This window comes from Ahaetulla prasina, chromosome 1 (assembly GCF_028640845.1).
Source record: "Ahaetulla prasina isolate Xishuangbanna chromosome 1, ASM2864084v1, whole genome shotgun sequence".
Lineage (NCBI taxonomy): Eukaryota > Metazoa > Chordata > Lepidosauria > Squamata > Colubridae > Ahaetulla > Ahaetulla prasina.
In genome coordinates, this window is record NC_080539.1 from 114,274,035 (window position 1) to 114,407,053 (window position 133,019).

At 40.2% G+C, this 133,019-nt stretch overlaps 2 protein-coding genes across 5 annotated transcripts; one reads left to right on the forward strand and one right to left on the reverse strand.

Annotated features, from left to right (window-relative positions):
• Window positions 1-1,657: 1,657 nt before the first annotated feature.
• On the reverse strand, window positions 1,658-114,282 carry NT5DC1 (5'-nucleotidase domain containing 1). Of its 2 annotated transcripts, none has more exons than XM_058173602.1 (12): window positions 113,919-114,282; window positions 111,820-111,911; window positions 110,291-110,362; window positions 108,652-108,758; window positions 106,290-106,369; window positions 104,377-104,458; window positions 23,414-23,588; window positions 21,351-21,448; window positions 14,832-14,950; window positions 14,219-14,377; window positions 9,331-9,499; window positions 1,658-4,309 (listed from the first exon to the last, which is right to left on the reverse strand). In XM_058173602.1, exons 2-12 carry the CDS (start codon window positions 111,882-111,884, stop codon window positions 4,197-4,199), a joined length of 1,239 nt encoding a protein of 412 aa, XP_058029585.1. In that variant the 5' UTR covers window positions 111,885-111,911; window positions 113,919-114,282; the 3' UTR covers window positions 1,658-4,196. The 2 variants fall into 2 exon arrangements, with proteins under 2 accessions (XP_058029585.1, XP_058029577.1); XM_058173594.1 differs by having other exon boundaries at window positions 113,670-114,282.
• COL10A1 (collagen type X alpha 1 chain) lies at window positions 93,601-103,406 on the forward strand. Of its 3 annotated transcripts, none has more exons than XM_058173574.1 (3): window positions 93,601-93,721; window positions 94,121-94,356; window positions 100,687-103,406. In XM_058173574.1, exons 2-3 carry the CDS (start codon window positions 94,155-94,157, stop codon window positions 102,483-102,485), a joined length of 2,001 nt encoding a protein of 666 aa, XP_058029557.1. In that variant the 5' UTR covers window positions 93,601-93,721; window positions 94,121-94,154; the 3' UTR covers window positions 102,486-103,406. The 3 variants fall into 3 exon arrangements, with proteins under 3 accessions (XP_058029557.1, XP_058029566.1, XP_058029548.1); XM_058173583.1 differs by having other exon boundaries at window positions 93,652-93,721; window positions 94,194-94,356; XM_058173565.1 differs by lacking the exon at window positions 93,601-93,721 and having other exon boundaries at window positions 93,768-94,356.
• Window positions 114,283-133,019: the final 18,737 nt, after the last annotated feature.

The window sequence follows — 133,019 nt, forward strand, 5'->3', positions numbered from 1 at the left end:
TATTAACAAAACACGTTATAGCATGTGTTTTGTTAGTCTGACTTTATAGTGAAATATTATTTTTTATGCTAACATTTGCCAGGATATCCATCTGAATGCTCTAAAAAACCCTTTACAGATCTGTCTGCTGAATGCACAGGGGTATGTTGTAGTGGGTAAGTGTATCACACTTCCCTTTTCTTCTTCTGCGTAAGGCTGTCTCTACCCACATTGTAGTGTCTAGACTCTAGAGGCTAATTGCTAAATATCTTATTGCTCTTGTGCCTTTGTGATAGTCTGAGTAAGGATCCATTCAACTTGAAAGAAGATTTGAGTTGAAGCACAGAATAGTATACTTTCAGATTTGGCACTGCAGGGCTTCCTGTTGTTTGGAGACTAATTAAAATTATTCATTTCAACCATGGCTTCAATCCAGATCTATATATCTGGAAAGGAAGCCATCTCCTTTTAACTTACTGTATGCCTGTCACTTAATATTTCCTCAAAAAAAAGTACTACTGCCTATGTTAAGTCTATTTATATACATTCCTGCATTTGTATAACTTTGACAAACTTCATTCTTTGTCCTTTTTTGAATGGGAAATAATACATTAGACCTACCTCTCTCATGCCACCTTAGATATATAATGGGAGAATACATTGGACCTACCCCTCCACCATGCAGAGGCTTCCTAGCTTTGTAAATTTCTGACAAATATAATTTACTTATATGCCATGTACCGTACTTTTCGTAGTATAAGATGCACTGCCCCCCCACAAAAGAGGGTGGAAATGTTGGTGCATCTTATACACCAAATACAGCCATTTTTGGCCTCCTGATGCCCTGCCCCACGCATTGTTTTTGCGAAAAATGGGCGTTTTTTGCAAACAGGGTGTGCAGAGGCTATGGGAGGCCTGCAGAGTGCTCCTGGGGACCAGGGAGTGCAAAAACTTTTTTTTCTTGATTACCTGTTTGAAATCTTGGTGTGTCTTATATAGTGGTGTTTCTTATAGTCTGAAATATTTGGCTTCTATCCTGCCACTCTCAAAGAACTCAGGGCATGGGGATTACCTTTTATTTTATCTCCAAAACTGTAACCTTGTGAGCTAGGTAGGGCAGAGAGATAGAGTGATTGGCCCATAACCACTCAAAGAGTTTCACTATTGAAGAGTGGACTTTAACCTCGTTCAGCATCTTAGGCATTATACTACACTTACATTGTCAATAAGTTTGTGTCTCAGAATGTATGCATCTTAATGGCGCACAAACTACGCATCACTAATTATAATAGCATGGCTGTAATATGCTTGTCATTCAAGGTTAATTGTTATTCTACCATTAGACTGAACTTTGTAAAATAATTCTCCAAATCCATTTTGGCTTTACAAAAGCTTTTAATCAGGTCAAACTCTGGTTTTCATTCTAATAGAGATGTGCCAGTGGTACATTCATTCACATGAACTGAGGGAACAAAAACTATCAAATTAACGTGTTTCAACCCAACTGTAACATCCCTTAATTTCCTGCTTAAAATTAGTTTTAAAATCTGTTTTATAAATGAAGTTCCTCTATTTGTCTATCTTTGCACAGCTGGATTAATTATTTAAACACATGTGCATACAAATGCAAAAGACTTTGAAACAGATGACTTCCCTGTCTAAAGAGATAAATTCAATCTTGACTTATTTTCTCAAATCACAATGTTTAAAAGAATGAAGTGCTTTGGACTGACTATCCAAACTCAAGGGTTGTCTGGTTTAACACAGATTGGAATCATGAATGGCATTGGCTTTTATATCCCTGTTGCATAATGGTCATTTTGGGTGTTCTAGCCTTTAATTTGGACAAGCAACTTAAACATTAAAATGTTTAGAAGTGGTTTGTCTGGTTTTCATCTTTCCAGTGACAAGTATGTGAAATTCACTTGTTGGGTTGGGAGACCCATGTTTGAACTTAGACTAAGGAAAGAAAGGGATTTATTCCGATTCCATTGAAAATGCTTTTGTTATAGCACTGAAAGAACTTCAGACGTTTGTCTCTATGATTAACATCTGTTGACCAGTTCTTCAAAAAAAAAACACACAAAAAAAAACACCTCTCTGTGGTTTTGTACTGAAGCACATGTAAAAAACCAAATTAACCCTATGAAATATCCATATAATTCTAAGTAGATGTCCATACAGCTTTATCATGTAGTCTAGGCGTGCTGGAACCAGAATCTTTTGGAAAAAAGATTAAAAAAAGCTGGTGCTGCCACCTTAATGGAAAAATATTCTAGGAACTGCCTGTTCCTTTTCCCTTACAAGTCCCAATTTTATTTGGGTCTAATGTTTCATTGTTCCAGGAAAATATATCATGAATGTTTGTAGCCGAACTGTGTTTTCTGTCTTGGAGGACAATATATGTATTAAGGGGAACCTCATTTGACTACATCATCCTAAATAGTTACTTAATTTGGCAGTCTTCAGTAAGTTATATAGCTTGCCCAGAATGCTTAAATGTGAGATGAGTTGAGTGGAAAATAATATGGCACAGATTCAAGAGATAAGTGATCTTATTTTTCAATCTCCCTCCCTACCCATGAATTAAGAAGAGGGAGATATGGACTGGTTCTACTGTATGATGATGGTTTAATTTTTCATTAATTTCCTCTCTTTCTGACCATAACAGGTCCTTAAAATGGAAGAAAATGAGTCATGATTTTGAATTCGTAATTTTTTTAATACCTCCTAAGCACCTGTCAATGTTTAACAATAAATCAGTGTCATTGATTATAATATTTATTGCATTCCACATAGCAGATTCTTCTTTTTCTTCTATAAGTAACAGAATCCAGAACCACTCAAGAATAAATAACCTTTATTTTCAACTTCATACAGATGAGAACTGCCAAAGCAGATGGAAGGCTTCAGAAATCATGACATTTCAAGTTTATACTACCAGATCCTTGAACTGTGGTTTATCCTAACAGATCACCCTTTCTGAGGGAGTAGTCCACATGCAAGAAAAGTTGAATGTAATCCAACATACCAAGATTTATCTTACTGAGAAAACACAAATGGACATAAACATTGGCTTGCTTATGGTATAATCCTAGACTTATTTACTTAGACATGAACTCTAACATTTATTCCTATATGCTCATAAGATTGCAGTCTTAATTGCGATCCTATGTCTACTTATCAGAAAGTAAACTCAACTGGTTTGAAAAGCAATCTCTTCGGAATAGACAAGCACATTCTAGTATCAGAATAATGCAAAAAACTAATATTTGACTCTTAGAAGACTCAGAATAATTTCACAATCCCAGTATACTATTTCTTTCTTTCTTTAAAAATTTGAATTCCAGGCCATCCTTCTAAATACTTACAGATTTCCTTTTATAAAAAAGAATGATGATGTAAGAAAGGGAGAATCCATCCTGCAAGTAAACTCACAAAAGGGGATGTAAACTACATGCTTTTTTCAATGGTGGTGAAGGTAGTTTATAGATTAGGTAAATGTGTAGCAGCAAAAACAGTGTTCAGCATCTTAACCTGCTTAAATATAAAATTGTATGTTTTCCCTGAACATAAAACAAGCTAATAATATATTTCTCAGAACAGATTTTCTAAAGGTTGGTTCGCTTAATTTGACAGGTTTGGATTCTAATTGAGATTATTAAAAATATATTTCATGCTACGAAATTTAATCAGACTTTGAAATGAAAGGCTAATTATTATCCTTCCTCATTGTGGAGGAATTCAGCGCTTTCTGCATAATCCTCAAAATCCTAAATCTATCAGACTTATTCACACATATAAACCACTTTTTTCAGTATGAAGAATGAAGGAACTGGACCTTACCCCAGGACTGAGTATGTACAAAGCTTTCTTAGTATAGAATATTGCTCACGGTTAACGGCACATGCTCCCCTTGTGTTATTACGGATACAAGGTGGTCATGTAATGCATGAACTGGCAAATGGTACCCAGTATATGAATGTAAGTCTGCAGCAAATCTTCTGAAAACAGAATGAAAAAAACATTTTAGACAGTAGATTGATATATCACAATCAATAGGGAAATAGGAAGCTTCTTTTTCTTCAACCTGGTTAGGTCCTTTCCAAAATGTCTTTTGAATTTATATAGTATTTAATTTACATGATTCTCAGTAGCTTCCAACATTTTTGCTTAAGCATGATGAAGATTCAGATTTGCTTTTCTTTAAAGATGTTTTATTTGGTTGCCATTCGCTCACCACCTGATAATGACTTTGGAGGTTTGGGGTAGTAGCCATTTACTGAGCTATTTGAACAAAATCTAGCAAATTGATAATCCAGTGGTAAATCTGAAAGAAACACATATGATTAGGAATCATACTTGTATCACATCTAAATAATCCCAGGAGCTCCAAAGAAAAATACATTTGTTTCTTAAGCGTTTTAATTCGTTTGCTTAATATCACAACAATTTAATCAGACCCTAAGCTTATATTTTTTGTGTTTAGAGTACAGGTGTCAAATTTATGGCATCATGTTGCCATCACATGACGTTTTGCAACATTTTCCCCCTTTGTGGAGCTGGGATGGGCATGGCCTGCGTGTGACACAACCAGCCTGCGGGCCTCCAGTTTGATACCCCCCGATTTAAAGTTTTCATGCCTGAGCATATAAAAATGAATGTTTTGCTTTTCCTTCTATGAGTATCATTGTTTAAAATAAAGCAAAACGTGATTCTAGATAATTTGAATTATGTATCTTTTAGTGACGAATTAAACATATTGTATCACTTATGCAGGCAAGGATGAACCATGGCAACAAATAATATACTTGCTAGCATATCCAAGAAAACTAATTTTGGATTATACATATAATACTGGGATACAAATAAATAAATATAAAATTAGGGTAAAGCTATATAACCTGCTTTTTGAGAGCTTAAAGAAATGTGTTTGCTTTCTGCAAGTATGTTCTGGCTTTTTATAAAAACACTCACTGACTGACAGATGAAGATGAAACCACCACACAAGTAATTTGAGTTAGTCCAGGAAAAATAATATTTAGGCATCCAACAGACTTATAATGTAGAATGTTGAAAGTGTGTTTTGGTTCCCCTTTAAAAATATACAAAATTCAAAGAAGGGTTAGGGTTGCCAATTGACAATAAACAATAAAAGTGAATATTTGGAGCTCAGGCTTGAAATGAGGGGTCCTTGGTGGTCTCTGAGCTTGGTTGTTTTCTTGTAGACATTTCATTAACCAAACTAGGTAATATCAGCAAGGTCCGATACGACCCACATGACAATAAACTAAATAAGAATTACAGGTCAGTTGTACTAAGAACTTCAGAAAACTGCATGGAAACAGGTTAATGGGGAATTGACAATGGAGGATTGTCTCTTATACAGTACATCAACTTGCTACAGAAGGATACTGAAATGTCTCTGCATGCAATTTTCTTTTGCTCACTAAATATTAATGTGTCTTCATAGGCCACACTCGCAATTCTTTTTGAAACTTTTTCTACCTTGAAGCTTCTCTCCCCCCCCTAATTTTATGATAAGGAAGTTCTGCCCAACTTCATCATTTCCTCATAAGATTGAACAATAAATGCTTTATTTCTGAGTACTTCCTTATTTTCAGAATTTTGTTATGATTGAGGCATCTGATCCTATATTCAGAAGATGCAAACGAGGCTCCCTGCTGTAAAAATTCCAAATCTTTTTTGATCTCCCCCCCCCCCCCCAATCATAATGCATGCCTGAACACACCGGGTGTTTTAACAATTTGACCATCATTCAAGATCATGCAGAATACTGAAACAGAGTCAGGCTTCACATAGGCTCGGCTGTTAACTGTCATTTCCTAGAGATTTAACCACTTTAGGAACTGGTTTATTTTATGGAATGCTCACCAGTATTACTCAGCAAGTTTAAGGTTTTTATCACAGAGGAGTATGAAGAAAATAAATCTTGTCCATATGTATGAAAAGAAAATCCCTTAGATAGTTCTGTGCTTTTGGACTTAAATGTAAGGCTTTTTCCTTCTGCTCTGCCGAATTAATAAAGAAGCCATTCTTCAGATCATGGATCCCCAACTCCCAGTCTGCAGCCTACTGCCGGGCCGTAGCTCATTTGAAACCGGGCCGCGGAAACGGTGAGTGGTGAGTGAAACTGCATTTCTGAAAGCGGCATATGCACAAAATTCCTCTCCCCACCCCACTGCACCCCTGCTGGCCCGCTGAGCTGGAAAGATTGTAGGCCGCTGCTTTAGATGGCCTTGGGGGATCACCTGACATAATAGTACTCTATGTGAGAGTGCCAATTCCAGTCCTCATCAGTCTAATTTCTTATCAATAAAGCTAAATTGATAACATTGCATATGTGTACTTTTGTATTGTGCAGCTGGTGTACACCAGATGTTCTAGATTACATATCTCCCCAGACAGCCATGGCTATCAAAGAAGCTAGTTGGGGATTATGAGAACTGTAGTGCACTGAGGGCATTTGCCACTGTTTTCAGACTGCGCCTTCCTGTATTTGCTAAACTTGTTTTATTGAAAACCTCTGTGAGTCATGGCTCTCAGAGCAGTTTATGAATTAAACATTAAGTACAACAATCAAACTGTATTGTGAACCTGTTTTTACAAGACTGCTTTGCCAGCCTTTCTTTTGAGACAAGCACAGACATTTCTAGTATACATCCTTGCAGGCTGATTTCCCCAACCTACATCTCTGTGTAGGAGGAAAAGTTATATGCCTTAGGTCATGTACAAAGTGAGATTACCTAAACCTGTTCCTTTTTTGCTAGAAGGAAAAATGGTTTGTCTTTTTAAAATAAAGGGACAAGTTGAGAAGTGAGGGTAAGAAGAGAAAATGGGACACCTTTTGTCAACCTAGCAGCCCCACTATTAAATGAACTATAAACCTTAGAAATCTAGAAGAGACTATTGGAAAAACTGAGATAAAGGGAAGTCTGTTTTTTGGTTAAAAACAACTATTTTGAAAGGATAAGCCAAAACATGTGGCTAGAAATATTGTCAACATTACTTTTAGTTTCTTTTGTGCAGTAAATAAATGCTACTTGGTATCTCTTTACAGTAGATTTCTCATAATTTAGGGGCAAGCATTATCTTGTGTCTGGCCAGAAATTTATACTATCTTTTATGTTTTGTATGGAAGATCCTTCAAAGTCTGGACATGTAATTCTTGACAATGACCCTGCAGATGGTTTGTATCCTTCCCCAGCAAGGAGCAGGTCACCTTAAAACAGTGCTTCTCAAAAAGTGGGGCGGGCCCCCCAGGGGGGGCGCGAGGCTCCGTAAAGGGGGGCGCGTTTGACCTCGGCAAACACTGTCATAACAAGCTAAGCCCCGTGTTTACAGTCGCGGGGGGGCGCGAAAAATGTTTTCTTCTTCCTAGGGGGGCATGACAGAAAATAATTGAGAAGCACTGCCTTAAAGAGAGGTGCTAAGTGTCTGATAGCGGATGTGAAGAGAACAAAAGAAATAGTTATATTCTGCTTACTCTTATTGCCATGATGTAATTCCTAGTGTAAGTTCCCATTCTAGGCAGATATATAAACATACATACGAACACAACATTTATATTTCTTCAATGAAGAACCATACAATAACTCCTTTTAAAGCAAAATCTTAAGACTGCAAGATAAAACAACATTTGTAACAACAACATTAGCTCCAAAACATATCACTCTGTTCAAAGGTCTGTTGGAAAAGCCAGGTTTAATAGCTTTCTGAAACCCAGCAACTTTGAGATGGCACTAATCTTACCTACTAGTTCAGGGGAAAAGAAAACAGTGACTGAAAAAAAAAACTGCCTTTAAGATTTGTGCAGGTGACATTCTGAGAGGAGGACTTAGAAAGTCTACCTGATCTTATTGGACTGAATTATAGTCATAAGTTGAGGCACTATGTGACAGGATTCGATTTTATAACTGTTTTTATAATGTAAAGTGATTGACTTGACAACCATGATTGTTAAACAAATCACATGGTTGTTAAGCTGCCCGTATAGTTGTTAAACAAATCCAGCACATCCAATGGATTTTTTTGCTGTTTTTCTACTGGAAAAGGGCAAAAATCATTGCAAATTGCAGTAACATGCTGCAAGCACTCTTAAAATATGAGCTTGTGGCCAAAACTCAAAATATGATCACGTGTGCAGTAGTCATATTTTTGAGAATGGAATATATAAGTATCTTTTTTGAAGTCTTTCTTAACTTCCAACAGTCCTCAAGCTGTTGGAAGGCCATAAATCATGTTTTAAGTCAAGGACTAGCTGTGCACCAGCAATATTTTCACAACTCTTACAGCCATTGGATTTACAATGGTGGCTGCCGGTATCTCCAAAGGATGTTTCTGCTCTCTTGTTGTTGCATTATTCTTATGCAGTACTGGGGATGGGTTGGCCCTCCTTTGTTTAGGGTCTTGTTATTCTGACTTTCAACTATTATTGTTGTTATTAGGTAAAGGTAAAGGTTCCCTTCGCACATATGTGCTAGTTGTTCCTGACTCTAGGGGACGGTACTCATCTCTGTTGCAAAGCCGAAGACCCAGCACTGTCCAAAGATGTCTCTGTGGTCATGTGGCCGGCATAACTAAATGGCAAAGGCACACGGAATGCTGTTACCTTCCCACCAAAAATGGTCCCTATTTTTCTACTTGCCTTTTTATGTGCTTTTGAACTGCTGGGACAAGCAACAGGAACTCACCCTGTTACGTGGCACTAGGGATTCGAACTGCTGAACTGCCGACCTTTCAATCGACAAGCTCAGTGTCTTAGCCACTGCCTCCCTATTATTGTTATTATAAATAGTAATAACAACTGCTAAAATGGAGAGGAATAAAACATGTAGAGAAAATATATGCGAAGGATTTTAGTCCATATCCACTCCTTCTTTTTGTCAATACATGGTTTATGATTATGGAATAAAACTTAATTATTGGAGATGGAGATTGTCAAATGCTAGATCATTTGATGTTTTACATAACAAAGCATTACTTTTAGAAAAAAAAGGTAAAATATTTTGTTTATGACTCTGCTACTGGAATCATTTTTGTGGAGAGCAAATCAATATGCTTTAATGAAGATACAAATGATTTCTCTTCACTGTTTTCTTTCCCCTTTCTCAAACTCAAACCATGCTTCAGTAGAATTGACTTTGGGATTTACAATGAAAACCTATGAATATTTACTAATATGGAAGCTTGGAGCTGCCAATCAATAAAAGATCCTGGGGAGAGTATTAGAATTCCAATCATCAACCTTATTCTGACACTAATATAAATTTGACTTTAAAATTAATGGTTTGAAAATTTCAGGGATTGGTTTAGGATCATTATTCTTACCTGCTATGGCTTCAATGCTTGGGATTGTAATTGTGCTATAAGTATGAACAGATTTGCAAGACCATGTATTTACTAAAACTTCCTCTCCATTTTCTTTTCTTGAAATAGTATCCACAAAGAAAGAACCCCACTGTTTAGAAACAGAATGTAGAGCTTTGGGTTGACGTCCCTGGAATATAAACAAACACTAAAGTAAACATAAAATCCATATGTGCTCTTATAGTTTCATATGGTTTCTATGTAAACGGGATCTTTCTAATATTCAAGGCACTAGGCACAGAAAAAGGAACTTGGAGAATGCTCAGGAAAGTCCCAATAAAAAAGTCAGTCAAGAAACTCTGGAGCTTTCCCCCAGGCATAAGAAAATATCACATCTCAAAATTTAATCACTTCCAATGCATTAAAGAAATTCTGCTTGTGACATTTTTTCTTATATGACCTGTATATATTAGGGATTTCACGGTGACAATAAACATGTACAAAGTATTAATTTGTCTGCTGTTATTTTGTCTATACACCCAGCAGCTTTTTTTTAGGCAAACTGTTCCCTGCTGGGAAGGGAGGGACCCAGAGGTGGATTTCAGCAGGTTCTGACCAGTTCTGGAGAACTGGTAGTGAAAATTTTGAGTAGTTCGGAGAACCAGTAGTAAAAATTCTGACTGGCCCCGCCCCATCTATTCTCTGCCTCCTAAGTCCCAGCTGATTGGGAGGAAATGGGGATTTTGCAGTAACCTTCTCCTGGATTGGGGAGGGAATGGCAGTATCCTGCCCCTGCCATGCCCACCAAGCCACACCCACCAAGCCATACCCACAGAACTGGTAATAAAATTTTTAAAACCCACTACTGGAGGGACTATAAGAACATCTGGAGGGATGTTGCAAAAAAAATAAAATAAAATCTGAGCATTTGTCAAATCAACTCAGATGTGTTCAGAGTTGGATTCGAGGAAGATCTGGGTTGAAGAACTGAGGCATGGTCTTGTTTAGTTACCTGGGAAGAATTTCATCTGGTAACTCCTAAAGTAATGGACACGATCCTTATTAAGCTGGCCACCCAAGGCCTCCTGGATGGAAGGTTACATGGTTGGATCCATGCAGTTACTTCTGTGAGAGATGGAATGGTTCTATCTATCTGGAAGGAGGTATGGCGTACCCCCTCCCTAAAACACCATTTGTTGGACATAAAAAGTTTGGCCACTTTTGTTTAGTCTATCTTTTCCATTTTCTGGGGAAAGCTATTGAGAAGGTGGCTGAGTTGCAAATTCAGAGGGATTTGTAGAAAATGAGTTATCTGAATCCTTTTCAGCTGGGTTTCAGACACCGCTGAGTGTACTTGTTCAAGACATCTAGTAGAGCTAGGATGGGGATCGTGCAATCATGCCTCTATTTTAAATTTTTATATTGAGTTTTAATGTTTTTAATATTTTATTTGTATACTACCTAGACTCCAGAGGTGGGTTTCAGCAGGTTCTGATCAATTCTGGAGAACCGGTAGCGGAAATTTTGAGTAGTTCAGAGAATTGGTAAATCCCACCTTTGACTGGCCCCGCCCCCATATATTCTCTGCCTCCCGAGTCCCAGGAGGAAATGGGGATTTTGCAGTAACCTTCCCCTGGAGTGGGGAGGGAATGGAAATTTTACAGTATCCTTCCTCTGCCACGCCCACCAAGCTGCGGCCACAGAACCGGTAGTAAAAAATTTTGAAACTCACCACTGCTAGAGTCCCTCCATGAGAGAGATGAGTTGTTTTTAAACTTAGTAAACAAACAAACAAGCAAACAAATCTCCTTAATCTCTTAGTGGCCTTTGATATCATCAATCAGGCTATCCTTTTGGACTGACTACAACATGGGCATGATATTCTGGTGGTTCTCCTCTTTTCTCCAGTTCCAGCTGACAATACCGTGTCAATGTTAATAAGAGGAGAGAAATGGAGTCCAAACCTCTTGACCTGCCAAAAGGCTGGTACGTCTTCTGTTTAACATGTTTTTTCTGAGCTTATTCACTGGAGAGAAATGAAAAGTCTTTGGACATGAGGACACTCAACAGAATGATGAAAGCTCCCCACTTCTGTGCACTGGAGCCTCCATATAATAGTTAACATAATGATGTATTGCACATTATTTTTCAATTTAGCTAGCTCAAAAACCAAAACAATGGAACAGAATCTATTTTAAGTAAACGTTCAAATGAATTTAATAATGCCATTATTAATTATAGAACCACACACAACAGATTAAGGTCTGTAGTTCAAGGCGATTTAGCTTATCAGTGATCATAGTTTCAGAGCCACCCTGCATTTTATCCCTGAAACGATTTTGTAGGATAAATTGGGGTCAGAGTGACTGGGTGAAAATCATTTATCTTTGACTGAGGGGAGACCTACAATTAATCTGCATCATGTACTACTACCAGTATTACTGAGTGGAATGTAAATTCATGTGACAAGAACTGGCTCTTGTGAAACACATTGCTTTTTATAGAAAGAATAGAAAAGTGTCCTTCTCCGATTCCTGTACAGTTAAACCCAGGGGGATTGAAATAACCTTAAAGTAAACTTTGTACAGAAATCTAGATGAAAATCAGAAAGAATTTCTATACAAAAGTTCCCAGATGGGTATCAGCGATGGAAGCTTTGGTCTACCTCAATTTGATTGACCTAAACAAAATATTAACTTATAAAGAGTTGTCGAACAGACAAGGAAATTTGAAATCTAAGCAAAAATTATTAGAACAAGGAATTAAAACAGATTGGTGGCCTTATTTACAGATCCAAACAAGATACAAAAAAGATTTAGAACTATATGGACTCCAAAATGAATAACAAGAAATGGTTAAATATTAACAGGGACCGACGAGAAAATAATTACCAAAACGTATCATTGTCTCCTCAAATTTAAAATGGAGGAGGAAACGGTGAAAGAAAAAATGATAATTTGGGCAAAAAAATTTGGATATAATATAGAATAAGAGTATTGGGAAAAAGTATGGGGAACAAATTATAAAATGACGTTGTTGGCCGCCTATAAAGAGAATATCTTTAAAATGTTCTATAGGTGGCATTTACCCCTGGCGAGGTTGGCCAAGATGTTCCCAAACAACCCATCGCACTGTTGGAAATGTAATCATCAACAAGGGACATACTACCACATGTGGTGGACATGTCCCAAAGCCAGAGACTATTGGTTAAAAGTTAGAAAGTGGTTGGAGGAAATGACTGAGCAAAAAATTATAGAAGAAAAAATGAGTAAAAATATTCAATATCTCATGCTTCACATAATCACCGCCGCTTGGATTTCATTTGCCCAAAATTGGAAACAACAACATGCTCCATCAAACACGATGATTATAAAGAAGGTGCTAGAATGTGCAGAATCAGATAAGTTAACGATGGAACTTAAAGATAGAGAGGAAACAATTTATTATGAAACATGGAATAGGTGGTATAATTGGCCGGAAAAGAAATCTAAAATTAATGTATAGTGATTGTTAAGAGAAGATATTATAGTGAAAATGCAATATTAAATGTGTAGTAGGTATGTATATAATGTAATGATTATATGAATAAGTATGTAACAAACAAAATGCATATGTATACAAGTGGCTGAAGGATAAAATGGATATTACTGAAGATGCCAGTATTGGAAAATTGTAAAGATTTTAAAGATGTAAATATTGAATAAAAATATTTTTTTTTTAAAAAAGAAAAGTGTCCTTCTCCGATTCGTATACACTTAAGCCCAGGGAGATTGAAATAATCTTAAAGTAAACTTTGTACAGAAGTCAATAGAAAATGCCTTTGAACAATCCAGGGGATTCTTCCTGAAAGGCATAAAGTACACTTATTATCCTGTGCTGCAAGTGTTTAGTTTGAATAAAAATAAGGGTATGTTTCTTTTCTTTCCTAGTTTTGAAAAACACAGGAAGGAAGCCCTAGCTGAACACAGTTCATTCATCTTCCTACTTTGATGTACTTCTTCAGGAATAAAACAAAAAGAAAACATACATTTATAATGACATGAAAGGCAAATAATAAAAGAGAATTGTTAAGCAAAATTCTAATTTATTTTAGGGCATATAACGTATACCAGTTTTTTGACTTCTTTATTTGTTCTATGACTTTGTGAAGTAGACAATTATCCTCTATTTGCTGAGGAGGAAGCAGCAAATGAGGCTTCTCCTTTGACTTTGCTTATTAGAAGATCATAAAAATGATCACATGATCTGTAACCGGTTACAAGAAGGAAGGAAGGAAGGAAGGAAGGAAGGAAGGTTTCTAATCCTCCCTGGTAGTGTCCCACAAGGAAATTCAATGGGGAAATTGGCAGGAAGTCAGAAGTCACTTTTATTCTTATTGGGGTTTTTTTTGCCCATCCATGATTATTTTGCTTCTCTTTTTAGGTAAGGAAATATTTTTGAAACATAACCCAATGGAAACATTTTAATAACTGAAACTATGTTTTTAATGCACAAAAACCATTCAGGGAAGGCTACCATAAATCTGTGGCCTTTTAAACATTTGCTGAACTAAAACTGCCAGCATCCTGATGAATCCAGTACTGTCGAAAGCTGCTGAGAATTAAGACAAGAAGTTTCTCAGCCTTCTTAATATCTGATAAGCATTTATATCTTTACAACAATAAAAATGATACGTACTGTAACCATCATAAATATGAACCAGTTGTCAAGAGTCTGAATTTTGATCATGTGACCTGCACCAGTCATAAGTGTGAATAACAGTCATAAGTCACTTTTTTCAGTGACGTAACTTTGAACAGTCATTAAATGAATTGTTGAAAGTTGAGGACTACCAGTAGTGGTTTTCAAAATGCTATGTCAACCCCTTTCATAATGGAGGAGGAGCTGAGTTATACCAGATTATCCTTACCTCATACTTTCCTTTCTTCTCTAAGGGTTCAGATCTTGACTCTGTAAGTACCAAGGCACCATCTCCTCCAAGCTCTTCTAAAATAAGGACAGTCTCCCAGTTACTATAGTGATGAGCTGAGAAAATATCTGAGTGCATGCTATCACCAAAGTAAACAACCTGGAAATAAGGAAACACAGCAATTTTATTTGAACATTTAGCGTACATGAGTCTTTGCTGATCATCTGCAAATCACTTAGGAACTACCAGTAAATTCCAAATTATGTAATTTCTATTATCCCTGACTTAAAACATGTTAATAATTACTAATTAAGCTTGCAATGTAATAGACACAGACTTGAGAATAAAGTACATTAAAACACAACTGGAATTTCTTTGAAAGGTAATCATGCATTAAATTAAGCCAAACCCATCTTGTATTAAATATTAAAAATGAATATGAAGTTTGCTTGTATTTCCTGTTAGCCGATGATATTTATATAATTGTTATTACTATGGCTTACTTCTAGATCTCTAAAAATTGGTGTCTAATAAAATGAATCTGTGTTGATGTTGAGAAAGCCTTATGAGGAGGCTCTGCTATCATGCCTTCACTTCTGTTTTTCTAAAATACCTTTGGTTCTACTTTGCCAGTCATCTTCTTCAGCAACTCACACAAATGGGTTGAGTTACCTTGGGAATACCAGCCAGGTTTGTCCAGGGTTGGGAGAGCTTCTTGTTCTACATCATTCTCTGAAGTAATAAAGGAAATTTATCTATTTTACTGAAAATGCAAGAAATAAAAAAAAACACTTCTCTGAAATAACTAAAGACGCATTAAACAAATTTAATTTTTGAGAATATACCAAATGGGGGAAAGATAAGAAAGAAAAAGAAGCACTGATTTCCAACTCTCTCTGTTACAGTAAAATAAGGCATTAAACATTAACTGCTTTTCTATTTTCTTTGTATTTTATAATACTTTACCACACAATAAAAATGTTAATAAAAAAAAAGAGAATATACCAAATGATACCTACAACATGACCCACAAATCATAGTTTGCTTCACTGTTTTTCATCTTCTGGTGCAGTCACCAATAACATTTACAACCTCCTTGAGAAAGCTTTAAAGGAATAGGTCTTAAAATTATACAAGAAATTAATTTCGGGTCCTGGAAATTGAGTATATAAAGATCCGAACTGGGGCTGGGATAGTTTAATAAAAGCATAAAACAGGGGTTTATATCTGTATCAATGTAAGTTAAAGCAAAGTTAGAAATTAATGTTATAGAAGCATTATGTAGAGAAATAAATTAGATATGGGGAAAGGCACAGGCAGTTAAGGATAAGGGGACAGATATTTAGTTAAAGAGAAAGGCACAGATTTTTAAACAAGCCTAGAGCAGGGGTCTGCAAACTTGGCTCTTTTAAGACTTGTGGACTTCAACTCTGGCTGAGGAACTCTGGGAGTTGAAGTCCACAAGTCTTAAAAGAGCCAAGTTTGCAGACCCCTAGTCTAGAGGAACTAAATCTGTTTGACTTTCTATCAGAATAAAGCACTTATTTATCACTGCAATTTTAAAACAGTTTTTTGCAAGTCTTGCTCCAAAAATAGTTTGAAATGCACATTTTTGATATAAATGCTGCACCCTTACATTAATTATATGTATCTCACGTAGCCCGAATGCATTTTACAGTCATGAAATGGACATGCAGTATAGAATCCCAAGAATGAAGCTGCTAATATGCAGAGTATGTTGGCTGGTTTTACTGGAATAAAACTCATCTCAAACCAATCAAAACTTTAAACAGTTTTTATAACATGAAAAACGAGTAGTTCCACACAAAACAGCTGTTTTTTGTGGGGGTTCTGTATAAAATGGTTAAAAGGAAAGGGATGGCAGTGATGGTGAATCTTTTGGGCAAAGAGTACCCAAACCAGAAGGTGTGCATGGCAGAGCGCCGGAAACCCAACGACTAGCTGGCTGGCACGTACGTGCACCTCAGAAACCTGACAACCAGCTGGCTAAGCTGGAATGACAGTGCACGTGTCCACAGAGAGGGCTCTGTGTGCCACCTCTGGCTCGCCATCACGGCCCTAAGAGGAAGTCCTAACAACAACTAATCTCAAGTTCTTAATATAAGCAGAAAACTGCTTTCACTTCCTCCTTTTTTTTCATAAGAAGCCATTGGTGATATAGACAAAGATGCATTGTTCTTATTATTTCCTCATTTATTTTTCTGATTGATTCAGGAACATCAATCAGATCTTTTTTTTCTATTAGTACAATAAATATCATTGTTTTGCAAACAGAGCTATTTTAAACTATTTTGTTGTGGAAACATTTGAAAATATTTAAAACAGGAAGAGAACTTTTAGGTGTAAGCCAATGGGAAATCACCAAGTACTCCAAGGTTCAAGAGAGAGTATTCACTTTCACAAAGGAGCAACCATTCGAAGTTGCCCAGCAATTACCTCTGCGGTTGTAGCTCTGAGGTTATGAGAGTTCAGAAGAGAATTGATGCAGGAAGACAGTATCAGCATATCATGGAAGCATTTGAATCTGGGTGAACCAAAGTTCTCGCAGTACCTCAATATAAAGAAAATTTAAGAGTCCTGCACTGGTCTCATTATCCTGGTTATTGCTAAAGAAAACTGTTGTTTGAAAAAGATAGGAAGACATAACTTATTTATATTTTCTGAACTACAGCAAGACAAGAGCTACAACTTTGGAGTATGTATTATGTATGTATTTATGTGTAAGTAATAATATGCAAGGTCAGAGAAATCTGCATGAAAAAGCATGAGTTCTTGTGCAGCCTTTTCTTTAATAAAAAACTGATGCACAATTGCTATAATAAGTGAAACCAACATTGGAACATTAGGTAGTCAATCCTCAGAAGCATACCCCACTGTGTGGCATTCACTAAATCATGTCCAATAGTAGGCTATCTAGATCCCCTTTAATAACCTCTATTGTGGGGAACATTCTTCCGCTGCTTAACAGCTCCTACCACCAGAACACGCCTCCTAATATTCTGCTTCAATTTTTAACGTCAATCCACTGATCCGTTTCAGCAGTTATCAGATCTGCCCTCATTAGTGCATGCTAGAACTTTAACTGTTTGTAGGCTATTACATGCATCTCCCCTTAGCCTTCTCTTTTGCAGAATAACAGAATTGGAAAGGACCTTGGAGGTCTTCTAGTTCAACCCCCTGCTCAAGCAGGAAACCGTACACCATTTCAGACAAATGGTAGTCCAATCTCTTCTTAAAAACTTAAAAACTTCCAATGTTGGAGCACTCACAACTTCTGCAGGCACGTTGTTTCACTGATTAATTGCTCTAATTGCCAGGAAATTTCTCTTTAGTCCTAGGTTGGTTCTCTCCTTGATTAGTTGAAATCTAACCATATCCAGTTTCTTTAACTGTGACTCACAGAGCTTGGATTCAGACTCCTTATGTTCCTTGTATCTGTCTTCTGAACCCACTTTTGCTCTTCATATCCTTTTTAAAGAGTAGGATCTAGAACTGATGCCTGGACTCCATGTGCAGAGTTCCATGGAACTGTTACTTCACCTCATCCAAATGCGTTGCTTCTGTTAATGCAACACCATTTTTTATGTTAGAACAAACAACTTTATTCTCAGGACAAATAATTTTCAGAGGTGATGGGGCAATCTAATTTTCTCAGGTTGTAAACCAAAACATTAGATTTTTTACTCAGAATATCATTATTGCACTCCCATCTTGCCCACAGTTATTTTATAAAGTAAGCTAGATAAATTGAATATGATTTTGTAATGTACAAGTTTGAATGTGGGGGACAATGTCAACTTGACTCTCTAAAATTATATAAAACTGTAAAACTATATTTGTATATAGTTGAAAAAAAATACTCTAGAAAATGGAAATAAGTAGTTGGCTATATGAAAGAAAGAAGCTGGCTTCTAACTAATGCACATAAAACTAGTGATCAGGATCCTGTAATCCGGGGGTCCCCAACCTCCAGGCTGCGGCCCACTACCAGGCTGTGGCCTATTTGGAATTGAGCTATGTGAGAGGCAGGTTGGTGCACATTCATGCAGCTCTACTTGCATGAGCCATGGGTCAGCACACGTGCACAGTCATGTGCAGCTGAACTTGTGGAAGTTGAGCTGCGCACATGTGCGCATGCACGTCAACTCACCGCTCGCATGGCCCAGTTCCCCTCTCCCCATCTCTGCCTAGCTGCAAAGGTGGCGGGCCACTGCTGTAATCTAATCCAAGAGAATACAGGTGGCTTTGGGTTGAACTGAGTTCTTGGTGCTCTCTGAAATGTTTTATTGCCAATGTTTTATCATCACTGCTAGTGAATGGGGGTCAGAGTTTGCTATATACAGTAGTTTTCCCTGCCAATGTTGATGTGAGTGTATGTGTGATTTTTGTCTTTGGTAATTTCTGGATTAGTTATTGTTTTCTCCTTGTTTGTCTGCTGTTAACTGGATGCTAGGGAGGATGTGTTATGGGTTTTTTTTGTTTCCCTCATAGTGTTTTTATTGCCTCTTTTGATTGGTGTGTTTATGTCTGTGTGTCTATCGAGGGCTAATTTGTTTGAATGCCAAGCTTCCAGGATTCCCTAGCGATTTTTTGGATTTAGTTGGGTATTGAATGCTCACTATTTCTGAGCTGAAACTATGGTCAAGTCTGTCTCTGCGTTATGAGATTAAGGATCTTCACTGTGCCTGCAAATCGGTGATCATCAATATCCTCTGCCAGTCTTCTGCCTGACTATCCTACATAATAGCTGTTACAACCCCTTACATTGTCTATTGCACATGACTCCTGTTTTTTTCTCCTTTGGCTATTGCCCTGGCCCTGGCAGGGTAAGCTACTGTATATAACAGGAAACAAAACCCTCATACTCACTAGCATTGATGATGGTACCCAGTCAGATAACAGATCCTTTACAAACAAATAACTAAGCTTAGACAGCCTAAGAACTCCACTAATGTGGCTTATAATGGAACATTTATTTTAAGAACACTTGGTTGAATAAACTAGACATGTACTCAGTCCTCAAGAAAGAATATTGTGCCTTTAGAATAAATAATAATTTAATGGATTTTGCGTAACTTTGTTATTGCTCTAATGCCAAATGTAACATTTAATATTTATTTATTCAATTTTTATGAAATATGAAACACTGCTGTTTATATATTGTGTGTATGCGTGCGTAGGGGGGTATTGATAAATTTAATGGAGAAATTGCTGGCAAAATATGGTAGAAAAATGTATAGTATTAAACACAGCATGGTATGTTGGAATCTATGGCTCAATTAATAGAATACTGTCCTTGGATGGGCCTGTTAAGAGAGGGAGGAGATGTTTACCAATTCCTGCCCTTGCACTATCTTAGAAATCATCTCAAAACTTAAGAAGTCATCTGACAACTGTGTGAAATGCATGTAAAGCTGCAGAGAGAATAACTTTTACTAATTCAACCTTTCTCAAGTGGGAGTCTCTGTTGGATTTCAGTCCTTCTTACAAGTTACAAGTCCTTCTTTATTTTTTGTTATTTATATGGAGCTGTTTCTCCAGGATCTCAAGGCAACTCCTTCTTTCAATTTTTCTTTCTAGAAACAACTGTCTGTGGTATGCTGAGTTGAGATAAAGTGACTAGGCCAAAATCATCCAGTGAGTTCCCATGGTTGAGGGCAGGACTTGAACCTGAATGTCTCTAGTTGTGTCACGCGCAGGCCAAGCCCATCCCTGGTTTAGCGAAGGGAAAAAAAGTTACAATACATCACGTGATGACAATGTGATGCTGCAAATTTGACACCCCTGTCTTAGAACTAAAACAGAAGTGGTCTGGTGTGCATGAACATGCATGTGCAGCTCAACTTGCACAAGTTGAACTGCATGTATGCTCCTGTCTGCTGCTGGCATGGCCCAGTTGCGAATAGGCTACAGCCCGATAGTGGGCTATGGTCCAGGGACTTGGGACTCCTGTTCTTTGTTATGCTTTATTTGAATTTCCAGTAGGAGAGACTAAAACTGCTATTCAGAGCCTATTTTAAGGCAAGTTGGATACAAACAAAATTTTGAAGGTATAAAAAAATAATCTAACCAGGAGCAACTTCCATGTGCAACTGAAAAGAAAATGAGTTATTGCTGAGGATTTCAAAGTTACCACACATACTCACATTTAACCTCCAGCATATAAACTTGTTAGGCTTTCCCTACGCAAGAATCAGATTTAGGTGGGATATTATCCAATTCAATAAAATATTTAAAAGTTGCCTAAAATTCCTAGCCGTAATTATTTGATCCACAGTGACAACAAAAAAATTTTCAAATCATTCATATGGGTAGGATTTTTAAACTTCTGTTTATGTCAATAAAATATTTTATATTTATAGAGGCCTAAGTAAGGTTGAAACACCAAAAATTAATTTATTGAATCTGAAGCATGTTGACACAATATTACATTGTTTATTAGCTTCTCTGGTGGAACAATTTAATCTGTCAGGTCTTTCACATCATTCTCAATATCTGCTTTGTATGATTCACTATTCTGCTTCAACTACATAAACAGAATTAAATTCTTGTTTGCATGCATAAAAACATTATATAATTCTAATGTATGTCATCTTATGTGTTTAATCAGAAGTTTCTTAACCAGGATAGATTAAACATACATACACACATATTTTTTTTGGCTTCACTTTCTTCAATATTTGAATTTGAAGCACAAATTCATTTAATCTTTTTTCCCCCTGCATTTGTTGGCAGATATTTTGATGAAAGGTCTACACATATGTTTGAATATGTTTCTCTTTTCTGTATCTTTGCTTCCCAAATTCAGGCATTTTGGTATGCAATTAAGAGAAATGTTAAAGCAAAGGCTCACTGCATTTTAGTTTACCTATTAGCTTAGGAACTGCAGGTTTACCCCTCCTCCCATTTTAATACAAACCAGTGAGCCAAACAAATGTCTTTCCCACTCATACTAGAAACAGTATGTTCTCCAGATATTTTAGGAATTTAGGTAGCTCTAATGTGAAAAAGAATAGGATAAAATAAAAGGAGGACAACTATCAGATGGCCAGTAAAGTTGCTTATAATGTCTTTGCTGACCTCCATATTAATATGTTTATTTCTCGCTTACCCAGAGTCCGGAAAGGTCTTTGATTTGGTGTCTGAGAAAAGAAACCAGGTTTCAGGGCATTTGTGATTATAATGTCAAAAAGGTCTTCAAAATCATTCCTACAACAACAAAAACAAATTAAATTAATATTTTCATCTGTATGAGTAAGCACAAACAACATTTCCATTATTGTTCTCCCTTGGTGAAAATTGCGACAATATATTCAGCTAAAGACAAGATATATGCAGGTATATCTTATATGGGTTATCTGCATGCAGTAATAGCTCAGTCTTTTGAAGGATTTTTTTTAAATTTAGCACATGGCATTGTTATAGTATAGGAGATTACAATGCTAATGCAGAGTAGTAGTTCACTGCTTGATTAGTTAGGTACATGTTTGCATGCTTCTACAGTGTGCCACAGGAAAGGCGAGCTAGCTTCATTCCAGAAAGAAAGATGAACAGCTTTTCCTGCAGCATCATACAAGGCCCTTTTCCATCCACTAAAGCTTTCTTGCAAATGAGCATCACAACTGGGAAGATTCAGTGCTGGCAGGATTCTAGCCGCTATACAAAGCGCCAGCCTTTTGCTCCACCAAAGTGGTACCTATTTATCTACTCACACAGAACATGCTTTCGAACTGCTAGATGGGCAGAAGGTGAAGTGAGTGACAGAAGTTCACACAGTGCACACAGTGCAAGGACGCAAACTGCTGGAGCAGAGATTATCTCCAGCATTATAAAGCCACTGAGCCACTGCGCCTCCTTTTTGAAGGAACATATTAGGGAAGTAGTAAAGATTCAACAAAACATGAAATAAACATCCATTTCCAATGAATTATTTCTGTTAACGACATACTAAGAAATCTAGATTAATTAGCTGCTAGCAACCAAATAAGGCCACATACATTATTTACTTAATAATTGTACGTGGTTGCCCATCTTAAAATACCTAATTGTGGGAGGTTTTGTGGTTAAACAAGCCACAAAAAATGCATTATAAAGGATCTTAAAAGAGTTGCTTAGGTGAGACGGCCAGCCATGCAAAATAAATAAATAAATAAATAAATAAAAACAGAAGTACAATTAAGAATAACTTTAATGCGCCCCCCTCCCTTTTGGCACCAGGGATCAGTTTTGTGGAAGACAATTTTTCCACAGACTGGGGGGAGGGGAGGGAGGACATGATTTCGACTTTGCTCACTCTTCCACTGCTCAATTTCAGCTCTGTGGTCCAATTCCTAACAGGCCAGAGACTGATATGGTCTTGGGGTTGGGCACCCCTGCTTTAATGCATCCACCAAATTGCCGCAGCAAACCATCAAAACAGACACATACCCCACTGAACTAAGCCAATAGATACTCCAGCCAAATAACTGCACACAATATCTGAGCCCCCATGTCATTCATACTTTCTAGACTGGTCCCGAGGATGCCTGACAATATTGTACAATATGAGGAATATGGTGTTTGCAGAATCAGTGAAAAAAAAAAAAGAAGAAACATCTGGAAGGGATTTGGGGGATTTCCAGTATTCTGTGTACAGAAATTCAGAAGTGTGGAAAAATGAAGCAAAACGCGTTCTATAAGGCTTTTCTATTCTGTTATATTTCTGCCGAAACTGCTCAATGAGAGCAACTAAAGTAGACCCTAGTACTGAATATTACATGGATCACTAATATGGCAGGAGTCAAGCTACTATCTTGTGCAGCCTTCTCAGAAGTTTGTTCTACTTACACAGAAAGAAACAAGCAATTTGGTTTCAAACTTCATATTTAGTATTCAGGTATAATAGAACTTGTTAACTATTTATAATAATCATCTCATTCTAAAACTCTTTTATACACATGGAATAAAAGGGCTTTTTGGATAGGTTTCTAACCCTCTCTATCAAGAATGAGAAATAGCAACCTTAAGTAATATTGTTGGTGGCTTCCAGCCATCCTTACTCAGGTTGAGAGATTTAGAGGAATGCTCCAAATAACTAACAGAGCATGCAGGAAGAAAGATTTCACTACCATGAACTGTTTTTAACTGCTATACTACTTGCAGGCAAAAACTGGAAGTAACACAACATTCACTTACCCTAAAGCGTACTCGCATAATAGTCTGCAATAATCAGAATGAGAGCTAGTAATTAATAGCAGAATCTTTCCACTCTCCTTCAATCTTCTTAACCATTTTTTGACAGAATCAGGACAAGACTGTATATATTTTCCTGGGTTGCTTTTCACTTCAGGAAAATACATTCCGCAGTTTTCTGAAAGGTAGAAAGAAAGATTATGGTCAAATATTTATTTATTTATTGAATTTATATAGCTGCCGATTCACCCACGGCGACTCAAAGCGGCTTACAGAATATAAAACCTCATTTAAAACAATAAAACTAATAAAAAGAATAAAATAAATTAATATCATATCATATAACAAAATCATACCCGCCCCGGTGACAGCCGATCAGAGGAGACATTTAATGGGCTACATCCAGCTCTGGGTTCCTCAGGCCCGCTGGCAGAACCAAGTCTTCAGCGCCTTCTGGAAGAGTGTTAGAGTGGGGGCCAATGGTGGGTTGCTACTAGTTCTCCCCGGTTTGGGAGAGCTGGTAGCAGAAATGTTGATCTGAGAGCGAACCGGTTCGCTCCGACCTTCAGCTGGGCCCTCCTGCCTGCCCCTGCACTATACCTACCTTTATTCCTTTGTTTTTAGCCCAGCTGAAAGGTGTGGCAGTGCTGATTGCGATGCCTCAGCTCTTCAGCAATTCAATGTGCTTGTGTGCGAGCAAAGAGGGCATGTGCGCGCTGATTGCGCGCAAAGCATGTGCGCAAAGTGAACCGGTGGTAACACTGGTTAGAACACACCACTGGTGGGGCCGTTCTAATCTCTGGGGGAATGATGTTCCAGAGAGAGGGAGCCACCACAGAGAAGGCCCTTCTTCTGGGTCCCATCTAGGGACCCAGAAGAAGGTCCTTCCTAGGGTATCTCCCTAGGGGAAGAAACCCGCAAATTCCCTGCCTCCCTGTTTTTGAATATGCCACATGTTTGACCCATCAATGTCCAAGAATCTGTTTTTAGCATTTGTCTCAGAACTCATTGCATTCAAACACCACTCAATTTTAAAAATGCTTAAGTTTTTAAAAAGCAGCTGATAGATTTCCTTTGGGAAAGGTATTGAAAGGGAGCTGCCATAAATATTCTAGTGGGCAGATGGAATTTGCATAACTGAGCATTCCTGGTTTGTGACCTATTAAAGAATGCTAAAAAGAGCATGGGAATGGAATTTCAATCCACAGTTTATACCTGGAAAAACTATATTGCTGGTCACAACTATAAAATCATTAATATATTTTCTTTAGCAAATTGAATTTAATATAGACACAGCCTCAACATTCCCTGGATATTGCTCTGTTCCTCCAGAAACTTTCTAATTAGAACAAGAACTGGAATTTCCTTAGCTATTTCTTAACTAAGAGAAACCAGCTACTGTATGGAAGCCCTGAGGTGAACAAGAACACCTAATCTATCAGACGTATGTTCTTGTACCTGCAGATTCTCAATTCTAATTCTAAAAGAAATATTTTAGAATCTTAGAGAGTATAAACAGTAGGCTCTACCAGTTCCATTGCTGGCTAGGCAATGCAACGTTTATATGTCTTATACTGTAAGTGAAAATCAACAGATGCCTGACTAGGTGGCTCAATGGCTAAGACAGTGAGCTTGTCGATCAGAAAGGTCGGCAGTTCGAATCCCTAATACAGGTCTCCTGCATAAGCAGCGGATTGGACTAGATGATCTCCAAGATCCTGTTCTGTTTCCCTTCCCCCAATACTCCCAGCAAAGAGTCCGTCAGAGGCCTTCCTTTTTTTTTTCCCTTTTATTTACATAGATACATGTCCTGGCCACGTCTACCCACGGGCCTGCCAAGTTTCTGGAGATAACGAGGAAATTATAGATAAGGCCAGAATTACTCACGAATATATTCTTTCCTCCATTGAAATAGTTAGCTCGCGCCAATTCATTAGCTCGCCAACTCATTACTTTGTCCAAGACAAAAACCAGGAAGTCCGCCTCCTATTTATAGTCTCTGCAGATGTCACTGCATGACAATTATGACTTGGCTTTGTCCCAACTCTTCCGCTGCTGCGCACGCGATCAAGCCTTCGTGACCTTGCATCGCTCCAAAACTGTTCTTGGGCGTTGCCAAATCAGAAGGAGGCTCCATGGAATCAGGCTGTGCCGGCCCTCCCATCCCTTTGAGTGGGTGCCAGGGAGGAAAGGGCTCAAGAGAAGCAGGGCTGGCCAGGTCTTCTCCCTCACTTTCTGAATCATCCGAGTCCAGGAGTCCGGGTCCAGGAACCTGGGTCACAACACTATCCCTCACCGCAGGGCCCTTCCCCCGGGGCTGACGATCGGGATGCGCTCGGGCTGGGTTCTGCCCATGGAAGGCCTGCACCAGGTCAGGGGCATGAACGCCGGAGGCATCTACCCAGGAGAAATCAGTCCCGTATCCCTTCCACGCGATCAAATATTGGAAACGACCCTTCAGCCAGCGGAGTCTCGTCGCTGTGGACTTCAGATTCCTCCGATCCGTCCTCGGCGACAGTGACGGGTGCTGTTGGGCACCGAAGGGGACTCGGTGTGGCCTCAGGAACCAGAAGGGACCGGTGAAAACGGGTGGATCCGCATGGATCGTGGCAGGGTCAGTCGGTAGGCTACCGGGTTGATGACTGCCTCGACAGGAACGGGCCGATGAATCGGTGGTCCAACTTCTTTACCGGGCGGTCGGACGGGAGGTGTTTGGTGGAGAGCCACACCGGTCTCCAACTGCCAGCGGGGCGTTGCCCGTCGGGAGCGGTCGGCGGACCGTTTGTAGTCCTCCTTTGCCCGATTCAGCTGCTGGCGTACCAACTGTTGGACCGCATGCAATTCCGTCAGGAAGGTCTGCGTTCGGGAACAGGAGAGTCCGGTGGTGCCAGAGGAAGAGCGCGGATGGTACCCACATTGGCAAAGAACGGGTCATCTGAGTAGAGGTGTGCTGAGAGTTGTTAAAAGCAAACTCCGCCAGGGACAGGTAGTCGGCCCAGTTGTCCTGTTGCTGGTTGATGAAACGGAGATACTGTTCCAGTATACCGATGACCTTCTCTGTACCCCGTCGGTCTCCGGATGGTGCGATGGCGACAGACATACCTGCACCTCCAACGCGGCCATCAGGCTCTTCCAGAAGCGGGCTGTGAACTGAACTCCAGCGGTCCGAAACCACCCTGTCCGGTAGACCATGGAGGCGGAAGATGTGCTGCAGAAAGAGGCGGGCCGTTTTGCGGCTGTGGGCAGTCAGCGGCATGGGATGAAGTGTGCCATCTTGGTGAGCATGTCCACCACCACCAGCACCGTGGTGAACCCAGAGGACGGCGGCAGGTCTGTCAGGAAATCCATAGAGATCGCCCCAGGGTCTGTCGGGTGTCGGCAAGGGTTGGAGGAGCCGGGAGGGGCCCCGTGGCGGTCTTGGCTTGCCGGCACGGTACGCAGGATGTCACGTAGGCATGTATATCATGCCGCACTGGGCCACCAAAGGTCCGTGTCACCAGGTGGAGGGTCTTGAAGAACCCAAAATGTCCTGCTGCAGGGTTGTCGTGGCACTGGGTCATGGCGAGGGCTCGGAGTGGTCCTGTGGGCACATATAATCGCCCCGAAACTTGAGTAAGTCCTCCTCCAAGGTCTAAGGGGTCGCGGGGCCCACCTCCGCTCTCCTTTGCTGCGACCAGGCGTCCTGGCGCTGCGCCTCGCACCTGGGCCCGCAAGTCCACTGGCTCCCGTGCTGCGGCCAAGGCTTCTGCCGGCAGCACTGTCCGTGGAGGAAGGGGGTCCTTGGCGCAGAGGTACTCTGGCTTGCGGGACAGGGCATCCGCCCTCCGGTTGTGACCGCTGGGAATGTAGGTCACGCGGAAGTTGAACCGGGCAAAAAACAACGACCACCGGATCTGCCGCTGGTCCAACTTCCGAGCTGTGGTGAGGTGCTCGAGATTCCGATGGTCCGTTCGGACCTCCACCTGATGTCGGGCCCCCTCCAGATGGTGTCGCCAAGCCTCGAATGCAGCCTTGATAGCCAGCAACTCTTTTTCCCAGATAGTGTAGTTGCGCTCGGAAGGTTGAGTTTCCGGGAGTAGTAGCGCAGGGAAAAGTGTGCCACCATTCGCCGGAGCCTGTAGCAGCACCGCTCCCAGAGCCACATTGGACGCGTCCGTTTCCACCACAAAAGGCGGGCGGGTCGGGATGCCTCAGGACGGGTTCCGTGACGAAGGCTTTCTTGAGGGCTGTGAATGCTTCTTGCTGCGGGGACCCCACGGAATGCAACCTTCTTCCTGAGGAGCTGGGTAAGTGGAGCTGTCAGTGTGGCGAAGCCGGGATGAAGGTCCGGTAGTAGTTGGCGAAGCCCAGTAGGCGCTGAACATCCTTCACCCGACGAGGGCTTCCCAGCTACACAAAGCTTCTACTTTACATGGGTCCATGGCTATGCCCTCGGGCGAGATGATATGCCGAGGAATTCTATGGAAGTCCGGAAGAAGACGCATTTCTCAGCCGCATTGAGTTGTTGCTCCATAGCGTTGCAGAACCAGACTGACGTGTCGAAGGTGGCTTTCCTGGACCGAGTAAATCAGGATGTCGTCAGGTAGATAACCACGAACCGATCCAACATGTCTCGGAACACGTCGTTCATGAAGTGCTGAAAAACGGCGGGAGCATTGGTCAACCCAAATGGCATGACAGTGTATTCGTAGTGTCCGTATCGGGTGCCGAATGCCGTCTTCCATTCGTCTCCTTCTCGCATCCGCACCAGGTTGTAGGCCCCCCGGAGATCGAGCTTGGTGAAGATCGTGGCCTCCGCAACCTTTCCAGTAGCTCCGGGATGAGCGGCAGGGGTAGCGATTCCGCACCGTAATGGCGTTTAGCCGCGGTAATCACAGCATAGGCGCAAGTCCCTGTCTTCTTCTTCACAAAGAGGACCGGGGCCGAGAGAGGGACTTTGAAGGCGGATGAACCCTCGGGCCAGGTTTTTGTCCAGGAAGTCCCTGAGCGCGGCCAACTCGGGCACCGACAGGGAATACAGGCGTCCCACAGGCAGTGGTGCGTTGGGCAGAAGGTCCACGGGGCAATCGTAGGGCCGATGCGGGGGTAGTCGGTCCGCCTCCTTCTCACTGAACACGTCGGCGAAGTCCGTCAGCGCAGGAGGCAAGGTGATGGCAGCGGTGGGGCGTTCTGGCCGGCACAGGTGTGGCGGATGTGATCGACGCACTGCAGACTCGGGAAAGAGATGGTGTTCGCGACCAGGCCACCTGAGGATCGTGGGTCCGGCCAGGCCATCCCAAGGACCACAGGAAAATGAAGGTCCGCCGTGACATAAAACTGGATCGCCTCCTCATGGTCCCCAATAGCCAGGCGCAAAGGCTGGGTGGCGAATTTAATGGGGCGGACACCAGTTCTCGCCCATCAATTGTCTCTACCGCATCGGAGGGTCCACGGAACCACGGGACCGCAAACTGGGTCACAAAGGCCTGGTCCATAAAGTTTGTTGTGGCCCTGAGTCCACCAGCGCATGCGCCTGGAGCCCGTCCGACTGGTTCCCCAACCATATCCGTGTGTCCAGAATCAGATGCCGAGGGGCCCAGAGTCTACTTCCATAGCGTCCAGTGGGGGCTTAGTACGTGCCCGACCTAGGGTTTCCCAGTCGGGCCTGCTCCGCTTCCCGATTGGTCACGCTGTGATTCGGGGACGGCGTCGTGCCCGCCGCTTTCTGGGGCAAGAAGCGGCGAAGTGGCGGGCTCCCACAGTACAGGCACAATCCCCTTGGCGCCTCGGTTCCGCTCCTGGGCTGTTAGGCGAGGTCTGGCGCTCCCAACTCCATGGGCTCTTCATGGCGGTTACAAAGCGTGGGCGACCCTGGGTGCTGGTGGTGCAGGAAGTGGGGTGCAGATGTCGACGGAGGGTCCCGGGGTGCGACGGACGGCCGCCGTTGCAGACGGGCATCGAGGCGGAGACAAAGGGGCACCAAGTTGTCGAGGGTCCGCGGCGCCTCCACGCGGGCCAGCTCGTCTTGCAATTCCTCTGAGAGTCCCTCCTGGAACGCGGCCACCAGCGCTGCATCATTCCAGTCAGAGTCCTGGCACAAAAGACGAAATTCGCGATGTACTCCTGCAGGCGTTTCCCTTGACTGAGTCCCTTAAGGCGCCTGGTTGCCGTCAGCATTGGACCGGGGCCCTCATACATGGTGCGTAGGTGCTGCCAAAAACGCTGTTGGTCCGCCAGCAGGGGGCTGTCCTGGAGCAAGAGGGGCGTGGCCCATCGAGCAGCCGAGCGGAAGAAGGTTAATCACGAAGGCCACCTTAGCCCGGTCGTCTGGGAAATCCTCTGGCCTCATAGCCATGTAGAGCTGGCACTGTCCCAAGAAGGTCGGGAACATCTCAGGCTGCCCAGAAAACTTATCCGGCACGGTTATCGGGCACTGCGGCGAGGAGGAGGTGGGAGGATGGGGGGCTGCAGGCACATTCCTGGCAGCAAGTTGGCCTGCCAAGTGAGCCACTTGCTGCTGGAGCTGTTGATTAGCTGCTTGTAGCTGCTCTAACTGCTGCTGTACCTGCTGCTGATCCATCTTTGGTGGAAGATGTTTTAGTCAGGTCTTGGACAAAATGTTCTGTTTCCTTCCCCAATACTCCCAGCAAAGAGTCCGTCAGAGGCCTTCCTTTTTTCCTTTTATTTACATAGATACATGTCCTGGCCACGTCTACCCACGGGCCTGCCAAGTTTCTGGAGATAACGAGGAAATTATAGATAAGGCCAGAATTACTCACGAATATATTCTTCCTCCATTGAAATAGTTAGCTCGCCAATTCATTAGCTCGCGCCAACTCATTACTTTGTCCAAGACAAAAAACCAGGAAGTCCCGCCTCCTATTTATAGTCTCTGCAGATGTCACTGCATGACAATTATGACTTGGCTTTGTCCCAACTCTTCCGCTGCTGCGCACGGCGATTACGTCTACGTGACCTTGCATCGCTCCAAAACTGTTCTTGGGGCGTTGCCAAATCAGAAGGAGGCTCCATGGAATCAGGCTGTGCCGGCCCCTCCCCATCCCTTTGAGTGGGTGCCAGGGAGGGAAAGGGCTCAAGAGAAGCAGGGCTGGCCAGGTCTTCTCCCTCACTTTCTGAATCATCCGAGTCCAGGAGTCCGGGTCCAGGAACCTGGGTCACAACAGATCCCTTCCAACTCTGTTACTGTTAGATCATTAGCAGAATTTTACATGCTTCAAGCGGGATACAGGAAATTGAGATATAAACACTTCCATTTCAGAAAATGCTAGAACAATGACTTTTCACAGGCCTCTGCTGCCTGTCTCCCAGGATTTATTGCTTCCTGTTCCTGTGTGGAACCCCATGTGAGTTGACTTTTGAATTTGGGTTCTAGGAATCTCTTAATTGAAATGTTACTTCCATCTTTCCAAATTCTTTAATCTGAGTCTTGCAGGGTGATTCGCTTCATCATATCTAAGTACTCCGTAAGGCAGACTCTGCCCAGTACAGAACAGGAAGTATGAATAATTTTACAACTCTTCCTCAAAGCTGAGTGCTAAAAATGAATGTTTTGACTGGACTTTAATTAACAAATTTCTTAAACAATATCATAAAAAAGGCAAAATTTCAGTATCCAGCAAGCAAAAGTTCACATGAAATAGAATGATGAATACAGCAATTCGTATTGTCTGATCAGGTACTTGAATTACACTTGGGCAGAATTTCCAACAGTTACTAAAGATACACACTCCTGACTGCAACTTGCAAACCAAATCAGTTAATATTTCTATACAGATTCATCTTTCCCACTAAATATCTGTGGTCGGGTTTCCTGAACCAATTAAAAAATTTGAGACATTACTTTTCTGTGTGGAATGTACGCAATTCTTTTCTGATCAAAACCAAAATAAAGATTTAATCTTTGTTAATCTTCAACTATTATATGAGAAGGAACAAATGATACTTAAAACTGTAATATTAGATGGTAACAATATGAGCTTGGCAGATGCCTTAAAACAGCACCTGGATTTAAAGCACTAACTTCAACATGACAAAATTGCTTGCATCCCAAAGCATTAAATGTTATGCTATGAACCTTAATTGAACCAGATTTGGGATAAAGTTTCTTTGGCTAGTCCCTTCTGTTTTGTGATTTAACATTTCTATTCGGTTATAAGATAAAATAATATACAAAACATGAAAGTAAATAGGAAAATGATGGGGAGGGAGAAGGGGAAGAAAAGTGAGGGAGCATAAGAGAAAAAGAAACACTGACACCTGACTCTCTCTGTTGCAGTAAAATAAGGCATTAACATCAAATCACAACTTTTTGCTTTTTCCTAATAATATGAATAATATAGATCTTTTCTATAAAGATCTATCAATCTAATCTGTAAAACCCAAAATCAAAGTTTCATTCTTTTCCACTTCAAGCACGAAGTTCAGAAGCAGTCCCCGTGTGGAAACAAAAGCATTTATAGTCTTCTCTTTAATCAAAATAGTCAATTTTGCCATTTCAGCCATTTGACTAGTCCCTTCTAATCAGTGGTGGGATTCTAACGGTTCTACCCAGTCCGAAGGGGGCAGAAGGGGTAGCGGAGGGGGTGGAAGGCTCCATCTACCCACCTAGACGTCATCACGGATGCTCTGTGCATGCACAGAGGTGGCGCACATGCTCACATTTGCGAACCGGTAGTGAAGGAAAATGAATGCCACTACTGCTTCTAATGGATTTGAATACTAGCTCATTAGAAAACTACTTAATTTTGATAAGGAGATCATGATAAAATTCAAAGAATTTATCACTAATTTTTGGGAGTACCATTGAAGTGCTAACTCTCATTGTACTGAAGCAAATCAAAACGGTATTCTGTAAGTAGAACAGAGGTCAGGAGGATTAGATTTGATTCTCCAGAGAGAATCTAAAGACACTTAATTCCTAAAATGAGTCCTATCAGCTGTGGAAAAGGAACATAATAATCTAAGAAGGTTGCATTTTGCTCTTAAACCCTTGGCTCCTTTCCCCATATTGTGAGAAAACTTATTTTTTTCAAGTGATAAAAGAGGAAAATTCAAGAGTTTTCATCTTAATTATATTTGATTTTGTTTACACTGAATCACATTTAAATGAAATGTTGAAATACTTGTATTAGCTCCATCTATTAGCTGGGGAATAGAATTTGCAGCACTATTCAAACTCCAAAACCAGTCCTCACCCTGATTAAAGTTCAGCATTCCTACATATAAAGAATTGGTCACCATGGGAGAGAAATCTAGAAAATCGTCAGTCGAAAAAACCCAGAAACGAATCTTTACTTTACAAGTGGGAAACATTTGAAAAGGGGGGCAGATTATGCTTGTTGTTTTACTTTATGATACTTGTTCTGTCTTGTTCATAATTCATAGATGAAATGATAGATTGATGGTGGACTTAGAATAGAATAGAATTTATTGGCCAAGTGTGATTGGACACACAAGGAATTTGTCTTGGTGTATATGCTCTCAGTGCACAACTTTACGATGAAATGTTTAGGAATATGCAAATTTTTTTTTTTCATGAAATGTTTATGAATAATACCTCTTCCTCTTCTAGTCTATCTTTCTTGTTAACCTACCAGTTTCTTGTATGCTGGAAACTTTTTAATTGAGTGAATTCTAATTCAAATACGGTGCAAAATGGCAGGACAGTTTTTCAAAATCCAAATATAGTCCTATGAGTTCTAATAACAATGAAACCACTGTTTCTTTACCAGAAAGGACATTATAGCTTTATCTGAAAATAAAATTACTATCCAGTATAATCTGCCTACTATTTATTTTGGAAACCTATAACTTGATGAAAATAATCAAATGTATTAAAGTATGCATGCTTTTTGAAAAAAGGCTTGTCTTAAAACTTATTTTTGGAGATTTCTGTAAGCTACTCAAAAAGTAAATTAACATGTTTGTACTGGGATGTAATTTTTTTTACTTTCTTTTAATTTGGTATTTCTAATAGACTGAAGCCTAAGATAAGAGGCATAATACAATGAAGAACTATTTCAAAAACCTAGTTAGTCTGGCCTTGGAAAATGCTTAATTAAAATTAAGCATCCAAAGTAAATATTGGGAGGCTCTAGTAGAAGTTCTTTACATTGTAGAAAAAGATGGACATAAAATATGACATTTAATGAAAAACTAAACATTACTATAAACAAACAAACAAGAGACATATCAACTTCTGGTTTAGTTTATAATCATACATTCTAGATAGGATTGGTTTTTTAGCAACTGCAACTAGTCCAAATTATGTTAATATTTTGACTAGCTTTGAAAGAAAACAGAGTATATAACATTGTTCTTGCATCAGTTGCTAGTAAGTTTGCTTTTGGGTGAAAATAATAGCACTGGTTATTGCCTTTACATTCCTAAGTATTTGGAATCACTTTATTCCACATAAATCTGTCTGAGTCATACAACTGGGAAGCTTTTCCCCTGAATTGCAAGTGTCCATATGACCTTCTTTTTTTCTTTTTTAAAATAAAACTATCTGTGAACTGCATTATTCCTGATTGATTGTCTCAATCTTCCAGTACCGCCTACATTTTTCTAACATTTTTTTGCCAGATTGATCCATTTAGCTCAGTTTTTTTGAAACTTGATAACCAGTTTGGTCTAATGGTTAAGGCACCATGCTACAAATTGGGATACTGTAAGTTCTAGTCCTTATTTAGGTACAAAGCCAGCTAGGTGACCTACGGTATTCCAGTATTTGAGGGGCTGTCACAAAGAAGAGGGGTCAGCTTATTTTCCAAAGCATCAGAGGGCAGGACAAGAAATAGTGGATAAAAACTAAACAAGGAGAGAAGCAACCTAGAATTAAGAAGAAACTTTCTAACAGTGAGAACAATTAACCAGTGTGCCCTCAGAAGTTGTGGGTGCTTCACCACTGGATGTTTTTAAGAAGGGACTGGACAGCCACTTGTCTGAAGTAGTACAGGGTCTCCTGCTTGAGCAAGAGGTTTGACTAGAAGACCTCAAAGCTCCCTTCGACCTCTATTCTATTTGAAGACATTCTAAAACTTTGGGCTAGTCACTATCTCTTAGCCCTAAGAAGAAAGCAATGGCAAACAGCTTCTGAAATCTTGACAAGAAAACAGCAGGGACTTATCCAGACAGTTGCCAGGAGCCAAAAAACAAACTCAAGAGGCAATAATTATTTATTTATTCTCAAACTTGGCAACTTTAAGATGTGTGGACTTAAGTCCCAGAATTCCTCAGCCACTTTGCACATGAATTTTGATAGAAAAAATATATTTTGTGTAGAAAAGATTTGTGTGCATGCAAAGGAATGTTCACAATACATTATTTTTAGGGAAAGCTACCTATCTATTTATAAAATAGTTTAAGTGCTTTGGAAAGAAACATTATAAATCTGATTCCAACGAAGCCCACAGATGATTCCTATTTACCGTGCAGCACGACTTTTCCATATCATTCAGCTCCCTTTGGAAAAAGTTACCTCATGTCTGAAGGCACTGGCCAGGCCAAGAGTCTGACTGTCACAACAGGAGGAGGAAGAAGCACAAATGAAAAAAGGCAAAGCCAGAGTTCTCGGCAGCGCTGGCTGCAAGAGCCACAGTGGTTGCCAATAGCTCTGCAATAGGAAATAGGGAACATCTGGCAGATGCTTCAAACTGGGCACTTGCACAATCGCAGCAAAAATGAGTAAGCACTAAAGGCTGACTGCCTCCGATATGTTGCAAATTTTCCTTTGCTCAGATATTTGTCTGGTGGGTGGACGTTTATATCGTTTTCATTCTAGGCCTGGAAACCAAATGCCAGTGAATGCATCCCTCTATTTCACTTTTTCATTCTATCTCTACTATTTATAACTTCTAGGAGATGTAACAAAATAAGGAGCAGCAACAAAAACTTGGTATTTGGCAATTACAGGAAACATTTTATACTAAATGGGATGTAACTCAAGTCAAAGAACTAGGGATAGCTTTAGAAAGAGAAAATCTGAGAAGGGAAAGTGAGGGGTTGGGGAAAGGGACAGAGACAATATTTTTGCAAATATGTTGATCTATTCAGATGCTTCAAGAACATTTTTTACCATGGGAATTTTAAAAACTATCATTACCCTTTGCAAAAACAAACCACCACCAAACAATAAAATAACAACAGCAAAAAGGAAACCCACTCAAATTCTTCCCGGCTTTAAATACTTTCTTTGGCATTTACCTCTTTCCCTTGCTGGAACTTATATATATAGCACTAGCACTAGCACTTAAGACTTACATACCACTTCACAGTGCTTTACAGCCCTCTCTAAGTGGTTTAACAGAAAGTCAGCATATTGCCCCCAATAATCTGGGTCCTCATTTTACTCACCTCAGTAGGATGGAAGGCTGAGTCAACCTTGAGCCTGGCGAGATTCGATCTGCCAAACTGCTGGCAGCCGGTGATCAGCAGAAGTAGCCTGCAGTACTGCACTCTAACCTCTGCACCACCCCGGCTCTTATAATTGTATTATATTATTACAACTCTCGTCATGACCTTTATCTGGGTAAAACAGCGCACCCCAGGGCAACAATTTCTGAACCAAGGTACTTCAGATCCCAAATCTGGGAGCCATGACTCCCAAGGGAATGAAATCTGAGAAAGTTGTGGCTGCTTCAGTGCAACTGGCTGATTCTGCAGTCATGTGATCTTCAATTTCAATGTTCTGTGATACTTCCTAGCCAATCTCACAATCTTTCGCTCCTTCCCCCCTGCCTTGCAGTAGCCCTGCCTGCTGGGAAAGGAAGTGAAGGGCAGGGCAGGGCAGGGCAGGGGAGGGGAGAGGAGAGAGGAAGGAAGGAAGGAAGGAAGGAAGGAAGGAAGGAAGGAAGGAAGGAAGGAAGGATGGATCAGGGAGATAGCAGATCCCTCTTGCATACCTCCGTGCACCATTCTTGACCTGCATGACTTCTGTGGCATCTCTTGCACATCCCATGCACCTTCCCCAATTTGCACCACTCCCGCATGCTTTCCCCACCCCATGCGGAAGTTCTTGGACACTCTTCCGCAGCCTTCCTGACCAACCCTGCCCCCATGGACCCTGCCTGCATGGTACCTCTTAAATGACTGCTAACTACCTGTATTCCTTTCAGATTTTTCAGTTAATGGTACAAAATCAGCCTGAACTGGTCTACTACTTGGTTTTTCCGTCTGAATTTGCTCCTTGGTTATATATAAAGAAAGATGTTAAACATTTGAATGACTTGCCAGGGGAAAAATAGTTCAAGGAAAGATTTTTTCCAAAATATAAGCAAAACTGTTATTCATGCACCAATAGTTGAAATATTTACTGCTATGATTTGGTAACTTTTAAACATTCCATAATACTGTTCACCAAATGTCTTAATCTCTTGAGGCTAAGATTTCTGTGGAGAACTTAAATCTTCAGCAACAAAACCAGAAACTATATTGGCTGTGCAAATTTTTCTTGGCTTATCTGGTAAGTGATCACAGATTTGAAAAACATTATGTAGCAGAAATACAAATACCATCCACCATATATACTGTAAAATATTACCGCTAACCTTCATTTTTTAAACAATTACTAATTTATACGATTGTGTATTTGCACTGACAATCATTTCTGAAATGGATATTAAACAAAAACAGCCTATTAATTTTACTTTTTTCATTATGCTCATAAAGAACTTTATAATTATCAACTTTTAACATGAGATCTGAGATATTGGGGCAGCTACTTTTTTCCAAGAATTTACTTATAATAATTATTTTTTTCTTTCCAGATATTTTGGCTGCATTAAGGCATAACAACATTCCTCAGTGTATCTGATTGCTCTCTTACCTCCTTCACACAAGTGGAGGGATTTGAGATTTCTATAAAACTATGATATGACACTAGCCCCAAACTGCTAATTAATATTTCAAATTGTCTTCTCTCACTTCAACCACGTGACTCTGGGTGGCTTGCAATTCTGAAACTATAAAACAATTAAAACAATAAGCTGAAACTAAAAACAGTAACAATAAAAACAGCCAGAAAATGAAGCCGCCGAAATAGACAACCAACAGTAAAGCAACAAATAGTGCTTTTAACACATTCAGAGCCCTAGGTACGAGTTCATAGCCAAGTTTTTAGAGCCTTGCAAAAGGGCAACAAAGTTGGGGCCTTTCTAATTTCCAAGGAGGGAATATTGCACAAAGCAGGGGCTACAGCAGAGAAGACCCATATTTCAGTTCTGCTGGTCGATACCTTTGGCTGATGGGATCTGCAACCTGCCCAATCTTACAGTATAAGGCTGCCTATCTTATATAATGAGCCTAGGCAGCTCACAATTAATAAAAATAAGAATAACAGCTAAGCCATCGAAGATGCCTGACCAAACATTCCCAGCTCAGCCCCCATCCTAGCCAATACATGGGGTAAGAACCAGGTCTTTGAGAGCTTCTGGAATGCTAAAAGTGTAGGGATCCAAGTCAGGTGGGAGTTCCCTATAGTGACACCTGGAAACACAGCAATGTAAACTCCTAGTCGGCATGGGTGACCACTGGGTCTGGTGTTGGTGGTAATGCAGGGCAAATGTTAACATGTTTGAATCATAATACAAATAATGTAACTTAAATTGTTGGATCAGATGTTGCAAATGTTGCAGATCAGATGCAAATAAATGACAAATTATATGAGCACATCATTTGCACAATGTTATTAGGATGCATATCAGAAGTGGGTTTCAGCAGGTTCTGACCAGTTCTGGAGAACCAGCAATGGAAATTTTGAGTAGTTCGGAGAACCGGTAGTAAAAATTCTGACTGGCCCCAACCCTATCTATTCTCTGCCTCCCAAGTCCCAGCTGATCGGGAGGAAATGGGGATTTTACAGTATCCTTCCCCTGCCATGCCCACCAAGCCATGCCCACCAAGCCATGCCACGCCCACCAAGCCACACTCACAGAACCGATAGTAAAAAATTCTGAAACCCACCACTGATGCATATGTCAAATATTTTAACATTGCTGTAGCTTACTACAGATGTCTATGCCAACCAGTTGCATCTGTAAAACTGGCAGTGCATTCATGGACCATGTCTTACTGCTATGTAACGACTCCGGCAGTGCTATTGGATCCTAAGGTTGGAGTTAAAATGCAGTTCTGTAAAGGATTGATTATTTTCTAATAGCATCACAAACATCCTTGTGCCCGCAAGACCAATTCTATACCACTAAAACCCATTTCAATAGTTTCTTAACAAACATTAAGGGAGCATTAAAATCAGCACAGGTGGTCCTCTATTTATGATCATTTGATCAGTGATTGTTTGAAGATATGACGGTACTGAATGAATGGTGGTTACAACTGCATTGTAACCATTTCAATAGTTTCTTAACAAACATTAAGGGAGCATTAAAATCAGCACAGGTGGTCCTCTATGATCATTTGATCAGTGATTGTTTGAAGATATGACGGTACTGAATGAATGGTGGTTACAACTGCTATTCCAGCAACTCTGTGGTCATGTGATTGCAGTCTAGGAGCACGTATGACTGGTGGCAGTGCCCATAATCACATATTCACCTTTTTCCCTGCTGGCTTCCCCAGAGAGTCAATAGGGAAGCCGGCAGGAAAGGTCACAAATCACTGGATTAAATCTGTCCCATATGTTCCCCCTTCCAGCCTCTCTGCACATATGCTGCCCCAACCAATCATGTACTCTTGTCCACCTTCTCTTAGTGTTGCTGCATCTTAGACCCTCATACAGTCCTGCGTGCCCTCCCTGAGCCTTGCCACAGCCTGCTCAGATCCTTGTGCACCCTCCTCAAACCTCGCTGTGCCTCCCTCTCACCCCCTCCCCAAGGCTTGATTGCATCTTTGCATACCCACCTTCCTTGCGCCCTTGAATACCCCCCACCAAGGATGTCACATGCTCACATCCTTGTGCACCCTACATTTGGCAGCAGCCACTAACCTGTCTGCCGGACTGCTTGTGACTTGCCTGGCACCTGCAACTTTCTACCAGCTTCCACTTGACCTGGTTTTGGGAAGCCAGCAGGAAGTTGCCTTGGTTAACGATCATGGGATTCAGTTAACAAAGGCAACTGGGATTGCTTAGTGATGGAAATTCATATCCCAATTGCCATTGTAAGTTGAAGACTACCTGTATACTGCTATGTCTCTATGGAAAAATAGGATTTTAAATGCCGAAGAAGCTTACAAAACGCTACTGATTATACACATCTTAAAATAATACAGTGAAGGAAAACAGAGATTGAGCTTTATTTTTCTTCTTTTTTCAGGAAAGGATTTGTGGCAACACAGTCTTTGCCTAGTGAATCAATGAAGTTGAGCAATTGTAGCCTTGTTGGAATGTAAGGACAGCAAACGGATACAAAATACTAAAAAACTGCAACTCGCTGAATTCCCAGGGTGTTGCAAAATACTGCCAGGTTAATGTACCATAAATGCAGAACAGTTTACAATGAAAACGAAATGAAATGCTTATTATCAAAAGCGGAACAAAAGGATTGCTTTTCGCAACACTCATCTGCATTTCAAACAGTTGCTGATGTTGTCCATTGTACTTCCTGCACAATCCATTTGGTCCCATTTCCCCCCTTCTCTACTTCTGTTTGAAGGTTTGCCTTTTAGTAACATTAGAGCAGATGGAAAATGGAGCTAAATCTCTCAGGCTGTTGAGCTTGTTTATGACATAAGGCTTTCCGCATTAGTTGAGAAAAGGACAATTGAAAATCATTAAGAAAAAAATGCATTCCTTCACAAGTTTATTCTTTCACTAAAATATGTATTTTACTGCCATCTTGTGACGGTGTTCTGAATCTACAAAACATTTTGAGGACTACATAATGAGTCAATGTTTTCAATCAGAATAGAGTTGGAAGGGACCTTGGAGGTCTTCTAGTCCAATCTCCTGCTCAAGCAGGAGACCCTCTATACCATTTCAGACAAGTGATTGTCCAGTCTCTTCTTAAAAATCTCCAGTGATGAAGCACCTACAACTTCTGATGGCAAGGTGTTCCATTGGTTAATTCTCCTGGTAGGAAGTTTTTCTTTAGTTCCAGGTGGGTTCGTTCCTTGATTAGTTTCGATCCATTGTTTCTTGTCCTGCCTACAGGTGCTTTGGTAAATAAGTTGACTCTCTCCTCTTTGTGGCATCCTCTCAAATATTGGAATACTGCTATCATGTCACCCTAGTCCTTCTTTTCTCTACACTAGCCAAACCCAAATCCTGCAACCGTTCTTCACATGTTTTAGTCTCCAGGCTTTTAATCATCTTACTTGTTCTTCTTCGCACTTTTACCAGAATATCAACATCTTTTTTGTAGTGGGGTGACCAAAACTGGATGCAATATTCCAGACGTGGTCTTCTTAAGGCTTTATAAAGCGGTACTTCATGTGATTCTGATTCTATGCCTCTGTTTATGCAACCAAGGATTGTACTAATGTTTTTGGCGGCTGCTGCACACTCTCTACCTCATATTTAAGTGATAGAATAGAATAGAATAGAATAGAATAGAATAGAATAGAATAGAACAGAACAGAACAGAACGGAACAGAATAGATAATTTTATTGGCCAAGTGTGATTGGACACACAATGAATTTGTCTTGGTGCATATACTCTCAGTGTACATAAAAGAAAATATCATCCACTAGGATTCCAAGTTCCTCCTGTTTTTGAGCCAGGTTTGAGCCAATCTGTATTTGTAGCTTTGGTTTTTCCTGCCTAAGTGTAAAATTTTGATTTCTCTACATTAAATTGCATGTTGTTGGATAGGGCCCATGGTTCAAATCTGTCAAGATCTTTTTAGATTCTGAGCTTGTCTTCTGGGATGTTGGCTATTCCTGCCAATTTAGTGTGATCTGCAAATTTGATGAGTTTCCTTCTATTCCTTCATCTAAGTCATTTATGAACGACATTTATGAAGATATTGAAAAATACTAGCCTTAAGACAGAACTCTGTGGTACTCCATTGCTTCCTTCCATGTAGATGTAGTACCATTAAGGACTACTTGTTGATTACAGTTTGTCAGCCAGTTACAAAGCCATTTGGTGGTAATGCTGTCTATCCCACATTTTTCTAGCTTACCAAGAAGTAGGTTGTGGTCTAATTTGTCGAATGCCTTGCTGAAGTCTAAGTATACTAACCTGGACTGATGTTAACAGATCACTGACATAAGTGAAATTGCACCTGACTTTCCGTATATTGAAGGTTATTTAACTTGTTATCTATATCAAGCCAGAAAGGGCAATATGATCTCTGTGGATGAGAAAGGAAAGCATCCATTTAATCTAAGGAACCATTTGGAAAAAAAGAAACCGGAAAATTCTTAAATAGAAAAGTAATTTGTTTTAGTATTAAGTGCTCAATCATTTAAGCATGATTGTTCATTATGCCCAAATAGTTAAGAAAAGTAATTGTTTATTATGTTGCACTGACAGTCTCTTTGGCAACAAAATAAAACAACAAAACAAAACAAAACAAAACAAAACACATACATTCAAATTTAACTGATATGTAATAAAGTACTGAGAGGTAAACCTTTAAAAGCAATGTTATCAAGTAACAATTGACAACCAGAAATCATTGTAAAAGTGAGCAGGGCTGTATTCCATTGTTATAACATTTTCCCGGAAAGACAAAGAAATATTTCTTAGCTTACTATTCCTATTATTATCTATGTGGGAAGCTATTTTTAGTCATTTAAATAAAAGCAACAATATAAAAACTACTATAATTTTAAAATCACTTTTTATACTTTAACAAAAGAGACTACTGCTGCAGTTTTCCTAAACTACTAAAAAGTTAAAGCTCTCCCTCTGAAATTCTCAGTAAGATCAAACAGAATAGTAGAGAGTTATACCATCCTAGACTTCATTAACTTCTTATACAAAGGGATGCTCTTTTCAAGTTATCTAGCTTTCAACATGGAAATCTGCAGAAACACTGTAAAGTTTGGTAGCCTTCAGAGAGTGACTGCCCCAGAGTCATCCCATGCCTATGGTAGGAGCAGAACTCACAGTTGTCTGGCTTCTAATCCATTGCTTTAACAACTAAACTATATTGGGTCCTTTGGAGACCCATCCACTTATTCATTACCATTATCTTGTTCGTGCTGAAAGTTGGAAGTTGATGATGGAACTAGGAGTAAAATATGTAGAATTCATGTCTTTAAATGAATACTGTTTTCTGCTTTAATTACACTGTAATTATTAGAACCACCCCACGTATCACCTTCAACAATAAATAAAAATAGTACATTAAACATTGATGCAGTTTATCAATGAAGCTGCTATTAATTGTTGATTATGTTGGTGATAATAATGACTATATGTTATCTAAGTAAAATATTCCAATGACTCTGTTTAGAGATGCTGTTATTGCATGCTCTAAATTGGACTTTATTTATGATCCTTGTAGGATATCAAAAAAGTGCAATCTGAAGTTGTAGACAAATGATGGAAGCCTTGAGTAACATCTATATGTTTTTAAAAGAGGTTTGTATAGAATCATAGAAGTATAGGGCTGGAAGGGACCTTGGAGGCCTTCTAGTCCTGTCCCCACCCCCGCTCCATTCAAGGCAGAAGACCTTCTCTATCTATCTATCTATCTATCTATCTATCTATCTATCTATCTATCTATCTATCTATCTATCTATCTATCTATCTATCTATCTATCTAAATGGCTCTCTCTCTGTCTCTCTCTTTCTCTGTATGTTCCAACATAACTCTGGAACGCTTTGAGCAATTTCAACCAAACTTGGTACACAGATGACTTACTCTCTGGAAATAATGCTGTGGGAGTAAGACACCCCTAACACCCCTTGGGTTGTCTATTCTGTTAAGATATAGCCTGTTGTGCCTTAAAATGGCTTCTACTGTGCTGTACAGTGGAGTTGCCATGGTAATGACTTCACAGTACTTCACAAGGGGGCTCCCTCTGGTGAGGGGGAAAATCCAACATTAATAATAATAATAATAATAATAATAATAATAATAATAATAATAATAATAATAATAATAATAATAATAATAATAATATTTTAATTTGTATACCGCCCTTCTCCCGAAGGACTCAGGGCGGTTTACAGCCACAGTAAAATACAAAAACAACACATACAATGCTAAAAACAAACATTAAAAAACTTATTCAATTGGCCCCATTTAAAATACAATATCAACCCTGTAAAACTAATAAAATTTAAAACCCATAAAATTAATTAAAAATTTTAAAAATTCAAGCCAGTCCAGCAAGACGAAATAAATAAGTTTTAAGTTCGTGGCAAAAGGTCCGGAGGTCAGGTAATTGTCGAAGTCCAGGGGGAAGTTCGTTCCACAGGGTAGGAGCCCCCACAGAGAAGGCTCTTCCCCTGGGGGCCGCCAGTCGACATTGCTTGGCTGACGGCACCCTAAGGAGTCCCTCTCTGTGAGAACGCACCGGTCGCTGGGAGATAGAAGATGGCAGTAGACGGTCCCGTAAATATCCCGGTCCTAAGCCATGGAGCGCTTTGAAGGTAGTCACCAATACCTTGAAGCGCACCCGGAAGACAACAGGCAGCCAGTGCAGTCTGCGCAGGATGGGTGTTACATGGGAGCTCCGAACTGCTCCCTCAATTACCCGCGCAGCTGCATTCTGGACTAACTGGAGTCTCCGGGTGCTCTTCAAGGGGAACCCCATGTAGAGAGCATTGCAATAGTCCAAGCGAGAGGTAACGAGAGCATGAGTGACCGTGCATAGGGCATCCCATTTGGTAATTAGAAATTATGTTTGGTCCGGATATTTTCAACAAGGCTTTGATTATTCTTGAGGACAAATGTATGCCCATGATCAATAAAACATTACTGCAACTCGGCCTGCCTGCACCACTACGAGACCGACATGACATACTTCATGCAGCTTACATACGAGAAAAGAACTACAACATTGAACAGCTTAGTGCATATATCGCGATCAGATAAATCAAGATCAGAAAAAAGCATACCAAATGATCAAGGATCAGCTAGCAAAACAACAAGGTGGTATCATTTTACTTGATTTTACTTTTGCATTTTACATTTTACTTTTACTTGATACTTCTGGGGGCACAGGGAAAACATTTTTAACTAATTTAATTCTGAAATCAGGGCTCAGGGTGAAATTGCTCTTCCTGTCTAATACAGGATTGGGTTAAATAAATACCCGGGCAATGTCGGTTATCAGCTAGTTGTAATATATATTTGGGTATAATGCAAACTATAACTTTAGAACTTTTAAGAAAGGCTCCTGAGGCTATTTGTCTCAGAATCAATGTAATCTTACAGGTTTAACATTTAAAAGGATTGTTTAGTTGTGTCAGGCTTCATTTTTACATTGAATGTATTAGCACTCAAATTTGTGTCCCTTCTAAGTTACTTGCAAATCAGTCCAACTTTTTTCCGTTATGAATTTTGTGTACCACCAGAGGGAGCAAGCCACATATAAGAAAGCATGTATGAATCAATCAAATCAAATACACTCTCACACAATTTCTGGACATTCTTTTTCTGACTCAATACTGCAACATATGCAACATTTTGAATTAAAAGAGAATTTTACATTCAGCATTGTTGGTTTTAAGAATGGTATATTAACAGTGTAGAAATTAGAAATTTTCAGACATTGTACTACAACACTTACCATTTCTGAATATTCACCAAGTTCAACTGATAGTAGCTGAGCTCTTAATACCTAAAGGGACCTATGTGCATAGGACTTTTTCTAATTCTTCTGACACATCATCATGTCGGAGTCTTAAGGATTCAACTTGAGAACTCAAAATAAACTTGTGAATGTGTACTATAATCAGTAAAGAGATATATGCTGTAAATGAAAATCCATCAGGATTTAAAAATATGGGATCTCAATAGTCAAGGTGCTGCCATTTGAATATGAATGTAACCTGAGCTATTCTGGACAATGCAAAAAGTGAGATGATGTGTTGATTGGCTACAATAAGGCAGAAATGACACAGAAAGTTGAGGTGGAAGAAAATATTCTGTAAATGTGATAAAATGAGTTATGGACTATGATTAAGTGGTTGTTGTAAACCAGTGGCAGGGAATATAAATTACTCAATTTTGAAGGATTTGTTTACAGTAGGGTATATGTACAGTATACAGTCACAAAAAGGGCTGCCCATCAATAAACACAGGATCAAAAATAGAACTGCATGCCCAACAGATGTGGTAAACTCAATAGAAATAAAGAGAGTAATATATTAGTTATTGTGGATTGCAATGATATGTATGCCATTCTTAGTGGGAATGGTACTTAAAAAAACACCAAGGACATAAATATTTGCCTGAAAAGCCTAAAATGTATCATTCATATACATTTTTCATACATATCTGAAGCATAAAATATTTGTCCATACATATCTGAAGCATAAAAGTACTAAATATTTAACATAGGAAAATCTAGAAAAGAAGATAAAAGGACGGTAAAACAAGTTGCGTATTCTGGACTTTGCTAGCTAAAATATTTTCTTTTAGGAATAGATGTTCTGGAAAGGAAATAATGCTTCATGAAACCATTATAATTTCTCCTTCTGCTGCCTCCACCTGTTTTGTGTAAAAACAATTATCATACCAGTAACCATTATGTACAGCCTTCCACACATTCCCCCGGAAAGAGAATTACCCTCTCTCTAATTTGGCTTCAGGATGACCTAATCTTTATTTCGAAGCAACTAAAATGAAACAAACACTTTAGTTTTAATATAGAACTGTACAAAGGGGGAAAGACTGATCTGCCAACAATCAAGTGAGTGACAGCTGCTGCTGTCTAAAACAACTTTTACTTACAACTCTTTGTTCTTTGTCATGAACTACAAACAAAATCTTATTCCTCCAAAATTAATTGAGTGATGGGAGTTTAGTCCTCACGTGGACTGGAGTCTCAAAATCATTTAAATCTTATATTCTTCTATAACAGATTTATATTTTTGATTTGATGTTTCAAAATATTCTGACTTTTAAAAATCTGAGGTAAATAAAAGTGATCTCAAGGCCACTTTCTCAATAGCACAATTAATCCCTCATTATTCCAGAAAGATTAATAAGCAAAATTAAGTGAAAATTTGTCTGTAAATTAGAACACATTGTCCAAATTCACTAGGAAGCAGATGATGCTTAATAAGTTGGAAACTATGCTCTCTCTCTTCTGTGATGAATTTGAAAGTATTTGTTTCTGCTTTAGCAAAAACACATTATATCATTATATACTGGTTAATTTTAATAATAGAACTAGCCACCATCAAATGATGGGTTATAAAGCTGTCTCAACAAAGAATATTCCCCAAATTAACCACAGTTTAGGCACATATGTACTGTATTTTTCACACTATAAGACCCCCCCCCAAAAGTGGGTGGAAATGTCTGTGTGTCTTATAGAACAAATGTTGCCAAAGCCCTGCCCATCCGCCAATCCCCACCTTTCGGCCTCTGCCTCCCAGCAATTTACCTCCTTGCAGCAAACAGCAAGGTCAGCTTCAACACAGCCTGATTTAGCATGAGCAGCTGATTGGTGGTTGGATCGGCCTTCTGGAATACTTTCAGTTCCAGGCTGCAGGATCGCTGCCTCTGATTGCTGCTGCCTATCACCACCTATCGCTTCCTGGAACAGGCCAAAAATAGGATGCACAGCGGCCAAAAGCGGGATGGGTGGAGGCGAAAATGGGGCACGCGGAGGCAGCGATAGGTGGTGGCGGTGATCCCCATGGCCTGGAACAGCTGATTGGCAGTATTCCAGGAGACTGATCCAACCGCCAATCAGCTGCTTGTGCTAAATCAGGCTGTGCTGAAGCTGACCAGGCTGTTTGCTGCAAGGAGGCAAATTGCTGGGAGGCAGAGGCAGATTTTTTTTTCTTGTTTGCCTCCCCAAAAGCTAGGTGAGTCTTATGGTCTGGAGCATCTTACAGTGCAAAGAATATGGTAACGCTCATTACAAATCATCTTAGACTGAAGTGGAAATATACCTTCCTAGTTGTTAAATAAGGTTTAAAATTATGATATTTCATTGTCCAAACATTTTCACATTCTCACCTCAGATGGATATTTCTTTAAATACAAAAACCAAACGCACTCTACCTTTTCATAACTGTCAGCTACCTTTGATAATGTTTCACAGAATTGACATCTTCCATGCCTAACTAAAAAGTCAAACTTGTTCATTTTTGTTCAATATTTGTTATATTGAATATAACATTTAATTAAATCAATATAGGGTTAGTATTATCTCTTATGCAGGACTGACTCAGCCTTTTAGAAGGCAGAAATCAGAAAATATCCCACCAAGATTGCTTCTCACACTCTAAAGTAGTTTTACATTGTCAAAACAGATTAAGTTACCTTATGTCATGGTGAAACTGAATTTTTAATTCAAATTTAATTCAAATTTAATTTAAATTTAATTTAATTTAAAACCAAGACAAATTCCTTGTGTGTCCAATCACACTTGGCCAATAAAAAATTCTATTCTATTCTATTCTATTCTATTCTATTCTATTCTATTCTATTCTATTCTATTCTATTCTATTCTATTCTATTAAGCAATGAGAAATTCTTTGCTAATCCAAGGTTTGTTAAAAAGAGAGATTAGAATTTCCTTGTAGATATATTTTTCCTTTGTATAACTTTATAACTAGTGGTAGTGTTCAAACCAAGGTGAACACAATATAGATATATAGATATAAAAATGATTGCATGTTAAAAAGAACATATGGTTTGCTTTTAAATTTAATTATCCTAATCACATTTCTACTACAAATTTGCATACTTCTTGGTTTTTTTTTAAAAAAGATCTATTACTATTTTTTTCAAAACAAAACAAAAAGAAAACCAATTTCCAAATGGCAGCATACTTCAAAGGACAGACCTTAAATGTTTTAGGTTTCTTTTTGTATTCTTGTGCTCCAGATTTTCAAACAAGAGCAGGATTTTGCTGTGTAATGACCAGATACAGTTTTCTTTTCTTTTTAATATTAGATGTTAACATTAGATCAAGATGGGGAGGGAGGGAGAAGGATGAGAAAAGTACAGGGTGGGATCTATTATTAATCTATCAACTACCCTCAACACGAAACTCTTCCATTAGTGCCCCAAGCCAACTGGCAGAGCCATATCTTTAAGCTCTGTGTATGGAGAAGATGATTGGGGGTTGACCTAACTCTGTGGGGGCAAGATGTTCCAAATGGCAGGCACAATGGCAGAGAAGGGTCTTCACCTGTACCCCACTGGCCAGAATATCCTGGCCGATGGGGCCTGAAGCATGCCTCCTCTGCTGGCATAGTGGGGTGGGCCAATCCCAGTGAGATGAGACAATTCTTCAAGTAGCCTGTGCTCATGCCATGAAGGGCCTGAAGGGTGATTATCAAACGCACCCAGAAGCAAACTGGTAGTTTGTTGAGTTACATGGGGTTCCAAGAATTGTCCAGGCTGCTGCACTCTGCACCAGCAGTAGCTTCTGAATGCTCTTCAAGGGCAGCTCCGTGTAGAGCACATTGCAATGGTCCAACCGTGAGATGACTAGGGTTTGAATGACTAAGCACGGGGACTCCTGATCCAGAGCCCATAAGAACCCCCCAAATTGCAGACCGGAATCATCTGGGATAGGGTCACCCCATCCAGAACTAAAGATGTCAAAGACCTGGATCTTGGGGCTCTATGCACCCAAACCTATTCGGTCTTGCCAGGGTTCAGTCAAAGCCTGTTGTTCCCCCATCCAGAGCCACACAGCCTCCAGGCACCGCGAGAAGGCAGCAACAACTTTCTAAATTATATATTACAGGTAGTCCTTGCTTAATGTCCATTCATTCTGCAACTGTTCGAAGTTACAACAGTGCTGAATGAAAGAATTTAAGGGATCCATTTTTAAAATTCTGGCAGAGACCTCATGTTCATGTGACAAAATGTAGGCCCAGCTGTGTTTATGGCCATCTTTTGGCTGCCTAGCTGTTCTGACCTAGGCTCCCTTAAAAAGCAGGAAGCAGGAATTGGTCCTGCAAAACCTCTTTTATTTACACGGCTGGGAAATACGCTCATTCACAGACAGCAAGGTTTGTTCAAACAGTTTTTCAAAGGAATATTTCTCAACATGCCTTATTTCGCTTAGCAAGCTGCCACATAACTTGTTTCCAAATGCAGAGTAAGGCAAAACTTGTCACAGAGTCTCTTACGAGTCGCAAACAGAACTTTTTACTCTGGAAACTACCAAAAGAATGAATCGTTTCCTGCAAAAGCTCCCTCCCTGCTTGCTCCTCTTTTGTTTCCTGTGGGAGGGGCCAATCATCTCCAAGATGTGGCTTTACTCCCAAGTCCACCCTGCTTTCTGAGTTGTTCTTGTCTTCTGGCAGCTCTGAGCATGTGCACACTGGGAACGGGTTCCAGCTGTTCCTCTGCTTCACAGCTGTCTATCTCCTTCTCTGCCTCCAAGTTTTCTCCAGCCCACAGGACTGGCCCATGTTCCTCCCCAATCTCCTCACTGTCTGACGCCAGTGGCCCACAACACTAGCTATCTGCTGCCACCAGCTGCCCTTGACACCTGGCCCTGCCAACCACTGCCATGCCCACACCATGCCCCATTATTGTACTAGCTGGGACCTTCTTTCACACTAGTATATCCAAGGCTTCTCTTGTGGGCCAGCCAAAGCCTCCGTTCGTATGTCAGAAAAGAATTACTTGGCTGACTGCATCTCTTCAAATTTGCTAAATTCACACCATATTTCACTTTTTCCCAACATCTGATCACTTTTCATACCTTCATCATTTCATAATCAAAAAGAGTTTTCAGGATATGCATAAATAAGCAGTTCCCTTAACATCTCTGGAGATTCTCAGTCATCCGGGTCATAACTGCCTCAAAAGTGTTTTTTCAAAAGGCAATTGGACTGATGTTTTTTTTCCTCGAGGAAGAAGAAGAAAACTTTTAGCTTCTCATCCGAAAAGCTTCATCAGCTGTGATGGTGGGGGGATGGAAGGATAAGTATCTATCCACTATCACAAGTGATAAAGCTTCTTGGATGAGAAAAAAAACATTTTTTTCTTCCTCAAGGAAAAACCCAACAACAATTCAATTGTATTAGTATTAGTATTTATTGGATTTTTATACCGCCCTTCTCCCGAAGGACTCAGGGCGGTTCACAGTCACAATAAAAACAATGACAATGTACAGATAAAACAATAATTAAAAAACTTATTATATGTATGGCCAAATTAAAACATTTATACCTTAAAAAACCCATAAAATTTGTATCAAATATAAATATTAAAATTAAAACTATTTAAAAATTTAAAATTCCTAGGCCAGTCCTGCGCAAATAAACAGATACGTCTTCAGCGCGCGGCGAAAGGTCCGAAGGTCAGGCAATTGACGAAGTCCAGGGGGAAGTTCGTTCCAGAGGGTGGGAGCCCCCACAGAGAAGGACCTTCCCCTGGGGGTCGCCAGCCAACATTGCTTGGCGGACGGCACCCTGAGAAGTCCCTCTCTGTTTGAGCGTAGGGGTCGGTGGGAGGTATTCAGTAGCAGCAGGCGGTCCCGTAAGTACCCTGGCCCTATTGTCTTTTGAAAAAGCACCTTTGAGGCAAGCAGCATCCTTGTTTACTCAGAGCAGCCTTTTCAACTCTTCCTATGGTTTCAGCTAAAGACAATGTAAGCATGAGACAAATAGCTTGTGTGTTTTCTAATCTTTTGATTCCTTCACAACATTATTTATCACTTACTATTTAAATAATATTTTTTTCAATCTGCCACAGGTTCACTTACGGGAATTTATGTCAGTGATGAACACTCAATCTTCTCTCGTCTCCATCTTTAGTAAGCACTTACAAACACGTTAAAAAAGAAATTCAGCAAAGTGGCTTAACCTGGAAACCACAAAGTTTGTAAATCAGATTGCACCTTTTGTTAACCTAGATCCACCCATAAAATGAATGTAATGTGAGTGGAAAATATCATTCAGCAATCTTGGATTAGAATGTGAAAGCAAGACATATATAACAACATAAAGTTGGAGGAGAGTATTAAAATGAGCAGCCTGTTTCACATTAGAAGAAGTGAAAACATAACATTTTCTGAGAGAAGATTAGGTAGGCTACGCACAAATAAAGAACAGATCAGGGGTGAAATGCTCCCAGTTTGGACCGGCTCGCCCGATCCGGTAGCGATGGTGGCGGGTGGTTCGGAGAACTGGTAGAAAAAAATCCCTGGTCCCGCCCCCTGCTCCTGCCATCATCAGAGGTTTTTTTTTTTACTTTTAAAAGCAGTTTTTCTTCAGCTGTAAACATGTCTTTAAAAGTAAAAAAAAAGGCTTTGAGGATCCCGCGGCTCAGTTGAGATCGTCAGAACTCTTTAAAAGTTTTTTTAAATAACCTCTTTGGTGAAGAGGTTGTAAAAAAAAAGTTTTAAAAGGCTCCTCCGGCGATCCCAGCTGAGTTCCTTATCACCAGAACCTTAAAAAACATGTTTTTTACGAGCTCTTCAGCTGAAGAGCTTGTAGAAAACCTCCTTTTAAGAGGTTCTGGGCTGCGATAAGGCACTTACCTGATTAACTGCTCCTTTCTGGCTGGGAAAACCATGCTTTATATCAGTTGCATCAGTCAGCAACTGAATCTGTCTGCTTTGTTGGCTGAGGAACTTTGGGAATTGAAGTCCACAAACCTTAAAGTTACTAAGGTTGGAGACCCCTGATCTAAAAAATATAAATAAAATAAAATAGTAAAATAAAATATTTGTGTAGCTTTCTGAGATTTGGTGTGTTTCTGTAGTGTTTCACTCTAACTACACAAACACACAAAATCTCACAAAGCTGTATGTGGCATTTTGTGCATGTGTGTGTGTCATTTGTGTTGTGTTGTGTGTGTGTAAAGTTGTTTTTTTGAGCTTTTTGTGGCTGTGTGAGGTTCCTGCTTGTTGCAGGAGCCATTTTGGGTGAAGTGCAGCTGCTTTTACATTGTGAGTCAGTTATTTTGTGGTGTGTGTGTGTAAAGTGTGAAAGTTGGTTTTTGGTACCTCTTATTGTTTTATATACTTTGTTTATTATTTTTATTATTTATTGTTATTGGCCACAACCACCCAGTCATCTGACACCAAGCCACGTCAACCAATTAAGTCACGCCCACAGAACCGGTAGGGAAGATTTTTAGATTTCACCCCTGGAACAGATGTATCTCAGTCTTAATAAGTACAGTGGTGAGATCTAAAAACCCACTTCAGTTCCATCCAAGGTCTTTGGTACAACCAGTGGTACAATCCTTTTTGTCACAGTCGTTAAATGAATCACATGGTCATTAAGCAAATCCAGTTGGTGAGTATGTGATTCTAGGACACTGTGACTATCATACATGCGTGCATTTATGTTAATAAATATGAGGACCAGTTGTAAGTCACTTTTAAGTTATTGTTGTAACTTTGAACAGCCATTAAACAAATGGTCCAGTGGTGGGTTGCTACTGGTTTGCCCTAGATTGGGCGAACCGGTAGCAGTGGCGGCGGGAGGCTCCGCCCACCCATCCGGGTGCTTCTGTGCATGTACAGAAGTATTGCGCGTGCGCAAGCATCCACAAGTGAACCGGTAGTGACGGGTTTTGAAACCGACCCCTGAAATGGTCATAAGTCGAAGGCTAGCAGTACTAAATTTGTGAAGTGGATGAACTGGATCTAAATCAGGACTGTAAAACTTGTGGCCTATGGACCAGATGCGTCACACACTGGCCACGCCCACACCAGTTTAGCAAAGGAGGAAAAAAGTCATGATATGTCACGTGATGCTGCCATGATGCCACACGTTTGACATCTCTGATCTAAATCTATCATCTATATATCGTCTAAGGAAAATTATCCAATAAACCAAGTTTTTATTTAAATATTTTAAATATGTTTATTTTTTAATACTGTCCAAGGAAAAGGAAAAAATCCAGTACTTTGTTTAACGTATTGAGCACTTTATACTACAAATACTACTTCCTTATAAACCAGGTGAAGCTAAATAAATCTGCTACACTTTGTAGCCAAATTTCAATTGGACAGAGGAATTTACAAGTTTACAATGTATAAATATAAATGTATATGTATATGTATATTTACATTTTATAAAGAGAGTCAATTTTGTCTACTGGTTAAGGCGTCAAGCCAGAAATTGAGTGGTCATGAGTTCTAATTTGGCCTTGGATGCAAACGCCAACTGGGTGACTTTGGGTCAGCCCAATTCACCTCACAGGATTGTTGTTGGGGGGAAAATAGGAGGAGGAAAGAATGTTAGACAGGATCACCACCTTCATATTATTTATAAAAATAAAGGCAGGATAAAAGTAAATAAATAAAAATAAAAAAGCAACTCTATAAATCAGGGGTCCCCAATCTGAGGGCCCTGAGGGGATTGCATTGGGTTGTGGAAACAGCTGGAGAGCATTGGGCAGTGGGCGAGCTCGCATGCACCATTTGCATGAGCAGCAGGCATACGTGTATACCACTCGTGCAAATGGAGCTATGTGAGCATGCATGTGCTTGGGTGGAACCATCTCTTTTGCTCCGCAAAGCCGGATATATTGGGGAACTCTGCAATAAATAACGGGAACATATGCATAATACTGCATTATTCAAAAGTTGCAGAGTAGTGCTATTTTTAAGCTTGAAAACACTTTTAGAAACTGAGCGTAAGAGTTTAAATTATTAAAACGAAGGAAGCATAAGCAATGTAAATAATAGCCCTGCCTTTATAACCATTTTAGTTAAACATTTTTTCTCCTAAATGTTGCCTCCTCTTGTACACATACAAGACATGATTTATATTTAGACTCCATTTAATTATCCCGTTTTGAACAATTTAAAGGAAAATACTAGGCAGTCTGCAAACACTGGGTAAGTCCTAGCTAGGCTGTGGAGGTCTGGCTGGAACAAAGCAGACTGAAACTGAATCCAAAGGAGTTCTTGTTTGTCATGAAACTACCTGGTTCTCTGTCTGCTTCAGACTCCTGCTAGACCCTTTTGGCTGGAGACTGCAATCAGAAGAGCCTAGGTTCAGCTTTGGCAGATGCACCAGCTGTGGCCCAGTCTCATGCTCTCACTGCTATTCCAATGAGCTTTATAAGGGGCTGCCTTTAAAGCAGGGGTGAAATGCTCCCGATTCAGTCCGGTTTGCCCAACCCGGTAGTAAAGAGGCTTCAGGTTCGCTGAATCGATAGTAAAAAAATGTTTAAAAAAAGTTCCAACGATCAGGTGAGTGATGTGCGATCGTTGGAACTTTTTTTAAAACTTTTTTAGCATTTTTTTTACTACTGGTTCTCCGGAACTGGTAGTTAAAATGCTTTAAAAAGTTAAAAAAAAAAGTTGATCGTCGGAACTTTTTTGTTTTTTTTTTAATTTTTAGGCATTTTTTTTACTACAGGTTCTCCAGAACCCGCAGTTAAAGTGCTCTAAAAAAGTACCAAAAAAAAGCTCCGACAATCACAGCTGTGCTGCATGATTGTCAGAGCCTTTTTTTGGAAAGCATTTTTTTACAACTTATTTGGGTGAATAGGTTGTAAAAAAATGTTTTTAAAATAAAAAAAAAAAGGCTCCGAAGATTGTGCACCACAGCTGATCACCCCACTCCCCCGCGTGCTGTTCTACTTATCCCTTGCTTCCTTTTGGCATGCACTGCATGCGTGCGCACTTCACATTTGGTGTATGCGTGCATGCAAAGCCAGCGAACCGATAATAAATCAGTCCAGATTTCATCACTGCTTTAAAGACAACTCACGAAATGCAATTGGTACAAAATGCAGCAACTCACATGTTGGTGGCTGTTAGCTACTTCAGCCACCAATATTAGAGGGTCTAGGTACAATTCAGTTTTCCCTATAGTTTAAGGTTCTGGTTTTAATTATAAAGGCCAACATGGCTTGGCTCCTAGGTACTATTTCTTCTATGTCAAATTAGCCCATCTGTGTCTTTGACTTGGATGTTTTTTGTATGAAACTATATGAAAGAGAAGGGAGGTTTTGGAAGCAAAACTTTTCTATGGCGCTTCCTCCACTTGGAGGTCCAAGCTGCATCTACCCTGGTGTTATTAAGGTTGTCAAGATGGAATTTTTAAGGGAGTTATTTGCTTTACATAGATCTGGTGCAACTGATTATCTGACTTTAACTTTAAGTTTGTGTTGGGTTTTATATTATTTCATAACTGCAACTGTATATTTTTGACAATTGTGTTGTTAATCTCTATACCCTCCAGAATTGGTGGATCTCTACTCTGTTTTCCAGATTTGATGGCATATAAGTGTGGTTAGATAGTTAATAAATATATATGAATATACATACATACCTAAGCTACTTTTCCCAGTCTGATGTAGTCTAGGCTTGTTGAAACAAACTCTTAAAATTCTCAGTCATTATTATGAATATGTTAGTCTGGGAACTCTAATATATTGGAAGGACACCAAGTTGAGGGATGGTAGCCTATGATATAAAATTTATGTTATCCTTATTGAACCTGTATGAAAATTGGTAAGAGTTTCTCTCTGTTTAATTTGCAGAAATTTTCATGAACAGAAATTTTCAGAAAGGTGATTGTCAAAAGTTCCTCTTTTTTTCAAGTTGCCACACAGACTCCCAATCCTCTGGAGGAAGTTTGGAAAAGGAGTGCATGGAGTTGCTAAAAAAAAGGTAAATTAGGAGGAATCACCATCATACCTGCTCCTTGTTTTCTAGCGTGCAAACTTGGCTGGATCAAGAATCTTCTGTCAACAGACCAGATATAACTACAAATTCTGAACTTGTCATATATTTGATTTTTTTAAAAATCCAGCTAAAACACTAGCAAAGTAGTTGTATAAAATTATTTGAATTTAACTTTAATTTTCAATGTCTACAGATTCTCAATCGTCCAGGTCATGATTGTCCCAAAGGTGCTTTTTCAAGCGGCAACTGGACTTTCTTCAGTCAGAATTGAAGAAACTTCTTAGATGAGAAGTGAAACATCTTCAAGGAAAAAACAAAGAAAATCTAGTTACCTCTTGAAAAAGCACCTTTAACTTTGAAGTTACAACAGATGCACCCCCTCAAAAGCTACTTGTAACCGATTTTCGAAGTTATCACAACCATGGCATTCATTAATGACTGTGGTGTTTGATTAACAACTGCCACAAAAAAATGGCAATAAATTGGGTCTGGTCACATGAAGTCTCAAATTATGATTGACCATAAATTCAGAGCTTGTTTATGGTCATACATCAAGAACTACCTGTATACTGATTTTGAGATCAAGGAAAAATGTGAAATACAAGCTTTTACTAGCTTTAAAGTTATTTCAAGATCTGATTATGGGACAAGCTGAAGCACACAAGTTGTATTCAGGCTCCCACACTAATATGTAGTTGGGGCCATAACCTCTTCTGCCTTTCAGTTTCCTTGATAAAAAAAAATGTATTTGCTGTTCTGGTATGAAAAACTGATTGAGGTTATGCAAGAGGTCAGAGTGGGAGGATATATTTGCACTTACAAATAAATCTTCCACCCTGAGTTTCTTTCTGAAACCTGGCTAGCAGTCTCACAACAGGTATTTTGTTTTCTAATTTTGAAATGCTGTTTTGTTGTTGCTGGTTTTAGGGAGGGGGGGGTGAATAGTCCAGAGGTTGCCAGGACCATGAATAGAAGCAGTGTCTGACATTGAATATAGGTTGGTTTTCAGGCTTACTGTTTCTCTAAGCACCTCTACATAGATGACTTTTTGGAGGTGTTGTCTATTCTGAAAGCAACAGTTGAAGGGTTTGCTTATTTATGCCCATGAGAAGTGTTTGATTATGGATGGCTTTAAGTCAATATAGGCACAGCCAAGGAATAGGTGCTCTGATCCTGTTCTAAAAAAATGATTTCAGTCTAGACATCAGGAATGGAAAGCACAATACTTCCTTCCACTTGTAGAAACAGAACACTTCTATGGTGTTTGGAACATCTCAACACTTATTGAGGACCTTCTTCTAATTAAGTGTGTTTATCAGTTTATCTACTATGTTTGCCTACCTGCCTGCCCACTCACCCACCCACCCACCCACTCACCCATCCATCCATGTAACTAATAATCAAAGTTCCTTGGGCACATGTTAAGAAAAGCATGCAGTCCATTGCTTCAGGAATTCCTTTCAACTCCACCTAGGGTCATATGACCAAGAGATCAGAAGGCTTAAGCATGGAACAGATGGTCCCATTCTAACAAATGAAAGCAAATACATGTGTATCAGGATAATGTTGCAGGATTCAACCTGGGTCAGTCACCAGGACCAGAGGTTTAGTCTTCTGAGCTGTTGGACTGGTGCTGGAACCCATCCTCAGGAAACTTCTCTCTATTGGAATGTGGCATTTTAACACACTGCCCAACTTTCTCTTCTACAGGGATCCACTGGTAGAATTCTTATGATTTTTTTCTCTATAGCCTTTGGAAAGATCTGACCCATTTTTATATCTGAAATTTCTTTTGTGGGTCCCCTCCCCCAGCCACATCAAACTTGGTCCCATTCTCTTCTACTTTGGTGAATTATCACATTGATAAGCAGAGACAGGCCTAAGACCCTTTATTTATTTATTTATTTTCCAAACACCCCTTTAAGTGAAAAATAAAATCTCTCTCCCCTTACACACACGCACACACATATAAACACACACAAATAAAATAGGAAGCAGTTAATAATACAATACAGAATTCTTCATAGCACATTTCTGCTATTTCTTTGAAATACGTAGAATTTGCTACAAGTGTTTTCTCTGTTTCAAAGACTAAGTATATAATTAAGGTGATACAAAATTGTATTACCATACGTAAAATACTTAAAAGTCTTTTAAAAGAATATGAGAACACCATTTCAGGAAAAGTGAATGGTACTGTTTCCCTAGGGCCGTGATGGCGAACCTATGGCACGTGTGCCACAGGTGGCACGCGTAGCTATATATCAGTGGGCACGCTGGCTAAGCTCCAGTGGGCACGCACACACATATAAACACAAACAAATAAAATAGGAAGCAGTTAATAACACAATACAGAATTCTTCATAGCACATTTCTGCTATTTCTTTGAAATATGTAGAATTTGCTACAAGTGTTTTCTCTGTTTCAAAGACTAAGTATATAATTAAGGTGCTACAAAATTGTATTACCATACGTAAAATACTTAAAAGTCTTTTAAAAAAATAAGAGAACACCATTTCAGGAAAAGTGAATGGTACTATTTCCCTAGGGCCGTGATGGCGAACCTATGGCACGCGTAGCCATATCAGTGGGCACGCTGGCTAAGCTCTAGTGGGCATGCGCACACCAGCCAGCTGATTTTCGGGCCTTCTGGGCCCACCAGAAGTAGGGAAACAGGCTGTTTCCTACCTCCGGAAGGCCTGCGGGGGGTGGGGAAGGCCCATTTTTCTTTCTCACCTGGCTCCAGATCCTCTCTATGCTCTAGGGAGGGTGAAAATAGCCTTCTCCAGGCCTTCTGGAGGCCCAAAATGGCCCATTTCCTAACTTCTGGTTGGACAGGAAGTGATGTTTTTTGCTGTCCCCAGCCTCCAGAGACTCCTAGAGAGGTTCTGGAGGCTGGGGACAGCAAAAAAGTCACTTCCTGTCCAACCGGAAGTTGGGAAATGGGCCATTTCGGGCCTATGGACGGCTTCCGAGGGGGTGGGGAAGGCTGTTTTCACCCTACCCAGATGCATACAGAGGACCTGGAGCCAGGTGAGAAAGAAAAATGGGCCTATCGGGCCATCGCATGCCAGGAGCGGGAGGGAAGAGGGCAATTGCGCGTGCATGTGCAGGGCGGGGCGCATAGAATTATGGGTGTGGGCACGCACATGCACAAACCTTACTCCCACCCCATCCTGGCATGCAACGGCATCACTGCCCTAGGAATTGCCTTACATTATTTACAGATCAAAAGGAATTTATAAAAGTACCTATACTTTTTCATTTCCTCTATATATTCTTACTTAAAAGTCAATCCAACTGAGTTCAAGGGAGTTTAATGTTTGTGGGTAAAGAATTGCAGTTTAAGTAGTTCACAAATATACTTCCTATTTTATGTAGTGTTCAAATTACTTTTTCAATCCCTGGCAGTAACTTTATGGGATGTGAATATGGATAAATAAGTGCATTCATGACATAGAACATACACGGTGATTGAACAATAATACTATTTATAGGTACTGGTTTCAAGTATTTCACTGAACAGCTTTCTCCTTGTACATACATCTTTTGAACTTCTCTCCTCTTTATTGGTCTTCTATTTTTTGTACTTCTGTATAAAATAAATACTCTGTAATTTTACTTTCTGATAAATATTTACAAATTAAAAATCATTTATTTTAACCCCTAGCACCAAGAGATAGGAAGCTATATAATAGTTGATGCCAAATTGAATGGTATACATAGAGGTGTGCACAAACATAATTTTATTTTTTTAATCTACATAATTAATATTATTTAATACAAAATGTGCATTATAGAAGACAGAGTGAAATTAAACTTTGTAAATAAATAAAAGCAGTAAAAGATCCTAAATTGCTGGAAAAACTTAGAATGCAGATTTTTTTCTAAAAATTCATGCCATATGTATTTGTCAACCTCAGAGAAATCTAAAGACTCTTTCCTAAATATTTTAGGAAACATTTTATATGCTTGCTGTACAAGCAGCAATTACCCTTTTCAAAGAAGATTCTAAGCTAACTGCAAAGGAACAAGACAGATTTCAAGCTTGTTTCATCTCTAGAGATGTACACACCTATGGAAGGCTGACTAAGTGATAATCCTGATAATATCTAAAGAGAAGGTCATGTTTTTGTTTTTTAAACCTTTCGTCCGAATGTTTTCCTATTACTCAAGCATTATATTATGCCCAAAATTCCTTGCCCATTGAATCACACAATGTTTCAGGTATTCATTTTCCAAATTCAGTTTCAACAACATTTTATAGACCTTGGCAATAATGTGTTCCTCATAAGATACAGTACAATTTCAAATCCGCTTTTTGCATTTCAAACCTTGAACATTGTTTAATCTAAATTAAATATTTCCTTCAGTTGTGAGTATGTAGTTGTGAGTATGTAGGCCAGTGACAAACACATTCTTCTGATTCCAATTCTTTTGACTTGAGATTATGTTTTTCTTGATTAAAATATATTATTTGAGGCCACCAGTCTGGTCTTACCATTATTTCTTTTCTAAAAAGTGCTACCTGGTGTGACATCAGGAAAATTTACACTGAACTATATTTAAAAGAAAATTTGTACAAAATGATAATAATAATAATAATATATTTTAATTTGTATACTGGTGATGTATCTACTGGTAGCATCTGATAAATTGTCAAAGATACATAAAGGTATTTCCACCAAAATGTTAAGGGCTAGGAAGGAATTTGCCTTCCTGGTGAATGAACTTAAAAACGTCAGATTGAATATAGATGGGATATTCCAACTGGTATAATAGTATATTATGCAGGAAAGTACATCGTCTCAATACAGTTGGAAAAGCAAGAGAATTTAAAAGACTGTGTTTCTCAGAGGTTAAGAAGATTTAAAGTGAATATTAAGTTGGAAATAAATAAATAATTTTATAGAAGATGGCAGCTAAACAATTAAAGTCTACTGTAACAAAGGGCTCTGGAATTTCATCAGCTGGTGCCTCTCCAGCTCATACAGCAGAGACTAGAACATTGAATTTAGAGGCGGTACAAGAGAATTTAAGGAAATTTTTCTGAAGTATTTGCTGAGATATTAGCAGCTCGTCCAGCAGATGTGGCTTATCAAATTGATAAAATATATCGTGTGAATTCTTGGATAGCAAGGCAAAAAAGTTGCCAAGGGATGTTGTTATTTATTTTACAAATAGAACAGTGAGAAATCAGATTTTGCAAGCCTCATATAAGGGGAGAAGATTCAGATTGCTGGTCAAGATATTTTAATATTAAAGGAAATTCCACCAAAATGTTAAGGGCTAGGAAGGAATTTGCCTTCCTGGTGAATGAACTTAAAAATGAAGCCAGTCCAAATTTATCCATGACTTAAATTGAATATAGTTCTGTACTGTGTTCCTTAGATCAGAGTGATCCCTGCCAGGTTTGCAAAATTTACAACAATGACACTCTTTTCATTATTATTATTATTATTATTATTATTATTATTATTTTGTTTGATTAAAATATATTATTTGAGGCCACCAGTCTGGTCTTACCATTATTTCTTTTCTAAAAAGTGCTACCTGGTGTGACATCAGGAAAATTTACACTGAACTATATTTAAAAGAAAATTTGTACAAAATGATAATAATAATAATAATATATTTTAATTTGTATACTGGTGATGTATCTACTGGTAGCATCTGATAAATTGTCAAAGATACATAAAGGTATTTCAAATGTATGTTGGAAATGTAATTATAAAGAAGGAACTTTTTATCATCTTTGGTGAATTTGTGATAAAGCAAAGATATATTGGGGACAGATTCATATTTTAATGCAGAAGATTCTTCAAATGAATATAAAATTAAAAGCAGAAGTTTTTCTTTTAGGACTATTGGACAAGGAACTTGGAAAAAAACCTGGAACGTTGTTATATATGTGCTGATATATTACCCACAAAAATGAAATGATATATCAATCCTCACAATGGAAGAATGGATGGAAAAAGTGATGGACCTAGCAGAGATGGCTAAATTAAGTGTTTTAATCAAAGAAAAGAACATATCCAATTTTGTTTGTACTTTGGAAACAGCTTCCAGACTTTGTGCTTGAGATAGTAAAAAGTGAAATTTTAACTTTCGGATTTGCTGAGTAGATTCATTTACAGAGAACAAATTTCTCACTTAGCAACATAAATTCTGGACTCAATTGTGGTCGTAAGTGAAGGACTACCTGTATTAAATACCTTTGAAAAGTCTGTGTTACTTTCCTCACACTGCAAATGAGAGTCGGTGAAACGTTTAGTTTTATCTTCTGTTAATGAAACTCAACGCAACTTAAAAATGAAGCCAGTCCAAATTTATCCATGACTTAAATTGAATATAGTTCTGTACTGTGTTCCCTTAGATCAGAGTGATCCCTGCCAGGTTTGCAAAAATTTACAACAATGTCACTCTTTTCATTATTATTATTATTTTTGTTTGTTAAAAATATAGCGACATTTTATGAAAATCGTTTTATGTTCATATCTAATAGGTCAATTTTGAATATTAGGTATCCGATACATAAATAATCTATGAATGCGGCGACTTCCAGTTTGGCACCGTAGGTGATGGCGGTGATCTTTACGATCACCAACCTCTGGATTATGTGGAATCGCTAGGACAGTTTAAATCTGCTGTCCAGCGGTTCGAAAAACCCTCTTTTCGGGAGAAGAAGAGATGGTGAGCTGAGGGCAGAGGTTGAATTTCCCTAAAGCCCCTGAGAAAAAAGGGGTTTGAAGGGTTAAGTTCCCTCCAGCAACCCGAAGTGCTCCAGATCCGAGGATTTTTCTGCTTTGGCGGAACCAATCACCACGACCAAACACCGAGATTTATTTTGGACAATAAAGGATTATACCGGACAGAACGAAAGTGGGAGAACTTTATGCAAGTAGCCAAGCCAATTCCCCGATACTTTGTAACAAGTTTGAAAACAGCAAGAAAATGGAGGCGAATTGTTAACAAGTTAACGAGTGGAAAGCGAAAGTGATACTTTCAGCGTTTGCCGTCTGCTGCTGGTAAATTGCATGTTATTTGCTACTTCAACTCTTTAACTCTTTGCTGCCTGCTGATAGAATCTAGGGGAGATTTTTAAATATTGCTTTAAAAGACTGTGTTTCTCAGAGGTTAAGAAGATTTAAAGTGAATATTAAGTTGGAAATAAATAAATAATTTTATAGAAGATGGCAGCCAAACAATTAAAGTCTACTGTAACAAAGGGCTCTGGAATTTCATCAGCTGGTGCCTCTCCAGCTCATACAGCAGAGACTAGAACATTGAATTTAGAGGCGGTACAAGAGAATTTAAAAGACTTTATGCAAGAAAAATTTAAAGTAATAACTGATGAGATGTCTGAAATGAAAGAGCAGATATCAGAAATTCAAGTGGAAATAAAGAAGTTAAGGAAGGATTTGTAATTGCAGTACAAAGTTTGGCAACAAATGTGATTTTATTAGAAGAGGAAGTTGAAGAAATTAAGCAACATAATTCAAAATTAGAAAATAAAATGGCTGAATTTCAAAGTAAAATGGAAAAAACAGATGATGAAATAGTTTTGATACAATATAGAAATATGGAATTTGCTCTAAGAATCCGTGGTCTGAAAGAGAATAAAGAAGAGAATTTAAGGAAATTTTTCTGAAGTATTTGCTGAGATATTAGCAGCTCGTCCAGCAGATGTGGCTTATCAAATTGATAAAATATATCGTGAATTCTTGGATAGCAAGGCAAAAAAGTTGCCAAGGGATGTTGTTATTTATTTTACAAATAGAACAGTGAGAAATCAGATTTTGCAAGCCTCATATAAGGGGAGAAGATTCAGATTGCTGGTCAAGATATTTTAATATTAAAGGAAATTCCACCAAAATGTTAAGGGCTAGGAAGGAATTTGCCTTCCTGGTGAATGAACTTAAAAACGTCAGATTGAATATAGATGGGATATTCCAACTGGTATAATAGTATATTATGCAGGAAAGTACATCGTCTCAATACAGTTGGAAAAGCAAGAGAATTTTATGTTGAGGCATTAAAGTTGGAAGTCTTCCTCCATTGGAAGCTAGAAGAAGGAGACTGAAGTGAAGGAAAGAGAAGTGAAGCAGGTACAAGAACAGATTGTGATGGAAGAAGATTTATTACAAGTGTTGGAAATACCTACGACGGGTCAGATTCAAAAGAACAAAGGCTGACAAGAGCTGCTGCTAAGCAAGGAACAAGAGATGAAGGCACAACAACTGGCAACTACTACAACGGAAACAGTGGGAGGAGCAAGGCCTAAAGCAAAATGTGATCTGTGGCTAGTGTTCCAAAAGTTTCCTTTGGCCGATAATGGCAATTAAACTATTATCTTGGAATGTTAATGGTTTGAATTCACCGCAGAAGAGAAGGAAAGTATTTCATTATTTGAAACAATTTTAAAATGACATTACCTGTTTACAAGAAACACATATTAGATCTTTAGACCAGAAATATTTGATAAATTCAAAACTGGGAGTACATTTGTTGCCTCCTCTTTGGAAAAAAAAACGGTTTAGTTATATATATAAAGAAGGATATATCAGCAAAATTAATTGAGGTGGATAAGCAAGGAAGATACATTGCTATTGAACTTTTGTTGGAGGGAAAGAAGACATTATTAATAGGGGTTTATGCTCCGTATCAACAACAAGAAAAATTTAAAGTAATAACTGATGAGATGTCTGAAATGAAAGAGCAGATATCAGAAATTCAAGTGGGAAATAAAGAAGTTAAGGAAGGATTTGTAATTGCAGTACAAAGTTTGGCAACAAATGTGATTTTATTAGAAGAGGAGGTTGAAGAAATTAAGCAACATAATTCAAAATTAGAAAATAAAATGGCTGAATTTCAAAGTAAAATGGAAAAACAGATGATGAAATAGTTTTGATACAATATAGAAATATGGAATTTGCTCTAAGAATCCGTGGTCTGAAAGAGAATAAAGAAGAGAATTTAAGGAAATTTTTCTGAAGTATTTGCTGAGATATTAGCAGCTCGTCCAGCAGATGTGGCTTATCAAATTGATAAAATATATCGTGTGAATTCTTGGATAGCAAGGCAAAAAAGTTGCCAAGGGATGTTGTTATTTATTTTACAAATAGAACAGTGAGAAATCAGATTTTGCAAGCCTCATATAAGGGGAGAAGATTCAGATTGCTGGTCAAGATATTTTAATATTAAAGGAAATTCCACCAAAATGTTAAGGGCTAGGAAGGAATTTGCCTTCCTGGTGAATGAACTTAAAAACGTCAGATTGAATATAGATGGGATATTCCAACTGGTATAATAGTATATTATGCAGGAAAGTACATCGTCTCAATACAGTTGGAAAAGCAAGAGAATTTTATGTTGAGGCATTAAAGTTGGAAGTCTTCCTCCATTGGAAGCTAGAAGAAGGAGACTGAAGTGAAGGAAAGAGAAGTGAAGCAGGTACAAGAACAGATTGTGATGGAAGAAGATTTATTACAAGTGTTGGAAATACCTACGACGGGTCAGATTCAAAAGAACAAAGGCTGACAAGAGCTGCTGCTAAGCAAGGAACAAGAGATGAAGGCACAACAACAACTGGCAACTACTACAACGGAAACAGTGGGAGGAGCAAGGCCTAAAGCAAAATGTGATCTGCGGCTAGTGTTCCAAAAGTTTCCTTTGGCCGATAATGGCAATTAAACTATTATCTTGGAATGTTAATGGTTTGAATTCACCGCAGAAGAGAAGGAAAGTATTTCATTATTTGAAACAATTTAAAAATGACATTACCTGTTTACAAGAAACACATATTAGATCTTTAGACCAGAACTATTTGATAAATTCAAAACTGGGAGTACATTTTGTTGCCTCCTCTTTGGAGAAAAAAAATGGTTTAGTTATATATATAAAGAAGGATATATCAGCAAAATTAATTGAGGTGGATAAGCAAGGAAGATACATTGCTATTGAACTTTTGTTGGAGGGAAAGAAGACATTATTAATAGGAGTTTATGCTCCGAATCAACAACAAGAAAATTTTTCAAGTTTTTACATAAAAGAATAGTATTTTGGGATTATAAATCATATATATTAATGGGTGATTGGAATGGTGTGTTGGATACTCAAAAGACAAAAAGTTTAAGGAAGATATCAAGCCGGCGAAATTACCAAAGGCTTTTTTTGAAATGATGGAGGACTTGGAATTAAGAGATATTTGGAGAGAACATAATACAGAAGAGAGGGATTTTACCTTCTTTTCTGACAGGCATCAATCATTTTCGAGGATTGATTTTATTTTGATTTCTAATGATTTGTATTCTAGAGTGAAGAAGACTAAGATTTGTTCAAGAACTCTATCTGATCATAGTCCAGTTTGGATTGAATTTGATCAGGAAAAGGAGGCTAGGAGATCATGGAGGTTGAATGAGAATTTGTTTAAATATGAACAAAATGTAAATGAATGTAAAAAGCAAATGAAAGAATTTTTTATTATGAATATGAAAAAAGAAACATCTATAGAGATGATTTGGGACGCTAGTAAGGCTTATATGAGAGGAAATCTTATACAAATGAATATTAAATATAAAAATAAATTGCAGAAAAAGAAAAAGGAATTGGAAGAGGAAATTAAAAAGAAAGAACAGTTATTGATAAATAGCCCAGGAAATAGTAAAATAAAAGAATCAATAAATATATTAAGAGGTCAGTTTAATATGTTGATGGCAGATCAAGTAGCAATTAATTTACAATATGTAAAACATAATACGTTTAATAATGCCAATAAGCCAGGAAGATGGCTTGCCTATTTAATAAGGAAAAAACAGAAATCACGAACGATTGATAAAATAGAATATAGGGGTAACGAAGTTTATCAAAAGAACTTGATTAAAAAGCATTTTAGAGTATTATAGTAAGTTATATACTAGGGATATGATTGATGATACAGAGATAGAAAGATATTTACAACAACAAAATATTTGTGAGCTTACAGAAAATCAAAGAGAAGAACTGAATCAATTAATTACTTCAGAGGAAATTTTGTTAGCAATTAAACAACTTAAAATCGGTAAAGCACCAGGTACAGATGGTTTAACAGCTGTTTATTATAAAAATTTACAAAATGAGATGGTTGAACCACTTAAAGAGTTATTTAATAAAATTCAAATGGGAGGAGATGTTCCCCCTTCATGGAGGACAGCCTTTATTTCGTTAATACCGAAGGAAGATCGAGATGGTATTAAAGCAGAGAATTATAGGCCTATATCACTTTTAAATACTGATTATAAGATATTTGCCAAGATACTTGCTAATAGATTAATGCCAGTGATGAATCAAATAATTCATAATGATCAGTCAGGATTTATTAAGGGTAGGCAGATGAGATATAATGTGAGGCAAATTGTAAATTTACTTGAATATTTGGAACGAAACAACCAAGTCTCAGCGGCATTTTTTTTGGATGCTGAAAAGCTTTTGATAGATTGGATTGGCAGTTTTGTTTAAAGTAATAGAAAAATGCAATTTGGGGATTATTTTATCCATGCAATTAAAGCAATATATCAGAAGCAAACAGCACAAATAATAGTAAATGGTGGGTTAACAGAAACTTTTAAAATTGGGAAAGGGACGAGACAGGGATGTCCCTGTCTCCATTACTTTTATTTTAACTTTAGAAATTCTTCTGAATAAAATACGTGGTTCCGATCGAATAAAGGGAATTAGTGTTAAACATCAAGATTACAGATTAAGAGCTTTTGCAGATGACTTGGTTGTTACTGTATCTCAACCAATATACTCAGCTACTAGTTTAAAAGATATAATTGGTCAGTATGGTAAAGTATCTGGATTTAAGGTGAATCAGCAAAAGACAAAGATGATAACTAAAAATATGAATATACAACAAAAAGAAGAGTTAGAAAGAACTACAGGTTTTGAAATCGTTAAAAAGGTTAAATATTTAGGAATATATATTACAGCTTCAAATGTTAAATTATACAAAAATAATTATGAGGTATTGTGGCAGAAGGTATGGAAAGAAATGGAGAGTTGGAAGAAGTTACAACTATCTGTTGGGAAGAATAGCGGCTATAAAATGAATGTCTTGCCCAGGTTTTTATTTTTGTTTCAGATGATACCGGTGCTTAAGAATGATATTAAATTACAGGAATGGCAAAAGGGGATTAATAAATTTGTATGGATGGGCAAAAAACCAAGAACAAAATTAAAAATAATGCAAGATATAAGGAAAGGGGGGTCTTAAAATGCCTAATTTAAAATTGTATTATGAAGCAGTTGTCTTATCAATAATTACTGATTGGATTAATTTAACTGAGGAAAGAGTTTTGAATATAGAAGGTTATGGTTTGTTATATGGGTGGCATGCCTATTTATTATATGATAAGAAAGTAGATAAAATATTTAAAAATAATATAATTAGAAATGCATTATTGAGAGTTTGGAGGAAATATCAATATAAATTAGATGGAAAGATTCCAATATGGGCAATCCCGAGACACATGATAGAAAATATAAATATATATCAAAAGATGGAGGTAGTTACCTATAAAGAACTTCTTTGTATGGAAAAGGGGGAATTACAATTAAAATCCAGAGAAAAGATGGGGGAAGAAGGGAAAAATTATACATGGTTCCAATATGGACAATTACAAGCTAGATGGAAATTAGATCAAAAAATAGGTGTTAAGCAAATTGAGGATAATTTGTTAAAACAAATGAGAGATCAAGGCCAACAGCATATTAAGAGGTTGTATAATGTATTAGTAGAAATAGACTCAGAGACTGAACTGGTTAAGGATTGTATGATTAAGTGGGCACAAAATTTTCAGAAACCAATAATGTTGGAAACTTGGGAAAGAATTTGGGTGAGGAATGTTAAATTTACACAAGCGCAAAATATGAGAGAAAATTTTTATAAGATGTTTTATAGATGGCATTTAGACCCCCAAAAAGTTGTCATGTATGTATTCTAATGTACAGGCTAAATGTTGGAGATGCAATTGTGAAGATGCCACTTATTACCATATATGGTGGACTTGTAAAAAAGTTAAAGCATTTTGGATTAAAGTATGGTGGATCATGCAGAATATTTTGAAAAAGAAGATTAAGTTTACCCCGCAGTTCTTTTTACTAGGAATAATTATGGATTGTACAGCTATAGAGACTAAATTGATTTTGAACTTAATAACAGCCGCAAGACTTTTGATTGCTCAATATTGGAAGAAAGAAGAATTACCTACAATTGAAAAATGGACACTTAAAGTATCAAATCTGGCAGAAATGGCAAAAATCTCTGCTTACTTGAAAGACTATATACAAGAAAAATATATTTTAGAATGGAAAATGTGGATTGATTATATTCAAAATAAGTATCAGATAAAAAAAATATCGAATAGCATTTGAGTAAATTTAGGAAATATTTTGTATTAGATATATTTCTGAAGGAGAGGGGAATTGAGAGTGTGATTAAGTGTGGAGAGACTAGAGATTATAATTTAGGAATTATTTTAGATTATGATTGTTAGTTTTGATACCCTGCATTTTGTTCTGGGAAGTTGGGGTGGGGGGTGGGGGTAAGGGGGAGGGGAATTGGGGGGTTGAGGCTAGAGATGGAGTGATGGCTAATGTCTGTACATTGAAGATGTATAAATATAATTAATGTAGGGTCGGGTCTGCCCAGTTACCATTTTAGAACGGTGGGGAGGGAGAAAAGAGAGAGTAGGAGGTAGGAAAGAGTAGAAGAGGAAGGAAGAGGGGTAGAAGAGGGAGAAGGATGGTGTAGGGTGGAGGGAGGAGAGGATGTAGATAAGAGAAGGAGAGGAAGGTTTGGAAAGAAGAAGGTAGAAGAGGAAGAGAGTTAAAAAGGGGGGTGGTGACTGGGCAAGCCCGACTAATTGTATATAATTGTACATTGGATGAACTATTTGTTATGATTGTAAAAATAAAACTTTTTTATAAAAAAAAATAAAAAATAAAAAATAAATAATCTATGAATGCATCTATTTTAATATAGTAAGTTTCAATAAATATAACTCAAACAAACAAAAGATTTCTTGGGGTGTTCCATAATTTTTAAAAGTGGAAAGGGGCCATGAGAGGAAAAGGTTTAAGAAACATGACGTTAGACCATGGCCTATATCTTCTAACATTTATTAAGAAACTATTTGGGAGATCCAAAAGATAAAGAAAGGAGACATAGACACAATTCTCTTTACAACTTTCAGAAGTGATCAAGAGCTTACTTCTAAACTATGCAGCAATTCCATCAATGAATTCCAAATAACAAAACAGATGTTTAACCTAGTATTCTTTACCTCATTATGACACTCAGGTGTAATTACAATCAAAGAAGAAAGGCCATTCACTTCTATTTCATGGTAGAAAACATCATTTCCCCATAACTAGCATCTAAAATATGTTCAATCTTCCAAATCTAAATTCTGGGTACAGAATTTGTTATTGTTTTATCATTTACCCCAGCTAGAATTGAACTTCTTTTGAGAAATTTATTGCATGCAACTACAGGTAGTCCTCAACTTACAACAGTTCATTTAGTGATCATTCAAAGTTACAGTGGCACTGAAAAAAATGACTTATGACCATTTTTCATACTTACGACTATTGCAGCATCCCCATGATCATGTGATCAAAATTCAGATGCTTGGCAACTGACTCATAGTTGTGACAGTCCAGGGGTCACGTGATCCCCTTTTGCGACTTTTTGACAAGCAAAGTCAATGGGGAAGCCAGATTCACTTAACAACCAGGACACTGATTTACCAACTGAATTGATTCACTTAACAACTGTGGCAAGAAAGGTCATAAAATGGGGTAAATTCACTTAACAAATGTTTTACTTAGCAACAGATTTGGGCTCAATTGTCATCATAAGTTGAGGGCTACCTGTATTATGTACTTTTTATTTAGCTGAATCAATCTGTTTACTGCTGCACAAACTTTGAATTATAGGTTTTCTCCATCCTCTTGTATTCCTTAATTATAATATTTCTGACTCCCCAGGAATATTTAGAACCGTTCATTTAATGACTGTTCGAAGTTACAATAGCACGGAAAAGAGTGATTTATGACTGTTTTTCACACTTGCGATTGGTGCAACATCCTCATGCTCACATGATCAAAATTCGAGCACTTGGCAACTGGCATGTCTTTATGTCAGTTGCACTGTCCTGGGATCATATGATTATGACTTGTAACCTTACCAACTGGTATCTGACAAGCAAACCTAATGGGGAAAGCCACATCTGCTAAACAATCGATTGATTCACTTAACAGCTGGAATAATTTGCTTAACAATTGTGGCAAAAAAAGGTTCAAAATGGGACAAACTCATTTAATATCTGCCTTGTTTGGCAATAGAAATTTTGGGCTTAATTGGGATCATAAATCGAGGACTTGTGTACCTACTTGCAAAATCATTCTTGCAAGATAAAAGCTATCACAATAATATCTATGAAGTGCAGATCCAAATCCTGGCAGATACAGAGGGAAAATAAGCAATGGCATTTTAATGATAACATGCTTGTTTGCAGCCAATAACTGGTCATGTAAAATTTCTTCTCTCTGCTAAAGAGAAACATGTATCTTCATGCTGAACAGCACCCTGGGATGCATTGAAAAAAAAAAAAAGCCTAAGTCAGTTTCTGGCAAACACCAGCGTTCAAAAAAATATTGTCATTTTTAGCTTAGCTTAGCTTAACTTTAAAAAAAAACTTTTAGCAAAGTAAATAAATACAGCGTCAGGAATAAACCTAACCTGATTTTCAAATACCAGAGATATAATAATAGTGCGAGCTGCTTTTCATGGGCTTTTAAACATGGTATGTCAATGCCAAGTGTTGATATATAAATAAAGTCTGGCACATGTATTTCCACTGCACTTCTGTTACCTCTTGACAGTTGCGTAAGTGGAGGGCAACCACTATGGTGAGAAAATCAAGTCTTGGTTAGACAAACTAGAAGAAAAGCTAATCTTGTACTTTGCACTTTCCATGTTGTTTCCATTTTGGATGGACTACGCTACATGGAAGCGGAAGGGAAAGAGGGAAAGTGCTGAGATTTAGTGGAAGGTATAAAAATAAGAAATTGGAAGCAAGGATTTGCCTTTGCAAAACTCAACTAATTCAAAATGTTCTGTAGTTCATTTAAAGTTTTTTTTAAAAAAAAAAATATTTAAGGGGGGAAAGGTAATTCAATATATCCAAAGAAAATATTCTTTTCATTCAAAAAGGTGGATACAATGTAAAAAAAACAAACAAGTCTCAGAGTGGTTAAACACACACTAAAACAGGGGTGTCAAACTCATGTCGTCACAGTGGCATCACGTGACATATCAGGACTTTCCCCCCATTCAATAAACCAGGTGTGGGCGTGGCCAGCATGTGACGCATCTGGCCCACAGGCCGGGAGCTTGACAGCCCTGCACTAAAATGCCAGGAAGAGCAACAGTAGTATTAAGAAACTCTATTGTGTTAACTAAAAATAAAAAGGAACAATATTGGTATTTCATTTAAAGAAACAGGCATGCAGTTTTGAAAGATACTTCTGAAAGCTACCAGCTAGGGATAGATAAAGATGTTACTTAAATGTTGAAAGTGGAAATGGTAGTCTCAAAGATGCTTTTACCATTTTGTGCATGTCAGCAAAAGCTACAGAATGAAAATTACAGAGTGTAAATTAAAAGTTTACTCTGTTATGTTAGGAACATAACTTTTTCTTTGCTTCCATCTTACAAAGAGCTATAATTATATGTTTGAAAAGTAGTTCACCTGAAGTTCTTAACAGATATAGCTGGAAAAAATGGTTTGGCATTGAAAATTCTCATGTAATAGAAAATGTATAAAGATGGTCTTCCACATGTATTTTGTGGATTATCACTGTTGTATCTCTAGTTACTTAGAAGCCATAGTTCCATTGAGAATAATACTGCATCCTGATCAGGTATTCAACCTAAGAGGCTACAGACAGAGTGCTAATGTACTCTGAAATATGAAATAAAATATTACATAAATATGAAATATGAAATAAAAATGAGATAAATCAGTAATTGAAGCTCATCAGATAGCAGACATGAATTAATTGCTTCAGATGTTAAGTCCAATTCATTCCCATATGTGCAGTTGCAAGCAAAATGCATCCATCTTACAAAATATAACAGTAATATGAATTTTACAGGGGAAATAGTATTTTCTATAATACAAGGGAGTCCTTGAGAAATGGGGAGGCAGATAAAGGACATTCAGTAAACACAGATCCTGCTTTTAAAAATACACGGATATTCCAAATCTATCCTGTTTTTTTAAAAAAAAAACACATTCAAACACTGATTTATTAGGCTAGAAAAGAAAAGGACTAAAACATTTTGTTAAATACCTGAGCACCTGTTTACACATGGGGTGTTCTTCATGAATCAATGTTTGCTGGGGACAAGGTTGAAAGACATGAATGTTTCTATTCATGAACTTTGCTACCTGCTGAAAAAGTGCACTTTGAGAAATAGCTCTGCAACAGTGATGGAAGATTTCTCTTAATTATGTGGTTTTTGAGGAAATACCTTGAACCTTTTTACCTCCAAGGAGACTGGAATTAGCCATGACCTCTCCTATAGCTTCTACTTGGGATGTCACTGGAGAACACACATCGAAGGAAAGCAAGATCCTCATTTAGAAATAAGGGAGGGGGGAGGCTATTTTTTGTTTGTGGATCAGCATAGTCATAAACCAATTTAACCAAATACTTATTTTACCATTTGGATGTATATACATAGATTTCAGCATCAAAAACAAAATTAGAGGAAGTACGGTATTTAAAGGTAAGAAGAAAATTAATATTCGCTATCAGCTTATTCGCTTAAAAAACAAAGACAATGTACTTGACCATTTGTGTTTCAAAAACAGATTCTTTCCAATAATTATTATTATGTGACTCAATAATAATAATAATAATATTTTAATTTGTATACCGCCCTTCTCCCGAAGGACTCAGGGCGGTTTACAGCCAAAATAAAATACAATAGCAATACATACAATATTAAAAACAACCGTTAAAAGACTTATTCAATCTGGCCAAAATTAAAATACGATCAACCCTATAAAATTAATAAAAGTTACAAACCATAAAATCATCTGAAAATTTAAATAATCAAGCCAGTCCAGAAAGGCGGAATAAATAAGTCTTAAGTTCGCGGCGAAAGGTCCGAAGGTCAGGCAATTGTCGAAGTCCTGGGGGAAGTTCGTTCCACAGGGTAGGAGCTCCCACAGAGAAGGTCCTTCCCCTGGGAGCCGCCAGTCGGCATTGCTTGGCTGATGGCACCCTAAGGAGTCCCTCTCTGTGAGAACGCATGGGTCGTTGGGAGATAGAGGATGGCAGCAGACGGTCACGTAAGTAACCCGGTCCTAAGCCATGGAGCGCTTTAAAGGTGGTCACCAATACCTTGAAGCGCACCCAGAAGACAACAGGCAGCCAGTGCAGTCTACGCAGGATGGGTGTTACATGGGAGCTCCGAACCGCTCCCTCTATCACCCGCACAGCTGCATTCTGGACCAACTGAAGCCTCCGGGTGTTCTTCAAGGGGAGCCCCATGTAGAGAGCATTGCAGTAGTCCAAGCGAGAGGTAACAAGAGCATGAGTGACCGTGCATAAGGCATCTCGGTCCAGAAAGGGGCGCAACTGGCGAATCAGGCGAACCTGATAAAAAGCTCTCCTGGAGACGGCCGTCAAATGATCTTCGAAAGACAACCGTCCATCCAGGAGAACGCCCAAGTCGCGCACCCTTTCCATTGGGGCCAATGACTCGCCCCCAACAGTCAGCCGCGGCTGCAGCTGACTGTACCGGGGTGCCGGCATCCACAGCCACTCTGTCTTGGAGGGATTAAGCTTGAGCCTGTTCCTCCCCATCCAGACCCGTATGGCTTCCAAACACCGGGACAGCACTTCGATAGCTTCATTGGGGTGGCCTGGGGTGGAAAAGTACAGCTGCGTATCGTCAGCGTACAAAGCCACTGATGATCTCACCCAGCGGCTTCATATAGATGTTGAACAAGAGAGGCGAGAGAATCGACCCCTACGGCACCCACACGAGGCGCCTCGGATCGACCTCTGCCCCCCTGCCAACACCGTCTGCATCCGGTCAGAGAGATAGGAGGAGAACCACCGATAAACGGTGCCTCCCACTCCCAAACTCCCCAGCCGGCGCAGCAAGATACCATGGTCGATGGTATCAAAAGCCGCTGAGAGGTCTAATAGGACCAGGGCAGATGAATAACCCTTATCCCTGGCCCTCCAGAGATCATCCACCAACGCGACCAAAGCCGTCTCCATACTGTAACCGGGTTGAAAGCCGGGCTGGAACGGTCTAGATAGACAGTTTCATCCAGGTACTGGGGTAATTGACGTGCCACCGCACTCTCTACAACCTTCGCCGTAAAGCGAAGGTTGGAGACCGGACGATAATTTCTTAAAACGGCTGGGTCCAGGGAAGGCTTCTTGAGGAGGGGTCTCACTACCGCCTCTTTCAAGGCAGCAGGAAAGACACCCTCCCACAAAGAAGCGTTAGTAATCCCCTGGAGCCAGCCTCGTGTCACCTCCTGAGTGGCCAGCACCAACCAGGAGGGGCACGTGTCCAGCAAACATGTGGTGACATTCAACCTCCCCAGCAACCTGTCCATGTCCTCGGGAGTCACAGGGTCAAACTCATGTCGTCACAGTGGCATCACGTGACATATCAGGACTTTCCCCCCATTCAATAAACCAGGTGTGGGCGTGGCCAGCATGTGACGCATCTGGCCCACAGGCCGGGAGCTTGACAGCCCTGCACTAAAATGCCAGGAAGAGCAACAGTAGTATTAAGAAACTCTATTGTGTTAACTAAAAATAAAAAGGAACAATATTGGTATTTCATTTAAAGAAACAGGCATGCAGTTTTGAAAGATACTTCTGAAAGCTACCAGCTAGGGATAGATAAAGATGTTACTTAAATGTTGAAAGTGGAAATGGTAGTCTCAAAGATGCTTTTACCATTTTGTGCATGTCAGCAAAAGCTACAGAATGAAAATTACAGAGTGTAAATTAAAAGTTTACTCTGTTATGTTAGGAACATAACTTTTTCTTTGCTTCCATCTTACAAAGAGCTATAATTATATGTTTGAAAAGTAGTTCACCTGAAGTTCTTAACAGATATAGCTGGAAAAAATGGTTTGGCATTGAAAATTCTCATGTAATAGAAAATGTATAAAGATGGTCTTCCACATGTATTTTGTGGATTATCACTGTTGTATCTCTAGTTACTTAGAAGCCATAGTTCCATTGAGAATAATACTGCATCCTGATCAGGTATTCAACCTAAGAGGCTACAGACAGAGTGCTAATGTACTCTGAAATATGAAATAAAATGAGATAAATCAGTAATTGAAGCTCATCAGATAGCAGACATGAATTAATTGCTTCAGATGTTAAGTCCAATTCATTCCCATATGTGCAGTTGCAAGCAAAATGCATCCATCTTACAAAATATAACAGTAATATGAATTTTACAGGGGAAATAGTATTTTCTATAATACAAGGAGTCCTTGAGAAATGGGGAGGCAGATAAAGGACATTCAGTAAACACAGATCCTGCTTTTAAAAATACACGGATATTCCAAATCTATCCTGTTTTTTTAAAAAAAAAACACATTCAAACACTGATTTATTAGGCTAGAAAAGAAAAGGACTAAAACATTTTGTTAAATACCTGAGCACCTGTTTACACATGGGGTGTTCTTCAAGGGAGCCCCATGTAGAGAGCATTGCAGTAGTCCAAGCGAGAGGTAACAAGAGCATGAGTGACCGTGCATAAGGCATCTCGGTCCAGAAAGGCGGAATAAATAAGTCTTAAGTTCGCGAAAGGTCCGAAGGTCAGGCAATTGTCAAGTCCTGGGAGTCACAGGGTCAAAATTATTCCAAACAGTCTCAACAAGATGTGTCTCGAACCTCTCATCTGGATCTACCCAATTTTGATCCAATCCATCCCAAGCTGAACGATTTTATCGTATAGATAACCGTTAAACTCCTCGGCACGCTATTGTAGGGGGTCCTCCCGCCCCTCCTGTTGGAGGAGAGAGTGGGTCACCCGAAACAGGGCGGCCGGGCAGTTATCTGCCAACGCAATGGGGGAGACGGCCGTCAAATGATCTTCGAAAGACAACCGTCCATCCAGGAGAACGCCCAAGTCGTGCACCCTTTCCATTGGGGCCAATGACTCGCCCCCAACAGTCAGCCGCGGCTGCAGCTGACTGTACCGGGGTGCCGGCATCCACAGCCACTCTGTCTTGGAGGGATTAAGCTTGAGCCTGTTCCTCCCCATCCAGACCCGTATGGCTTCCAAACACCGGGACAGCACTTCGATAGCTTCATTGGGGTGGCCTGGGGTGGAAAAGTACAGCTGCGTATCGTCAGCGTACAAAGCCACTGATGATCTCACCCAGCGGCTTCATATAGATGTTGAACAAGAGAGGCGAGAGAATCGACCCCTACGGCACCCCACACGAGGCGCCTCGGGATCGATCTCTGCCCCCCTGCCAACACCGTCTGCATCCGGTCAGAGAGATAGGAGGAGAACCACCGATAAACGGTGCCTCCCACTCCCAAACTCCCCAGCCGGCGCAGCAAGATACCATGGTCGATGGTATCAAAAGCCGCTGAGAGGTCTAATAGGACCAGGGCAGATGAATAACCCTTATCCCTGGCCCTCCAGAGATCATCCACCAACGCGACCAAAGCCGTCTCCATACTGTAACGGGTTGAAAGCCGGGCTGGAGCAGTCTAGATAGACAGTTTCATCCGGGTACGGGGGTAATTGACGCCCCCCCCCACTCTCTACAACCTTGGCCGTAAAGGGAAGGTTGGAGACCGGACGATAATTTCTTAAAACGGCTGGGTCCAGGGAAGGCTTCTTGAGGAGGGGTCTCACTACCGCCTCTTTCAAGGCAGCAGGAAAGACACCCTCCCACAAAGAAGCATTTGTAATCCCCCGGAGCCAGCCTCGTGTCACCTCCTGCGTGGCCAACACCAACCAGGAGGGGCACGGGTCCAGCAAACATGTGGTGGCATTCAACCTCCCCAGCAACCTGTCCTTGTCCTCGGGAGTCACAGGGTCAAAACTATCCCAAACAGTCTCAACAAGATGTGTCTCGAACCTCTCATCTGGACCTACCCAATTTTGATCCAATCCATCCCGAAGCTGAACGATTTTATCGTATAGATAACTGTTAAACTCCTCGGCACACCCTTGTAATGGTCCTCCCACCCCTCCTGTTGAAGGAGAGAGCGGGTCACCTGAAACAGGGCGGCCGGGCGGTTATCTGCCGACGCAATGAGGGAGGCGGCGTCAAATGATCTTGAAGACAACCGTCCATCCAGGAGAACGCCCAAGTCGTGCACCCTTTCCATTGGGGCCAATGACTCGCCCCCAACAGTCAGCGCGGCTGCAGCTGACTGTACCGGGTGCCGGCATCCACAGCCACTCCGTCTTGGAGGGATTAAGCTTGAGCCTGTTCCTCCCCATCCAGACCCGTATGGCTTCCAAACACCGGGACAGCACTTCGATAGCTTCATTGGGGTGGCCTGGGGTGGAAAAGTACAGCTGCGTATCGTCAGCGTACAAAGCCACTGATGATCTCACCCAGCGGCTTCATATAGATGTTGAACAAGAGAGGCGAGAGAATCGACCCCTACGGCACCCCACACGAGGCGCCTCGGGATCGATCTCTGCCCCCCTGCCAACACCGTCTGCATCCGGTCAGAGAGATAGGAGGAGAACCACCGATAAACGGTGCCTCCCACTCCCAAACTCCCCAGCCGGCGCAGCAAGATACCATGGTCGATGGTATCAAAAGCCGCTGAGAGGTCTAATAGGACCAGGGCAGATGAATAACCCTTATCCCTGGCCCTCCAGAGATCATCCACCAACGCGACCAAAGCCGTCTCCATACTGTAACCGGGTTGAAAGCCGGGCTGGAACGGTCTAGATAGACAGTTTCATCCAGGTACTGGGGTAATTGACGTGCCACCGCACTCTCTACAACCTTCGCCGTAAAGCGAAGGTTGGAGACCGGACGATAATTTCTTAAAACGGCTGGGTCCAGGGAAGGCTTCTTGAGGAGGGGTCTCACTACCGCCTCTTTCAAGGCAGCAGGAAAGACACCCTCCCACAAAGAAGCGTTAGTAATCCCCTGGAGCCAGCCTCGTGTCACCTCCTGAGTGGCCAGCACCAACCAGGAGGGGCACATGTCCAGCAAACATGTGGTGACATTCAACCTCCCCAGCAACCTGTCCATGTCCTCGGGAGTCACAGGGTCAAAATTATTCCAAACAGTCTCAACAAGATGTGTCTCGAACCTCTCATCTGGATCTACCCAATTTTGATCCAATCCATCCCGAAGCTGAACGATTTTATCGTATAGATAACCGTTAAACTCCTCGGCACGCCCTTGTAATGGGTCCTCCCGCCCTTCCTGTTGGAGGAGAGAGTGGGTCACCTGAAACAGGGCGGCCGGGCAGTTATCTGCCGACGCAATGAGGGAGGAAACGTAAGAACGCTTCGCATCCCTCAATGCCACTAGGTAGGTCCTACTGTAGAACCTAACTAGTGTCCGGTCAGCCTCGGAACGGCTGGATCTCCAAGCACTCTCTAGGCGTCTTCTCTGGCGTTTCATCTCCCTCAGCTCCTCGGAGAACCAGGGAGCTGGTTGAGACCTACGCCGGGTCAGAGGCCGCAAAGGCACGACACGGTCCAAAGCTCCAGCCGCGGCCTGTTCCCAGGCCGTGACTAGTTCTTCAGCCGTGCCGCGAGCCAGATTCTCGGGAAATGGCCCAAGCTCCCTCAGGAACCTCTCTGGGTCCATCAGGCGCCTGGGACGGAACCAACGCATTGGTTCTGTCTCCCTGCGGTGGTGAATAGTGGTCCGAAAGTCCAGACGAAGAAGAGAATGATCTGACCATGACAAAGGCTTGATAACTAAATCATTTAAAATCAGATCATTCAGCCTCTGGCCAGAGATAAAAATCAAATCTAGAGTGCCACCCCCGATGTGGGTAGGGCCATCCACTAATTGAGTCAGGTCCATGGCCGTCATGGAAGCCATGAACTCCCGGGCCACTGAGGATGCCACGCCAGTTGATGGCAAGTTGAAATCCCCCATGACCAACAGTCTAGGGGTTTCAACTGCCAATCCGGCCAGCAACTCCAACAGCTCGGGCAGGGCTGTTGTCACGCAGCAAGGAGCCAGGTACGTGATCAACAAGCCCACCTGAGTCCTATGACCCCACTTCACATAGAGGGATTCACAACCAGTTATCTGAGGCACAGTGGTCTCCCTCGGTTCCAGGCTCTCCTTAATAATAACCGCCACTCCGCCACCCCTACCTTGGGCCCTCGGCTGATGGAATGCTCGGAAACCTGGTGGGCACATCTCCACTAGGGGGACCCCCCCTTCCGTGCCCAACCAGGTCTCCATAATGCCCATAACGTCCGCGGTCCCCTCCTGAATTAGATCTGAGATCAGGGGGGCTTTATTAACCACGGACCTTGCATTGCATAACATCAGCCCGAGGCCCAAGTCCCGAGTACTCTGGCCACCCGGGGAATGGGAAAAATCAAAGGAGTCTTTCTTTTTATGCTGGAAAAGTTTCAAACATTGCAGTTTCCACAAAATCTCCATCTTCCACTCACCTTCTTTGCTCCTCATAAGAGAGAGAAACAAAGGATTTTGACAGATTGTGCTGTTCCTCAATCTCAACTGGAAGATAGATAGTAATTTGCAATTTTTGTCTTTGTTTTCTATTGTCCCCTTAAGAGATCTATCTATGATGATGGTCAATTGATGAATTGCCAGATGATGGCTAGGTGGCAGCAAAGAGGATTTTTCCATCTCTTGGCTGCCATCTAGAAGTCAGGATTTGGGCAAGTATTTCTGAAGAGGTGGAGTTTGAAGGAATTCCCACCATGCAGGCTACAGAAATACAAGAACTGAGTCCTTTCCATCACATGCCTTAACCAAAGGCTGGTCAGTTTCAAGGCTTCACAGTCTACAAGTTGACCAACCCATTTAAACAAGAAACTCAAAAATGGTTGTCTTTCCTTATTTATTTATTTTTCATATTTTTATACCGCCTTTCTCCAAAGACTCAGGGCGGTGTACAGCAAAGGTAAAAATTCAGATATCAAAAAGTTTAAAATACAGTAACAAATTAAAAATCTAATTCAATATGCTGAGAAAATTTAAAAATTTAGTAAGTAAAAATTTATAAAATATATTAAACCCTTTAAAACTCCCATAAAACCCTCAATTAAAAACTGTATTATTTAGGCCAGTCCTGCTTGATGAAAAAAGAAGGTTTTGAGCTTGCACTTAAAGGTCCGAAGATCAGGGAGAAGACGTAGCCCACAGGTAGTTCATTCCACAGGGCCGGAGCTCCCACAGAGAACGCTCTTCCCCTGTGGGTCACCAGCCGACAATGTCTGGCAGACGGCACCCTGAGGAGGCCCTCTCAGTGGGAATGCACAGGTCGAAGGGAGGTTACTGGTGGCAGAAGGCGGTCCTGTAAATATCCCAGTCCCATGCTATGGAGCGCTTTAAAGGTGATAACCAGAACCTTGAATCGCACCTGGAAGACCACCGGCAACCAATGCAGCCTACGCAGGAGAGGTGTCACATGGGAGCTACGAGAAGCTCCCTCAATCCCCCGCGCGGCTGCATTCTGTACCAGCTGAAGCCTCCGGGTGCTCTTCAAGGGGAGTCCCATGTAGAGGGCACTGCAGTAATCCAGACGGGAGGTAACGAGGGCATGAGTAACTGTGCATAACGAGTCCCGATTCAGGAAAGGGCGCAATTGGCGAATCAGTCAGAACTGATAAAAAGTTCCCCTGGCAACGGCCGTCAGATGGTCATCTAAGGACAGCCGTGCATCCAGGAGAATGCCTAAACTGCGCACCGATTCCCTGGGGGCCAACAATTCGCCCCCACAGTCAAGGATGGAGTTAATTGACTGTGCCGGGATGCCGGTATCCACAGCCACTCCGTCTTGGATGGGTTGAGTCGGAGTCTGTTCGTCCCCATTCAGACCCGAACGGCCTCAAGGCACCGGGTCATCACATCAACGGCTTCATTGGGGTGGTTCGGGGTGGAAATGTACAGCTGAGTGTCGTCAGCATACAGTTGACAACTCACCCCGAAACCACGGATGATCTCCCCCAGCGGCTTCATGTAGATGTTGAACAGGAGAGGCGAAAGGATCGACCCCTGCGGAACCCCACAAGTGATCTGCCTAGCGATCGACCTCTGCCCCCGTCAACACCGTCTGTGAACGGTCGGAGAGGTAGGAGGCAAACCACCGAAAAACGGTGCCCCCCACTCCCAAACCCTCCAACTGTCGCAGCAAGATACCATGGTCGATGGTATCAAAAGCCGCTGACAGATCCAGCAGGACAAGGACAGAGGAACAACCCCTGTCCCGTGCCCTCCAGAGATCATCAACCAATGCGACCAAAGCCGTCTCCGTGCTATACCCAGGTCTGAAGCTGGACTGGCACGGGTCCAGATAGACAGTTTCCTCCAGGTACTGGGGAAGTTGCCTTGCCACCACACTCTCAACAACCTTCACTACAAAGCGAAGGTTGGAGACAGGACGATAATTAGCCAAAATAGCTGGGTCCAGGGAAGGCTTCTTAAGGAGGGGCCTCACCACCGCCTCTTTCAAGGCAGTTGGGAAGACTCCCTCCATCAAAGAAGCCCTAATAATACCCTGGAGCCAGCCTCATGTCACCTCCTGAGTGGCCAGCACCAGCCAGGACGGACACGGGTCCAATAAACATGTGGTAGCATTCAACCTCCCCAGTATCCTGTCCATGTCTTCGGGAGTCACAGAGTTGAACTCCGCCCAAATAACATTCTCAAGACCTGCCTCCGTTGTCCCGTCTGAATCCACCCAATCAGCGTCCAGCCCGTCCTGGATCTGAGCGACTTTATTGTGCAGATACCTTCTAAATTCCTCAGCACGTCCCTGCAGACAAAAGAAGACTGAAGGGTGAGTAAAAAGGGGGATGTCCCACAGAAAACCTTCAAAATCTACTGGTTTTGATTAAAACTCCTGCTCAGTGCATGTTTTTAGGACCCCTCTCTGATGTACATCAATGTGCCCTGTATTGCCTGTATGCAATATCTTAAGGTCGGATAGTAGGCAAAACATCACTTCCAAAGTGTGGCACTTCAGGAGGATAATGAGACACAGTATGAGGCATGTGTTCAGGGAACAATGAAAGCAGTGTCCCTACTGTATGGCAAAATGGCTGCATAGATTTGCCCATGAAGAAGCAAGTGGCCTTGTCTTCCTCCTGTATGTGGTCGCTATAACTGAATACTGTTTAGTATTCTACTGAAAGACTGAGGGAGATTACAGAGAGTATTAAAACTCATTCACTTTGTATCAACACAGGTTGTGTGTATATAAACTAAATATGTGGACTTTTCATCCCAATTTAACTTCTCCACATGCAAAACATAATGATACAAATGTTGGTCATTTTCCAGGGGTTTAGAGCTCAAGATACAGAGGTCAAAATATTTTAAATGAAAAATCATACAAGCAGATCTTAAATAACTGCCAGGGTCTATCGGTATTGTGAAGAGTTAAGCTAAAATTCAGTTGGCATCAGTGGGTCCAAGTGGAACCAAGTCACAACCAGATCTTAATCTGAAAAATTGAGTATGGTACTGATAAAAAAATACCTTAATAGACACAAAAATTATCCGTAGCAGGATAACTATCAATCAAGCCTATCAAAAAGAAAGGATATTAGAAAGTAATCTAATTGTGATTGAATAAAATTTCTAGGATTAATTCTAGTCTGGCATAAGGCAAGTGATGGAAGACATATTATTGGTTTTGGAGACTTAGAGGTCAACCCTGGGATTAAAGCTTTCTGTTGTGATATCTTTTTACTATATTCTCTCCTGCTTACCTGATATTATTAGCCTGAGCAACTGTGTGTATTCTATGGGAATGGAGTAACAAATGAGTAGTGATTAAAAATAGTAAAGCAGAAATGGGTCCAATCAGGCAGAACTCCCTACCCGTTCCTCGGGTGGCCATGATCCTCAGAGCTTGGGTCTTCGGTTGATGTTATGCAATGCTTGGTCCGTGGTTAATAAAGCTCCCCTGATTTGTGATCTTATTCAGGGGGAGTTCGCGGACCTTATGGGTATTACGGAGACCTGGTTGGGCCCGGGGGGGGGGTCCCCCTTGTTGAGCTGTGCCCTCCGGGTTTCCGAGCATTTCATCAACCGAGGGCCCAAGGTAGGGGTGGGGGGGGTGGGGGTTGTTATTAAGGAAGATCTAGACCCGAGGGAGGCCACTGTTCCTCAGATTGCCGGCTGTGAATCCCTCTTTGTGAGGTGGGGCCATAGGAATCAGTTGGGTTTGTTGATCACGTACCTGACTTCTTGCTGCGTGACTACAGCTGGAGCCTTGGACCGTGTTGTGCCTTTGCGGCCTCTGACCCGGCGTAGATCTCAGCCGGCCCCTTGGTTCTCCAAGGGGCTGAGGGAGATGAAACGCCAGAGAAGACGCCTAGCGAGTACTTGGAGGTTCAGTCGTTCCGAGGCTGATCGGACACTAGTTAGGTCTTATTCTAAGACCTACCTAGTGGCAATGAGGGAGGCGAAGCGTTCCTATGCCTCCACCCTCATTGCGTCGGCAGATAACCGCCCGGCCGCCCTGTTCCGGGTGACCCGCTCTCTCCTTCATCAGGAGGTGCGGGATGACCCGTTGCAGGGACGTGCCGAGGAGTTTAGTGGTTATCTATATGATAAAATCGCTCAGCTCCGGGACGGTCTGAACCGAAATTGGGATGATCCAAGCGAGAGGGAGGAGTCACGTCTTGTTGAGATTGTTTGGGATGAGTTTGATCCTGTGACTCCCAAGGACGTGGACAGGTTGTTGGGGAGGCTCCACGCCACTACATGTTTACTGGACTCGTGCCCTTCCTGGTTGGTGCTGACCACTCAGGAGGTGACACGAGGCTGGCTCCAGGGGATTATCAACACTTCCTTGTTGGAAGGGGTTTTCCCTGCCGCCTTGAAAGAGGCGGTGGTGAGACCCCTCCTCAAGAAGCCCTCCCTGGACCCAGCTATTTTGGGTAATTATCGTCCGGTCTCCAACCTTCGCTTTGTTGCGAAGGTTGTAGAGAGTGCTGTGGCGCGGCAGCTACCCCAATACCTGGATGAAGCTGTCTATCTAGACCCGTTCCAGTCCGGCTTCCAACCCGGATACAGCACGGAGACAGCTTTAGTCGCGTTGGTGGATGATCTCTGGAGGGCCAAAGACAGGGGTTATTCCTCTGCCCTGGTCCTATTAGATCTCTCAGCGGCTTTTGATACCATCGACCATGGTATCTTGCTGCATCGGTTGGGGGGATTGGGAGTGGGAGGCACCGTTTATCGGTGGTTCTCCTCCTATCTCTCTGACCAGTCGCAGACGGTGTTGACAGGGGGGCAGAGGTCGGCCGCAAGACGCCTCACTTGTGGGGTGCCGCAGGGGTCGATTCTCTCGCCCCTCCTGTTCAACATCTATATGAAGCCGTTGGGTGAGATCATCAGTGGCTTTGGGGTGAGATATCAGCTGTACGCTGATGACACTCAGCTGTACTTTTCCACCCCGGGCCATCCCAACGAAGCTGTTGAAGTGCTGTCCCGGTGTTTGGAAGCCGTACGGGTCTGGATGGGGAGGAACAGGCTCAAGCTCAATCCCTCCAAGACGGAGTGGCTGTGGATGCCGGCACCCCGATTCAGTCAGCTGCAGCCGCGGCTGACTGTTGGTGGCGAGTTATTGGCCCCAAAGGAAAGGGTGTGCAACTTGGGTGTTCTCCTGGATGAACGGCTGTCGTTTGAAGATCATCTGACGGCCATCTCCAGGAGGGCCTTTCACCAGGTTCGCCTGGTTTGCCAGTTGCGCCCCTTCCTTGATCGGGATGCCTTGTGCACAGTCACTCATGCTCTCATTACCTCTCGCTTGGATTATTGTAATGCTCTCTACATGGGGCTCCCCTTGAGGTGCACCCGGAGGCTTCAGCTAGTCCAGAATGCAGCTGCGCGGGTGATAGAGGGAGCTCCACGTAGGTCCCATGTAACACCACTCCTGCGCAGACTGCACTGGCTACCTGTGGTCTTTCGCGTGCACTTCAAGGTTCTGGTTACTACCTTTAAAGCGCTCCATGGCTTAGGGCCTGGGTACTTACGGGACCGCCTACTGTTACCCCATGCCTCCCACCGACCCATACGCTCACACAGAGAGGGACTTCTCACCGCCAAACAATGTCGGCTGGCGGCCCCCAGGAGAAGATCCTTCTCTGTGGGAGCTCCTACCCTCTGGAACGAACTTCCCCCTGGTTTGTGCCAAATATCTGACCTTCGGACCTTCCGCCGTGAACTGAAAACACATCTATTTATTCGCGCGGGGCTGGCTTAAATTTTGTTGGTTTTTAAATTTATATTATGAATTTTAATGGGTTTTTAGAATTTTAAACGTTTTTAAAGTTTTAGGCCAATTGTGTAATAAGTTTTTTAACTCTTGTTTTAATTGTATACTGAATTGTTTGTTTTTATTTCGGCTGTACACCGCCCTGAGTCCTTCGGGAGAAGGGCGGTATAGAAATCTAATAAATAATAATAATAATAATAATAATAATAATAATAATAATAATAACAACAACAACAACAACAACAACAACAACAACAACAACAACAACTCCTAATGAGGTCATCTTTCCTATTCTAGAAGGAGAATTTGGCACATCCTATTTTGGCTTATGATGGCATCACAGGAAGAACCACAGGAAGATCCAAAAGAATCTGTCTACCACAGTTAAACCCACCAGCTCTTCTATTCACATAAACTGATAAAAATATGTATTTTAATTAAGCAGTTCTGTGTATATTTAGGAAACTAAGGACATTATTTACTTTTTAAATATAGAAATGTAGTACATATGTTATTTAAACTAAAGCCTCAGCATCATAACTGGCTGCAGGTAAACAGATTCCAGAAAAACAGCTTTGCTATTAGAAGTTGGAGGGATGTAATAAAAATATCCTTACACTAAATAAAGTGCTATGATAAGGAATCACCCTAAATGACCATTCAAGTTATTTATTTAATGCCAAAAATTAACAAGCCTCTCTTTCTTTATTGTTGTCTGTAAGAGTTTTGAATATAGGATGTCAATAATTATACTTTTTTAAATAAGTATTGCAGTATAGGATTTTTTTTCTCAGAAATCCCACTGAAGTTACAATATCCTGAATTTATTTTCAGGATTGCAAACTTGCAGGGCATTCAATAGACTAATCAAAGAAGACATCAATATGTTAGAGCTGATACCAGTAAAACTAGATGGGATTGAATGATCACCCAGCATAAGCACTATAGCTGCAATTTAAAATAAAAATGAGATACTTGACAGATTTCACTTTATCTGTAACAGCAAGGTATTAATCAACATAGGACAAAGCTGCTATATTAGCTGGGTGTAGGGAACTGTCTCTGAAGGTGACAAGACAACTCCGCCAACTGGGATTCCCTACCGGGGCTTATAGATATGCTATGGCTAGCAAAAAGATACTGATTATCAGGCACCCACAGAAGTTTGCATAGGTAGTCCTTATTTAGCAACCACAACTGAGATTGACAATTCGATCGTTAAACAAAATAGTCACTAAGTGAAACCACAACTGAGCTTATGATCATACTTTAGCTTTCTTTTGCTTTACAGCTCTGTGAAGGCAGTTAAGTATGAGAACTGGTTATAAAGTTAACTTTTTTCATCAAACTGTAAGGTCAATACACAACACACACACACACATACAACTGGCAAGTTAACATTGTTAGGAAGCTTTTAAAGCTATCCAATATCTTTTCAGTGCTGGATGGGTTAGTGAATGAAATATATCATTTACAGCAGAGGTGTCAAACTCAAGGCTTGGGGGCCGGATGTGGCCCGCAGGATGCTTAGATCTGGTCCACGGAGCCGCCCTGGAAACAATGAAGGACTGGCCCACGGTGCCTCTGCCAGTGAAAATAGAACTCAGGAGGGTCACATATGGCCCTCCCAAGCTCCATTTTCCCTGGCAAAGGATTGCAGGAGGTAGTCGCAGCTGAAAATGGAGCTTGGCAGCCCGTTTTCTCTGGCAGAGCACTCAGGCCACCATAGTCGCCTCTGACACGAGTGACATCAAGATGGCCATGCCCACCCTGGCCACACACACCCCGGCCCCCCCAAGGTCAAACATAACCCTGATGCGACCCTCAATGAAATCGAGTTTGACACCCGATCTACAGTGTGTATGTATGTATGTATGTATGTATGTATGTATGTATGTATATATATATATATATATATAGGTCTTTGGTTGTTCGGGTTTTCTCCCGTGTAAAATTGGAAGTGTCTTGGCGACGTTTCGACGAAGTCTCATTCGTCATCTTCAGGCTTCAACCGTGCTTCTGGGAGCAATGTGTGATGAACATTGCTCCCAGAAGCACGGTTGAAGCCTGAAGATGACGAATGAGACTTCGTCAAACGTCGCCAAGACACTTCCAATTTTACACGGAGAAAACCTCAGAAAACAAATATATATATATATAAAATTTTGCTCAACCTGGTTCAACTAACGGATCATTAAAATGTTCTTTTGTCACATAGTATTTTGCACAGCTACCACGTTATGTCTGTAAACTGTTCTGAAAAACAGCCCAAAATTATTTAAATCTAAATTATCATAAATTAACATAAACAGAAATTTAAATATGTATAGATAATGCTATTAATATAAATGACATACTTTATAAAATAGGGCAATAAATGCTGATTGTTTAAATAAAACCATAAAACATGACTTCTAAATTACTTAAATAGATAATAGCATATGCTGCTGCACTGATGGAAGTTCAGTTGTCACTTGTGAATAAAGGAAGAAGTACTGGATAGCCACTTTCCCCTCTGAATACAGCTGCCAACAAACACAACCAAAAGGTCCACTCACATTCATGTCCTAACTAACCAGCCACTACGAAACAAGAGTGCTGGATGAGTCAGATTCTGAAGTCATCCAAACTGTCAATTCCTATGTTGAATCAGAGGCCCCAAGGACATCAATCTGGTCTGAATTGTGAAATTCCATTCCTGAGGTTTGTGCTCCTCAGCTCTCAAGCATGTGGTGTATTACGATGGATCCTAAGAATGATGGGATAAACAATGAAAGCACCCAAATCACATCCTTAATTTACCTCAATTTTCCTTAAGCCCAATGTCTTGTGTTCCATGTATAATGGTCAATAATCCCTACTGTTTCCTGCAGCTGTTACTGGGAATTGGAAAAGTTTTAATCCAAGATATCCGCAAAGCATCAGGTTGTACTAAGGGGTTCCAAACTAATACGGGCAGGGAAAGGGATAAGCTTGACATAATTAAGAAATAAAAGATGGTTTAAGAATAGAATCTTGCCCTGCTTCCTAAATATAGATTTGTCAGATTTGTATTTTTGGTCAAGAATTCAGATAAGGGGAGAGGGAGTATGTTTTCTAAAACAAACAGTTATTACTAATCATAAGTAGCAATACAAATAGTCCCATAATTCAAGTACAAACCTACAAAAGAACTACATTTGTGTCAGGTACAAGACTCAATTCAGGATAGGAGGGGAAGAAATGAAGTCAACATGGGTCTGTGTACTTTTGTCTTGACCAAATGCATGTACACAGAAACTATTAAACTTTTTTCTGTTTTGCTTGCTGTGAGAAATCTGTCAGAAATTTTTGAAAATAAAAAGCAGGAACACACAAAAGCAGTGACAGACAGCCCATTCAGCTTCCGTGGATACAGAGGCCAAGTGTAGTTTCTGCACTTCTGGTCTGCACTGATGGTTCCAGTGTATTATAAACAATAAATCACAGATCAAGATGATCGAACAGACCCTTGATCCTTCAAAAGGCTTCCACTCATGACCATAAATGGAATTTCTACCTACTTAGATCCATGCACCTAATATTCAGAGAATGGAATATAGAGATTACAGTTGGATTAAAGCACATAGCAAAACTACAAATATGGCTTCTAGATAAGGTAGAGCAGGAAACTGTTTCAAGTAGAGTAAGATGGCTTCCTGTGCTATTCATAGGCTGAACTAATTGTATACTTTGCCCAGCGATGTGTGGTGATGTAGTGTGACTTGTTCCTGGACTGAGGAAGCCCTGCTCAGAATTCATGCCTTAGTCACCTCCTAAATGTGATTCTGCAATGTTCTTTACATGCAGTTGTTATTGAAGAATATTTTGAAGATTCAGCAGATGCAAAATATGGTGGTATGGGATATTATGGCGCTGGTCATTTGGTATATATGATATCTCTGTTCCATGAATATTATTGGCTGTTGGTATGCTTCTGGGTACAATTCAAGATACTGGTGATTTTCTCTAAAGCCCTTCATAGCTTGGAGCTGGGACCATCTCTCCCCACTGCTGTTAACCTATCCTGTTAGATCTTGCAAGAGAGACAGGTTCTGAGTCTGTCTGTGCCATCTCTGGGCTCCAAGGGGAAGAACCTTTTCTGCTATGGTGCCATCTTCTGGCACATTATCTCCTCAGAAATTAGACTAACCCTGACCCTGCTGGCCTTTTGCAGGGCTCTAAAAACCTACGGTATTTTTCAGAGTATAAGATGCACTGCAGTATAAGATGCACCTTATTTTTGGGGACGAAAATAAGAAAAAAACTGATTGGCGGGTAGATCGGCCTCCTGGAATACTCCCAATCAGCTGTTCCCAGAGGTGAATTTTAGCAACAGTTTTTTTTGGTTGTGAGCTCTGTGCCTTGCTTGTTTTCTGCCTTCAGAGGCTTTTTCTCTGAAGCTCTGTTCAGGAGCTTTTTTCTGAATCTCTGTTTGGAGGCTTTTTTTCTGAAGCTCTGTTTGGGGGCTTTTTTCTGAAACTCGTTTCTGATGCTTTTTTTAGCCTCTGAAACCTCCGTTTCAGAAGCTGGGCGGGGCTACATTCCGAGTGTAAAATGCACCAAGATTTTCAGCCTCTTTTTTTGGGGAAAAGGGTGTGTCTTATACTCCAAAAAAATATGGTAGTTTTGCCATTGAACCTGGGGTCCTGCTAGTAAGGGTGACCCATTGTCATGGCTTATTTGGGTGTTTGTGAGTCTTCTCGGCTGCTATTTTTATGTCATTTTTGTTGTTTTTAATATTTGTAGGGTTTTTTTTACTGTTTTTTCATTGTGTGCTATCCAAAGTCATAGAAATAGGATAGGCAACCTATAAATGTATTAAAGAAATAAATACAATTAAAGTATAATGTAATCACACTGAGGAAAAATAAATGCCTATTATAAAATGGCTCCTAGTTGAACAATCAATATACCTGAAGTCTCCTGGACAGCAATGAATATACCTTTCTATGCTTTGAAAACAAGAGCTTTAAAATTATATCACCATTACTCTACATTCAAATCTGGAACACAGCCTTTTAAAAGTATTTATAGAATATCTATTGAGGAAATCCAAACATTCAAAGGAACATGAGCCCGCTTTCTCCACGGAAATGAAGAAGGCTGCTTTATCAAGCATGGATACATCATCATATGCATTAGGGTAGGACGCAGTTACTTGAGTGTAGGATATAGTTACTAGGGGCAGCATATGAAAAAGGGGCTCTATCAAACCTATTAGTAAAGCCATACCCTTCTTTCTCAAAGCATTAAAGAATCCGTTGTTTCTTTCATATGGGAATGTGACATCCCAACACATGTACAAAATGCATGGATGCTTTGTCAAGTCAGTGCAGAATGTGTGACACATCAGTGTGATGCTCTTCTCCTTATTGGCCTCCCTGTTGTGTGAATATTTTAAAGGCTCTCCTTTGCTGGCTCCATTTTTATAAGCATGCACAATGTGTTCTGTCCTCCTTCGCCTCTGTCCGAGTGATGGCTTAATTAGCTGGCACTATCAGCTCTGGCAGCAGAATAGCGAACGTCTGCCAAGTTCTCTGATATTTCCCTCAACGCTGGGGAGTCACTTCAGCTCTCAGTTAATCAGTTGATTTGCTGGTTACGAAGAGACACAGCAGTGCTCACTGCCTTTATACCCTGTGGGGTGTGGCTCCATGACTCAGCACTTCCTAGGCCTGCCCCACCCCTGCTTCTGTTGTTCCCTCCTCTCCGGCCTATGAAACCTAGGATCCAACCAAGCCTGACTGCTATCAGCTGGGTCTGAAGGCGTGGCCTGGGGGGGGGAAGAGTCAGGGGACCGAGGCCTCATTATCTCTTCCACCTGGCCTGCTTCTGGCTCCTGGAGCTGTGTCAAGGAAGCCGGTGCTCCCGAGGTAAGTCCTGATGGCCCTTCCCCCTCACTTTCCAAGTCACTTTCTGGCAGCAGGCCCGGCTCCAAGTCACTGTCTGGCAGGAGGCCCGGCTCGGGGGGCGCAGACACAACACAATGCTTTGCTGACAGTCTCAAGAGTCGGTACTATCTGTGCATGCGCATGCCTGCATTGATAGCCAGGGACAGTTTGAAAGAGGCTGTGTAAGCCTTTTTAAAGAGTACTGCTAGTTAAATGCATCAATAAGGAGCGATTCGCTTGTGCCAGCAGAGTTTCTGAAGTACTGTACTTCTTCCAAATACTTTGATAAATAAATAATAAAATGCTTTATACAGTCTAATAGCTGCACCCTTCTGATTAAGGTTTTTTTCTGTTTCAATCACTGGGATTTTGGGGCTTGGAGAACTTATTCTGATGGAATGTGTCCCTTCCTATTTAAAAATATGTACGGAGCAAAAAAATTCCTCTAACAGAAAAGCAAGTAATTGCCTATTTCAATAGAATAAACGAGTCCCTGTATTCCCACAATTTAATGCTAATGTTTTGCAATGCTCCCTTTTTAATGCAAAAAAATATATCCTTTTTTGAATGAATTATTAACAGGAGAATGGAAAAACAGAAAAAAACTTTTTCTCAAAAATTTGGGGAAAGCAAACATGAAAATGGATGAGTTAGGCTTAGACAAACTACATTAAGGAAAACAAACTAATGTTTAAAGATTGGTGTAATCTTTATTATACTTTATTTTCTGGGATTATCTGACAATCCCCCTCCCTCAAAATAATAATCTAGACCTGGCATGGATTTCCCACTCCTTTCTTTTTTTGCTGCAGAGGAAGGAGCAATTTCAGTCAAAACAAACCCTAAGTCTTTTAAGGTTACAAGTACTTGCTGACGATAAACTACCAACCTCTTCTCAGTTTTAGTACAATTGAAGTAAATTCATGAATGGAGATTGGCATCCCAAATAATAATAATAGAAACCCAACCTGACACAACATGTTTGGCCAAGAAAACTTTCCACCATAATTAGCATTTTCTTGGTTTGAAGGTGGAGCTACCACGCAGTGCAACTTCATCACCGAAGGCACAAACAGTATAAATGACTCAGGATGTTCCTTGAAATAACAACTTCTGCTCTGCACACCTGTAGTAGAAGGACTCATGAGCCAAGACTGCTTCACCACACATTTGTAATTCTGCAACATGCTGGTATGCTACAATTCTATCTGGCTTGGCTTCTAAGACCTCTAAGTGGGACAGAAGCTTTTCATGTGCACACATTAATAGCACTTGAGAATATTCTAATTACATTTAGTGCAGAAGGCTTACCGCTGCCTAAATTGCTAACTGGATTTGTTTTCTGAAACAGGGGGAGCTAGAGTCTGCTTTTGGAAACTTCAGGGGGATTATTTGGAGACAGGAATGGTAGCTTTGTAATTTTTTCCTCTTTTTCTTTTTGAATATATTTACATACTATCAGGTTATTATGTAGTTCATGTTGGACATGCAATAAAATATAACTAGATTTCTGATGCTTAGTAAAATTATTTAAAGCCTGTACTCCAATGTGTTGCATTGATGTTTATTGAATTTACTTTAACTTTGTAGGGATAGAAAGAATCCAAAGCTCAATTCTCCAAATATGTACACAAATAGTATTTTTTTACTTTCTTCGATGAAGAGTGGATTTAGGAATATGAAGTTACACCTATCCTTTCTGTTGATGCTGCTTTCCATGAACATAGTCTGGGGTGATGAACACTTTTATCCGGAACGATATCAGAAACCACCAAGTGCACCAGTCAAAGGACCACCTTTTCTGCCTTTCAACGTAAAAAGTCCTGGTAAGTGATATTTCCTTCTTAAAGTGAATTTGTTAAGAATGTTGGTGATAAGTGTCAATCAAGATACTTGCTATTCCATAGGTGTTTTGTGAGAAAGATTGGTATTGGTTTTTTAAAAGGTAAACTACTCTTGTTCCTTTTAAGATACTTACCTCAATTATCACCATAAAACTGAATACAGGGGAATAACTGCAGGGAAATAGCATATAGGACATTAAAATGTTTGAATGCTCTGTCTAAAAACTTTTCAGGACCATGCACAGAAAACTAGGTTGTTAAGAAAACCACTTTGATACACTATCTTTGCATGAGAAAAAATTCAATTATAAGAAACTGTTTAAATATATATGCCACCAAATATTTTAAAGTAGTTCATCCCAGAGAGGGAAGATTGTGTGATTTTTCAAAACTCACCATTTTATTTATTAGACTTTCACTCCACCTTTATTACTCAAGGCGGTGAACATACCTAATATTCCTTCCTTCTTCTCATTTTTCCACAACAACCCTATGAGGTTGACCGAGCTTAGAGAGAGAAACTGGCCCAAAATCACCTAGTCAGCTTTCATGCCTAAAGAACCAGAACTCCCAGTATGCTGGGTTCTAGGCCAGAAGCTTTACCACAACATAAAACTGGCTCTTCAGTTTTATGATCAGATGTTCAATTGATGCACTGATGAAGGACTAGAAAGCAACAAAGAACATATAAGGCGTTCTAATTGTGATTTTAAAACACCTTCTCCAGACAGTACTTTTGTGGTCTAATGTTCAAAAGGCTCAAGGCAGAACAGGGGAAATGCCAACTGAAAACATTTTTCCACTTCCTTTCTTTCTCATAACACAACAATTACAATATAAAAGATTTACCAACAGCAACAAGTGCATGAAAATACTATCAGCAGCACCTATCACTAAAACTAAGTTCTGAGATATCTCACAATCATTTTGTTATCCATCCCACTTCAAAAGGGAAGCTAACAATAAAATGGAAAATAAGGTAATTTTCTTAGTGTTAATACTAAGGTTTTAAGCAAAAGTTCAATATATATATTTTCCAATTCAAATCTTTATTGTCAGTGCACAACATATGTACAATGAGATCAGTTAAGCTCCCTCAGTGCACCCCCCAACATAATACAACTGTGATTTTCTGTGAAGACAGAAAATCCCTAACCCAATAATTCATATTAATGAAACACCCAGTCCTATTGCACCAGTGTGAACATATTACACATTGCGCCGGCCCTGCAGTCCATCATACTACATAGTGATGATGTTATTTCTCATTCAGGAGTCTGACAACCCAAGGATAAAAACTTTTCTTCAGCCTGTTTGTGTGGCTGGCTATACTTCTGTATTTCCTTCCTGATGGTAGGAGGGTAAAGAAGTGATGACCAGGGTGAGAGTCGTCCCTGTAAGAGTTACAGAGTTCTCCTCTGTAAGACAGATTCATTGACAGCCGCAGAGTATCTAATGTGACCACTAGGTGGTCAACCTTCTAGAAAACTAATAGACAGCCTGTGGAACTTCAAAGGATGGTGATTTGCAAGTTTCTGGATTTAATGGGAACTGACGGTCAACAACGTTTAGCAACCTACCATACAGATTCCTCTATTGTCCTGTCCTGCCATTCATGCATGGATTTAGCTTTCATTTAGATCAGGGGTGTCCAAACTTGGCTCCTTGAAGAGTGATAGACTTCAACTCCCAGAATTCCCCAGCCAGCATGAGCTATAAATATGAGCAAGTTGCTGCTGGGGAATTCTGGGAGTTGAAGTCCACCACTCTTCAAGGGGCCAAGTTTGGACATCCCTGATTTATGAAGTGCTATTTAGGAAGTGAGTTTACAAAGGAATCCAAGGGGATTTATTTTGAATGCAAAATCCAACCACTTCATTCAGTTCAATGGAAATATAATCTCGTTAATGAGAGGTTATTGCGATGCTGAAATTTCACATTTCACCATAGTAACAGGAATATCAGGCATGAAATCTTTTTTTTTTTTTTGAAAAAGTTCCAAATTCAGGCTTTATTATATGTTCTAACTTTGATGGAGAAATTCATTTCTTAGACAGATTTTGAAATGATAACATGTGCTTCTAATTTAAGTCATGTATTACTAGCTGATGAAAGCTATATTTGTCATTTTTTTAATATTCCATTTTTGTTTTTAAGGTTTTGTTAGCAATCAGGATAGGAAGGAGTTGCATAAATCAAATAAATAGTTCCATCATCACAACCACCACAGGTTACTTGTAGCTCTCTGGATACATCCCTTACAGCGTTTATCTTTTCTTGCCATTATACCATTATACATGTTAACTGAGGGCACTAAGAATTGTAGTGTCTAGAGGATGCTAGACAATATGGTAGACTTACAAGAAAGGGACTTTTTTGAAATATCCAGTAGTAAAATTACAGAACAAAAGTATCTAAATTTTTTTTTAATTACAGGCAGTTCTCAGATTTCTTTGTAGGACACTATGAAGATTTTTGTTCAGATTCTTAAACTGCAATTCCATACTGACTCTTCCATACTCTTGCCATTTTAAAGGAATTAAAGCTTAAAACAAATTGTTACATAACATAACATAAACATAAGCATTTCTAATGTGGTTAGGCAAGAGTCTACTTTGAAAGCAAGCAGGTTGAGAAAGTGATGCACAACCTTCTTTTGGCTGGAAACCATGCCTTTCTTGATTTAATAATTGTCTACCTCACTGGCAGGGGGAAATGAGAATGCATCATACCAGATGCATACTAGGGAATTCTGGGAGTTGAAGTACACCCATCTTAATGTTGATAAGTTTGAAAAAACATGAACTACAGCATGATGAGGAGGGTGAGGATCGCCCATTGCAGCTCCTCTCAGCGTAGCACCAATCTCAAGGAAGCCTTGATTTCTCAAGTGGGGAGGAGCCAACAGTGACTCCTCTCACAGAGGTGTGTTTCTCCTCTGCTGGCAAAGATTTGCTCCTGTCTGCTAGAGACAGCAGGACTTGATCTAGAGAGCTTACGTTAAAGGAGCATGAATTTCAGTTTAATATTATTTGGGATGCTTCTAAGTCAGATACTTAGTTCCTTTCTAAAGTAGTGGCTTTTAGTGCCTGAGCATCTGATACTATACTAATATAAGCTATGTGAACAGGGCTGATACTCAGGAACTGGTTGCATTCTGAAACAACATTCCCAGTAATGTAACGTAAGTAATGTTAAAATCAGTTTTCAAGTTCTAAATCGGGGTATCCAACCTTGGCAACTAAGTTTGTGGATTTCAATTCCCAGAATTTTCCAGTATGGCTGGCTAGGGAATTCTGGGAATTGAAGTCCACGACTTTTAAATCTGTCACCTCTGGACACCTCTGTTCTAGATGCTAGGTATCTTACTGAGCTTTATTGCTTTTAAATATTTGTGAAAATGCTAAATTTGGACATTGGAATTTTTTTTAACCTGTTCAATGAACTATTGATAGTCATATTATAATGTTCATAGATTCATGGGATTTTTTGTGCAGTTCCTGGAAATAATTTTCACAAGGCTTATTTAGATGCAAGTTAAAATAATACCAAGTAGATTTACTAAATGCACAAAAAAGTAAAACTATCTTCTTAAAAATACTTATTTAAGACTAGCAAGAACGGATTAGCTCTTCCCAATGCCCAACTGACAAAGATGTGAAAAATGTGTATGTGGCTTTGCTATTTTGTAGTAAACTCAAAGAAGATTTATCAAGAGAATACATCTTAGTCATTGTAAGGCTATGCTCTTCCCAACATAAATACTGAAGCAATTACACAAACCCCTTAAGACATCTACAAACTTTTACACCATAAGTCATTTTACTTACTTGGTTTGTTATTGCTGCTCCTTTATGTTAGGTTTGCCAAATAAGATTCCAGTACTCTGGAGTGGACTCCGGCAAAACATTTGCTCAAAACTTTCCATGGTATCCAAACAGATGCCTTCACTAAAGTTCTTTTAGTAGTTCTTTTAGGAAAGTTCTGTCGGTTAACATTTGGAATTGTGCATTGGAGAAACATAACTTCATACCCAACCTGAAACTTTCCATGTCTGTTATGATGACAACTCCCAGAATTCTAGTGACTATGAATTTTGGGTACAGTAATCCAATAACATAGAAGGCATCTTGGTTGGGAAGGCTGGTTAAAATTATGAAAAATGTAATAGAATCTGGAGATCAAATCTAATTAACACACACACACACACACACACACACACACACACGATACATACATATATGATGTATGTTGATGAAGTTTGTATTTAGGTCCACAGATTTTGTATTTCTCTGCAGAGACACATTCCTTGATTTTCAATGGCTTATACATGGCTGCATGGCTCCCTCTACTGGTTTAAAATACCAAAAAAACCTGCATTAATATTAAAAACTTAAACATAAACCATATTGAAGTTCCTGTTCCAAAACCACGTAAGAGTAGTCCAAAGTTCTGATTTTTTTCTCTCTCGCTTTTAAATAACAGAATAAATTACTTTTCAGAGGCTGCATTAAAACACGAGGATCATGTTCAACTCACTGAATACCACTTTCAGAAAAGGAGACATATGCCTTTGCGTCACTTATTCTCTATCAGCCCAGCCCATCTCACAGGGTTCTTGTCGGGAAAATAGGACAAGGGAAATAGTGAACATTACATTCACAACCTGATTGAATATACATTTAGTAAATATAAAATAAATAAATAAACAAATAAATAATATGTACACTTTTGCTTTCAACTGAGCTTTGCAAATGAATTTCAACAAGCTTGCTCTCCTAGAACTGGCTCTGCCCTTCAGCAGAATTTTGCTGAAGAAGAAAGGATGGCTGACTGGATCTCAGAAATTCTTGGACAACCAACACATTAACCAGTCTGTCCCTGTTCTTATTCTGTCTGAACCATATCCCCGTCCTTTCTTCCTGGTGGAAATATCATGGCGAACCAGGTACAGGTAGTTCTCAAATTACGACCATAAAGGAGCCTGCCCATCAGTCGCAACTTGCGACGGTCAATTTTATGGTCTTTGTGTGGCTGTCTTTATGTGAATCACCAAGGTCATTAAGCAAATCGATGATTCACTAGGGGTGCGATTATTGCTGAAAGCCAGAATAAATTTAATAAATAAAGGCCAATTTTAGTCAAAATCATCGTTCAAATTTGGTCATGTGGTAGCAGGATGCTGCAAATGGCCGTAAATGTGGCCTGGTTGGCAGGCCTCTGAAGTACAGTCACATCACTGCACAGGAGAGTGACTGTCAAATTTTTTAATCCGGATTGTAAGTATTCCTCTAGGTATGTTTGTGAACGTCAAACAATAGCTAAGTAACCAGTTGTAATTTGAGGACTACCTATGTAGGGATGAAGATAATCTTTTCATATCAGGTGCCATATGCTATGTAAATAAATCATATCAGGCAATTAATTCTCCTGATTTATTGAGACACTGCTACACTAATTTGTTGTGTCCAGATTTTGTATGATTTAACTTCTCCAACTAAAGAGATCACAATAATTCACACAATCAAGGCACTTGTGAAACTTGCCTTCTTTCTCTATATCAGAAAAATGTAGGCAGGTTTAGAAGAAACAGAGATTCAGGCTCTTATACTTTCTCTGCTTCAATGAATTGACTCCAAATGTCTCAAGTGCAAAAAAAATGTGTGTTCATCAAGCATCTAAGGAACATGACATCAGTGGCCAACAAATGATTTACCAACAGCTCTGTGTTGTTTTATCACAAAGATGAACTTTACTGTAGAGATTCTTTCCTAAGAGAAAATACTACAGGCTCCAAAATACAAACAGTCCATTACATCACGAACAGGGAGCAACCCTCAGCCTTTGCCGTATCTTAAACATTTTGAAATTTCATGCACATTGAAGCCAATGAGTTGCTTTCAGCTTATTTTCATGGCATCTTCATTAAACCTTCACTATTTAGCCTGTTTTTATTAGTGCAACTGTGCTTTTGTTTTCTAAGGTCAAAAATTTTCCTTCCTTTCCTTCCTTCCCTCCCTCCCCAAATGACTCAAAATGAAGTGTAAACAAACCATCATGTTGTTATGACTGTAATTGAGCTATGTCTTAAGTGGCATAGTTTTTTTTAAAATAGACATTATTAAAAAAATAATAAGTGTTTGAAGTCAGTAAAATGAGGACCCAGATTGTGGGGCCAATATGCTCTGTAAACCACTTAGAGAGGGCTGTAAAGCACTGTGAAGTGATATATAAAATCTAAATGCTGTTGCTACTTCTCCTTCTGAATCATTTAATTCCTATAAGATGTTAACTGTCTCAATGTTGGTTTAGTTTCACAGGCAAGGGGAGAACAAGGCCTACAAGGCCCCCCTGGCCCCCCTGGCCCCAGAGGCTACCCAGGATCTCCAGGAGAACCAGGAAAACCAAGCTATGGAAGTCAAGGGCCTCCAGGACCTCCAGGACTTTCAGCGGTGGGAAAGCCAGGACCCGCAGGCTTGCCAGGAAGACCCGGAGACAAAGGACTCCCTGGTGAAAAAGGAAGCATGGGGCCTGCTGGTCTTCCAGGGCCAAAAGGTCACCCTGGAGCTCCTGGTCCTGTGGGAATTTCTATGGCGGGGAAACCAGGACTGCCAGGACCCCAAGGACTACGAGGCATCCCTGGGGAAAAAGGTGTTCCAGGCGCTCCTGGTATTAAAGGGCAAAGGGGAGAAAATGGGCATGGGGTTCCAGGTCGCCCAGGGGAGAAAGGCCTGCCAGGGCCACAGGGGCCTCCAGGACAAGCAGGGATAGGAAGGCCTGGGGAAAGGGGGTTTCCAGGGCAGCCAGGTGTTAAAGGGGACAAGGGTTTACCAGGCTTACCAGGCCCAGTTGGACTTCCAGGTCCCCAAGGCTCTCCCGGGAAACCTGGAATGCCTGGAAAAGGACTCCCCGGCTCAAGTGGGTCACCTGGCCTCCCAGGAACCCCTGGGGCAAAAGGTCCTCCAGGTCCTCCAGGCTTAACTGGGCCCTCTGGTCTCCCAGGGTTTGGAAAACCAGGATTGCCAGGGATGAAGGGAAACAGGGGGCCTGAAGGACTCCCCGGTAGTCCAGGAGCTAAGGGAGAACAAGGCCCAGCTGGTATCCCTGGAAGACCTGGACCAGTTGGGCCACCTGGGGAAACAGGTTCTCGGGGGCTAAAAGGTGCCACTGGCGCAAGTGGCAGACCTGGGCTCAAAGGGGAAAGAGGCCCAACTGGTACATCAGGATTCCCGGGGATTAAGGGAGAAAGAGGCTTGCCAGGATTGGAAGGCAGATCAGGGAAGCCAGGGATACCTGGATCCAAAGGCCATCCAGGTGTGGCAGGATTTAAAGGAGATCTAGGCCCCACTGGGCCAACTGGTTTACCTGGACCAATGGGCTCACCAGGACCCAAAGGTGCAGCAGGAATCAGTGGTGGGCCAGGCTCTAGAGGATCACCTGGTACACCTGGTATAAGGGGACCAGTTGGTCCTCCAGGTATTCCAGGACTCCCTGGCCGCAAAGGGGACCCAGGTGCACCGGGATTACCAGGTCCAGCTGGAATTTCATCGAAAGGCGCCAATGGACCTATGGGACCACCTGGACCACCAGGTTCCAAAGGCCATCCTGGAGAGCCTGGATTGCCAGGCCCTCCAGGCCCCCCTGGTCCTTCAGGGCAAGCCCTGGCAGGAATGCCAGTTATAAAATCTGGTGCAACTCAAGGTCTCACTGGCAGGCCTGTGTCCGCTTTCACTGCCATTCTCTCCAAAGCTTACCCTGCATCTGCTACTCCTATCCGATTTGACATAATTTTGTACAACAAGCAACAACACTATGACCCCAGGTCAGGCATCTTCACCTGCAGAATACCAGGGCTTTACTACTTTGCTTATCATGTCCATGTCAAAGGCACACATGTTTGGGTTGGCCTGTACAAGAACGGCTCACCCATCATGTACACGTTTGATGAGTACAAGAAAGGATACCTTGATCAGGCTTCTGGAAGTGCTGTTGTTGATCTCATGGAAAATGATCAAGTCTGGTTACAGCTGCCCAACAATGACACAAATGGCCTTTACTCTTCAGAGTATGTCCATTCCTCCTTCTCAGGTTTCTTATTTGCACAAATGTAATATTCAGCATAACAGAAAAATGCATCCAGGTATATGTGTGTCTACTTCTACATATACAACGGAATTAACGAAATTACACCCGAATACAACATTACTTTTCTAAAGTTCATAATGCATATGATTTAAAAATAAAATTAAAAAATTATTCACAAGGTACAATCATACTGTATGGCATCACTGAGACATGCATTTTACTTGCCCACATACTGAAAAGCTAATTAAGATTATTTCATCCAAGATTATTCCGCCCCAAAAGGGCACCGGTATCAAAACCTCCTTTCATAGATGTGGAATGCCACCAAAATAAAAAAATCTGCATAGCTTTAAAAAACAAAATCAGAAAATGCAAGAAATGCAATATGTTGTGTTAATTCTATAACTCTAAACATTTTCAGTGAAATATTAGCATCACAAAATGAATCCACTTGGTTCCATGGTACCCCGGGGACCATATAAAGTGGTAATCATGTCCAAATGATTAGGTACTGATCATGAGTACTGTAGGTATATTTATTGCTAAATTGACAGTATTATAATCCTCATAAAATATTTCAATATTACCCTTTACAGAATGATGTCTGTTTACATACAACATTCAGAGAACGATACAACTACAGCTAAGTAAATGTTTAAAATGTTAAAACATTTACTTTATGGAGTGTGAATAGTTATTAATAACTAATTGTACCACTGTGCAGCCTACATTTCATCCCACGGCCACCTCTTGATTCCAAACCATTTATATGAAATCAATATAAATGGCCTGTACTGTATTCTTTTAAAACCAGCATTTTACACTTTGTTCTAAAAACTTCTAGTTGTATCTGTCCATTTTGATTTAAAAAATTATAAATAAAAAAATGAAACATTTATATCAATTTCTCTGATCATTTAGTGAATTTAGTGATAATCGCTATCTATGTAGTTTCTATCAAAATAGAATTTCTATCGAAATAATTTCTTTCAAAAGTTATTGATAGAAATAATTCTGTCAATTGTTTTTACTGCATTATGGAGTTTACGTTATCCTGGGAATCTCTGAATACAGGTTTTAACAAGTCGAACATACACATTTAGACACAGAAGCATTCAATCTTGTGCTGGATTCCTATTATGCCAAGGAAGGACAGTACATAGATATTTACAAAATCAGGTGAAAAAGTGGAAAAATGTGTAAAATATTCGATGCTGCAAATTTTTCATATGGCTCATCCCCTAATGCCTGTGCAAAGAGATTTCTTTTTCTCTACCTACCACATAAACCAAATTTTCAGGGCTGGCCTTGCAAGTCCAGATAAGAACTATGAGTACCAGCTCCATTTTTATTGCAAGATTACATTAACAGAATCTTGCAGGTCTGAAAGTATCCTTCCCTTCATTCATGTTTACTTTCCTCAAGACTAGGGAAGGTCCCTTCCGAGATGCTTTTATTGCCTTTTCTTTTTCGGACTCAAGGTTCTCTTATCAGACTACTATCTAAGCTGTAGCTCTTCCTCCTGTCTCCCATTCCCACAAACCATCACAGCCAGTTCTTTGCAGATATGGGAAGGTTTGACTAGTTTCATTTTCTAGGCACCCACAGAATCAATAACTCCTCTTATTTATGTCTAAGGGCCCCCTTCCACAGGATAAGGCAGAAACTGCTCCTGTATTAGCTACAAATGGCTTGCCCTATCTACGTTGGTGGGGATGGGGTCTTGGAGTTGAGCTGTTTACTGCTTACTTGGCAGTTCCTTGATTGGGGTATTGTTTGCTGCTTGATTGCTATAATTCCAATTCAGTCCACATCAATATTTTAATTGTGAAAATGCATGGCCATTATGAAGGGACAGATACATGAAAAGCACCTTCACCAAAGAAACAGCCCTTGAAAGAGAGGGAAATCACTCACCTTTAAAAGCTGATGTTTTATAATTATACTGTATGGCAGCAACCATATCCTTCCAGAAGTCATATTTTCTCCTAGGGCTGTGCTGCAAGCATAAAGAAACCCCATTGCCTTTTTCATTGTAAGCAGTTTTTCTAGCACACAGTGAGAAAATAAGCTAACAACCACAAGTGCAGTCTGAAATATAATGCAGCCACATAGGGTTCCCTCATTCAGGATTCCAGCCAATCCTTTTTTTTCCCTTACTTCCTCACTCTGTTTCTGTTCTTCATCCCTCCCCCCACATTAATTGAACATGCAGAGTTATCAATGACATATTTGGGAATGTCTCCCTTTGATGCCAGTAGCACACATGTAATGAATGACTTTGCTAATTAATATGCAGGACTGCATTCACTCGTGATGCAATGATGTGATTATGCCCTTTCATTATTGATTTGATTTTTTTAACTCTTCTCTTCCTCTTGAACTACTAATTCCCTGCATGAAACAGTCATTTTAATATTTAAAACACAAAAGCAAAAACACTATTCATCACAGGAAGGGAATATCTTGTGTAAAACTGATTCCTCACAAGCAATACTACAGTACATAAATAATGATTGCTGATCATTACAACAAATTGTATCTGTTTACAGATGGTTGTTTTGGGAAACTCTCTTCTTAATGATTCCTAACACGGGTCTCTGGATGAAGCAACATTGGCCCAAAAGAATATAAACCAATATAAACAAAGGAATGGGTTTAATAAGTTTATAGACTTCATCAAAAAAATAAAAATTTCATTTCATGCTTGCCTGCTTGCCATAGGACAATGATGGCTAACCTTTTTGCCATCACACCAAAAGCAGGCGGGTTGTGGGGGGATCATACGTGTGTGCGCCCACACTCATAATTCAATGCACCCTGCCCTTCGTGCATGTATGTGCGACTCCCCTATGCTTCCCCCACTTTTGGCACGAAATGGCACAATGGGCCCGGTAGGCCCGTTTTTCGCCCTCCCAGGCTCCAGAGCCTTTCTAGGAGCCTGGGGAGGGTGAAAACGCATTCCCCACCCCCCAGAGGTCCTCTGGAGGCCGGAAACAGCTTGTTTCCCGACTCCCAGTGGGACTGGAAGGCCCGAAAATCAGTTGGCTGGCACGCGCACTGGAGCTGAACTAGGGCAACACTCACGTGCCCACAGATATGGCTCTGCGTGCCACCTGTATCACGTATGCCATAGGTTCGCCATCACAGCCATAGGACATGCTTCCTCTTATTGGACCTACATTTTTATTCATCTTTTCAGGTTTTATATAAAAAAAACTGAAGCAATAATGACAAGTCAGTAGAACTTACACAATAATAAACACATGAAAAAAAGAATTTGCCTGCTTAGTCCATAAATCTTCATAACAGGAGATTCATTAGGGCTGAACACAGAAATGATGTCTGAGTTTCAAGGACAAGCCAATAAGCAGAATCAGTGCCCTATTTATAGGTAGGGCTGTCTGAAACAGAACAGAGACAAGCACAGACACTATTTACTTCCCTAAGAAAAGAAATGAATTCCTTCAGAATTCTATAGATATGTGATTCAGTTCTAGCTTATTGCTGTGACTCACTGCTGTAAAGCAAGGGTAAAGAATTTGATCCATGAAAGAATAGATTTTTTTTGTTAGAATAGAATTTTTTATTGGCCAAATGTGATTGGACACACAAGGAATTTGTCTTGGTGCATATGCTCTCAGTGTACATAAAAGAAAAGATACCTTCATCAAGGTGACTTAATGACAGTCATAGGGTACAAATTTAACACTTAATGTACAAGCTGCATATAACATGTGAGAAGGAAGAGGGGGAGCAGAAGCAGGAGGAACGTTAATGTATTGCCCATGAGCGCCAAATCTGATGCTCCAAACCTGATTAGAACTTACTTTGTCCAAACCATCCACAATCCGTCCACAAAGAAGTGACCCGGGCAGATCAAAGTAATTGTCATAGGCATAATATTTAGCTGTAAAGACAAGAAATTGAATGCCATATTAGATACCTAGTGGACAAATCAACATTTTTGTGAGGAAAATTATTATTTACTATAATAATACTGATATCTGCAAAATTTCCCCTTGTATCGCAAAAATCAATGTAGGAAATCAAAACTTACAGATGAATTCTGGGATACGTTATTGATTTCCAGAAGGTTAAGTGAGGGAAAAGTCTGGAAACACTGTTTTTTAGTGATGAGACTAGACCTCTGGAATGAACTTCTAGTAAAGATTTGTCAGTCTCCCACAATGTCTGCTTCCAAAACAGCTGGAGCTTTTCTAAAGGGAAGTCCCCTCTTTTTTTTAGGAAAAAAAACCCTCACAAGTTTATCTATCGTAGGCTCTCCTACTCACCAGATCATTTCAGACTATGTACGGAGCAAGCTTCAGACTGATTTCTTCATCAGCTTTGAGAGTAAGCTTTCAGACTCTTACTTATTATATTGTATAGGTATATACCTAATTTTAGCCTTATATGTAGTCTTTGGACATAAGTCTTTTATGGTGAACTTTCAATAAATCTTTAGAAAAAGAAAACTTTCTCAGTTTTAATATTGTGACACATTAATTATAGGAAAAACTTGTATTATATTTGTGGGGTCCTTGGTGCTCTCTGACTTTGGTTCTTTTCTTGAAGACCTTTCATTACCAAACTAGGTAACATCATCAGTGCTAGTAAAAAGTGGGGTTTGCTCTTACTTTGTATACTAGTGGTTTGCTCTGCGAATGTTGGTAGTAATGATATTGGTGGTAGTAACGGACTAGGCTGTTGTTTCTTGTTAGCTTGTTTGACAGCTCCTTGACTGGGGTTTTGTTTGCTTTTTGATTGTTGGTCTAATGTCTAATTCCAACTAAAGAAAATACACAAAGCCATCAACATCTTCAAAGGAATAAAATTCACTAGGGAAAAATAAAACAACATGTTAACCTTCCTGAATATTCTCATTAGTACGGGCAGTGACAGCAAATTAGAAACACAAGTCTATTGTAAAACCACCCACACCAACCAGGTGCTCCACCACCAAAGTAATAACCCAATCTCCCACAAGATAAGCTGTGTAAGAACACTATTTATATGAACACAAACGTACTTCAGCAACTCTGAACATCAATAAAAAGAAACAGGTCATCTATATCAGCGGTCACCAACTGGTGGTCCATGGACCATTGGTGGTCCGTGAGAAAAATTTGGTGGTCCGCAGAAAAATTATTTGCATTTTTTATATTGCACTAAATACTATTTATCTTTCTAAAAAATTCATGTTAGTGGTCCGCAGGATTTAAAATTATGAATTTAGTGGTCCCTGAGGTCTAAAAGGTTAGTGACTCCTGATCTATATAACATCTTCCAACAAAATGGATATCCACACAACTTCATCAAAAAATGCCTGACCAATATAGCACTATCAACACAAGTTGTGAAAAAAATAAGGCTGCCATACATCAAAAATTTCAGAAACCACCAATAGACTATTATAACTACATTGCCAACCATACAACGTGAACAAACTAAAGCCTCCAAAACATCCTAAGTAAACCAAAATACCCCTAGCCCCATAAGAATCAGGAATCATCTATAACATATAGTGTAAGGACGTCAAAAGACATTATGTAGGGCAAATAAGTAGAAAAGTGGCAGAGCACGTCCATGAACATTAACTAGCATCAGAAGCCATGATGAAAACTCCTTAATTCCACAATACATGGATAGACTTAACTGTAGTTTTAATTGGGACCCTATGAGCATCCTAGACAAAGCCAAGCCCTCAAACATTAGAGAATTCCTGGTAGCCTGAGACTCAGACAAATTAGCTATCAACAGGCACATAGACATAAACAACATCTACACACCATTCTAAAAAGAGGCAATCAAAAAACCAAAAAGGAAGCAAGAAGACCAAAACAGCTCCTCACCTGCAATGAACATTCAGATGAGCAAAGAATACTATCAAGATTAACATTAGATCAACAATTAAGAAACAAATAATATTCTAATCAAGGACTGCCAAATAAACTAACAGTAAACAGCAGTGCAATTAAGAACCACCAAGATCACTCCTATCAATACTGACAGGGCAAGTCACTAGAATATAAAATGAGAGCAAATTTTACTTTCCACTAGCACTATGATGTTACCTAGTTTGGGAATGAAATGTCTGTAAGAAAACAATCAAGTTAACAGAGCACCAGGGATGCCACAAATACAACACTATAGCATCAACCTATTTTATAGGCCATGTCCATGTAATACCTGAACGAGAAACCATTCCACACATTGTCTTAAAATGTTTCCATTCCCTCCTTCCATACTTCTCCAAGATCTCTCCAGAAGTCATACGTTTTGTGCCATGACTTGCCCTGTTTGAGGGAAGAATCAGATATGAATGTTATTATACTTTATGGTTCTTTGATTTCTCTCTTCCAACATTATAATGTAAATGCTAAAAAAGGATCATTTACAGATTAAAATTAACTGCCTATAAAGTTAATGAAACTAATTTGTAAAAGTATTTGACCCTTATTTATATATATACCAAATTATCATCTCCCTCTCACACAAAAATTATGTTCTGTCATAGAAGCACATGTCCCCTCCCTCCTCCCAGTAGTATTAGCAGAGAAGAGGAAAAGAAGATATGGATGAATAAGAAGTAGTTGAACTGGGTAAGGAAGGGAAAAGAACCATGGACTGGAGATAAGCTAATGGGAAGACAGAACTGAATAGGCAAGGAAAGAAAATTAAAGGATTTATTTAAGAATTTTGAAAGCTTTAACTGTATTAGGCAAAACAACCTTCCCAAGGAATGGCTGCTCTTCAAAAACACCAATGATCTTCAATAATGATGTTTGCCATTATTCACAACTCATATCACTCTTTGCTTTCAATGGTACCTGCTATTATTTTGACAATTGCTTCGTCACTTAATGACAGCACTCCTGGTCTCAACTGCTATTATAACTCAAGGACTGCCTCTATTAGAAGCAAATCATTATTATGATCGGTTAAGTGGGAGATAGGGCTTAAGGCAGCCTCCCCAACCTGGTGGTCTCTATATTGCTCAGAATTACAAAAACAATACTAGAATTGTGACATGATTGATATGAGATGGAAACTGAATACCAATTAGCATTCACATCATAATCAATATAAGTGAGAGCAACAATCAGAAAAGTTGGTAACCCAGAATCAAGTAAGGCAGCATGACATAGTAGTAGGGGAGGCGCAGCTGATAAATTTGAAATACAAGGAATATTGAGATATTGGCAATTAAAAAGCAGCGGAAGTAAAGATTATCATATGCACTGGATGGTAAAAACATCAGAAGTAAGGATAGGAAGAAGTGACAAGAAAAATATATGAACAAAGAAGGAGTGATTACACTGCTTTTAAAAAGTTGTTTCTTTTTTAATATTAAAAAGCACAATATACGTGCTGGGGAATCCAAATAAGGGGAATCTAAATAAAAGGGTGGGGAATATTAAAAAAGAAACAACTTGGTAAAAGGAATTTAATAGCTAGATGTCAAAAGTGATAAAATAACAATATTGGAGTATTGCTTGATTGTTTATTTAAACATTTATACAGCATTTACCTTCTTACAGTTTCTATGAACTTTGAATATTTTCCCAGAGCAATATATAAATATTAATTTTATAATTAATAATAGTAATTTTATGGGAAGTCCAGAATTCAAAATAATTAAGTACAATTATGAGCTTTTGAACTTCACTGACACATCCTTATAGGTACATAGTGAAATCTTACAATTGAGGCCCTGTAGCCTCAATACATAGGAGAGGAATGATATGATTGTACTTTGAAAACAGAACATTTTGAGAAAGTTAATAAAAAATATAACATAAACTTTTATCAAGGATTTAAATGTTACCTCAAAATGGTTCCATTATCTGCAAGTTTAAGAAAATTCCCTTCTTCCAGGTCCAGCACCAAGCCCTTGCAGCTGTTAAGAGTTCAGGTTCATCAATGGAAGAAGAAAAAGAAATACATTATTAGCAAGCTTCAAAATACATGGAGATGCTGTAAACTATGTTACAGACTGTGGTCTTAAATGGCACAGGGGCCATAGAGATAATCAGGGCCCTTAGTATTAGATGAATACCTAGGAGCTTAGCATTACTTGCACAATGTGAGAAAAGGCTACTAACCTATAGTCTAAGTTCCTAATCAATGCAATATTTTGGAAAATACATGGACAGACCAAACAAAACCTATGGCCTTTTGACTTGTTGACAAAAGCCCTTTGCAAGACATCAGTTTGGGCAGACCTCTGCCCAAACTGATGTATCCCAAGAAAGTCTGCTGTGTACCACTACCATCATTGTCGTCGTCATCATCAATCCACCTGAATTTTGTATAACTTGAGGTGGTATACCACTTCCAATTTTCTCCACAAATAATTGGATTGGGTTGAGAGAGAATAGCTGACCTAAAGTCACCAGCTGGTTTTCAGGGTAAGGGAGGACTAAAAGCACACGGTCTTCTGGTTGCTTGGCCAACACTTTAACCGCTACACCCAACTAGTGGAGATTAAAAATAAAGTGTCAGAAAGAGAAAGAAAACAAGAAAAGAATAATTGACTGGAGCACCATCCCATTCACTCTATTCCTATAACAAGGCAATGGAAAGGAAAGGTGCTCTCATTCAGCCTCATTTAAATGCTGCAAAGGAAGGCTTATTTATTTATTTATTTATTTATTTTTATTTGCATTTATATCCCACCCTTCTCCGAAGACTCAGGGCGGCTTACACTATGTCAAGCAATAGTCTTCATCCATTTGTATATTAAATACAAAGTCAACTTATTGCCCCCAACAATCTGGGTCCTCATTTTACCTACCTTACAAAGGATGGAAGGCTGAGTCAACCTTGGGCCTGGTGGGACTTGAACCTGCAGTAATTGCAAGCAGCTGCTGTTAATAACAGACTGCATTAGTCTGTTGAGCCACCAGAGGCCCTATTATTATATTATATTATATATTATATATTATATATATATTATATATATATATATATAATATTATATTATTGTAAGACGGCAGAGAATGAAGGGGAAGAAAATCCCAGTTACTCAATGGATGGGATGAAAATCCATGCTCATTAGAAATCCATGATACCTGTTGAATTTTTAGTATAGCAAAATCAAAGAAACACTCTTATACCCAGGATGTCAGGTAAATATTGGCTGAAGAAAATAGGGAAGCAGAATATATCACCACCAATATCAGCACCCTACAGCTATAATCCTGTATGTTCTTACATGGAATAAATTATATCAAACTTAATTGGGTATACTTGCTTCTGAGAGACTGCTCAGTTAATAACTTTTAAATACAGGCAGTCTCTTCCTCTAGAAGCAACTACAAAGGAAACTGAAGGTAATTAAGGAAAATCACTGACCAAAAATCCCAGTTTTCAGGCATCACATTCAGAAGTTCCTTATCATATCCTTTTTCTTTCACCATGTACTGAGCGAAGCTGTCATATATAAGCTATAAATTAAGAAAAAAGTTTAATGCTGTGCAAAATTATATTAAGACACTAATGCTTCTCATTTAGGATCTTACAAGCAACAGAAATAATGTTCTGTATGTAAAAAAAAATCAGCAATGTTTTAATGATCTGATTCTTAGCAACATTTTCAGAAATGTCAGGATTCTATCCTCAGGGTGTTCTAATCTTAATGGCAGCTGAAATCAGTTCACAGTTTAAACTGGAGTATTATATATACATAGCAAACTGGTTAAAATACATGAGCCAGGGTTTATTAAATAACCATGAACATAATTTCCATATATGGTTATTTCCTTCAGTACTTTTAATAGACAAACCCAGGAATGTGTACTTTATATAAAACCAAGCCCAACCTAGGACTTACCCTTGTGTAAGAATGCTTAAAATCTAATGACCGATTTAAGAATTATGCCATCACCTAAAAGAAGTGAAGGAGTTAGATTACAGAAGTTCTAACAGAAGTTTCTCTGAAAAGGGAACTCTCAGCATTATCTTTTCCAGAGTTTCTCTCTTACGAAGTCATGAAAACTGAATGGCTAGAAAAAAAATAGTATATTAGTTGAAGGGGAGATTTTATTCTAGTTATTTATTAGATTTTGGTGTGGTGAGTCTCTTGATACAGGCATGCTTGAACTGCATATGGGTGGGTGACTGATGGCTCTCTTTCATTAGATCTCTGGAACCCTTGCCACTCCTGGAATCTACAGAAAAGGCTAGCCATCCTTAGCCTTATTTAAGAATAGAAGTGGGGTTGAACTTCTATTGCTGAGAGACACTTGTGCATTGCATGAAGATGTAGTTCAGCTTGTCTGGACATTTATACACTGATTTAAAAAAAAGAGGGAGGAAGAGACAAGTTTTCCATTTTATCAAAATTTATTTTCCTGTATATTTGCCACACTTGTAGTGTCTTTTTATCTAACTGCATTTAACATCCTGATTTTTAAAAAAATCAAAATCTATTATCCTAATATAAATAAAAAGTAAAAAAAAACAGAATATACAATTTGAAATCAATGTACAGTGGTAACACTCAGAAACTAGTTCGGAAACATTGGTAGATTGGTAGACAGGGTATCAGCCAATGCTGTCTTGGGAGTAAACTCCAATGCAACTTCCGAGAGAATATAAATTTTTAAAGACTACTATTAAAATCCCACCGGGTTGGGCAGGAGTTACTATTTGGTGAAAGTATATAGAAGCTTGTAACATAAAATAGCACAATCTCAGGCATTCCGAAGTTAAAGCTCGTTGCTTTTTTATACGGTACAGTTTAATTCCGGGCAATATAACCGTTTTAGTCACAATACAGCCGGGGTGGAAGTGTCCCCTCCCCAAATTATTGGTCTTCTGGAAAGGCCGCTTTCAAGCCGGCCAAAACTCTTGCGCCCCTTTCCGCTTCCTGAAACAACGCTAGTCGGTCCCCTTCCTCCGCTGCGGGATTTACTGCAGCCGCACAAAAAAACGTCAGAGCGCCACTCGCAGTGCAAGCCTTGGGCTGGGCCACGCTCGCTAAAACCTAGATCCACCTCCTCATAACCGGAGTAGCCACTCAGCCAGTCCGAGGCTTGCTCTGTCAACCTAGCGATCGTGGTACGGGCTTTCCCCGGGGTTGTTTCTCTAATAGCATTGCGCGGGGGCTGCTGGACCGTGGCGGCCATTCGAAACAGCCCAGCCGGAGCTAAATCCGGCCGGCCGGCCTGCCTGCCGGCCTGCCTTCCAACTGCGCCACTCACCCGGGTGCTCTCCACCAGGTTGTAGCGACACAGCGTGTGATCCAGATCGAAGCCGATCACTTCGCAATCGGCCAGCGAGAAGAACTGGGCCATGGCGGCGGCGGCACCGGCAGCGGGAACTAGCAAGCGCGCGTCTTCCTTCCCGCGTTCCGCGAGGAAACTGCAGCTCGGCTCTGCGTGTGAACGGGTGATGCGACAGCAGCGGCCGTTTCCTGCAGAGGCTGATTCTCTCGCCTTGCTTCGCCTCACCTTTTCCTTTCCTCCAAGGCTTGCAAGCTAGAGAACCGGCAGTGGCATTGAAAGCCAGGGTTGAGCTGATCGTATTACTTCCAACTAGCACGAACTCCGGGAAGAGAAACTAGCGAACGCTACTGGCGCATAACGCTGGTCAAAGGTTTCATTTGGATGCAGAACTGGATTTAACGGTTCATTGCTGGAGCAAAGCGTGCATAGGGCGGGATGCCTGGCCCTCTCCCATACGGGAGGATGAAACATCCTTTGAAGACAAGGTTGACTTTTGAAAAGCAGTTGGAATCTGTCACTTTTGCTCTGCGATTTGCATATTAACTGGACAAGCATCATCTATATATACAGAATTTCAAAGCTTTTCATGACAGACCTTTTAGATAAACCATACATCATATCTGCCCACTTCAGAATAGTTTAAAATTGGAACAAGACCCCTGAAGCTTAGCTTGTTCCTCTCAGTCAGATTTTTCCAAATGGACCACTGGTGTCTTGTTTATATTCACAACCAAAATTCAGAAGTGCACCATCATCCAACAGTAATAAAAAGGAAGACGTATGCTTAGAATAAACTTTTTCTTCTGCTAGTTGACTTGTGTGTTGCAAGTAGAAGATTTAAAAATTATTTATTTACATATATAATGAATAACTCATAATAGTTATTTACTCATATGAGTAAATGACTTACAATATATATAGTGCATTCATAATTCTGTAATAGAACAATTAAGAGTAAACTATTAAGCACCATTACCTCAAGTAAGGTCTTATTGTCTAAATGCCCTCTGGAATAGGATTGTCTGCAATATTTGTGAAGGACAGACGGATGGGACTACACAGATTTCAAGAAAATTATGTTTCAGAGAGGGATCTGCTATTAATATTATTCTCTGAGTCCCAGTCACACAGTCTAATCTTTTGGGCACCTAGGACTTATATTGCTATACTATGTAATGTATGCAAATTTTACCCGCAGAAGATAATCTGAAGGCAATGTTGGCTACCAGGATCTTGAATGGAGCCAGAATCTATTGATAAGCAGTGCAGCTGCTAAAGAACAGATTTGAGTTAACCAATTAATGTTGGCAGGCAGATGAGCAGCTGCATTTTGTGCCAAGCTGTCTTTAAGGGCAGCCTTGTACAATGAAATTGACAGAACATACAAACAAGTTGTGCTTCTTGTATATTTGGAGATTGAAATGCTAAAGTTGGAAATAGGAAACAAGAATGTACTTGGATTGTGTGGTCTAGGAAATAGAAATGAGATACAACAGCTTACCAGTTCCAGGTCAATTCAATTATTACTTCACTGCCATCATAATTTTCAAACAACTAAAACAATGGCTATATACATGGGTATCACCAGGCAGAGGCCACAGAAAACTGAATTGATTTTAGTATCTGTAAAGACGTTAAAAATGGAAGCAGACCTTGAAAAATATTTCATAAGATTTCCAGTCTAAGAAGTGGGTTCCAATCTTAAATTTTTGTGCTAAACAAACATCAGTAGACAGATAGTGACTGACTCAAAGCAGTTGAAAGAAAAATAGCAAGAGTACCAAAATTCTGTCCAGTAGAAATGTCAGTATCTCCCTAGAAAATCTAAGGTAGATATTCCCTATTTATAAGAACCTTTAATGTTAAAAAATGATCTTAGATCAGCATTCTGATCATTATGAATTAAACTACAAGAATTGATGGAATATCCATAGAAATATGGCAAGCAATGGAAGAAGAATCAGTAAGAATCAGACTATGACTGTAACTTTGTTGCTGGCAACCCTTATGATTTATATTGATATATTGACCATCATTTGTGCTGTAAATGTTGTACCTTGATGAAGGTATCTTTTCTTTTATGTACACTGAGAGCATATGCACCAAGACAAATTCCTTGTGTGTCCAATCACACTTGGCCAATAAAAAATTCTATTTTATTCTATTCTATTCTATTCTATTCTAAAGCTAACCAAACTGCCAATAAATCTGGAGAACAATAGTGGCTAACTGGCTGGAAGAGCTTATCCTACATACCAATTCAGAAAGAGAGAAAATAACATAGCAACTCAGTGTTTAGGGTTATCCGGAAGATTAGGGCCCTACATGGAAAGAGAAATGGCAGAAGTTCAAAGTAAGCTAGAAGTACAAGAGATATTGCTGAAGCTTGCCCAGACAGCTGAGGAAGCAAAAAGAAAAGAAAAAGAAAAAAAGGGAAAGAAAGGAAAGAGAAAGATTTACTGATTATATCTTCAATTGTGTTGACCAAGTCAAATCTTGGGATCTTCTTTGGAAAGTGGAAACCTCTGAATATTTTGTTGTTTTCATTTGACACCTGTATACATGTCAGAAAGTCATAGTTCACTATGGTGAAACAGTCTGGCTCCAGTTTGGCCAATGAGTAAGACAAAGCTATATATTTTCTATTTGTTCAGTTTATGTGCTGCATATATATTGAGGGAAACTGGAAATTAAAATTGGAGGAAGAAATGTTGATAGCCTCTGCCACGGTGATGGCACTAGTCTGATAGCTGAAGATGCAAATTATCCTCAAGCTGTCATAATAAAAGTCGAGAAGTGCAGTAGAAATAGTATTCAGTTTAAAATATAAACTGAACATGATTAATGATAACAAGTGCAGCAACCACCTTTAGAGCTGACAATTAAGTGCTAAATAGCTTTTGCCTTTTACAATTTACTACTAACAGCAGAGGAACCAGCAGTCAAGAAATATGCTACAAAATAACACTTGGTTATTTTTTTTAGAGTAGCAATGCAAGCCTCGGAAAAAATACTCAGATATTGCGATGCGTTGGTACCTACGGTACAAAGATCAGATTCATGTAGGCACTGGTGCTTCTTCTGGTACTTATTGGAAGGAAGGATAGTTGGACTTTAAAGCAGCAGGACCAAGAATGTATCGACCCTTTTGAATTACGGTGTTGAAAAAGACTCCTAATAATACTATGGATGACCATAGTAATGGATCATCAAACAAATCTATCCAGAATTAAAGTACAGATGATGAAGCTCAAATTACTATATTTGGATATCAGGTGAAGATCCAGCTCCCCTGAGAATTCCATCATGCTGGGAAAAAGAACTAGAAGAAGATAGTCAGCAGGTCAAGGCTCAACTAGAATGGTGATAGCTGTGCTATCGGTGGATTTAAGGGCTAGTTTGGGGACAGATTATCCTGGATAAGCTTTATTCAGGATAAAATGTCTTGATAATACTTAATTGATTATTGATGAAAATAAATTTAGAAATGGCCATGATCTCTTCAGCATCATCTGGTCCAGAAAAAGATGCAATTAGCAGAATATCTGAAACATCAAAGGGACTCCCCACCATGGCTTCCACCACTATTCCAACAGGAGCCATGGGTCTAGGAGAAACCCAAGATTGCACATCATTTCCTTCAGGGGAAGTTCAACTCCACATGGGTTCACGATACTAGGAGGTTCCTTTAGCAGCAGTAACTTTATCTTGCTGGTATGCAACTGCAGAATACATCTTGGATATGCAATTAAGAACGATGCTTCTGTTGATTACTCCATGCCAGACAGCCGCTAACTAGACATGAATCTTACTGGAATAGCTTGAACCCAACATTTAAATAGTTCTACCATAACTGGGCTACCAAAACCCAGATTACCACTTGATGGCAGCAAAGAATGATTGGATTTTGCCGCTCAGACATAGTAGTCAGATACTTAGAAGCAGATCAATGGTCAAATACCGTTTTGTAAATAATTTACATACTTTAGCTATGCTCTACTTTTTGCAAAATAAAATTCAGCAAACGCATTTTAGGCTAATTAATGAAACATTAAAATCCCAATCCTCTGACATTTCACTTCAGGCAGAGATAAAGATATTTATGAGTCATATATTTAATGACATGCTTAATTATATGTTTTCAATTACAGACCTTTATATAATACAGTTATTATTTGAATGAATGAATGACAAAAGCTTAAATACTGTTAAGGTTGATGATGGGAATTTGATAAATGTTTGTTGGGAGCTGAGCAAAAAGAACTTTTTTAAAAAGGCAATTTCTTCAAAAGAATATTAGAATTCTCATATGAGCTAGTTTCATTTTGCTGAAACCAAAGATAAAATTATATTGCTGAAACTTTAGTTTCTTTTATTTATTTATAAAATTTATTGGCCACCCATCTTACCACAAGGTAACTGGGTAGCTTACAATCATGAAAGATTGGATACACACATACACAAACACACACTATATGTTTCTCTGTGTATGTGTATACATCCCCCCCCGGCACCTGAATTGAGGATGGCAAAAGGAGGAAAAAATTATATATTCTTTATCTTTGTGCTACAGCCGTCATTTACATCATCTCCAGCAAAATTGCATGGAAATCTCCAAATACAGAACCTTTACATATAACCAGCAACTCAGGCCTTAGGCAAAAATTGAATTTGGGGAATTTCTGGCCTCCAGTAGCCTAGCCTTTTATCCAGCAGGTTACATTTTTATCTATTAAATTAAACAATCTCTCTGTAGGAAATCAATTTTGTAACTAAAACAACAAATCTAGATAACATTAGTATGGCAGTCAAATAACAGTTCTAGGGAATTCCTGCAATAAAATAGCAAGCTGTAATAGTCCCTTGCATAATACGATTTCTTTTAAAGCACCCACGAACACTGATTAAGCAAGGCATTGCTTGTTGCATTGTGTGGACAATGTCACCACCCCCTTTGTTGCTGCACCTGATATGGTTTGCCTATAAAGTTAAAATTAGTGGGAAACGCCTATATTCATTTTTTGTTTGGTTTTTTAGATGCTTTCCAAGAAGGACAATTGACTTATGACCATAATGGAGCCTGCTCATTATGGTTGCACGTTGTGATGACCATTAAGTGGAATATCACACTTAATATTTCCCCATCTCTAATCTCCCTGATCCAATTGTTAAATGAATGTGCGAGTCATTAAGTGACGAACAGAATAGAATAGAGTTTTATTGGCCAAGTGTGATTGGACACACAAGGAATTTGTCTTGGTGCATATGCTCTCAGTGTACATAAAAAAAAATTACCTTCATCAAAGTACAACATTTACAACACAAATGATGGTCATAGGGTAAAATTTAACACTTAATGATACAACACTTAATGATAAGCATAGGGTACAAATAAGCAATCGGGAACAATCAATATCAATATAAATCATAAGGATTGCCAGCAACAAAGTTACAGTCATACAGTCATATGTGGAAAGAGATTGGTGATGGGAACGATGAGAAGATTAATAGTAGTGCAGATTTAGTAAATAGTTTGACAGTGTTGTGGGAATTATTTGTTTAGCCGAGTGATGGCCTTCGGGAAAAAACTGTTCTTGTGTCTAGTTGTTCTGGTGTGCAGTGCTCTATAGTGTCATTTTGAAGGTAGGGGTTGAAACAGTTTATGTCCTGGATGTGAGGGATCTGTAAATATTTTCATGGTCCTCTTCTTGATTCGAGCAGTATACAGGTCCTCAATGGAAGGCAGGTTGGTAGCAATTATTTGTATAATGATAATGATAATGATAATGATAATAATAATAATAATAATAATAATAATAATAATAATAATAATAATAATAATAATAATAATAATAATAATAATAATAATAATAATGGAGTGCTTCAGAGATGGGAGAGATCCAGGCCCAGGCTCACCCTTTCCCTGCTCCTGAGGCACTGGGTGCTCTGCTTCCTGCTTCTCAGGGTTCCCCAGGGTCAGTCAACTCCCAGAAGGAGACGCCATCTATTTGTGGAGTTTCTGGAGCTTCCTTAAAAAACAGAATTCCCTACAGCATCTCATGAGACGTACTACTTGCTAGGAGAGGCCAGCAGCTGCAAGAAAGCTGAGCCTTGTATTGCATCACCTGGATTCCTCTGCAAAAACGAACGGGCAAATTGGGTGCTGCTGGGCTCTGGAGCTGGGTGAGGAGGAGGCCAAGTCCTTGGAAGTCATTTTGGGTGGCTGAATGGGAAGTAGTCCTTACCCCTCCATGTGCTGGTCATTTCTGCTACCGACTTTAGGCTCCCTTGCCTTGCTGTGGCCAGCTTGGGAGCAAGTCAAGGACCTGGGATAATAGCAATAGCACTTAGACTTGCATACCGCTTTACAGTGCTTTTACAGCCCTCTCTAAGCGGTTTTACAGAGTCAGCATGTTGCCCCCAACAATCTGGGTCTTCATTTTACTGATCTCGGAAAGATGGAAGGCTGAGTCAAACTTGAGCCTGGTGAGTTCTGAACTGCCAAATTGCAGGCAGCTGGCAGGCAGCAGGAGTAGTCGGCAGTACTGTATTCTAACCACTGCGCCACCATGGCAGGATGAATTGGGAGGTGGGGGATCATTTCAGAATCCCTGTACCTGAATGTCAAGATCAGTGGTAGTCAATCTGGTCCCTACCGCCCACTAGTGGGCGTTCCAGCTTTCATGGTGGGCGGTAGGGGTTTTGTCTGAAACTGAAGCACTTTCCTTTTTTTTAATTTAATTGACTTTTAAAAAAAGTTTTCATAGCATTATTTAAAAACATTTTCATTAGGTTTTCATAAAATTCTCCGTGACAATTTAAATTTCTGAAAATATACTATTTGTATCACCTGTGCATAAGTTTAGTTCACGTTACATAAGTGAAACGAAATGGTGCTATAGTGCAACCGCAAACAAAAGAGCCTCGTCCCAGAATAGCTCGCGCATCTCCCCCCACACCACCCAGCTGTAACAGACAAGCAGAGCTGGTAGCCAGCGCCCCCCCCAAACCCAATCCACGATGCGCAAGAGGCATGCACAGACGATACATGGCGCATTACTGTGGAACTGGTGGGTGGCTAGAAAATTTTACTACTAACAGAGATAGAAAAGTGGGCGGTGGGTATGGTCAAGAATGAATAACGGTGGGGGCACTGCAGCAGACATTACTTTGAAAGCATTACTTTTCAAGGTGGGGGGGACATTCTGTCATAACTTTGAACAGCTAATCCTAGATCTGTTCCAAGTTGATTTCCTAACCTTGACTATATACATTGAAAGCTGCAGCCTCCCTCAATTCCAGTAGAAGAAGATTCAGATTCATTCCTGTCTAGTCTTGGAGAAAATAAATGATTTTGTAATGAGGCATAAGACGGAACCCTTCAAATCAGGCAATTTCAATGTACTAATTGAAAGCATTTCTACCGCACACCAGCACTGTGAACACATTTTGAAAAGATGGTCTCTGCACTAGGCTTACAGTCTAAAACATTTGGTCCACAAAGGAGAGGATGATGGAGGAAAGCGAAAAGAAAAAGAAATTCCAGTCCTTAATGTTCAGATTCTTATGCTGCTTAGCTGCGGTAAAAACACTTCAGGGTTTCCTGATGGAATGGCTGCTAGCAAAGTCAGATTTAGGAAAGCGCCCAAGGCAGCTGGCAGAAATGATAAAATGCTTCTGCTTTTTCCCCTCTTCTCTGCAGCTTCATTATAAAGGCAGTGGGCTAAAAGATTTAAATGCGGAACATACCAACCAGCTTAGGTAATTGGTAGCATTGGTCATTATTCATTTTGCAAATGCACTTCGGTGTTCTCCGTAACATCATCTATAAGCAAACCTGATAATAATGGATATTTAACCTACATGTTCAAGGATATTTCAAAAAGTAAATGCAAATTAAAAAAAGACTCGCATAGCAAAGGAAGCCATTTTGTTATTGCTTTCCCAAATACCATTGTAAAGTATGGCGCCAATTAATGTGCAAATAAGTGTTATATATTCCTGAAATGCAACTGTTTCAGCTATATTAGAACTGTGATTTAATTATGCACACGCATACACACAACACATTAAAAAAATGCATTTAATGTTTTTACTCCATTAAACCAACTTCTAATTTGTTTATAGAATTATTGTCCCTTGCCTAGTCAAGAAAAGCATGTTTTAGAGCTGTATTAATCATTATAGTTATTTTGTATAAGTAAACAACCTAAGCAGATATTATGTTAAATGGAATAGGGTTTATTGGAATTAGAGGTAATGGCAGGCTTTTATCAGGAAAATGTTTGTAAAGAATGCACACCGATAGGCCACAAACTGTGCATTTAAAACAACTTAAAATGGTATAATTTTCAGAAGAGTATATGCACAATGCTAACAGCAGTGAGCACTATGTAGAATACCGAACACTTGAATTGCTAACAGTTATTACATTTTTGCATAATCCATTTAATTATGTCTCGTTTAAAGTAGCAGTTCAGGCCAGCCAGCTCTTACGTTCAAGAATAATAATAAAAGAACTATAACCGCATGTCAACATGTAAGTCAAATGGGAAAGCCTTCCACATAAACAATAGATAATATAATTATACAGTGAGTTTCAAATGAGTGGAGCAGTATTTCTCAACATGGCAACTCTAACATGTATGAACCAGGGGCGAGTTTCAAAACCTGTTGGTACTGGTTCGCTAGTGGGTGCGCACACACTCATTATCGGGTGGGTAGGCGGAGCCTCCCATCGCCGCTACCAGTTCGCTCGACCCAGGGTGAACCAGTAGCAACCCACCACTGGTATGAACCTCCCCAATCAAGGGAAAATAGGAGGGGGAAGGAATATTACATATGTTCCCTGCTTTGAGTTATTTATAAAAATAATACATGCTGTTAAAAATCTAAAATAAATAAATATGTATTTTGGCATAATTTAACATTTTTGTAAGGTCTGGTGCTCTCCCCCCCACCCCCCCAAAAAAGGTAGGACTACTAATTAGAACTGTATCAATATCAAATAGAATTGGATCAGATCAGATCAGAACAGAACAGAATAGTCAGAATGATTTCAATAGTTCTAAGAAGGTTCCATATCGATTTGCGCTATTGAGGTGACCCTGGAGGGCACAGATAAACCTCCAAGTGTTCTCAATGATTCTCAGAGAGAAACAACCAGATGACTGCAAGGAATATACATCCTTCCATTCTTTACCATTCAATCAGAACTGAAGAAGTTTCTTGGACGAGAAGTGAAACTCTTCAAGGAAAAACAAAGTCAAGTCGCCTTTTGAAAAAAAACAAAAAACCTTTGGGATAACCATGACTCGAATGACTGAGAATCTGCATAGATGTTAGAACTATAGTGTTAAGTTCGGGAAGTAACGAGGCTGGAGACCAGGGTAGTGACAACAGCTCTTTAATATAGGGTGAACCCAGCAACAGGCTGGGGCAAAAACCTCTCCTTTTATACAGTCCTGCTGGAGGCTTCGTCCAATCAGCAACGTGCTGATTTCCCGCTCAAATATTTAAAGGCACAACTGTTAATACATAACACTCCTCCCCTCCCAGAAAACACTTGGTCTTATTTACATATTTATTCACATGTTATTTTTCGACGTAGTCACGCAAATAACCTGGGCGTCTCCTAGTTCTCTCTGACCTGCGCGGTTCAGTTCTGGGTGGTATTTTGAGCTGGTCGGAGGGGCTGTTTTCTCCTCCCAGCTCTTTCTCTGGGCCATCGGGCTCTGGATTATCGGCCGACTCTTTTTTTTGGCCATCCGGCCTTGGATTAATTTTGGAATTTTCCTTGCTGTTTCCCTCGGGGACCTGATGGCGTCGCTGGAACTCTGGAACCTCAGCTAAGTCTTGCGCCTCCCCCGGGTCATTGTCTGCTGTGGATTCAAAGTGGTATTGGTCATTACCTGTCTCTGTTGGTTTGGTTTGGCCAGTTATTCGTTTCCTTAACTGATCTATGTGGCGCCGCCACATTCGGTTGTCTGGTAGCTCTACCACGTACGATTTTGGCCCTGTTGCTTTTGTTACTTGTCCGGCGACCAACTAGGGCCGTCCCCATAGTTTCGGGCCCACACCCGGTCGCCTATGCTCATTTCCCTTGTTTTTTCTAGCTCCCCCTTGTAACCCTCGGGTGTGTAATGGGGGTTCAAACGGTCAAGTGGGCACCGGAGTTTTCGTCCCATTAGCAATTCGGCTGGGCTTTTCCCAGTGGCTGTGCTTGGGGTTCTGTGCTGGACGGCTAGGAAAAAGTCTATTTTCGTTTGCCAGTCACCTGGCTTGAGCCTGGACAATGCCTCCTTAGCGCTCCGGACGGAACGCTCTGCAAGGCCATTCGACGCAGGGTGGAAAGGTGCAGAGAGGGCATGTCGGATGCCTTCCTCTGCCAGGTACTCTTCAAACTGGGCTGCCGTGAATTGGGGCCCATTGTCGGACACCAGAGTGTCCGGCAACCCGTGAGTTGCGAATAGGTGGCGCAGGGTTGCGATTACTGCTTCGGCTGTGGTGGACTTCATAAGTATGATCTCTAACCATTTGGAAAATGCGTCCACCACCACTAGGAACGTTTGGCCGTGAAAGGGGCCAGCAAAGTCAATGTGGATTCTTGACCAAGGCCCTTGGGGCTTTTCCCATTCTCTGACTGGGGCTGTTGGGGGTAGCGGTCTGGACTCTTGGCAAGCTTGGCATTTCCCTACCCTCTCAGCAATCTCTGCGTCCATGAGTGGCCACCATACATAGCTTCTAGCTAACCCCTTCATCCTTACGATGCCTGGGTGACCCTCGTGGAGGAGGTCCAATACCTTGCCCCTTAACTTAACAGGAATTATTACACGATCACCCCATAACAGGCACCCCCCTTGAGCCGAGAGCTCATCACGTTTCTTAACAAATTCTTTGAACCGTTCGCCCGGCGCAGCGGGCCACCCTCTCTGTACCCAACCGAGTACAGTCCTTAACACAATGTCGGTATGATGCCGAGCCACTTCCTTTGATGTGACTGGGCCAGAGTCAACGAGTCAATAAGGAGGATGGGTGTCCCCGGAGTGGGGTCTTCGGTCGCCCTGGCAGTGGGCATCGGCTCAATGCGTCTGCATGCCCCACTTCTTTCCCCGGTCGATGCTGCAGCTTGTATGAGTAAGCGGCTAAAAATATAGTCCATCGAGTCAAACGTGGCGAAAGTGCCACAGGCGTTGGGCGGGCGCCCGCCAGGAATCCCCCGAACGGGCCGTGGTCAGTTACCATTTCAAAAATCCGCCCCCAAACACACTCATCGAATTTTTGACCCCTGATACAATGGCTAATGCTTCTTTGTCTAATTGGCTGTAGTTCCTCTCTGGGGAGGACATCGTTCTAGAGTAGAACGCTATAGGGGCTTCTGTGCCGTTTGGAAGTCTATGGCTGAGTACAGCCCCCACCCCATAAGGGGACGCATCGCAAACCAGCACTAGGGGTAGTGAGTCGTGATATTGGATGAGCAGGCTATCACTTGAGAGCAGGTTCTTTACTGCTTCAAAAGCCCTATTTTCTGACTTTCCCCAAGACCAAACAGTATTTTTCCCTAAGAGCCTATGCAGCGGGTCCATAGCAGTTGCTTTGTTCTTTAAAAGACCACGTAAAAATAAACCAATCCCAGGAATGCCTGCAGCTCTGCTTTGTTTTTGGGCGCTGGAGCCTTCCTAATTGCCTTAACCTTGCTCTCAGTAGGGTGAATTCCTTTCTTGTCTATCCGGTAGCCCAAGAAATCGACCGATTCGACCCCTATCTGACATTTATTTGTCTTGACTTTTAATCCGGCTGTCCGGAAAATGCTCAAGACCTTTCTTAACCGCTCCCCCAATTCCTCCATGTTTTCCCCTGAAATTAGGACATCATCGAAGTAGGGAACTACCCCTGGGAGCCCTTGCAGTAGTCGTTCCATCAGGTTTTGGAACAGCCCTGGTGCCACACTAACCCCAAATTGCAATCGGTGCACTTGAATGCCCCCTGTGCGTCACAATCGTTTGGGCTTGGCTGTGCGGGCGTCTACTGGCAGTTGTTGGTAGGCTTGGGCCAAGTCTAACTTTGCAAAGACTTGCCCTTGCCCCAAGAGTGCAATAAATGTTGCACCACGGGAACCGGGTAGCGCTTTTCTGTAAGGCTTTGTTAAGCGTCGCCTTGTAGTCAGCGCAAATTCTAATTGACCCGTCCGATTTGATGGGGTGACGATTGGCGTCTCCCACTTTGCGTGATCGACTGGCACCAAAACCCCTGATTTATGAGCTTGTCCAGCTCCTTATCAATTTTGGTTTTAGGGCAAAGGACTCTCCTCGCCTTAAGCCTAATGGGGGCTACCTGGGGTCTAAGTTGAAGGAAATAGGGGTCCCCTTGTACTTGCCCAGGCAGTCCTTGAAGACATCTTGAACTCGTTAAAGAGAATGTCTTTCAAATTGCAGTCACTTCTGTAGATGCCAGTCACTCCCATGCCCAGGGCACGAAACCAGTCTAGTCCCAACAGACTGGGCAGAGTTCCTTCGACGATCGTGATGGGCAGGGTCTTTTGTGAGGGCCGTACTCGACTCGGACGGAGGTGGTCCCTCGAACAGGGATGCGATTCCCTGGTAGTCGTGGCACTCGTAGCCGTTGTGCTTGCAGATGGCGCTTGCGACGGACGGCAGCGACCGCCAGGGTGTCCCAGGACATGATGGTGATCGCTGATCCGTGTCCACTTCAAGCCTGCACCGTACTCCCTCGATCTTGGGCTTTGTGAAAATCTTCTTTTCCACTTTGGTTGAGGCGCGCCTATAATGACAGTCGTTTGGTTAGACTTCGCCTTTCTTGTTTGAACCAATCGCGGGCCGCCTTTCCGGTTCAGCGTTTTGATTGGCCGATTTGAATTTTCGGCGGGAAGGTTGGGCGCTCTGCAAACCTGAGCTAAGTGTCCTTTCTTCCCACACCGCCGGCATGTTGCGTCTTTAAACCTGCAGCGTTGGCGCTGATGTTGCCCTCCGCAGCTTCCGCACTCGTCACGGTCCTCAGTGTCGCGTTTCTCGGTCCGGCAGACCCTTCCTCATCCTCGCCTCACCTTCGGATTCGGACTGAATCTCCTCCTGGTGTACTGGCGTTGGCTTTGCGCTCGCCTTGGATTGAAGAGGCTTTGCAGAGTCTCTGCTGCTTTAGTAGACATTTCATGTGCTCTGGCCTCGTCCAGAGCGGTGGCTAGTGTCAGGTTGCTCTGGCTAGCAGTCGTCGCCGTGGCGGATGTCCTTGACCCCTCGGATGAGTTGCTCGAGTAGCACCTCGTCTAAGTCTCGGTATCCGCAGTCCTTGGGCGCTCTTCTTAGCGGCCATGTAGTCACCGATGGACTCGCCTCCATCTGTCTACGTTCTCCGAATTCAAACCGCTGCACGTATTTGGACGGCGTCGGTGCGAAATGGTTCTTCAGCAAAGTCTGCAGAGTCGGCCACGATACCGATTGGATCGGGATTGGCTCCGCCAGGGCTTCCGCAATCTCGATTACCTCCGGCCCGCAATGGCTTAGGAAGTAAGCCCGCTTGCGGTTATCAGGATCCTGTAGTTCGTTGGCTTCTAGAAAGCTTTGAAGCGGGTCATATGTTCCCATTTCTCCTTGCCGGGTTGTATGCGGTGCGGGTGGCGTGTTTGCCATTTCCGCGTTTCTGCCCTGAGTTTGCTGGGTTCGGGACTAGCGTGCTTCAGCTCGGTTCTGGTTCTCCTTAGCCTCGAGATCCCACCTTCGTCGCCAATGTTAAGTTCGGGAAGTAACGAGGCTGGAGACCAGGGTAGTGACAACAGCTCTTTAATATAGGGTGAACCCAGCAACAGGCTGGGGCAAAAACCTCTCCTTTTATACAGTCCTGCTGGAGGCTTCGTCCAATCAGCAACGTGCTGATTTCCCGCTCAAATATTTAAAGGCACAACTGTTAATACATAACATATAGTACTCCAATTTACAAAAATTATCTGGCTTCATATTCCCCCTCCTAAAGGCCATCTGGAGATAAAGATATGCTAAGGGTATATTTTTCCCCTTTTTTTTTTTTGTCAAGTGAAAGTCGAAAACAAAAGCAGCTCATTAGAGAGTGGCTGAGATAAAAACTAAAATAGGGTAAACAGCAGGAACTTTAGTGGGAGTGCCTCTACTCTGGCAATACCACCAAATGGGTAGCCGAGCCACTAAGGCAACACATTTGTGTGGCAGCTAGTACTGTATATCTTTGAAGTTTTACACCATGTTAACAGTTCTAGATCTCATTATATTGTAAAGCTAGGGTATTGCTATGATAGAGCCGAGGTGCAGTGATTAGAGTGCAGTACTGCAGGCTACTTCAGCTGACTGCTAGCTGCAGTTCAGCAGATCGAATCTCACCCGCTCAAGGTTGACTCAGCCCTTCCATCCTTCCGAGGTGGGTAAAATGAGGACCCAGATTTTTGGGAGCAATATGCTGACTCTGTAAACCGCTTAGAGAGGGCTGTAAAAAGCACTATGAAGTGGTATATAAGTCTTAAGTTCTATTGCTATTGCTATTTCATTAATTTATATTGGGTTGTAAATGAACCTCTCATATCACTGAAAATATGCTGTTGTAATGTAAGCATTTTAGGCAATCAAGTCATTAGAATAAAAGCATAGGTATAAAATATATCTGATCGTTCAGCTTGGAGGCTAAAGACACAGCATGGCCTTCTCCAATTTGAAGAGACATTTTTTCAGCAGGCTGAGGCAAAGAGGCAGTCCTGGAACCAGCGAAATCTGGGGGCTGGGCAGGGGACAGAATGTATCTGCCCTCAGTATGGAAGGGATTGCCACTCTCGAATTGGCCTTTTTAGCCACACTAGATGCTGTTTCCAGAGCACGATACCATAGTCTTTTGAGACTGAAGGATGCCAATAGAAAAATATATATATCTATTTTAGATGGGGGAAAAAACTCTCTCTAGTACTGGAGTCTGAAGATCCTGAACAATTATAAGCTGGAATTTTATCAGTGCGTTCATGTGTATTGTTACTGAGCCTTTCCACTGATCTCAAAACATATTCACAATGCAAGCAGCAGAAAACAGGATTTATCACATCTATTCATTATGTTAATAAGGATTTGGGGAATAAGTTTTCAGAGTGAAAAAAAATGGCTCAGATTTTTTTTAATGCTCTACAATAGAAGAGTATTTACAACGCTATGAATTTGGATGCTCTAGTTACTATGAAAGGATTGTGTACACCAGTAAACTAATGAGAGGTCTGCTTAGCAAATTAACTAACAAAGAATAATGTTCCCTAAAGATTGCAATTCCTCCTTCTCCAGTCTTTGAAAATAAGATTTCTGCTTTTTATTGATGAGGCTAGAAAAACTTTTCAATATGGTTCTTCCTAAAGATGTTATGCAGTCACAGTTGATTGCAGATAAACTCACATGGGTTCATTTAAATATATGTTTCGCCTTTTCAACCACATATGTATGAAATGCTTGGTGGGCTACATACATAGAAAATTGAACAAATCCCAGTTCTGTTAAGTACAAACTACATACAAAATATGGGACATTTTGATGCGGACAGAATTCTTTATTTAAAATGCTACACTTTTCAGTCCAAAGGCCCATCATTCTGTAGAGGAATATTGACCTATAAGCAAGTTAGATGCTAAAATGTATTTTAAGAGGACAGTGATTTTTTTTGCAGGAAAACAGACATAAATGAATAGTCCACAATTGTGATATTAGAGCCAAATTATGATCTTACTTAAAGGTTACTACATCATGTACCCAGCATTGAGTGGATCCATACTCCTAGATAATAGATGTAGTTGTGGGCGTTCAGAAATTATCTTGACTCTTCTCCTTTTTCTACTGCTTAAATACTAATGTTGTCTTTGAATTCTGTTTTCAATTAACTTGTTTTCTGACTTTCTTTTATCATTGCCAACCATATCTGTCATTATTTAGAACAAATATATATGGAAGGAATTGTTGGGGCAATATGCTGACTCTGTAAACCGCTTAGAGAGGGCTTAAAGCACTATGAAGCAGTATATAAATCTAAATATTATTGCTATCCTGGAGCTATGTATCTGGCGGCAGAAAGTTTAAGAAGGTCATTCTAAATGAAGCCTTGGAAGAATGCAAGAGATTTCCATGAGCTGCACAGTGACTCTGTGACTTTGGAAAAGGTATGTCGTGAGATGCTGAATGTAGCCTCTAAGTATCATTCTGAGAGAAATATAAATAAGATTATCATGCAAGCACTTCTGGTAGATAATAAAAAACAAACAGTATTGATCTTCTTAGATGCAGAAAAGGCCCTTGACAATTTGAACTGGGATTTCTTGTTTAAAGTTCTGGAAGACAAGAATTTTGGACAGAACTTCATAAAATGGATGAGATCGATCTATACTTCACAGAAAGCACAAATGATTGTTAATGGAGATCTAACAAAACTTGTGAGATACAAAAAGGAACAAGACAGGAATACTAACTGTCCTTTTCTTGTTTATATTGAATAGAGGTATAGGACAGATGAGAAAATTGAGGGACTAAAGGTTAAAAAAGAAACTTTGCAGATGATGTGATATTGGTTCTAGAAGATTTCTTAAAGTGAATTGAAATATGAATGGACATATTAAAGGAATATGGTGGTTTAGCAAGCTTCAAGATTAATAAACAGAAGACAAAGATACTAACAAAAATATGAAAATAGAAGAACAAACAGAATTGATTAACAAATTAAGTTTTAAGATTGAAAAGAAGGTAAAATATGAGGGTATCCTTAGGACAAATATAAATTGTATGCTATTTCAAAATAATTATGTTAAGACATGGAATGAAGTTAAAAAATATGTTAATATGGGAGAAAAAAACAATTTTTGTTGTTGGGGAGAATTTTTGTAATTAAAAATGAATGTCTTGAATAGTATGACTTTTTATTTCAAAAAATACTGTTTTGACAACTGGTGTACCAGTTAAAAAGTGGCAGAACGTTATATCTAAAGTTGTGTCTAAGGGGAAAAAAGCATAAGTTAAATATAACCTGCTACAAGAAGCAAAGGAAAGAGAGGGATTGGGTTCACCAGATTTGAATGTGTGTTTTGCAGTTTGCTGTTGGTTTGGATGAAATAGTGAGTGTTGCTGAGAAACAGAAGACGTCTATAGTTAGAAAGACATAAACTGAGATTTGGGAGGCATGGATATTTGTTGTTAAGTTCAGGCAATGAGGAGGCAGGAGACAGTCATTGGTGACAACAGCTCTTAAGTTTATTGTGAGAACCCAGCAAAAGCAACTGGCAAACAGCCCTCTTTATATAGTATTTTGGCTAAGGCACCAGCCAATCAGAAATGTGCTTTTTCCCGCCCAAATTTCCCTCCAAAAATTCAAATACATAACATTTGTGGTACAACAAAATCAAGGTCACTGTTTATTTTTTTTAAAAAAAATCATTATGTTAGGCATGCCATATTGAGAATATGGAATAGATATAAATTCAGATTGTGCCTGAAAACACCTTTGTGCCTCTCAGCACAAAAAGCATATTGTACATGAGAAATAATAGGCAAGTACAACTGACTATTTTGTGAACTAGAAATTTGTCAAGGGGAATATAAAATAAAATCAAGAGAAGAACTGGTGGCAGGGGATATTGAAATTTGAAATAGAAATACGCAAATTAATGTCTGATAAAGTGGGCTAAAATTTTGGTTATAATATACAGATGAAACAATGGAAAAATATGCAACCAAAAGAACTGAAATTTACACAATGTTATATCAACTTAAAGAGAATTTTTATAAAATAAAATATGACATATGTCACCAGAGAAATTGACTAGAGCCATGATGGTGAACCTATGGTATGTGTGCCAGAGGTGGCACACAGAGCCCTCTCTGTGGGTATGCATGGCATTGCAAGCTGTTCTTCTGGTTTCCAGCGTGTACATGCACGCCGGCCAGCTGATCTTCACAGGTGGTGGAGTGCCGGAAAACAGCTGTTTTTCAGGCCAAAAACAGCCCAAAAAATGCCCCCAAAACAGACATGTGCATGCCAGCCAACTGGTCTTCACGGGTGCTGGAGTGCTGGAAAACAGCTGTTTTTCAGGCCAAAAATAGCCCAAAACAGCCCAAAAAATGCCCCCAAAACAGGCATGTGCATGCCAGCCAGCTGGTCTTCACAGGTGCTGGAGTGCCGGAAAACTGCTGTTTTTCGGGCCAAAAATGGCCCAAAACAGGCCCAAAATGAAAAATGCCCAAAAAACAGGCATGTGCATGCCGGCCAGCTGGTCTTCGGATTTTCAGTGCTCCAGCATGCACAAAGACCAGCTGGTTGGCGTGCATGCATGTGCCGGAAACCTGAAGACCAGCTGGCCGGCGCACGTATCCGTACCGGCCAGCGGGTCTTCGGTTTCCAACACTTTGGCGCATGCACTTGCAAGCACATGCACTTTTTCCGATCTGGACACTCGGTGCCACTCACTGGACTAGAATGTATAAAGGTGCTTCGAATTTATTTTGGGAATGTGAACCAGAGATACGTTTTGCCATGTTTGGTGGACTTGTAAAAAAGTTAGAAAATTCTGGATTTGAGTACATATACTGATTCAGAGGACTTTAAAGATTACTATAGCATTGAAAACCATAGGTTTTTCTTTTCTGATTGACAAACAATTGGAAGTATGTCATGGACCTTTGCTTTTGTACATGATAACTGTAGTGAGATTGCTGTACGCACAGAAAAATTGGCCATTGCCCACAGTGGAGGAATGGTTAGTTAAAATGAGAGCTGGATCTTGCTGAGATGCCTAGACTGATTTCTTTGATCAGAACCCCCCCCCAATAAACCACATTTATTGCTGACTGGAACCCCGCTATAAAATGAACATACTCTATGATTTATGATTTTGATAATTAGAATAGAAAGAAGAAAGGTATGCTGTAACCAGAGCGTAAGAAGTAATCTTATAATTATAATTTCTTATAATAATTTCTTATAATAATCTTATAATTGTTTTAAAGGAAACTGAAAGGTACTTCTTTGTATCTTTTTTCTTTTCTTTCAAATTTTCCTACTTTTAGCATTCTTTTTTATTTCTTTTTCTTACTCTATTAGTCTGCATTAGTTTTTATTTTGTTTTTTAAAACATTTCATAAAACCATATACAAGAAAATTCATGCCAAATATGATAACAACAGCACATTTATTTATATGGTACAATGATTTGGCAGATTGTTTTATTTGTGGTATGCAGAACAGAAGGGAAAATACGCCACTCTGTGTAATAAAAGAGAGGCAGAAAGAGGAGAAACCAGGAAGTTCATACAAAAGAAGTTTGTCCACATTTCA

What these genes read in the sequence shown, in the direction of transcription:
- COL10A1 (XM_058173574.1), top strand. Translation starts at nt 94,155, where the DNA reads ATGTACACAAATAGTATTTTTTTACTTTCTTCGATGAAGAGTGGATTT. An exon ending in TTTCAACGTAAAAAGTCCTG is followed by an intron (nt 94,357 to 100,686) that starts GTAAGTGATATT and finishes ATGTTGGTTTAG; the next exon opens with TTTCACAGGCAAGGGGAGAA.
- NT5DC1 (XM_058173594.1), bottom strand. Translation starts at nt 113,762, where the DNA reads ATGGCCCAGTTCTTCTCGCTGGCCGATTGCGAAGTGATCGGCTTCGAT. An exon ending in TGGAATGGTTTCTCGTTCAG is followed by an intron (nt 106,370 to 108,651) that starts GTATTACATGGA and finishes TTGTCTTTACAG; the next exon opens with CTAAATATTATGCCTATGAC. An exon ending in AGAAGAAAGGAAAGTATGAG is followed by an intron (nt 9,500 to 14,218) that starts GTAAGGATAATC and finishes TTTATATTCCAG; the next exon opens with GGACGTCAACCCAAAGCTCT.